At 42.2% G+C, this 144179-nt stretch overlaps 4 protein-coding genes across 13 annotated transcripts in view; 1 reads left to right on the top strand and 3 right to left on the bottom strand.

Annotated features, from left to right (window-relative positions):
• Positions 1-207: 207 nt before the first annotated feature.
• Positions 208-73299, bottom strand: spire1a (spire-type actin nucleation factor 1a). Of its 10 annotated transcripts, none has more exons than XM_088600727.1 (19): positions 72776-73299; positions 65119-65150; positions 41608-41844; positions 34525-34650; positions 28483-28557; positions 28078-28242; positions 25179-25265; positions 24238-24367; positions 22211-22252; positions 16198-16370; positions 15664-15754; positions 15054-15223; positions 14428-14601; positions 12283-12315; positions 9775-9912; positions 9257-9327; positions 7855-7882; positions 6865-7010; positions 208-6180 (listed from the first exon to the last, which is right to left on the bottom strand). In XM_088600727.1, exons 1-19 carry the CDS (start codon positions 73113-73115, stop codon positions 5925-5927), a joined length of 2514 nt encoding a protein of 837 aa, XP_088456853.1. In that variant the 5' UTR covers positions 73116-73299; the 3' UTR covers positions 208-5924. The 10 variants fall into 10 exon arrangements, with proteins under 10 accessions (XP_088456853.1, XP_088456855.1, XP_088456862.1 ...); XM_088600729.1 differs by having other exon boundaries at positions 15054-15196; positions 72776-73298; XM_088600736.1 differs by lacking the exon at positions 72776-73299 and adding an exon at positions 71892-72026.
• A 14095-nt stretch (positions 73300-87394) lies between these two features.
• Positions 87395-95444, bottom strand: LOC148651003 (brain and acute leukemia cytoplasmic protein). The gene is made up of 3 exons (XM_088600749.1): positions 94738-95444; positions 90175-90341; positions 87395-88763 (listed from the first exon to the last, which is right to left on the bottom strand). The coding sequence occupies exons 1-3, from the start codon at positions 94925-94927 to the stop codon at positions 88656-88658; spliced, it is 465 nt and encodes a 154-aa protein (XP_088456875.1). The 5' UTR covers positions 94928-95444; the 3' UTR covers positions 87395-88655.
• Positions 95445-98273: 2829 nt separating this feature from the next.
• On the bottom strand, positions 98274-120247 carry LOC148651004 (V-type proton ATPase subunit C 1-A). The gene is made up of 13 exons (XM_088600750.1): positions 120080-120247; positions 113813-113987; positions 112944-113011; positions 109488-109573; positions 109005-109099; positions 108796-108887; positions 107183-107281; positions 104441-104509; positions 101560-101652; positions 101303-101396; positions 100565-100662; positions 99639-99765; positions 98274-98950 (listed from the first exon to the last, which is right to left on the bottom strand). The coding sequence occupies exons 2-13, from the start codon at positions 113942-113944 to the stop codon at positions 98855-98857; spliced, it is 1149 nt and encodes a 382-aa protein (XP_088456876.1). The 5' UTR covers positions 113945-113987; positions 120080-120247; the 3' UTR covers positions 98274-98854.
• A 23770-nt stretch (positions 120248-144017) lies between these two features.
• azin1b (antizyme inhibitor 1b) overlaps positions 144018-144179 on the top strand; it is a 16628-nt gene continuing 16466 nt past the window's right edge. Inside the window, exon 1 of the mRNA XM_088600751.1 lies at positions 144018-144179. This exon is cut by the window's right edge and continues 22 nt beyond it. The gene's annotated coding sequence lies outside the window, so the exon portion shown is untranslated.

The following is a 144179-nucleotide window of genomic DNA, read 5'->3' on the forward strand; positions in this document are numbered from 1 at the left end:
GGGCATCGAAGTCTTTCCAGGCGAACAGATCTCCATAACCCATCATGAGCTATTTAAAAGAGGCAAGGGGCCTGAAACACAGTGTAGATCTCGGTCTTGAGCAATTTAAGTCACCGTTCTCTAGATTCGTCATTGAATCTCTGAAGGCAGGAAAAAAATAAAACCAACTGCTGACAAACGCACATAAAAAAATGCTGCCACGCTAAGGAGAATTGTATTGCCGTTTTTATTATCTTTTTTTTAAAAAAAAATCACCGCTACAATTTGAAGTTACAAGCTAAACATTAGTTACATGCACAGTCACAGCTGCATCAGGAGGAAGAAGATCATTAACCGTGCCACAGGCTGCGAGTCTTAGTTTTTTTTTACCTCTCTATAGCATCCTACGTTTAGAAAAAAATAATCATCTTCCGCGTTTTAAAAAAAATTCCAGTCATACTGGGGCTACATCTTTGGAACCCGAGGGAATGTCTTTGTCTGCCTTAACCCTTCAAATCAAGGGATCGTTAATTAATCAAATCGGAAATTCCCAATTTATACTGTACAACCTTTTACCGCAGTCTTTCAGAAAAACTAGCTTTTATACCGGCAGTTAAACGTGGTGCTGTTCTATGATGAATTATGCGGTTGTTGGGATTTCTGAACAATTACACTTCATACTTTCCCCACATCAAATGTACTATAGGTGGTCGTCCACAGGGTTAACTGTGAAGAGTTAGGATGAGAGATCCCCACCCCTCAGATAATGTGGAAGCTGTATCCTTACTGAAGAGTTGACCGGTAATGGTTCAAGTCAAACGAAATGTTTAAAATGAAAATGACCAGTGATCATTTTCAAATCAAATTTAACTTCAAGGACAAATTTGAACGTCCCAGATCTCCACGTTAAACGTCAAGCTGGAAAAATGCACAGCCGCTAAACCTAAGGAAAAATGACTCGTCTTAAGAGATTTGCGGAGTCGGTTTCTCAGTTCCCTCTTGTCTGGGTGTGAGGATTAAATGCTGAGAGCAACCGAAGCGATTTACAGTCTACGAGTATGAAACATGCAGACGTACAAGTACTTTGACGTCTGCGCCACCCCTTTTCTGATTCTCGACATCCCCGGCTCCCCTCAGACGCAAACCTGTTGTTTTCACACATCTGCGCAAAGATTTCCATGGCCGTCATACTTTCATGGTGTCGCCAATAACTTGCAGAACTAAATAAACTGAATCCTAAACGAATGCAGGGTATCTTCTTAGGAGACTGACGCTGCATTTCGACGGCCATCACCAGCACAATTAATTAAAATGGGTGAACGTACTGCTGTTCATCAAAATCATAATGCTCGAGAAACAAGGGTTAAACATCATAAGCAAATAAAGTAATGTACAGCATTCCAAACACTAAAAACAAAAACTATCATTTCCATGAGTAGAATTTCAGGAGGAATGTTAAATTCTCACAGTAGGGGAAATGGCCTGCAATATTTTCTGTATGGCCTTTACCGTCATGTACAAATAACATAACCACAGGGCATTCAGTGGTATTCTAGTATTCATCATATTCCTGCTGGCAAAAAATGTTCTTCTGGCCCTGTCAATCCATTAATTTTCATCTTATGTTATGGTATATATATATATTGATGGATCGTATATGTTATGCAAAAACCTTTGTTTTAACTTTCAATACTTTGTGAAAAATAAACATTTCAATGCTAAAACCTTTTTTTTTATATAAATGTTAAGCTGTTTCGCCTTTTTTTTTTCTCAGAAATACTGTCTCAAGAGCCCTGATGCAGGTGAAAATAATAAATTGGTCACTAATAGGCTGATTCAACCAAAGAGATTCAGCTGCTGCAACTAACATTGCAGAAATGTTTATGGGGAATGGGGGGGGATCAGGGTTTTTAAAATAATTTGAAAACTACACACTGTAGTGGTCCTGCTCTCCAAAACCATGGATGTGGAAGATGTGGTAACTTCAGCAGCACTAATTAAAGTAGCAAATTACAATTAGAGTATTGACTCATTAAAGTAGCTCTACAATAGTCATGTCCAGTAGTCATGGTTTTCCTTTGACATACACTTTTTTCCCCCTGCTGTTTGTATGAATCATGAACATTGCAACACACAACAAACAGGTTAATAAGAACCATCTTGGTGACGAAACACACACCCTGTACCAGTTTCATTCTCAAAAGTCAAAGAAGGAGTTGAAGGAAAATCCACAAACTAGGCTGAGAGTGACACACAGTTAACTGGACTGCCTGGCATGTTTCTGAGCTTGCCAACGAGGGTGGCTTCACACGCCTGACAGGCCAGGCAGACGAGGAAGTGAAACGAAAAATCCTAAACAGCTTAGCACAGGAAGAAATATCGTTTATTAGCAAATTTACTTAAGACTTCACACAGGCCAGGTAGTTAACTCTATGGAAAGAGCATGTCTTTAAAAACACTGTCCTTGAGAGTGCGTTAAGGGTGCACACATCTAGGTTGGTCTCTTGGAAAATACTTGGGTAAAAAAGGAGCATAAACACGCAAAAGAAATCTGTTGAGTGCCGAGTGCTGGCACCCTCTATCTCACCAGCTCCACTGCGGCAGCAGGGACACTCGAAAGGAAAAACTTAACGTAATTTTCCAAGACTGGTTCCCAGCCAAATGCAAACGGCAAACAAATGACTCCATAAAATGACAGACATACAGGACTTGCAGTTGTTAAACTGTGGTCAGAGACCCAGGTACTAAGTGCAATAACGGTCAACTGGAAACGACACATCGAAGCAGCTCAGAAAACACCAATTCTGCAATACTTCACTGGCACTGCAGAAACGGAACACCCCTGGACTTTGCTGTAACTAACTTATGAGATCAAAATACACTTTTCAATTAACAGAATATATGGATTCTACTTTTTTTTAATTTTTTTTGAATAAAACTGAATCCCCGGTACATCCAAAATTGTTAATCTATGGGTGGGACCTGCAGACCCAAGAAAAGCAAGAACTCAGGAGTTTCTCCAATACTATCAATATGTTAAAACCTACACAAGCCTGGGCATGCAAGCATGAAATCAAACTGCCCGTGATATATGAACTTCTGCCCTGTGTACCACCTACAGCCATGCTTCTGGAGGGAGGAAAAGACGTAAGGAATGATAAAAGTAAAAGTGGACCTAAAAGATTCCAGTTGATTCCATTTCTGAGGAAACAGGGTCGTCAGTAACGGACAGAAAAGTCTCAAAACACATGTCTTTTAAGGACAGAAAAGACAACACAAGCTGCCTCCCCTCCAGCCCCCTAGTAAAACAGTAGTGGAAATCAGGTGCTGTTTTGCTATGCAGTTTCAGGAGGCCAGATTCTCTTTTCTACCCTTCATGCACAAAACAAAAAAGTTTAAAAGAAAAAAGCATTTCATGGTACCCAATAAAAGTGCTGCTCCAGTGCAATCATCACTGGGAAAAGAGATTAGTATTAAATAAAAAAACAGTAATAACATCAATAATAATAATCATAATAATCATAATATCAGTAAGATAAATAATAATAAACAATTCTACACAATCTTAAAGACACCTCAGTAGGTCAATATCTTAAGACAATACCATTATGATATACAGCATATACACAAAAATATCCTACACATCGCTGCTCTCAATGACCTGCTGTGAGCAGCATAGATCAAGCCTGTCTCTCCCCTTGAGTTCATATGCAAATTCATTGCAAGGTATTTACAGGGAAAATTACATCTGGGCTCCATTCTGCACCATCCACACCAGCAATGAAGGTTTTGGCACTAGACATGATTTTCAGAACTAAAATGAATTTAGCACGACACACCTAATTGTACTCACATCCATACCACAGACGCAAATGCAAACTCATTTCTAACATGTTTCAGAAGTGGGAAGGCAACCCAGCAGAGTGGAAGGCTTAGTGTTTATCCTTAGCCTTACGACAATTCAATACGCCCACCTCAGCCTGGAGTAGCAGCCTGGACCTTTGTGCTGTTGTGAGCACGCAACCCCTCATCTGAGCAGAAAGGTTTGAATGATGTAAGAAAAACATTAATTAGGCCAAATCAGAGTCACCAGATGCCGTAACACTGCAATTTCAAAATATCAGATAATCTAGATTTGAATTCTTCAACACTCACCCTCTTTCTGCCTAATTCTCTTTGTTTTGCGAAACACAAAACACAAAAGTGTGGAGTCTGTCAACAATGCAAAAGTGTTTCGAGTTGGAATCCTAGATGGATGGCGCCCAGATTAATGAATCAATCAACCATGAGTCAGTCTAGTGCTATACCTGATAATGTGAATTTTGGTCCCTGCAAAGCAGAGTCTAAGAGGACTTTTTCTATGATGCTCTGAGTTACATCTAAATCTAAACATCAGTGCCTCTATAACTGCATTTCATGAACGGGACTAAAATGGAACTGCTTTTCCAATGACGACTTACCACCTTATTTTCTGGTAATGCATCATTAGAAAATAGTGCAGAAGCTGCAATTGCAATTATTATGGTTTAATGGCAGAGGTTTTTAAAATCTAAAATGTGCATCAAATGTGGTCCAGCATTTTCATGAATTACATTATCAATCTGGTTGCACTCTCTCTGGCACAGCATCTTAAGATCTATCACAAGTCTTGATCCACAAACCAGATAGTGAAACCAATGGAAGAGCTTAATGGCTACTAGCTCTTCTTCACCAAGCCAGCTGATCATCAGCCTAGCACTCCATCTCGCATACTGCGTGATAATGCTCTTATCAGGGACTGCTTGTACAGTAGACAGAACTCCTTTAAAAACAAGCAAGGGCTAATTCAATCGCATGCAACTCATTGGAGCAGGATATTCGTTTAAAAAATGTACAGCTAGTGGGCTGTAGATACAAAGCAATGGATTGCATTATTGATGAAAGAATTTAAAAACCCAGAATATCTTGACTTTTGAAATCCATTTAAAAGTAACATTTAAAGGTCTGATATCCATAGAATTCTATGTTCATTAAGCCACAGGCCAGAGTTTTTCCACAGGTGTCACAGGTGTCTGTGAGACAACATCACTGTACATTTTCCATTTTAGTTCAAGTCCCCCTCAACCAACCACAAGTGCTGAAGTTTTCTTCTATGTATATCTAAAAAAAAATATTTCCACGTATATTAAACTAGGAGAAAACGTTCTGATGAGAAATGTAGTGTATGGTAATATGCATGGAATATTTCTGTACATATATTGATGGTATCCTCTGTGTCATTTATGTAGCAGAGGATTTAAACTGCTTCACTCTCCAGTAGCCCTTGGCACTGCACATTAAAAACAACGCATTTTCAGTTTTAAACCTTACTCCGATTTATAGAAAACCACACGGCCGTTCCTCTTTGCCTTATTGTTAAAAAAATAATGTGCTTCATGCACCTAAGTCTTCAACAGTTTCCATCTGGCGAGAGACGAAGTTGTGCTCATTCATTGTCTTACAAGGTGGCCAGCCACAGATATTAGGAAAAGCCAGTGGGACAGCTCCGATTTCCTGAGAGGGAGAGCTCGGGGAACGCCCCATCATGCTGTGGTTCTCGCACTCCGCATTCCTGATGGGGCCTTTTCATTCGGACAGGGGAGAGGGGAAAAGGAGGGACGAGCAACAAGGTTATTTACAACACTTACAGAGCAAATTCAACGTTTTTTTTTTCCATTCCTTTGATTGGAAGAGCTGCTAATAAGAGGGGAAAAAAAAAGTCTTGCTTCCGTGTCCGATTCAGTCACGAGTGAACAACTGCCCGTTTCATCGGACCAGGCATGCCCTCACCCGCCTCGAAAGAAACGAAAAACGGAGAAATGGTAACAAAAACTTGGCTGGATCGCTCGCCTCTTCAGCCGCAGACAGACCATCTGTGTGCCCCTGCGGCGGGCGGCCCGACGACGAGGGGAAGCAAAGGCACAGCTCTACACCTCTTTGATAGTCCTCTCGGAGGGCCGATACTCGGCGGCGTTGGGGGAGGACATGTAGAAGGACTGCGTCTTGCGTTTCAAGCGCGCCCGCTTGGTGGCCAGCGAGAGGCTGCGCTTGCTGGAGGAGATGATCTCCGAGATGAACTTCTTACAGTCCACGCACACCTCCATGGTGCTCCAGTCCTCCGTCAGCTCCCTGGGCAGCTCCAGCTCCTCCCTCGACCTCTCCGACCTCTCCGACTTGGACAACCTGAAAGATCGGAACAGGACATACAGGATCGTCCCGGCCATGCCTTCCCCCTGATCCTGTACGCGTCGGGTACTGGGGCACAAAGCTGAGGAAACTGGCTTCACTTATCCTTTCCAGGGCAGCTGAGCAACGTCACCGGTCAGTAAATCCAGAAGGAGATACAAGAGCCTACAGCACACATTTGAAATGGAATTTTCCCTACAAATCAGCCCCCCTGTTATACCTTTCTTCTGGTTCTGTTGTAGACCTACTGCTAAGAGAAAATACTACAAGAAACAGACTTCATTTTCTGAGCCTTTATCAGGGATTTATTAAATCCAGCTTAAGACCCGCCTTGTTGTGACGCTCACACACACTCCCCCTCTGGCTACTTCAACTACTACAATCATGTCTCACAACACATTTGCATCTTAGGCAGACACTTCACTCTATTAAAGTATATCTCCTTTACTGTATATACCTCCTCAAACCTTGCATGCCTGTTGTCCAAATCAGGTTATTCCAAACTAAATACCACTTCATTGGAAACGGAACAATGAGCCTAATTCAGTGTACCAAACTGAATTGCTGACATCACATATTTTTGCTTTTCAAAGCACACAGTACTACGCTTCCACCTGGCTCTCAGTGGCACGTACTGCACAGGCTTGAAGGATCTGGGCTCCGTGCCGCGCGCAGGTGTACCTGGAGACAGTCCTGTGCAGACTGTGGTGCCGGTGGTGGCTGGTGGAGGGTCTCTCAGGCTTAGGGATGGCCTCCTCCTTCTGCAAGGCCGAGGAGCCCAGGGAGTAGATGGGCAGGTTGGCGTATGGCTTGGAGGGGAGCCTCATCTGTTCCGCAGAGAGCACAGCGTCAGCAGGAAGGCAGAGGCTGCAGCAGCAGGGCTGTTAGAAATCTCAGCTCCACTCGGTGAGGTTTTGAAGTTAGTCTACCGCAAATCGTTCCGGAAATCAAACATGCCGTTTCCTGCTACCCTCTCTCCCTGCCAAAGGCTTGTACACATCAGAACGGCCTTCTGAGTTACAATAAATGTTCAGAAGCATGTTTAGAAGAACACCAATTGGGCATATATCTCAATGCAAAATGTACAGAATATACTTGGGAACAGGCAGCGGGTTTATTCCATGCTGAAAAGAAAAATAAGGAAAGGGAACGTTTCAGCTGTGGAGCTTTCTTCAGGTGTGACACACCTTTCCTTTCTTTTGAGCACTGAATAAACCCGCTACCTGTTCCTTTGCAGCCTACGCATGCTGACGCAGCTCCCTACTAGAATATACTTGGTATGGGAATACTAGTTTTATCACAGAACGTAGCTCCCACTTTTTGCAGTTGCTCTGAAATGTCACATACTCTAAAACATGGAAGTTTTTTTTTTCCTGCAAGCACAGGGCTTACCCTACACAGTGAAAATACAAGAACTGAAGGAAAGATGACACAAGCAGACTGAAGGATATGGGAATCTGCTCGAAACACAAGTCACACACAGCATTACAGCACAATCTCATGCTTTTTAAATACTCGCAGGACTTTTGTCAATGGGATCAAACCCTACTATCAAGAGTTTTCAGGCAGATTTTATATAATCCTTAAAACTAAAGAAAACCAGGATTCAAGATGCTATAAATGGATGTATTAAGAGAAGTTTAAAATATATAATTATGGAGCTTGACCTACCTTCTTACAACACTGTGAGCAAACTGGCCTATATGGGACAGAAAGAAAAGAATTTCAAATCCAAAACCGTACATCAACTTCCTCACTAAAACATGGTGCAATGCTGGTAAATGTGTTAAATGATCATTAAAATTGGTTCTGTAAGTTGAAAACGATGTGACCAAAAAAAAAATCATTTTCACGTAAATATTGATAATTTTGCAGGCAATTCTCGTCCCCCAAAAGTCCATGCCCGGGTTTCCAGCCACAGACAACAGATACGATGTCTAAACCGCTGTACAAACAGCTCCTGACTGATGTGCGTCACTGACACGGGTCGACTGCACACAGCTGGAGAACGATGAAGTGTGAAATGCTTCTGCTCGCAACTTTCCATCCAGATGAAATTCAGAAAAGAAACAAAATCTCTTTAATTAGGACACCGTCTATCCATGCTAACAAATACTTGACTTGCAAGAAGCTAGCCAGCGGCCATATTATCACCCTGCAACGCACAACTGACAACCCACTGAAGCTCAGCAGATGTGAGACCTCCTGGGAAAGCTAAGGTTGCTGTTGAAAGAGGCGTTAGTGGGGCCAGTAGGGGGCACTCACCCTGCAGTCTGTGTGGGCCCTAAGGCCCCAGTATAGTGACGAGGAACTATATCGTAAAAAGTCGCTGTCCTTTGGATTAGACGAAAACAGAGGTCCTGACTCTCTATGGACATTAAAAATCCCAGGGTGTTTCTCGAAAAGAGTAGGGGTGTTACGCTGGCATCCTGGCCAAATATCCCCTTGGCCTTAACTAACCATGGTCTCCTAATAATCCCCATCTCTGAACTGGCCTCATCACTCTGCTCTCTTCCTCGCTGATAGCTATTGTGTGGGGAGCGTACTGGCACACTTTGGTTGCCAGTAAATCACCCAGGTGGGGCTGCATGCTGGTGATGGTGGAGGAGAGTCACCATTACCTAGAAAACGCTTTGAGTGGAGTATCCAGGCAAGCGGTATATAAATGTAAGGAATTATAATTATTGACTCCATCCAGAGCATAATGACCAGTCATGACAGGACAGAGAAACAAGACAAGTTCCCCAACTCTCTTCGCCACTGACTCCTGTGATGGACCTTGGGAAGCACAAGATGAAGTAGCCAATCAAACCTACACAGAAGGTCGCTGGGACTTTGGAAGGAACACTGTCACATGCAATGGCCACAAATCCCAGATATCTCCAGGCAGCAGTGCTAATGGCCACACCACTGCCTGAGGATACCGAGTTTAACATCTATCCGTTTCTGACTTTATATGAGAAATCTTCAAAGCAGGCGTCATTTTTAGTGTCAGCAGCTCTCACTGGGAGGCCAGCTGAGGTCAAACGAACAGGTTACTCCCATCTTAGACTTCCATAACTGAGTGAATTACCTTTTGCAAAACTGGCAGGTGTAGGACCAAGTGAAGAGGGAGAATCTTTTAGTTCGGCAGCAGAAACACAGCTGCAGGAAAAGAAATTGAAATGGTAATTTCCGATCAGCACATGCCCCAGTGCTCCCAGATTCCACGTACGTCACGGATCAGCCCACAAGAAATGCAGTCTTTTCTTTTCCTTTGCTATTTTTTGTATTACTTTCAATTCAATTATTATTTCAGAGCACATTACACAAACAAAAAGCAGCAAGGGGACTGCTTTACCCTATAACCATTTCCAAATCCATTTTTTCTTTCTTTTTCTACACAAATAACTATTCAAAAATTTGTGTCCAGAAGAACTATGCCTGTATTATTTTAGTACTGCATTGCATTTGGCAATATCTGCACGAGAATCTTAGTTTAAAGCCCCACTTTAATAGAGGAAAAAAAACCCACAAAGTGCAAAATTAGTATTCATATCTAAACCCTAACAGGAGAGCTACAAGCTCACAAGTGTTTGAAATGTGTCTCACCTTGCCTTTCTTCAGTGCATTGTAAACATCCTTGTACTGCTGGAACTTCTCCAGCTCTGCCTTCACCAGAACCTGCCTGATGTGCATCACCTCCTCCACTGTCAGGGCCAGGCACTCCACTGGGTAACAGAACTCCTCCTGAAACACACAGGCCTCGTCACCATGACAACCAGGGCTTAGCTCTTGAGCCTGGGCTTCAGCTGTCCAGGCCAGCAGCTCAGGGTCCCACAGTAAGGGAAATGGCTTTCAGACTGACCTCAGATGACAATCCCTGTGTGTCAAGGGAACCAAAGAAGGCTATCAAGTGATATTGGATAAAGGCTTGTATTCATCGCAACATCGTAATCGTGCAGAAAATAAAAGAAACATTTAAAACAGCCTTATTAGCCATAAAGTTTTCTCGTGTCTAGTATTTTTTGCAGAAGAAAAAAAAATCAAGTTTCATTGCTTACACTTACCAGTGAACTGCAAAAGTATTTTGAAAGCTGGGAATGTCAGTGCAGTAAGAAATTTAAAGATAAAATTGTCAAATGATTCAAAACGTGTATAATAAAATAGAATAAAGGAAAAATGTGACTGTTACATCAGACTGTAGAGCTACTGGGGATGTCACAGTATACGATTTTCACAGTCTACCACAGTGTAGACTGCAAAAGCCCTGAAAATTAAAATCACTGGAGTTGAGCCCCATTCATTTCAGTCTGCTGGCAAACTGAACTCCTGCTTCAAAGTGCACTTGAATGTACTGTGGTGGTATGACACAGCAGCCTCTATGCATTTTTTGCAGTCACAGATCATTTCGGGATCTGGGCTCCATCTGGTTGAAAAGCCAAGTTTCACGTTTACGTAATTTCGTCACTGTATCCAACTAACATTTGAAATACAGCTCCCAAAAAGCTTCCCCTGGGAGATACATACGGAAAGAAGAGATGGTTCAGAATTATGTTGCCTATTTAACGTGACCTAGAGAGAATGAGGTGATTAAATGCATGTTTAATGTAATATCAGTACAGAACAGATGTTCCTGACAGAATCTTTTTTTTTAAATCTCACATAATACACCTTTTTCTATCACTTGGTTTCTTAAATTTCCACAGAATCCTGCGGGAACTGCTGATAAAGATGGAAGGGATTTCTTTTCTACAATAAGGTAAGACTTCCATTACATTGTGGTATAGTGTACACTGGGACAGATGCCATATGAAATCTGTAGTAGCTACTGATTACCATGTTTTATCAGTCTGTCCTTTGTGGGACCCCGGCTGCCATGCCACATGTGACTTCACTGGTAAGAGAAATCCAGACTCACAGGGTAGAGTCAGGAAAAGTCTCCTGTGTTACAAGTAGATCACCACAACCAGCACAGCACACCCAGAGGCTGGAAAACCCTGTGCTGATAGACACCTTCACCATCAGCTGACATCATCAAAGCTACAGGAGTCCCCATGCAGGATTTTGGAATAATGCTCTATTTCCCCAGGGTAAAAAAAAAGTTACGTGTACCAGGAAGTAGCATAAAACCAAAATTATATTTCTATCAATTTAATATTTATATTGTACCTGAAGAAGCCACATAAAAAAAAAAAACAGAAAAAAGTGCTGTGGTATTAACTGACCTTTCAACAGTAATCATGTATGCGAAGACAGTATTCATGAAAGGACATCTCTTTTATCATTCTCTATAAAAAAGGCTGAGGTAGTTTATTTAACTTCTCCAATATCTACTCTCAGTTGCATTTTGAGGTCTGTGATTTGATTGTTACAGTACACTGTGTTCAACATCAGACTTAACTGCAGTATTCAGTATAACCTGAGCCCCTTTAATTGTTTTTTTTTGTGTGGGGGTGCCTCAAGGGCAAGAAAACGGGAACAGCCCACAGACAACTGAAGGCCTCTGAAGTGACATGTCCATTATGATGACTGTGTGTATTGCAGAAGATCAGCTGGTTGCAACAGATGCAGAATTTTGGAAGCATGTGGTACTGTATGCATATCCAAATTGTTGTAACATAGTAAACGAGAATGTCTTAATTCCATTTAAGGATTCAAGAGAAAAATATGCCTGAATTATAAATATGTTCTTTTCCTGAAGACTGCATACACACATGCTGTACATATCTACAGAACAATTCTTTTACTCTGGGTCAAGAACATTTTAAAAAACTTTTCTTGCTCAAACTACAATGTGATGAAGCTAAACATAGAAAAGGAGATAATTTCACACCTTTAGCTTCCCTGCACATCTAGAGTTATAGTTGCCAACATGTGCTTCACAGATTCTACCAATTAAACAACTGCAATTTGCTGTAAAGGCTCTTAGTTTTAGACATTTTCCCTCACTGCGCGGTTTAGAAAAATAAAATCTCACATCTCACATCTCTTGGATCTCAACATATTGGCAACTATATTTTGCAAACACCCTTAGTTAGGTTGTGTACAAGCTGGAGTAATGCAGAGATATGCATTGTGTTAGTATCCCAGGAAAAATGGGAGGTTTACAGGACATACCGGCTTATTCCTGCTGTCCATCTCAACACGCTCCTGATCATTGGGATAAATGACACACGTAAGCAGCACATACTTAAGCTACCGATTGAGCCACACCCCTCAAAGCCTCCTTGTAGTGGTACAATCAAGGGATCTTGCCAGAAAGAAGCATCTCAAATGCAAGAGTTGCATTCCCTGCCCTTCCTGGAGGTCAAAGAAGTGACCGTGTGATTTATTTTCTAGAATGAAGAATTTCTTGGGGTTCACTTTTGTAACGGAACTCCAGGCCGAGCAGTTTGCTCATCCTCACTGCAACCAAATTCAAAGAACTGGAGAGTCAGAGCCATCAGAGGCGCCACTATAAAGTAGATAAAGCAGCTGATTATCCTGAAGGTTGCAGGTTGCAGCCTATCGCAGAAGCACAGAGCACAGGGCGGGACAGAGGGCTCTTCCCTGTCCGGAGACGACTGTTCTCTGCTGGACACCATTCATCTTGGGGGCCACAAATAAACGGGCAACTTCGAACAGTCAATCAACAGTCATCGGGCAGCGGGAGAAAACAGCGCGTTCAGTGAAAACCTGCGCTAACCTGCGCAGTGCATGAAAACTCCACGCAGGCAGACGCCCGGGGCTGTAATTGAACTCAGGACCTGAAGCTGCCAGCCACCATAATGTATAATTGTGCCACCCCCAAAGGCTTTAATGTATTTTAGATGAAAACAGTTGTTCTTTTTTGTTAAATGACAAAAAGTCATATAGGTATTTGTATAGCAGAGGTTATCATTCTTGGAATGAGGCTGTGAGATTATCCATATTGGGGAAAAAATGTAAATGCTAGTGTGAATGACTAAAAAATGGCAAAAGACACATACACAATGAATAATAAACAATGATTTTTAACATTCTTGCCAAACACTAATTTGTTCTTAAAGCCATTTTTATTTGGCAGGTTGGAGTCTGTGCTGTTCAGAAAAAAAAGCTTATGCCAAAAACCTTAACTCCCCTGTTATTTTGTGTTACTTTTCCATTTTCTATCCCTCATATTCCTAGTTTAGTGTCTTACACTCCATTGTGTTTTTCACAAAAGACAGGAGTGCACAAGGATTTACTGTTACTGTCTGGTTATAATATGTCGGAGAAGTCCTGAATACACAGACTGATTTCCATTAGCTTTCTGCGGAAAACGGTCCTTCCTGTATTGTTGGAGTGGGAACTGCAGCTAATGTGCCAGTTTCTTCGGCTCCCAGAAACAATTGGACAGCTTGAGCTCTTCCATAATCCTCACTGTTCCCCCAGATGGCAGATAACACCCCAGTAGAGGGTTAGAGGGTATGGTAAACCTTGTTCTCTCTCTCCGCCACATTCAGCAGCTCACTCACACTCTCATCATTTACAGTCACAGAGATAAATCAAGAACTACAATTCTGTGATAATGACCACTCAGCTGTTCTCACATCTGGAAACAATGCATTGTTGCAATTAATAGTCAGTCACCAATTTAAACACATACTGTACATTATGACTGCCTTAAGTACCCATATCTAAATGTGACGGTCATTATTATACTTGTAGATTATGCATCTTGGATAGATATTTCCTGATGTATCACAAATAACTTAACATTAAGGATGTGTGAAATAAAAAATATCACTCTGTGTTAAGATCAAAGTTAAAACTCTGCATCCTTATAAACATTGCTAGATTACCAGCATTGTAGGATTATTCACTGTTGGTGCTCTGTTTAAACAGCATTACACTGATTAAGGAGAACAAGACTACTATTTATTTTCACACTAAAATCTCTTCAGCACTGTGGCAGAATCAGCAGCAACAGGCTTATTTACCAACTCAGACTTCAGTGAGGACAAACTCATTAGGGTCATTGCTTTCTTCCCCAAGTGCAGGCTCTCTGGTAACACAGTCCTTACTGCTATAGCTCAAATCAAGCAAAGAAAAGCAGGTTGTTTCTGTTTTTGAAAAGACGGCAGTGATGGTGTTGATCATATTACCCCACAGCAAAGAATGATCAATCATCAGATTGACAGTGCCACCTAAGCTTGTGAGTTTTGCACACAGCAACAGAGCTTAGGCGTCGACGTGATCAGAAAGCAGACAGAAGCGAGAGAGCGGTGGATTCTAAGCCAGTGCTACATCAAAGAGGCAAACCTTTCTGCGTTTCCACCTGCTGAAGAAAACTCCCTCACACAGAGAGTACACAGCCCCCACTACACCGAACACAGACGCCTCAAAAGGATGCGAGCTCAGGAAAGAGACTGTCTGCAGAGCCGAGTTACTGGGGCACAATGGGATCCTTGGAAAAAAACCCAATATCCTTGTGACCTGAGCAATAGACATAACGAGGGAGGGGTTTAGTCAGAGATACGGTCACGTCATCTTCATGCATTCTTACATGATCGGCACTAGATTCTGTTACTCGCTGCTCAGAGGTAAGTGGCGACACCAGACTTTTTTAGGAGGAATAACGGTGACCTACACATACGTCTCATGTACGAAAACAGGCTGCCCTGGACTCAAGACAACAGCAGAACAACAATATAATACAGAAAAAAGCAACATTACAACTGAAATGTAAATCGTAAAATCGTCAGACAAAAAAGGTGAAGTGGCCTCTTGTTCTGTTTGGTGCAGGCTGTTTCTGTTCAGAGGTTAGCAGCTTTAGTCTGGCAGGCCTGTTCCTGCACTACTAAAAAGCTAGGCATCCTGGACACCCAAGTCACAAAACCGACCAGTCCTTATTGGGTTTATGACGCATGTCAGCCTGAGGTACTTACAAGAGACTTGGAGCTCTGTCGTGAAGGGGGCATGAACTGCCGTACGTTCGTGGGGGTCTCCTTTTCGATGGAGTGCCTCCTCTGGGGGGGCTGGCGTCTCTCGGGCTGGGGGGTGGAGGAGATGGGAAGGAACTTCGGAGGAGCTGGAGAGGCGACAGAGACAACCGGATCTTGTCCCCGAGATTGTAGCACGAGAGTGACAAGGTTGTGCAAGGGGGGGGAAAAAAACGGTTAAACTTACAAATAATTCCTAAAAGGAGACAATACCAAGGACAAAATAACTCCTGGATTCAACACGCATCCCACACAAACACGGGGTCTTGGTGGATTTTGGTTTATGTAACAAAACAGGCCAGCTCAAAACTTGATCTGTAATGATGTTGCGGTTTCCGTTCTGGTTCAGGATTTGATCAGGCCTTTAAATGTTAAGGGCTAGATGAGAAGTGTGGAAGTTGAAATCTGAATTCCTGTAAATGAAAATGTTAAATATTCATTTGATATCCCCCTGGGCTTCTGTTCAGTACACCTACTCGACACAGCGCTGCAGAAACGCTCTGTGTGGGTGCACATTGCCAACGCTGCAGTGTTATGCAAGAGAAAAAAGGCTCACTTTTTCTGCCGACAGCAGAGTCGGGAGACATGTCATCCACCTGCGATGTGGACATACTGGAGCTACTGACAGACATCCGAGTGGTCTCCTCCTGGAACACAGGCACCGAGTGAACACAATAAAACAACATTTCTACACTAAGACCTGTTTCGTTTTAAGATGCTCAGTGTTGAGTAAATGCACAAAGGAATGCTTGCGTTGTGACTATGCTGTTGATTGTTTCATTGTCTCTCATTCAGTTGCTTTTCCTTTGTTTAAAAAAAGGTAGAAGCCTTGGTCAAACAAGACACCATGACAACTGACAACACGACTTGTTCTGGGCTTGTAACTAGGAGGTTGTGGGTTCAAATCCCAGCTGAAACACTGCTGTTGTACCCTTGAGCAAGTAACTACCTGAATTGCTCTGGATAAATACCCAGCTATGTAAATGGGCACAAATTCGAGACCCTTTGAATAAAGTACACATTTGTAATTACGCCCATTTGTAATGGGAATAAAAGGCTTGAAACACTCCACTGCTGCAGGCTGGTATACCTCTGAGTCAGAGCTGTCCAGCTCTGCGAGGGTTGGTGCTTTCAGCAGCCTCTTCCTCTGGATGGTTGCCTGAGCCCCGCCCACCCCATTCCGCTGACTCTGAGCTGGCAGCTTTCCATTGGCCAGCGCACTGGCTCCGCCCCTTCGGGGAGGTTCCGGAGTGGAGGACACATCTGCAAAAAACAAAAAACATTTACGTTCCGGCTCCTTCATGCCACTGGGGCAACAGGCTTGAGTCCTACCCCTAAAGGACTTAGTGTTTAAAAACAAACCCTGTACCCTAAACGCTTCTTTCTTTCTGTCCTACAGTATGTGAAGCAGCTCTTGCGCTTGCACAATATTCTTTCCAAACCTCATTTTTTTAATGTCAACTACTGTACTTGAGTTACAGAACCACAGAAAACATTCCCGACTGATGACCTATGCTACTCCATTAACAGGAACATTTATGCTGCCTGCACTCTTCAAAGCAGGGTATACAAGGGGTATCAACACATCTGGAGAACCGATGCATATTGTCCCCTAAACACTGGGACACCCACACAACAATGAACACTGCAAGTCTTGGAAGGTAGAGGGCACTTGAAGTCAACGGGCCTACTGCGATTCTTTCCTCATGATGTACTGCAGTCTTTTGGCAATGTCAAACCAACCCATCCCTTCAGCTCCCATGGATCCACACCTTTGGGGCATCAGGGGCTTAAAAGCCACCAAAAAAAAACAAACTAACAGTTTGAGCTTGGTCCACAAGGGTTTAATCAGAAAACATATGAACCAAGACCTTTGCCATTTCATTAGCATATCTTCAAAAGAGATCACACTGCAACTCGCAACTAGCAACCCGTTGAAGCTCAGCAGGTGTGAGCCTGGTCAGTACCTGAATGGGAGACCTGGGAAACAGTAAGGTTGCTGCTGGAAGAGGTGTTAGTGGGGCCAGCAGGGGGCGCTCACCCTGCAGTATATGTGTAATGCTCCAGTATAGTGATGGGGACACTATGCTGTAAAAAGGCATCGTCCTTTGGATGAGACTTAAACAAAGGTCCCGACTCTCTGTGGTCATTAAAAATCCCAGGGCATGTCTCAAAAAGAGTAGGGGTGTTACCTCAGTCTCCTGGCCAAATTTCCCCCTGGCCTTTACCAATCATGGCCTCCTAATAACCCCCCTCTCTGAACTGGCTTCATCACTCTGTTCTCCTCCCCACTGAGAGCTGGTGTGTGGGGAGTGTACTGGTGCACTATGGCTGCTGCTGCATCATCCAGGTGGGGCTGCACACTGGTAATGGAGGGGGGTCCCCATTACCTGTAAAGCGCTTTGAGTGGAGTGTCCAGAAAAGCGCTATATAAATGTAAGGAATTATTATTAGATCCTTTTACACATTCAAGGGTTATCTTCTCTATCTGAATTATAATCTGACTGAACGGACTAATTACTTTCACACAGTGCTCAAAGCAGATATAACAATTTTCTAAGAAATGGTTCATTTTTCCAACAAGGAGCATCTGACATTCAGAGAGCTCCAGGACAGCTATTCCTTTCCAAGTACGCATTCCCAGTCCTGCTGCAGCTCTATCACACGATCATGCCACTGGGTGGGATTTCTCAAAGAGGAGGACATGAGGTTCCCTGCACAGCCCCTCACTGAGCCTGGGCATCTTATGATCTGCAAACAAAGAAGGCACGTTGCAAACATTACTGAGATATTACTCACTTGGAATAAACTAGACTAAAAGATTACGGAGAACTAGAAAAAGCAGGACCCAATCTCCTTCACCAGACATCTGCTGCCAGCTCACCACCTTAAGATGTGAATACAACCAGTCTTAAGCTCATAACATCGACATTCTTTCCCTACATATATTCATGGCTGTGCATGAAACCTGAATTGCAGGACCATGAATTTCCTGTGAGATGAACCATTGAGAGTACAGGCTGTAGATTTCCACCATTTGTTTTCTACGCATCGCACAACAAAGAGACATCAAACAATTGTACAAAAATGAGGTCTGGGGTGCCACGGGGTGAACAATTTCTTAATTGCAGGAAAAAATAAGCGAGATGGCCATAGAAGACACATGAACAGGAACAGGAGTCTGATAACTACACACTCTGACCAACGCATTGCTTTAAGAAACAAGGTACAAATGGTATAGAAAGTAATATTTTTTACCTTCGTCTGAGTATGGAAACAAGCAAATGAAATATTTCCTTATGACATCAGTTAGCGCTTTATATTGGCACCAAGATACATGTGTAGACAACTAGACTAAGAACAAACCTTAATACTATGCCTAATGTCAGAAATAATACCAACTGACATTGGTATCTACAGTTCAATAGACAGGACGCCAAATGTTTCTTAAATAGACTGGGAGTGTCATGGGATAAGTATTTACCTTACTTCACTGACTCAGGAGTGAAACATGATCCGAAGGATACAAAGAGAAACTGCATAGTGTACTTAAAACCGAGAACAAGAGACGTTTCCTTATACAAACAGCGTGGCTAGGGTTTCATCTCTGTCCTCTGCTTAAATCCCAGATGCTGGTCTATTGTAAATTCATATTGCAAAAAACAAGGTGGATGTGGTTTGGCAGGATTATGGGTTCAATCAAGCCCTCCTAAGACATCCCTGGATGCCGTCTCTTTTCAGATGTGTTGTTAGCTCTGACATTTATTGACACACAAAGCTGCAAGACATTAAGATTATGAAGTGTACATTTCTGACATATATTAACCCCCCCAAAAAAAGGATAAAAATAGAAAACTATCCTACAGAAGAACAAAATACTTTTGAAAAATTGATTCCAACACCACGTGAGCTAGGCAACAAAGGGAAAAAGGCATGAATTCCGAGCCATGAGGGCATTTTAAGGTTTGATCTGCGTGCTGTGTACACGCTGAGGAAGAGGACAGCTGTTGTGTGGAATGTTTGCAAAGAGGCACTTCTGTGTAACTGGAAGGTGCAGATAGCAGTTGTCATAACATGCTGATATCGCACTACATATGGAAAGCTTTATGAAGGTTTTAAATACACATACCTGTACAAGAGTCTCTCTCTTTTAATGTAAAAACAATTGGCAGGAGCTAAACCCTAAAAATCCACAGAATATAGCAGACTTTTGTGTCTCCCTATTATCATATCCTGAAAAGCCTTTTTGTATGAAATAAGGGCTTTTCAAAACTTTGCTAAACTGCACTGTGAAATCTCGCATCCCGTCAACATTTTTCAACAAATTTTCTGGCAAACATTCACCAGATGTTTAAAGGGATCATTAATCATTAGTAAATTATGCTTTTGGATCAAAAACGTGCAATCAAAGGGGGAAAAAAAAAACTTTAAATCGACGATGTCTACATGGGGACTGTTAATCCTTCCGAGAAGTCTGCATTCCTGTTTAATTAAGCAAGTAACTTTAAGGGGCACCACAAATAATAACACAATGTGAGGTTATGAATGAGAGAAAGCTATTCGGCCCACCTATTGACAAACTCACAAATATGGACTGTGGGGATTTGTCAGCTTTCAGCAGCTACCTAGCAGTGAGTGAGCGATCACCCTGAGCCACACCACTTGGGTTGCCAGGAAGAGTTTGGCTGCTAGCAGGGGTCTCCATGGCAACACACTTGGTGCGCAGGGCCCAGCCCACCTCAGGCGCAGGTGTCGTCTGGCTTCTGCTCCAGGGTCAGGAGGTGCTGTACGACATGGGGAGCACGCTCCCCGACGCTCGGCTGACACATTGCTGGCCCCTCTGAGTTTCTGAGATCCAGGAGAGGTGGCAGGGCCAAAAAGAGGCCCAGGCCCCAGCCCTGGTTGTGAGCATCCTTGACGAGGGGCACACAGTCCTTGCACGCACTGACAAGCACACAGGACTCTCTCAGACTTTACATATACACATCATGCCAGCGGCACTCAGAGACGTAACAGCGTTCGCATACCAATTGTTTTCTGTTGAACTTGGATGCTTACACGACGAGAAGGCCTTTCTCCTTGCGAGTATAACAAGGCAGTGCCCCCCCCGCCCCCAGTGGTGGCCAAAAACTCATAAAATCTTGTGCTTTTTCAGCTTTATTCTTAACTTAGATGGTTGTTTTGTGTATAACAATTTCCCAAGGAAAACAACAACAACAACAACAACAACAACAACAACAGAGTACATCTAGTAAAGTCGGGTTCGATTTTAAAAATACGCTACACAGACATCCCGCCAGTGCAACAATCATGCCCTTCCTGAGCCAGAAAGTAAAGCAAAGCACTTCGTAATTCTTCACTAAAGGAATAAACAGCTGCTTTGTTATTACTTGGAGTAAACACACCACGTTTACAGGAAAACATTTTCTTCTGGTCCTCTTTTTTTATCGGCTTTTCTTCCTTTACAGAAAAATTAAAAACCAGGAATGCGGTCAAAATTCATATTTCTGAAGCACCATTTCATCCAGGGTTCTCAGGTGAAATTCCTGCAAGTCCTACTGTCTTTGTGATTTTGTTCTAACCTAAGCAGTCACCTAAACAGTTAAATCGTTGGTAATGTTCAAAGTTTTTTTGTTAAAAATGATGTGTAGTGACTGGCTTTGGTATTCTCTGCGTTTGTCTGATACAACCAATACAAACCTTTTCACATATTTAACTGCAGCAAAATGGTCAATTAAAGATAACAGTGGTGCAATTTCCCTGAGTCAGTCCCAGCAAAGTACTGCAATTCTACCGAATACCTCTGAAATCACTCATTATCTCATAACGCTCCAGACCTGTAAAAAGTATAACTGATGTCTGGTGGTTACTCATTACCTGTACCACAAACCAGCTGTGGTTGTGTGGGGTTTATCCATAGGAATGTAAAAATAAGATATTTCCTTGAAAACTATATCAGAATGAATCCTGCAGACTTTTCCAGCCAGTACAACTTGGCAGTTTCTGGGAAGTAGTTGCTCCTCAGGCTTCCCCAACCTCAACCCACAGTACTAAAGCAGGACATATGACAATACCATGACTGAAAGCAAAACCAAAAAACTTTGTTTTGAACAGTACGTTCCCAGGCAGACAATTCTTAGCACAGGACACATTGGACGAATCGGCCGGAGTGCAGGCCACAACACAGACAACCCACTCACGACACAACCCAAGGAGTGGACAGCGTGATGGATGCCGGTTACTCTTCAAGCACTCGTCACAGAACATCAAGTCCATCACAGGGGTTAAAACTGGTATCAGCAGGTAGTTGGTTACATGTCTCTACTCACTGCTGGCATTTCTTGGCTCACAAAAGAGAATTCTAAAGTGGTGTTCTCTCGAGGCTGTGCTTCTGTGATGCGGGATTTTGATTGTGACAATAAATAAATAGGGTGTAAAATCAATCCTCTGAAATGATTCCTGCAAGGCTCAAGCCAGCAGTGGTTTGTACAGGAACTCCTAGAGTTCAAAACCTGAGATAGCCAAACAAGTAAAGGATGAACTTAAATACTGAACCTACTGGAGGAATTGGAAGATTCTGAGGATCAAGAACTGCCTCAGAACAGCACAGGGTATCTGTAACAAGGGAATAGAAGCTTCTGTATTATCTGACTCATTGCTATACTGTAAATGCAGAAGCCCCAAACTTCTTTAAAGAAGAGTGGTGCATTTTAAAATCTCTAAAAAGGTCTCGGGATTCTTATTATTTTTGGTTGAAACCTCAAAGGCAGTATCAAATGTTCTTTCAGGCAACTGTGCTTTGTGAGCGATCACTCATGTTTCATACAAGATTGACAAATTAAAAATAATTAAATGCACCTAGCAATCCAGGAAGGGTGGGGCTGTAAGTTCACAAGGAACCTTAAGGAGATTTTACTGCTGATCCAAAACGCACTCAAACTTCTGTGATCGGTGCTTGACCAAGTGCTACAGCCTGAAATGATGCTGGTGTTGCAAATCCACCACCCCCCACAAACGTAAGCATGAAATGGGCAAAGCACTTTATCATGGACTGGTACAAGCACAGTAGCCAGGAAGGGTCAGGTAACTTAAGAGATCTTTACCTGACAAGTCAAAACTGTAAGACATGCTAAGCGGTCGAATTACTGCAAGAAAAACAGTGGGATTGTTAGAGTGGCACAAATTGAATTAAAACGGAAAAATAAATCATCATGTACTGGACAAGCAACTGGTTTAAACAGGCAAATCAATTGGTAAAAACTGGGCTGAACGACCCCAGAAAAAAATAAATCAAAGAATTATTTTGTCTCAATAAATCCCTTTTGGATTCAACTTGTCTTTTCAATTTTGTATTGCACCAGGATTCTAAAGATCTAACAGAGTATGTTAAACAAACAAGTGAACGCAGAAAGTGTGTTATTCTCAGTTAAGGGGTTAATCATGAAAATGCACAACAGCACAAATTACCTATTTATATCCTCAAGAAAAGCAAAGTTTCAGTGTAATATTAAATAAATATTTCTGGAAACAAGGCTCACAAATTCTGCTTTAAAAAGTTCAAACTAGCTTATCAAGGGCACAAGCATCAAGTCAAACTTGCATTCAATTCTGGTCATTCAACAAAGAAAACATCTGTAAGATATAAACCAATTAAAATGGTACTACTTAAAAAAGTCAGGGTGTAACCAGTTCTGTAGGACATTGTAACATGTAGACCCTTATTGAACATTTCAGTTATTAAAAAATGGGTGAACACTTCAGGTGGATTTAAAAAAAAATCCTTGTTAAAAAATATTTTTTATCAAATTCTTATGCATGCATTAAACCATGAGAAATTAACTATACAGCTGTCAATTTAACTGCATAATTGTAATGAAAAGATCCAGAAAGGATTGAAAGAGACAAAGAGATCGAGCATCAATTTCACGATTGAACAGTGGTTCCCAATACTAGCCCTGAGGAAGCCCTTAATCTGCTTGTTTAACCTTCTTGTCTACCTAGTTTTAACAACTGTTCTTAGATTAAAAAATACACAACTTTAAGTGCATTGGTTACCGCAACTTCAGCACACATTCTCTCCTCAGTGGCTTCAGAGTTTTACGCAGGTCCAACTGGTCACATTTCAGCCAGGGTACTGAATGTGTGTAAGGGGGAGGGATACCAGCTTTTAAACCCATCTGAAGTTTTTAAAATCTGAAAACAAGTTAAAAACTAGGCCTCCAATGCAAAAATTGAACCCAGTTAGCCTACGGTAAAGACCTCAGCTGGAACAGAAAGCAGAAGACACAGTGGGCCCTTCCAGGCCCAGGGCTGGGAACCACTGTAAAGAGAGCCCACGTCATGGAAAGGGTGAAAGTTGTCGGACAGCCAAGTGGCAGAGAATGGCAGCGGTCGCAGATCAATCCAAAGCCCTGATCTGCACAACTTTCACGTCATGTACTCAAAGCATGCTTTGAGATTCTAGTATTGGCACCACCCTTCACCATTAACAGCTTTGACAAGATGCCATTAAACTGGATTTTTATTACTGGATTCAGGTGAACATCTAGCAACATGTTATCAGGGTGTTGACCAACGAAGATAAGCCTGAATTCCAGCATTAGGCAGAACAGATAAGTTGCTAAACCTTTCTATTAACATATGACTGGCAGCCCCAAGCTGATTACACATGTACTGGACACAAAGCATACAAATGCACTGGGAACCACCTAGGGAGCACCACATAACAAAACCATTTGGATCCATAGCATGACAAATCACATTTCTGAGTGCAATGCCAATCAACGTCACCTGCAACTTTCATTAGCTTTACATCACATCTCGGGTCTATCTCCTTTGCCAGCAGAAAACTCTGTCAATCAAAAGGAGAGAGTGTGGAGTTCGACTGCACTACCAAAGACCAATCCACCGCTTGGGGCAGACTCGGACAGTTAAACAGATGTTAAGTACATAATTTATTCTTCTCCCCTCTTATCATCTACACCATGAGATTTGTGACCATACCGAGAGTCATTAAAATGCCAACAAATGCTATGGGCTCCCACACTCTGTGGTTGTGTTTCTGACCTCTATCGGTGTTCGATCGTATTGATCCACCCTTCCGCGCGGGGGGTCCGAGTGGGCAGCTCACCTAGCCTGCTCCTCCTGATCTCGTCGGGGGAGACGGGGCGTAGCTTCCTCTCCGCCTTGATCTCCTCCAGGATGCGCTCGTGCAGGCTGCGGGGGCGCTGGGGGTAGGGCTTCAGCTTCCGCGCCGCCACCTGAGCGCACACAGGCCGCGAGACGGTCAGTCCACCCTCTCCGTAGGCCACCCCCGTTGACCACCACCCCCGCCCCCCCGCCTCAGTGCCGCCCCCTGCTGCTCGGGTGAAAGGTTAACCAAAAAAGCCACACTGCAGTCTGCCCGCTGGGACGTAAGCCCTTCCCACCCTTCACAGCATGTCTTCCTTTCTCTTCCTCTGTGAGAAAGGAGATGCAGCTGCAGAATTTGGGATCCCAGGTTATTACAGTACGTGTAAGAAAGTCATCACATGCTGCGTTTTTTCCCCACCCAGGCAAACGAGGCAATTTTTAAATCTTTCAAAAATACACATTCACAGGAAAAAAAAAACTGGGTTTTAAGTAGTTTTCCGATGTTTAAAACCAAGTAAAATTCACCCCTCCTAAAAAGCAGGTCGGAGGTAACTCTGTCATGTCATTCATGCCCAACATGCCTATTCATTCCAAAGACCACATAAAATTATTCAACTTAATAATCATAGGCCAAAAACAGGGAAGTGGTTTTAACGACTTGAAATGTCCTCTTTGAAACCAGTTACAGAATGTGACAAAGGCCACTGAAGGACTGTTTCCGTGCAGCTTTGATCGAACCTTACGATCAAAAGGCAAACCGTGTTTACTCCTGGATTAGGCTGAAAAACTTTGATCCACCCGCCAATCGCAAGTCCTACGTTTCTAACGTAGCCTCCCGTGTCTTCTGTGTTTCTGTTGAAAACCTGCCCCTGGGTGAAACGCATCCACTCCTATTTGATGGGAAGGGACGGGGGTCTCTGCGAGGATGTGTGTACTCACAGGGTTCAGCGGAGGCCTGGAGCGGATGAAATCCAGGATGACTTCATGGGCGCTCTTCTTTAACTTGGGCGGGATATTGCCGTTGACCTGTAACGGCACCAGCAGTGTCACAGAGTCAGGCGACACCTGCACGGGCGCTGGGGCCATCGGCGTCACTCATTTCGATACACCACAACAAGCACGCCAGAGCTTCCTGCTGCCGATGGCCATGCAGTTACATGCTGAAGAATACCAGAGCGTACCTTGCACCCAATTCACAAAACACACTCCTATTCTCGGAGAAGTGACAAGAAAACTGAAAATATAGCAAAAAAAAAATGTAAAACTCCCCATGAAAAGAGTTTGATGAAATGCAAGAATGTGCCGTTTTCTTCTGTGCCATTATGTTGGTTATCAGACTCTCCCAGAAGTCCAGCAATGGAGTCTTTTGTTTCCAATTCAACTGGAAACCTTCTAAAACTCTCCACACCCCTAATACAGCAGCAGTAGTGAGAACTGCGGACCCAGCCCACTCACATTATTACTCTATCCAGGTGCTTGGACAGCACAGTTTGAAAATAGGGGTTTGTGAATTTATTGAATAGAAAACCAGCTGACATAGGTGGATACTAAACACTAAGAAGGGGAAAGAATTTAATCTCTTTAGAGAACGAGAAGAAAAGGGACTCCAAATGTTTCATAACATTTAAATAATCATATAAGGTTTCACTCTAATACATAATTCCTAAATTTAATTAAAGCAAAAAGGAACCTGAAATGTCTACAAGCCTGGAAGGCAACACTGTAACACGCAGGCCAACTCTATATGTTTTAGTTTTTGACAGCAAACACATGCCTTCAAAACTGGTTTTGCACGCCACCTTAAATAGTTATTTCCATTCTGAAAAGGAATTAAAACAAGTTACTACAGAGTGATTATGACAAATGCACTCCCTTGCATGAAGGAATGCCCACACCTAACCTTGGATATATACAAAACAACAAAGAATTGAACTGAAAGGTAAACATGAATGCACACCATAAATATCCCATTGCTGTCTTGTTTCAATGAAATGTTGATTCTCCGGTACAGTGCATGCAATTGTTAACAACAACCATCCTTTGTTAAAAATAGATATTTTAACAATCAGTTTAAATGAACTGTATGTATTTTTATGGCTACACCAACCTGATAATGAGGCGTACATACAATCGCTAAATCTTTACCACTGCAAAGGGAAGGAAGACCGTAAGTAGGACTGGATCCCTGCATACGGACATTCATTTGTACTGAAAACACTATCAACATTTTTACTAGTTTGCTCGAGTCACATGAAATCTACTTTAAAACTTCTTGTATGTGACGCACTAGAAAAGAAAGAGGAAGAGGTACTTTGAAGTTTTGTGAATTCTAAAATCACAGCAAGGCAGATAAAGAGTTTTAGAGAATTTCTCAAAAACATTTCGACATACTGGAAGCTTAACAGATACGGGGGGGGTTTGATAAGTAAGGCCATGATGCATCTCAAAAGCAGGTGGGCTCAGCTGTAAGTTTGTCAGTGTCCAGAGAACCTGTCTTGTGTAAAAATCGGAAAACATGGAGGGGCTTCACATGGTCCAGCGTGGAAGAAGGGCACGACACTGGCTGAAACTCACTCGGGACAAGCCGTGCCTGGGAAATTAGCGCGGCCACAGTGTCTTCAGGGCAGGATGGCTGGCCTAACAGAGCAGCGAACTGAGATGAGGGCGTGTTTAGGGGAAGACACAAGCGCTTCTGTGTAATCTTTTGATCTTATTTAGGGGAGTCCGACTATGAAAAGAATACGCAAGTTGAGATGTCTGTCTATCATGCTTATCCAGCAAACAAAACACAGAATCTTCACGCAGAACACGTTGTACTTAAAACACTCTGTGGTATAAACGATCCATGCCTTTAACTTCAAGAACTTTAAGAAGCACAAAAAACAGTCAAAGGCTAACCAGTTTAAAAATCCATCACTGCCAGAGGGATTGCTGGGATTCCTCATTTCAGGAGTCACCCATTGACAAAAACGAAGATGGACGAAAAGCATTATTGTGGTGAGCCCTTCATGTAAAGTGATGCGAATGCCATTTCGAAATGGTTTTAAAAATGAAACATTTCATTCACAAAATGACACCATAATCTCAGGGTAGTGGGTTTGTGTCTCACCTCGGGCGCCAGGTCCTCCATGTTGGAGGCTGGGCACAAGGCTACAGCCCTGTCCCATAAAAAAATAAATGGTACAGAATTGGCAACAGGATGTTGCTGCCCCTAAGTGCCAGAAGGCATAAAGGGCAGACATCCATCCACATTCACCGAGTGACACAAAAGTAATTATTAATGTATCCTGCACAAGAGACGTTAGTTAAGTGCAATTTAGTAACACAACCCTAATCCTGCCAATGTCCTGAGCCACACTCCTCTAAGCCAAGGGTGTATTTTGTTCCACCCATAATAAATATATGACATGACTGTATTAACAGCTGACTTGGGATCCATTTCTAAAGTTAATTTTGCGTCTCTCCAATCCTGGTCCTGGTGACCCACTCTCCTGCTGGTTTTCATTCCCTCCCGCCTTCCGTAGATCATTGCAGCCTGAATTGATCCAAGCAGTTGCCTCCTTGGAATACCTGCATTTTGTTTCTCGTCACAAGTTTGAGTTTGGGATTTTATTTCCCTCACAACACAGCTCCTTAAACGGTTAGAGCTCCCACCTGTTGAAGGAGCTGGAAACGAACAGGTCAAACAAATTCCGATTATTATTAAGTCGCCGAAGGGCTCGATGGTGTCACCAAGGGCTCAGCTGGAACCAAAACCAGCGCCAGGACCGGGAATCCCTGCTCTAAACGAAGACGGCCTCCGTGTTGTCCGACGCCGCCGGCTTGTGCGCACACTCACCATCACCTTGCGCAGCGTGTATCTCTTGGACCGGATGTCGTCCATCAGCATCTCGTACGGCGTGAGCTGGAACTCGATGGGCAGGGGGTTGTACTGCCGCTCCTGCACCTTCTTCAGCTTCACCCCGTGGCGGAGGTCCCTCATCACCTGCACCCAGAACCGGGCCTGCCGGACACGAGCACGACGGCGGTCAGACACGGCGGGAGTCCGCACCGGGCGGTCCGCGCGGCTCACCCGCCGGGAAACGGAGGAACAGAACCGCATTAACGGGGAGCGATTTCGGGGAGCGACGCCCCGTGAATCGGTACTGGTACAGGGAAACGCAGCTGTACCGGTACAGGTGGAATGATGGAACCAAAGGGTGGTACCCGTTACTTTCGGGAGACGGGAGGCGTTCCACCTTACCCAGTCAGCGTTCTGCAGCTCGTTCAGGTCTCTGGTGGGCTCCTCTGCTTTCGCCCCCTCCATCTTCCTCAGGTTCTACCGACAGAAATTCAGGGCGTTACCGAAAGGATGATTTCTGGCCGCCAGAGCTCGAGGGGAGGGGGGGGGGGGTTCCCGATACCCTGCCTGCAGGTCCGAGACGCCCTATTGCTTCAATCCGTTTTACTGAGCAGCGTGGGCAGCTGAGCCCTCTTGGCGCTGCATGCGAGGGAGAGAGAGGCAGCGGTAAATTGCTCCATCAGGCGCCTCCTATCGAGAGGTGCCAGCAGCAAGTCAACAGAATGGCTAATGGGGATCAAATTCTTGTTTAGAGGAATAAAAAGCCATCGAATAAATATCTTAAAGTGCCAGTTCAATGAGGTCTCTGTTTGATGCGGTTTCCTGAGGGTCTTCAACAGATAAGCCGGAAAGACTTACCCAGATGAAGGTTTAAGTAAACGGTCCATTTAGCAAACAGTAACATCTGCAATAATGAGCTGATGAAATTCAAAACCCTCTTCATTTAACAATAAAATGTACATCTCTCTTCACAACCCCCTTTTCTTCTGGTGCGAGGCAAACCACACCTGTACAGGACCAGCTAGTCTAGTTGTAGCAGAGCTGTAGGTATGAGCTTTTTACTGCCCCTTCCTAGCCAGAATGACTGGAAGAACTTAAAAAGGTCATAAAAATAAAGCAATCCTTTATCAACACTGAGAAATGTCAGCGCTAATGTTTGGGAGAAGCTGTGAAAAAGTTTTTTTTATACTACATCATTACATTTATTACATACTTTTATTACATACTATTTCAGGTGCTTTTGCTCAGCATGCAATTTATACCCCAGCTAGAACAGAAATCAAGTTTTCATGTCAATTAGCATGTCTGTCTGGAAGCAGATTATAACTCCAATAACTAAGTGCCCCATCTCTCCACCCGAATTCCTGGCAGACCCAGACATGCACAGTCTTACAGAGAGTCTAGCTTGGGGTGTGTATGAGTTTAGAGCTGGCAATGTTAAAGGCTCACACAACCACACAGGGCTGGCCCTGGGGATCCACATCCCGCAAAGAGGGGTGAACCAGACAGAACAGAGGAAGACTGAAGGGCTACACAAGAAATGGTGGAACCAAAGGGTGTCAGCTAGCTGAAAAAAAAATGCCCTTACTTCTAGATCTGCGCTGATTAAAAACCTGTCCGTACAAGCCAGGGAATTATTCTAAAAATGGGTACATTATTAAAAACTAGCTTTTTACCTTTTCAATTATAAAACGCAATTTATCCCCCCCCTTAACAATAGCCCAATTACAGTCCAGACCGATGTGTAGAGTGCAGTTATGTTGTATTGGAAGAGGGGATATGACGTGCTTCTTCATACACCATAACAGAACACCACTGTGCTTCAGAAATTCTTCATCTGAAATGTCTGACCTTCTGAAGAGTAATAAAATATCTTAATTCTCAAATTCGATTTTCATGTTCAGAATAATCTCTGTAATAGGTAATAGAATATTAAAATTCTTCTCCAGCTGAGAGTAAAATCCCACCTGCTGTGTGGCAAATTGAGTGTAAGGCTGTAGAAACGGATAGAATCGTTCTGAACCTAAAAAACGATCCGAAAGGCGGTGATTGTTTTTCCCTTTTGTCACACTTATTTATAGACCCAGCTGGGTCAGTGATCAGTTCCCCACAGTGAGTTTCTAAGGGATGTGTTTTTTTTCTGGTTCTTCTTTTAAAAACTGGTATAGGTAAGAAAATATTGAAAATGCTTTGCCATTCTTTGTACTACCTAGCCACAAAATCCAAGGTGCAGAAAATGGAACAAGCCCAGCAGTAGAGCATACTGTGGTATATTTCCTCTCAGTATGAACTGGATTTTCAGACCATCTGCTTAGAGGTCACCGACAGGGATGATTTAGGCAAACTGACCTCATCTTGGCTGGAACTTAATGGGGATAAAGGCATACAGTGAATGGGGCTTAACAGCAGAAACACATCCACCAAGTTATCATTTCAGAAAATGCTCATTCTTCTTTTATGATTGATATATGCAAATAAAATTGCAATCTAAAACTGTCTGTTAATATTAGATTTTTCAGGAAAAACACTTTGTATCAGTAGCACTGCTCGTTTCCTCTATGCCTCCCAGAAACATTACTCTGGTAGCACCAGAGGTTCCAATAATCGCCCAGCTTATAATACAGTATTGTATCTACCATGCAAGCAACCTGCTGTAATTAAAAGGAATTAAACATTCGTGCATTTGTTGCACGAAGGCCACGTTTGGACTGTGCTGTGCTTCTGTAGGTAAATATCTTATTTGGCATTTTCCCCTTCTGAATTCTGTTCACTAGAGTGATGTTACAACGTGTCTCTTGTTTTCCCATCAGTGAAACAGTGTGCTGTTTCGTCTGATTGCGAGTCTCTGATCTGCAAGAACCCCTTCATCTTTTCAGTTGTTGATTGAAAGGTCCTGTTACATTTCCCCAAAAAAAAGGATTTTGCTGCACATGACCCCAGAGCTAATATTCTCGTTTACCGTTTAAAAGCACATTTCAAGAAATCAGAAGCATGATGCCGGCTGCCCCAGATCAGTTAACCTTCAGGCAGGTGTGGTTTGTCACGAACCAGTGCAGAGAATACGGCAGCCTAGCCCAGTCCATACATACACAAAATGTTGTGTTAGAGAAATCATGGTTAGCTAAACAAAAGAGAAATGTTTCATGTGCTCTCTGGTTTAGTTTGAGTCGTTTGCAAAGGCTCCGTTTGTATCGTCTTATATAATTCATTGTTACAAAAGCCTATATCCATATTATGTTCCAGATTTAAAGGAGATTAGGTTGAGGCAAAACAAAAAAAAAACCAACAGGCCAAGTACTGTGGTTCAAATGCAGTTTTTCACAGAGGTTCGGGAGGCACTTCTGCTGAGCAAACCTGTAAACCTCCATGACTTCCCGAAAAACAAAAAATGAGTGGAGTGTCCAGAAAAGCCATATGTGAGTGTAAGGGATTATTATTATTATTTTCCATTTTAATGTTTAATCTCTGTGGGTCACTTGCATGGCTGCTGTAATGCTCCATACAGGCTGGATCTGGATGTTTCAACATACAGCCAGCATGAGTGTTGTGCTACTGGAGGAGAGGAAAAGCAGACACTGTCAATGTAGGCGCCTCGACGTACTGTAACGAGAGGGCAGTTTTTGGGGAGGCACAGCCCAAGCTGTTCTTTTTATCCACACAAGTGTGAGCTCTGCTTCACCTGGTCCGTGTGCGGAGGACACGACCAGCTGAGCACCGCTGCATGGATGTAGGTCAGTGACCGGCGGACCCTCCATCTGTCTGGGGATTAGCCCCCTGGGTCTGCGCGCTCTCCACAACCCTGTCATGCAGAGGATCCCTTCACTACATACCGCAGCAGAAATGCTTTTCTCTGTGGTGAAGTAATATTGATACCCAAAAAATTCTAACATACTTGTCACCATTTTAAAAGCCCTGTTGTGTTCCTTGAAGTTCTATATTTTCTTATGTGCACTGCAGGGATACTATTTTTAATATTCTGAACATATAAAAAAAATTAAAGAGGTTAAATCTGATATCCATTTTCTAAAGGTCTTCCTGTATCAATAAAAAGGGTGTAATTTTGTTTTGCCGGCTACGTTTTAGCCAGTAGAGGACTGAAGAAACAGTGTGCAATAGGTGAATTCTCTCAAAAAGAAAGAAAAGCTGTTAGAACTGCAATAACTGCTGTTACCCACTACAATCCCAATCGTGTGCGGTCAGTACACACACTTCCAGACCCACAGATCGCATCCAGTGGTGCATACCTCTTTAATTGTGCATGTGTGACCAAGAAAGACTCAAGCGCTTATACTCACTGCCCATATTACTCAAGACTGATAGGGAATAAAAGCACATGTCCTCACCTTTGGATTTGAAACTATTACGGTCTACTGTGTCTCAGCTCAGCCAGTTTATGCAATAGACCAACGGCGTTTGTGAGGGTTTGTTTTTCTCAGACGTTTGTTCAGGAAACGGTTGATGGTAATTTCAATTAAGGTATTGTTATACCTTAGTCTTTCCCATCCGTTGTCTGGTATGTGGTACAGTCAGTCTTGAAGTCATTGGTACATTGGTTGTTTTCATTTTTTCTTCCCCCCCCTCCCCCTCATAATAGTGACACAAAGGCAATCTAACTTATTGCTACAGCGTGCTATTATATTTTTGGTATCCGATTCCACTGCACCTATGAAATACACTGGTTCAGTCCATCGTTGTTTCTGTAGAATCCCCTGTGGTAAGTATCTCCCAATGTGTATAAACTGAACACGTTTTTTTCCCCTAATTGGACTTGCAAGCATTTTATAGCAACCCGTTTTCTTGATACCAGAAAGAAAAGACGATATTGGTAAGATTTTGGCCTTCTTCTCCCCCCCCGCCTCGGTCAGTAACAGCTTCCTTTGAGAAATCCGGGTCACGTGACGCGGATGTAGGCCTCCCGGGAGGGAGGGAGGCCAAACAGGCCCGCGGGGAGTGAAGAAGCAGCTCTGACACGAAGAGGCCCCTGTGCCAGGCTTGAGGAGGGCAGCACGTGTGTTCAGTGGGACGGTCGCAGAAACAGAAACAGGAGGAACACAAGGAAGCCGGGCAGGAGGCCGACTCCCACAAGAGTGTGGCTGCCTGCTTCACTTTCACTGGCCCCCAGTGCTTCAACACCACCCAAAGGGTCACATGTCTCCTGCACGTACTGCAAATGCTAGCCCGCATCAAAACCTTCCGCGTGCTTGCACTTCTGGTTATCACATGCTTGCCCTTCTCTGAACATTGACCTACGACTGCTACAGGCTCCGATACCTGATCGCCGACTATAACTCTGACATTCAGTGGAATTCAGATTTGTTTAAATAAAGCAGATCGAGAGAACTGCCCCAGACTGATCGCTAATTTTTATTTTCCAAACCACTGGCTTTATTTACTTGTTCATGGAACAAAATCTTCACTGAAATGTGTACTGTATATGGTATATCATATACAGTATGAAGCTAAATACATTTTCAACTGTCTGTATGTACAGGCACTTTTCTTTTAAGGGAAAGAGTACTCATGCAGTATAAAAGTAGCTAAAATAAAAACTATTCAATTGATGAACTGATGAACATTTTAAAACTTAATTTTTACCAAAAAATTAAAGATGTGCACAGAAGCATAGCCTCCAATATGAGAGTTAAAAAAGCAACAGTATCGGAGCAGAAGGTTTTGGACACAAGTAAAACCTGAGGCAGAGGCCCAAAGGAAAGCATTACCAAGCAGAGTAGTTTTCAGGTAAATTAGGCAAAGTCCCATTGAAACCATTCAGACAACAGGACTGTACATTCTTTTGAATATTATTAAGTGAGAGCAGCAATTTTCCCACGCTGAGCACAACACTGGAAATTAAAAACAGGCATTTCCCCTAATGAAAACAATCTTTAGCAAGTACAGTATCCAATTAGAATTTTGCTGCCTCTGCCCATCGTCGTGTCAGGGGGGGGTTTACAGGCAACTTTGGCGTATTTAATTGCAGAGGGATTGCAACAAGCTATGTTTACCCAACTCACTTAGTCAATTAGTAATTCACTAAGGAAGATCAAACATTTGCTCTAGAAGAAAAGTCCCGCCTACCACCCAACACCGAGTTTTAGGAGCTGCTAAATATAGCTCCCCTTTTAATATAGCTCCCCTACACGCAAGGGAGAGGAGTGATGCGAAGGGAGCTATATTAAAAGGGGCGGCCTTTAACACAGGGGCTCCAAAACCAATCAACAAGGAAGAACTGGCAACGAGCGAGCGGTGTCCAATGAGCACGCACCAGTCCGAGACGAGCCCTTACCAGGCCACACCTCTCACGCTTTAGAGAATGTGCAAAGAAGGGCAAAAACAGCCCGTAAAGGGGATATATATATATATATCAAATGCAACCTCAGAGATATTTGTGCTCCAGATTCTTGCCATGTGGACAGTAAGCTGACAGCAGGGCTCCCGGTTTACCTCTTTCGCACTCTTGATTTTCTCCAGGAAGGTCCTGAGCTCCTTGGTCTCGGCGTACAGGGCGCGGCACACAGCCTGGTAGTGACTGGGGGCGTCCGAGGAGCTCGGCAGGTGGCTGGAGCACAGCTGTCAGGAGAGGAGGACAAGATCACACGATCGGCAGCTTGTTCTTGAAAAGGGACGCAAACAGCAGTGGGGGGGATATTTCACAGGATGCAGGGATATCTTCAATTTCATTCACTGTAACAGCTGGAGAGACTGTGACTGGCTTTTACCCTTCATTTGGAGCCATTATGGCCTCGCCTCCAAACCCGAAATCTTCACAATGGAGCTACCACTGCTACTGCGAGGTTTCTGCATCTTATATATATCATCCATCACCGGGTCTGGAAGGGATTCAGGTGAGGACATCCCAATTTAAGGCCAACATGCTTTGAGCTACAGTGAGACCATCACATTAAACCAGTTTCTGCCCCGGTGAGAGGTCAAGTTCTCATTCAGCAAAACTGCTTGAAGAAAGCAAGGAATTATCTTGATTAGAGCATTGGATGAGAAGAAACATGTTTCCAAAACAAATACACTTGAGTGAGTAAAGTTATGAGAGGCCTCCGAAAGGCCACAACCCAATCTCATCAGCGTCTTTGGCAGGTGTAGACCACTACAGACTATTTTTTGCTCATGTACTGGACATAGACACTCTATGTAGTTACATGATGTCAGTTAAAGAAAAACACAGGCTTGACTAGGATCACTTTAGGGTTTAACCATCACAAAAAATGTTTGTTTTTTTTCAAGTGAATCTAATAAGGACTCCCTATACTTTAAAGCAAAATTATAGAAATGGAAAAGTTCCCTTTATCCGATTCCCATAAAAAAGGAATAATAACAATCATAAATTATAAAAACCAGCTCAGAGCTCCGACTCCCTGTGACAATCACTGTGCTGGGCCTTCTGTGAAGCTGTGATGTTTTGCAAGTTCCAGAGAAAGCAGCTGGAGGTTCACAAGAACAATGGATTAAACCAGTCTGCTGACATTTTTGACATGGTCTCTCCTGCCTTTGAGGGAATTGTTCCTGGGTCAGCATATTTTGTTTTTGAGAAACAGGTCATGCGTTACACATACGTGAAAGAGGAACTCAATGTTATCGTGAAAATTTAGTATCCCTTATTCTTGCTCATGTCACTCCTTCCACATCGATCACCATCAGCCTCGTTTCCATGACATTCCAAAACGAAGGCGGACTTTCTCCCCCCATTTTCCTCAACAAAACTCGGCATAGGCTGAAGAAAATCGCTGCGACTGTCTGGTTTCCCCCACTCAACAGGTCAATTAGAGCAAAGATTAACCGCTTTTAACAGTTTAGCGAACCACAGCATACTGTAGATGAAACAAGAAAGTAAACACTACAGAGAAACTGCCCGATGAATTCCTCCATCTGTCCTCCCTCTCGAAACAATGTTAGCGATAACCTGAAATGTGAAAATATCCATAGAGGCCAGAACAAAAGGGAAAGTAAAAAGCAAAACCTTTCTTCACTTCACCTGCTGTTCAGAAGCTACACTGGTCTCTTGTGGACATTTGATCATCAAGTACTATAGCTAAGTAATAGTTTCCCTTGTTAATAATGGTGATTTGTTACAAGGTAATTAAAACATTAAATCAGTACTAGTTCTCCAGGTAACATATGTTCAAACCCCCAGACTTTCCTTAAAATCGAAAAGATGGATTCTTTGAGAATATATTACACTATTGACGGTCTTCAATAAAACTGAATTTAAAATTAATTTCATGCTAAAAAGGTGAAATGTACTACCTTAGGCTTTTTAAATTAATCAGAAACACAGACCTGATCACGCAATAAAGCTAATTCAACTTAATAAACAGCTCTGATTAAAAAAAAACAGTAAGGCTTACAGATTGGGAGATGTTTCTTGCTAGAAAAAATTGTAAAATGTTATATCGCAAACTTAACAGCATTGCGCATTATGCCAAATATGACTTCATATCCAGAAAACTATAGTTTGTATAGTACACTTCCTGTTTATTTATTCCTTTCATATCCAAGGCAAAGAGTAAACTTTCAAAAGTCTCTATTTACTGCCAGAGGCTTCCATTGCACTTGCAAAGATCATGTTACTGTAGATTAATTTCAGTTGAATTTTAGCAAAAGGAATATTTAGAGGTATGAGTAAATTTTGTTCTGGAATTAAATTATGCTAATATGTTTTACTCTGTGCAATGCCAATATGTTTACAGTGTAACATTACTATAATTAGAGTTTTTAAGTGAGACATTTGCCAATCTGAAACTCAGATCTAAATCTGGAGGACACTATAAATAATCAAAACGAATAGAAAACCATTTCGATGCATTGCTTTAAAAAAACATGAATAGTGCAATTTTCGAGTCCAATACGCAGTAAATTACATTATTTTAACATGGGTGTGCATGGACTATGTGAAAAATATTACCTGGAGCCAGAGAATTTTAGCCACTGAGCTGTGGAAAAGCATGCACAGACTAGACCTTGTTCAAGTGAATGCTTGTATGTAGTACTTTATGTTTCATAGATATGAATATTAATGCCCATTAAATAAAGAAAAAACCTCAGTTACACCTCACAGTACCGTTAAAGAAACCACACAAGTCTCTTCTAGACGTCAATTCTCCCTGTGGATAAACTGACCATATATTTCATCTTCTAAGGAGCAGGTGGCTTGCCTGCCATGTTCCCTTGGGAAAAGTAAGGAATTAAGCATGAATTCTCTCCCAGCCATCATTTCGCTCTTCAAAGGCTACAGGAGACGTGCTGTCAGCTCAAGAGAAGTGTACAGAGAGCAAAAATAAATAAATTTAGAGTCAAACACAAAATAATCTATAATAATAAAATTATAATAATAAACTATTTTATATAGGGCCTTTAAAGGTGGCTTCTCAAAGCTCTTTACAGAATGACAACAACAATAAAAAGAATACACAAGACAAAACAATTACAATACACAGAGGAGACCGTGGATGGTGGTACTGAGCATAGTAGGAGCAGAGGGGTAAATAATTGAAACAGTTAAGTTAAGGCTTGTCTAAAGAAGAAGGTTTTGAGTCTGGATTTGAAGGAGTTTAGAGAAAGTGACTCTCTGATATCCTTGGGCAGAGAGTTCCAGAGTTTGGGGGCATAACAGGAGAAGGCCCTGTCACCCATACAATGTAGACGGGCTTGGGGGACAGTTAGGAGACCAGAATTAGGCGAGCAAAGGTTGCGAGGTGGGGAGTAGGGCACCCCATATGACCATAAATATTTCCCACCAAGACATGGAACAATAAAGATCATCAACCATTTGTTTGCCACAAAGCCCTTCCCATTAGCTTGCCACAGAGTGCTTTACAGCAGCTGACAATACTGTGCAGCTACCGTAGACCAAGAGAAAAACTGTCTCTTTTTTTAATAAACTGTCCCACTGTCTTTCAGACAACGAGTTTGTGATAAAGAGAATGAAGTCTAATTAAGGTAAGTTGCACAGTTTTATTATGGAAACAAGAATTTTAAAATGTATGTACAATATAACTAATATGTAGGGAGGTATGCTTTGTTTTTTCTACTATTAATCTTTCTACATGAACGGCACATGCCCACGCACAGTACATATTTTCTGCCAAAGAAATAATCACTTTAAATCTAGTTTTGATAAAGTTTTCCTGATTTGTTTTGAGGGTGGGAATTTTACTTTGCTTGTCTCATTAAAGGGAAATCTTGATTGTTTAAACAAATCCACTCTTTTCAGCAGTCACTTTAATTAGTTGTTAGGAATATTGTCCCTATCAAACACATTCTGATATCGCTATGTATATCAATTTTTCAACACCCCACACAAGGAGTTTTTCTAAGCTGCCTGTGCTGTATGTTTGCATGTTCAAAGCTGCTATTTTTAATTCTTTCTAAGCTTCTTACATATTTCTTGTGCCCGAGAACTCTGAGGCACGACCTAGGAAAACCACAATAATGAGCTGCAAACATTTACACCTTTTTAAAAAAAACTAGACTGCAGCCCACAAAATTCCTTAACAAAGAAAAAATGAAGTTACATAATCATGTCACATTACATTGGCATACATTTAAGCTTCTTCCCTCATTATTTACAGTGTGTTTTTCCATACTAAAGCCCACAAACACTGCAGTGTAGGATTGCACCAGGCAATTCAGTCTGAAAATCAGATAAACTAGCATTATCCTCATTTGTTCTGGGAAATCAAACTTAACATGCTCCATAAGTTAACCCACTATGGTTCCCCGTGAATTGAACTTGATTAGAAAACAATTAAGTAGAATCCTCAGTATTTTGACAAATGGATAGCATTCCATACAACACATTCCCAAAAGGTCTACAAAATCAAAAATATTCAGACAAAAACCTCCTATTTTCCAGTTTTCACCTGTGTCCTTGTTCAAACTAGCAAGTGTTGTCCACTGTGCTCTTTCCCCAATCCATGGCCATGCCTACATACCGGTACTGGTCCCTCAGTAAAATTCTGCATATTTTGAATTTTAATTCACAAGGACTATCATTAGTAAAGGTTTTTTTTTAATTAACTGTGCCTCTGTAAAACGTCATCAGACCTGTCGTTTTATGTTGCGTAATTGGAATAAATGGCCTCAAACACAGAATAAAAACCTTTAAAAAGATTCTTGTAAACAGAATGCTGGCCTGATCTCATATATTCATCACCATGAGCAGCATTTCCCACTATTTAGTATTTGATTATATTCTTAGCACCGAGAGAAATCCACCATCATTCTATACATGCATGTAGGGCTTTTAAGAAAGGGATATGGATTTTAGATATTGATTGAATGTTTTTGGTGTTAGTTTGATTAACTGATCCGTGATGACCAAGACTCCTGCATGACTTTGTTGCCTTAATACCACATCTCCTCAATACTGCGAGAGCAGGTGAGGAGACGATCCCACCCGTTGAGTGTCAAGTCTGGAGGAATCTAAATGAGAAAAGCACAGCAGAACGAAGACGCCCTGCTTATCAAGAGAACAACAGCTTTGTGGCAGCAGTATGTTTGAGGCTGGTTTTAGTGGGCACACGATCAGTCGCTTGCCCTTTGGGGGGCTCCCAGCCAGCGATCACTAGCCTGGCAAGATGTTACAGCACAACAGCCTGTCAATGACCTGGGAGTCCATGACTCAACTGACCTCTTGCCAAAATCAACGGCGAGATCCACAAACAAGTCTGGGCGAAAAAGCCTCACCCAAGCGTGTCCCATCCTAGTCCTGGAGGGCCAGTGTGCATCTAAAAGGCTCTTTTTCTTATGCCAACACACACTTCTATTACAGGTTTTTTAGATGAATATATGACACAAAGTGGCTTCACGTGCCTTTCAAGCTTAAAGCAGAAACCTACAAAGACTGAGACTGACACATGGAGTCTGTATGAAAACGCCATCCGAAGTAAAGGCTTCAAATTCTTACTTCAGATTCCATACGACGGAGTGGGAAGCAAGCTGCATGGAATATGGAATATGCACAGCAGAGTTTTCTCATTTTCTATGCATAATGTATATGGACATCTTCACTAATCTGCGATGTTGCCATAGGACCTTCCCCACTGATTGTTGTGTGCTTTATGCAATACTGCCCTGTCATTTCATTGCTGGATGTCCTTCAGTAATCTGTAATTCAGTGTGTTTTCCCCCCCCATCTCAGCTCGCAGCCTCATCTAATTCACTAAATCAACACGTTCATTGTCAGCCACTCTGAAATCAATGCTGATCTGTACATTAAAAATAAGCAAAATCCTTAAGGTGACACTAAACTGATCAGAAGAATCTGAATTCTTCACCCAGGCTGTCCATTTCTGAGTAGAAAGGGGAGGAAATGAAGCTCACTAGAGCCACACGCAGCTGAAGTTAAGTCAGCAGTCTGGTGCAGTGGTCAGGGTTCTGGACTCAGAACTGGAAGGTTGTGGGTTCAAAACCCAGGTGAGACACTGCTGTGGTACCCCTCAGCTAGGTACTTCTCCCAGACTGTTGCCCTAAGATACCCAGCTGTAGAAGGCTGATATAAATTACAAGAAACAGACAGATAATTTTCTAAGCTGGTCCCATACTGGTGAAAACGGCAATTTGAAGGGCCGACTACGGTTCTGAAAACACTGCTATTGGCAGAGAGATGCATGATCAGACTGGGGGGGTCTCAACAGATCGTCAGCCTTATTTCTTACATAGAAAACAAGAACAATGTCTTTCAGCGCTGGCTGCTGTATTCATTCTGTAAGAACATTTTGTCCAGACAGCTGGGCATGTGACTAACGTACAACGTGTGTTGGAAAGCAAAAAACTAAATTCAAGTTACTGCCATTTATGCCATTAGCGTGCTGACTGAACAGAAGCACTGTCATGTCAGCCATGTCAGACAACAGCACGTCGACTTCTCAATGTCTCCAAACTCAGTGGAGAAGTCACTCATTTCTGGAACTCGGTTTACTTAGAAATGCGCTATACATGAGCAATTTTCAGAAACTGCTTTTACTTTGGACAGAAAAATATATTTTTAAGCACAGAGGACAGAAAAACAAAAGACTCTGAGATACCAAGCCCTTATAAATCCAATTGAGAAACTTTGCTCTGTTCCAACGTGGCTGAACAGTTTTCTACTCACAACCCTTTTAAAAGGAGACTGTAGCTTAATGTATCCTTGAGCTATTTGCAAAAACAAATCAAGCCAGATGGAATTAATAAGTTTGTCTCATTTGCAACATTTAAACTGCATCTAAGAATCCAATTTCTAAACTTATCAACAGTATTGGGGAAAGTTCCTTTTGGAAAGTAATCGGATGCAGTTGCAAACTGTCTGCGAAAGGAGGTTACGGTTTTAAATGAAGTTAGGGAGATGTGTGAAATTGCTTTTCAGATGAAGTGTGTTATTCCCCATTGTATTTACACATGTACAATATACGTCAGTGAAATGCTTTTCTCCAGTGCTGAACCAGTACCTGTATCTGGACACATTTCAACATTGTCAATCCAGACTGCGGGAGCGTGCCCAGCTGTCGGGCATGTGGAGGTCTGAAGCCTTACCTTGATGACATCCCTGTAGCCCCGGAGGCTGGGCACGGTGCCGGCATCCTCCTCGGCCTCATCTTCCTCCTCGGTGGCCTCGTAGCCCTCGTCCGGACAGCCATCGGGCTCCTGCTCCGCCATGTTGGTCATGCGATCGATCAGCTCCTCCAGGGTGGGGCTCAGCTCGCGCTCTTCATTCGCTTTCAGCCCGTAGTCCAGCGCCTTGTAGATCATGATGCCCAGCGACTCGATGACCTGCAGGCCGGGCACAGACACACACACACCTTCCCATCAGTCGCAGAAACAGCCGCGGACTCGCACGGGTGTCCATTTCGCACACACAGACTTAAAGAAAAGAGGGACGTTTCTTGAGGACCCGAACGCACATCATGGGTAACAAACTAGTCTTTTGTTGCTCCCATCTTCTTTTTAATTGCAGTGTTTAGTCACCAATAGTAGAGCCAATTTGTAGTTAAAAAAGCGCATCCTGTGTGTGAATCACCACTCACTACTGTAATACCTGTGCAATGGAGAGAGATGCACAATATTGTGATGCTGTGTTCTAGAGCACTGGGGAGTGGGGACAAGATTCATTTGTACAAGCTCCAGATATTTTCTTTCTCCCCAGGACAGGACGTTTTCTCCAGCTGTTTCAATGGCATTTGAGACATGACTGATATTAACATTTACATATAACTGTATGCTTTTGCATCCTATATATCAACAGTAGGTACTGTAATTAACATTACACATTGCAGGTGATCTATTTATTTTTCTTTATCCATATTCACTGGGGGTGTTTGACTAAATACAGACAATAAATATAATATTTATATTAGCATTTCACATATCATACCCCAACAAAGGAAATGAGTGACTATAGCACGCCAGATTGAAAACGTGCTCAGAGTGAATGTGGTTATTGTTTCTCTAAATAAGAATCTGCAAAGCTACAGAGTGTAGCATCTAGCTTTTTCAGTATTATTTTTCTGGATTTGATTAATAGGATATCATTATTAAAAAACAAACCTTTCCCATTCTGTTCCCATCTTTTCTCTAAGGACACATCCTCACCATCATAATGTCCATAAACCTGGTGCATTAGCCAGCATTGACTGAAAGCTTTTGGATTCATTTTTTTTATAATTAATCTTTATATTTTTTAAATATTCTTTTAAAAACACAATTCCCAGGTAAAATAAAAATCATCCCATTTGATGCTTTTCCTGACCAATAAAAAGCACCCTGAAGAACAGATTTTATTTAAAATCCAAAGATAAGAACCTTCAATTTCAAAACACAAATCCACTGTACTCTTTGCTGGTTACCACTGGCAGGGAAGATCATACAGTCTTATTTTTTAGGAGATATACGAAATGGAGCATACAGATTAAGAAACTTGTCATATGCATCAATATCGAAAATTGTGTGGTCAGGTTTTCATCGTGTTTAGCAATGTATAGTAAACACCTTGTCACATTTTTAACCGAGAGCAGCTTTTAACCTTCCTGAACAGAATAGAAGCCCAGCAGTAAGAACCTTCATCTTGGGGAATGTGAAGAAACAGAAGTCATTATCTTCAGTCATGTTGTCAGTCACGTCTTGGTGTTGTTTTGTTGTTAAAGCAGTGGATACTGCGATTACTACATTTTTTTAACTAGAACTTTCATGCTCACATGTGTCCTAAGGTTAGGAATAACCTCTATCAGGGCTGAGCTGTCTAATCCTTTTAGAGCGAAAATATGCCCCAAAAAAATCATTTTCAGATGTTTAAAAAAAATCCAGCGGCACCAGCAGTTTTTGTCATATATAGTGAAATGAATGTCATTCACATAAAAACTTTCTTTAATTCAGTCAAGTGCTACAGTACTCTGATAACGACTCCTCTCTTCTAATTACTTGGCTTGCGTTTGCCAGTCAAAACACTCGGCAGAGAAGGCAGCCAGATTCGGGGCTCATTTTCCTTTTTTTCCTGGCAGAGCTTCCAAGTCCCACCAGGCCATAAAGGGTTAACTGGAGACCAGGGATAATGAAATGGCTATTGATCAGGGAGCCGCCAATCTGCGGGATCATGCTCAAGAAAAATGCTTGCGAGCTAAGAATAGCATGGGATAACTCCACAAGCAAAAGCCGCATAATCACATTTCATTCTTGGGTTCCCAGAATTACAATGAAATAATTCGCGTGGGGCCCTTTAAACAGGGCATCTAAACTGTTTGGACTGGTCATTGCAGCAACTAAACAGAGACCAACCCATGTGTCCTGGCATCTACAAACAAGGAGAAAACGGCGTTTCTAGTATTATAGTAAGAATATTTTGCATCGAGTCCTCGTATAGCATCCTCCATTTGGGACTAAAAAGGTTTGTATTTTTTTTTTGTATAAGCTCTTAGACCCACGAATGCATGTAGTTGCTCTTCTCTGGACTGATTCGAGAGCAACAACGATTTTCCTATAAAACAGTTAGACAAAGATAGAAATGATGTGAAGTCTTTTTTTAGCAGAGCTCTAACTCATGAACTAGATCTCTTGCTGGAGCTTTGGGGAAAAGGGCAAGAAAATCCAAGTCTGGAAATTGCATATTTTCAGGCAACACACATCATTCTCATCCCTGCTGTGAGGGTGTAAAAGTTCTACTAGCGAAAACAGGGCAAGAATTGGGAAGAAGCATAAAGGACACTGATTCTATCTATCCAACCCTCTTCTAACTTCTTTATCTAATACAGAGCTGCAGGGAGCAGGAGCCTATCCTAGCAAGCAACAGGCGCAAGGCAGGATACACCCTGGACAGGGCAGGCACACAGACACAAACATGCACACACCCAATCTTCTCTTCCCAGCATGTCTTTGGGCTGTGGGAGGAAACCCATGCAAACGCATGCAGAACAGACACACTTCACACAGGTAGCGCTCTAGACATTGAACCCACAGGGCCCCAGCACTGCAAGGTAGAAATGTTAACCACTGCTCCCCAAGATGATTCTACTTTTACTTTACCGTTAAGTCTCTAGAGCACTCCCAAATTTTCTGTGAATGGGTGCTAGTGCAACCAAGTTGGAATATACACGTTGTACAGTATGTACAGTACTTAATCCTGGGTTGGGCAGGTGGATTCATATGCCTGGAATGTCAAACTGAACTCCAAACCACAGCTGTAGAACCACAAGACCTTTTATCAGGGCTGACTTCCAGTGAACACCTTTGGTAAATCTTTCCACAAAGGCTCTTAGGGTAATTATCTGTTGATACAATTAGTAAGGCACATTTGTTTTAAACAGGCGTGCCCTTTCCTGAATACCAGAGTAACTCCAGAGAGAGGACACCTGGCCCTGCTCTAAGCTGGGCAACACAAAAACATACTTTCTTACTCAGCATTTTACTTCCATACCATGGACTACAATACCAAAAGTGAACTGAGGAACTATATACACGGAGCATCAAAAGAAACTTCTCTACTTTTGCACACATATGTTTCAAGAAAATTAAAGTGTATTTTTTTTTTAATACTGATTAAATGTTTGTTTGTTTTTTGTCAGGGTTTTGATCAACTGATTATTCAACACGCTCAAATGACTCTGGCGGTTGTAGAAACCCTAAATCGGGCTCATATGCGAGAGAGTTAATTAGGCACAGGCCGAATATCGGGCCAGGTGAAAACTAAAATGAAAAAAACACAAAGGTAATAAACTGCCCGTTTCTCAAAAGAGCAACACCTTCACTCCATCAGCACGCTGTAGCAACACCTCTGGTGGACATGGCCACAGTGGACCAGCTCCTCTTTAGTGATGAGTCCAGGGTGCACGGAAGCTGCCATCAGCAGGTGTGATGAAGACATACTAATTAACAGCGATATGTTAATTGTGACTAGCAGAGCAGTCAGTGGGGAGGTGAGGCTCAGATGATCTGGATAGTGTTTAGCAGCCACAGAACTACCGCTTGTAGTGATTGATGGCCACCTGATTGCACTGCACTGCAGCCTGCAGGTGCTAACTGAGATTAAGTTTTGGGAAATCGCTTGCTGCCATTCCTGCATCCAATAGATGACACGACACGAAGCATGTGCAGAGTTTGATGCTATGTATGTTTTTCCGATACTCCTTCTAATGTTCAGATCCTAGAACAAAAAAAAAAATTACATTACTAAAACTGAAAACTAAATCATTTTCTCAATCGTAATTCCAGTTACTTGTCTCAAACCTATTAGTAGAATATTACGGTCTTTCCTTTTTTCATATGTCAAGTAGGGGCAAATTACGAGTATGACAAACCTAAGCAAATGTTCGTGTGAAATGGCCCATTTAAATGAAAGCAATGTTTGAACTAACATTAAAATATGAGTTCAAGATTTCCCATTGGCTGTAATGAAACCCTTGAGATACAAGGATGGGCTTTATCTGTGCACTAGAAGGCAGAGATAATCAGCTGTTGTAAAAACAGCACAATCCTAAATTTATAGGCATTGCTCGTTGTGCAATCCATGAGCTTGGTTCACTCTGAATTAATTAAATGTCAGAAACATGATGCATTAATTATTCATTTATGGGTACTAAAATAGCCGTTTGCAATTATGAGTGGTCACTTCTAATGGACTGCAATTCCAATGATAATAAGGAACACTAGTTTCCTCAAATAAGAATCAGACAAGTCTGCATCGTATTGGTGTGAAATAGACCACTGCAGGCTGTTGTCATGGTCCTTAATTCAATTTTGCAGCTGGAGAATACTGTATCTATTTAAATTGAAAAACAATATTAAAATTTGATAAAGAGATTTCATTAAAAAATGAACTTGCAAAACATTTATCACCATTTCCAAGCATCAAATCATTTTTTTTTTTCATTTCAAAGCACAGGTTGGCCATGATGTCTCAAGTAAGCGTTTCCGTGGGGATTTTAGAGTGTGTGAAAATCGACAACACCCACTCAGGAAAGAGGAATGCCGTTGTGAAGAACACCAGGATGCTGCGCTGGGTATTTGGCAGCATGACTTTACACAGGACTCTTGAAGGAAAATGTATGGTTTAATATTAATTGCAGTACTGTAACATGGAAATGAGAACAGCAGTCTTGTAAGCTCTCCGGATCCAGAGAGAAAACTGTTTAAGGAAAGAAAGTAGATAAGACTGGCCAATCACAGGACCCAGGTCTCAGTATAAGTAAAGACGCCCTCTGCAGTCAAAACCAAGCGCATGAAGCTTCACGACCATTCACCCATTAAGCAGAAAGGTTACTCCCTTTTAGGGTGGGACAAACCAGAACCCATCTGGTAATCACAGGGGGCACACACGTAAAGGAACAATTAACAGAGAGACTAATTATCTTAAACCCAATGGGTCTCTGAGATGAGGGAGGAAATCAGAATCCGGAGAAAACCCAGATGCCATAGCGACAGACCCTTATAAGTTCAGGATGGAACTCTGGACCCAAAAGCTTGGAGGTTGGCTCCACTGCCTCATTTCTGAGCCTCTGAAAATCGTAGCACTGTATTCGTGCAACAAGACCGTCACAACAGCAGTTTCATTGATGCCGTCTTTTAAAAACTCTGCACCGGGCAGAAAGATTTCTATTATTTTCGGATGAGCCCTGTGAACAGCTGAAGAGACCTTGCACCGCCTTCCAGCACTCTTGATGAGGTCTGGATGTTGACCAGACTTCGAGAAGCCCTGCAGAGATTTCGCTCTGCTACACATAATGGAGATCGGACTCTTTGAAGCAGAACCAGAGATGAAATGTAGGAACTCAGAACAGTGTATGTGAGCACCCCTGATCCATGGGCACACCTGTGGTTCTTTGCTTCAGAAATTTAAGATTATTAGGGTTAATTTGGATTACTGTTATTCCCATTAGCACTAAGGGAAGGAAAACCAGGACTGGTAAAAAACTGGTAAACAATCTAGGCTTCAGATTTCTGTGGCATTTACCTCGTAAGCAGGACTGCAAAGCAGCCATTTGGCACAATGATTTCCTTAGGACAAACACCGGGACTGAATTATGTTTCCTTCGGTGCAGTAAATTAGTGCAACCAATTTATCGTTTTCAAAATGTGTGATGAAAGCTTTGGATACCAATTTGCTCCACATATACAGCATACACTGGGCCTTTACTAAAAGCCTCGAATCACTGAATGTAATTGGAGGACTTCTCAAAAGGAGGGAGAGAGGAAAGAAGCCGAGGTGAATAAATGCAGGATATGCAGCACTGCAATTTAAGTTCTCTAAATCTCTCTCATCTGGACCAAATCCCCCACAAATCAAAAGGATTACTGTTATCCGGGCTCTGTGTTAGTGCTTGGCCCGTATGTCGCTGTACAAAAGTGAACCTGTGAGGAAATGAATGAGGCTCAGTGTGCTGAAGAGGTTCCACGCACAGGTTTTCCATTTCCATGGATCACAACCCTCCTCCTGCAGGAACACCATCTTCTGTTTCCAGCTCAATCCTCAATCACAGGCTCATCGATTGCAGTTTTCCCCATTCGGGGCATATTTGAGAATTTGATTTTGTTGGTACTTGTAATTGGTATGAACCCTGTACCAGTTCCTGAGTCCACGTTCAGGTGCGCTGCTTGAGACGATACAAATCGGACCTCAGCAGAAGGAAAGACTGATTACGGGTGTCTCATACAGTGTCACTCCCACTGTGGGCATGCCTGATTCACTGTCCCTCCCACGTGTCAGTCCATCATCAGCTGTTCCACTAGGAAGAGCTGTTTAGTCAGAAATAATGCCCCTTAGGTTGATAAGAGGCTGCATCAAGTGCTGCTGACTGAAGTTGTTGGAAAGAATACCCTTGAAGTCAGAGCTTTTTGACACTCAGGACTGAGAGGACAAACAAGTTCAACAAAAGTCTATGCCAAGCAAGCAAATCAATGACGGAATCGATCAGCACTGGAGATGCGGAGCGCCGATGGAACGACAATCAGCAGTGACAGAACTCCTCCAGGACCACGGCTGGGAACCACTAGCACTGCGTATTCCGACTCCCTGGGGTCAGGATTCCAACTGGCAGACAGCGCAAGGCATCGCATTTCTGTCTGCGCCAAAACACTTCACAATAAACAAAACAGACAGCATGCTGGAAGACTGGCTTTGCACCACCATGAAGAGTAAAAAAAGAGAAGTGATGCAAGGCCGAGTCTCGAAGGCTATAATAGATGATTTTAAGGACTGGCACCTGGCTGTGTTTCTTCTTCTCTCATGATCACGGAGTTGAAGTCCAATATTTCGGTTTGGGCTACTTTACAGCTTAGTCAAGGCCTAAAGCACTGACTAGAGCACAGTTCTGCATCAATATATAACAGAACAGAAATGTCAGGCATGTGGGGTAGCTAAAAGACGAAGCACAAGTAAACTGAATTTCCACGTATATAATAGCATTTGTACTTCCGGGAAGTCTATCCCAGTAAACTCATGATGAGGGGAGATTTCACCTGTGCAAACCCTGCCCTGTGAACAAGAGAGGCCAGCCTTGGGCCCTCGGTCAGAGAAGAGGCAGGAGCTGTAGCTGATTCTACACAGACTGCAGTTACACACTTGCCCCCCACCCCCCTTGAGCAGTGAACAGTGGGAAGAGAGGGAATGATGGGAACAATGGGTGCCAGCTGGTAACCCTACGGCAAAGAACAGCAGGTGTGCCCGTGGATTCGGGGTGCTCGCATACACTGGTCCGGGCTCCTACGTTTCATCTCCGGTTCTGCTTCAAAGAGTCCGATCTCCATTATGTGTAGCGGAGTGAAATTTCTGCAGGGCTTCTCGAAGTCTGATCAACACCCACATGACTATTACCAGCCAGGTTAGTAACAGTTTACAGTCTTCCTATTAGAAAACATAGTAAGTAATGGTGCGCAGGTTACGCTCATAACAACTGAAAACTACAAAAGTGTACACACATGGACAAACCGATTCCAGAGAGTGCACCCAGTATACCATATGTACCCACTGTACCGAATCTACCCACTGTACGCTATATCCCCAATGCACCAAATATAGAGTTCAAATTCTTAAGAGATGCCAGCAACAAACGTTTGATATTAAATCAAAACTATCAGCTCCATTAGGACCTCACGTAACATTTTTTTCATTCCATATAAATATAGATGAACCTCTTGCAGTAGTTCTGCGTTTTTCCACTATTGCTCTGGTCTCCTTGCAACACCTCAGACAAGCACTTCTGTACAAACATTTACACAGGTCTCAAATTCCTCAGAACAGCAGACACCAAACCTGGCTAAAACAAATACCAAAAGTCACTAAAGATTACTTCCTGTCAGAATAGTACCAACATATAGTAACTTCCCTTACTAATGCTTTCAAACATGAACAAATATTCAGACAGGTGGAAGTGGAGAATTTAAAGCAAAGGATGTTTTGACAAAACTGAATAATGCACTAGGTAGGCCACACTTCAGCAGTTTTGTACAAATGCGGTCACCATGTTACAAAGAAGAAAAAATAATTTTGAATCAGTCCACAGAAGAGGGAAAATGATGTATTCCAGAGCTCAAAGGATTGTTCCACTCTTACTAACTAAAAACATCTTTTAGGTTTTTGAGATGAGCTCTTTCAATCAAGTGAAAACAAGATGGAAGTGCGTTTAAATCTAAAAACAGAAGGCAGTACTTACCACACAAAGGGTAGTGGGAATCTGGAACAAGCTAACCAGCCACGTTAACAAAGCCGATACCCTGACTTCATCCAGAAAACATCCCGATAAGATCCTTGGATCAATTAGCAATCATACGAGCTTGGTGGTTCAAGTGACGTCCTCTCATTTGTAACTTTGTATGCATTAACACTATTCCTTTTTAAAAGAGAAGGGTTTTTAAGTAAATTGTAATCTGCGATTGCTTTATCGCACAAGATGGTAGTTTACCGAACAACAGAAAACTCATTCCTACCGTTTCAGACTTGCACGGTGTAATTTATCGTTACATGTTGCAAAACACAATGACAGATACCTTCACCTTTCAGCAAGACAGAGGCATCAGCTTCAAACGATTTTAAATGTCACCATTACTAACTAGCCCTTCTTTTACAGTGGTTTACATATCTCTTTCCAAAGGTTTAACAATCTACATGTTTGCAGGATGTTACCTAATTAATTTAATTAACAAATATTTTGGTTCTGCAGCCTCCCATCACAACTTGGAAAAGCAACATGGAACGCATGCCACCTTGGAGAGCCTGCACTCGGAAACTTTACAACATTGCAGCTCAAGCTCACAAAGGTCCCATTGATGTCTAAAAACGCAACCAATATTCTCTACAAGACAACATTTAGTTTCCCATGTGAAATCGACTCTTGAATTCAAATGGAGACGGGGAGGGAGGCAGCACTCTGGGTATTTTCAAATTCAAAGCCAGTGCTGAGAGACAGCGCACCACAACAGAGGAGAAATGGTATAGCGCAGGAGCATACTCAGCTTAAATTAAAGCCGAATAACAGTACTTATTTTCATAGGTTTCCGGTCACAAGTCTGATAAAGAGAATAACTGCTCGTGTCTGATCTGGGGTCCCTACAACAGGTCTGTGCTTTTTCTTCAATTGTTCTTTTAATCTAAGGCCGGCTTCAGTTTAGCTTTAAAGAGCAGGGCTGTAAAGTTGGCACATTTTTCCCCCCGTTTCTCTCGTCTGGCCCTTGAGCATGTCCGCTTTGCAAGTCTTCAACTCCTCACCCTGAGGTCGCACGCCCCTCTCACTTAACACTGTCTCTCGGCGCCTCCTTCCACCTCTCCTCTGTTCCCCTCCTACTCCCCATGGAAGACTCCCATAATCCAAGGCACCCACATCGCCTGAGCCGAGCCCCTTTCATCTCCTCTTGCATTGTTGGAGCTGCCTGCAGTATACAAAAGGCCCTGCCCATCTCTGCAGACACAGACCTATACAGTAGATGCGTTTCCCTGCTTTTGTTTGCTGTTGTTTATGTGGATGGCTGCCTGCTATGCCTTCCGGCATGCAGGGGCAGCAACATCTGTTACAGTTACCGTAACATTCGTATTTTACAGGACAGGGTTGTCAGCCTTGTGCCCGACCTCCAGCATGGAGGACCTGGCGCCAGACGGGGGACACGAACCCACTACCCTGAGATGATGAGTCTCATGCTCTACCAACAGAGCTAGTCGGGCCCCTGTTGTTCGTGTACCTGTAGTTAATTTGAACTCTGTGGTTTTTCTTCGGTGTGCAGCAGCAGTAGGGAGATGCCCACGTGTGTAATGCAGCAGATTTGAGAATGATGCTCTTCACACTACACAGCCAGATTCAGATAAAGAGTGAAATATCCAGCATTCTACACTCTTGGTGATTTTACATATTCCATTCCAGGACTATATACCCTCCAATAAAAGGCAATCTTCAACATATCCCACTTTAGCTAAACCTGTGCACTTCCCTTTTGCGTCATTAAATACTTTTATCCAATTACTAACCACAATTATTTTAAACACTGCGATTGCGATTATTGTAAACTACCAGTCTGTGGAAAAGAACACTGCTGTGATGTCTCATTCAAGAACAAAATAAACGCGCAATTACATACGCAATCATCTGGGAAACTAATGTGCATTCTGGTCCTGCAAACAGGACCTGGGAACAGCTTAATTATAAACTGGGCTGGAAGGACTCTGAAGGCAAAATCTCTCAGAGTTGGGAAGTGAAAAGCAGCTCACCTTGCTTAGGGATGGACACAAAGAGTTCAGTCCAGTCCAGGTCTGAGATGAGTTAAATTGTGACATAAATGGCTGTTTCCAGTCAATACTGAAGGAGACACACACAAGGTGTATTTCCCCACAACGCCCTCAATTACAGTGTTACAGAGGGTTAGCCCTGTGTTAATACCATGATTGAGGGTTTACGAGTTTACCTTTTGGCCCAGTGGCTATTCCTGAGGATGTTATCCCCGCCTTTCAGATGCAGTATTTTTGAGGTGTCATGTACAACAAGGGTATTTAAAATTCACTCAAGCCAGGTCAGGAGTAATGACCCCAGAAGAGTCAGATTTCTACAATATGCCTGATTTCCAGGTTAAAAAAAATAAAAATCTTCCACAAAAGGCAAGTTTAAAGGGTTGTTACACCACAAAAAATGTGCAGGCCTTAATAATAAGGTAAGTCGTCACGTTGGCACAGAAAAACACTTTAAAAATACCAGGCACTAAATAAACAAAACAGCACAAAATTAAGTCACAGAATCTAAATTACGACTACAAATCTGATACAGAAGTGCTCCTTTTCCTCAAACAGATCAGTCACTAAAAACAAAAATGGTGACATAAGAAGGAAATATTTGACAAAACAGAACTTCTTCACACTGGACACACAAGGGTTGGTCTAGAGACTCCCTGGTCTGGGAATCACGAGACACAGAAGGCCAAGATGAAGAATCCCTTCTTTGTTACACTCTGTCAGTATTTCGTTACACTCTAGAATACCCCCAGAACACACTGCAGTCATTACAGCCTGACCTGGCACCGTTTCCAGCAATAGATTCAGTCATCACGTCCCAGGTTGCACAGAAATCCCTCAGATTCAGAGAGCAGTCTTTGCTGCGTGCGCCCAGGTGGCACACAAGTGGTGTGCTTTACTAGAATGCCAGTTTTCTGACATTTCACAGGCCACCTGGCTAATATGCTGAACATTTTGCCGCCATGTTCTCATTCAACCCCCTTGCACCCGGTCTAAACCATATTCCCAACACACTCTTAAGTAAGGAACATCTCTTCACTAGGCTTCCATTCAAACATACTAGAAAAAAAAAATGCTCCAGGATATATTTAACTCCACCGGAGATAAAACTGATGAACAGCTCCTCAAAACAAGAAGGAGCATCTAAGCCACTTCGAAACACGAACAAGAAACACAGAACAGCAGGAGCCAAAGTGACCCTGGTGCCTGTTCTGAAGCACAGCGCTTCAGTCTCTCTCTGTACACAGAGGATGTTCTCTTACAGTAACAACCAGCCGCGTTACAAAACTAGCCTCAACTCGGACAGATGAGTAATTCAATTTATCAAGCAGTCCGATGATCATCTGATATTGCAACATGACCAATATTTCCGGGGCATGACATTTTTTTATGCTTAGTATATTTTGTTCTTTTTTTAAAAACTGTGCGCCTAATTGGGCTCACAAAGAAACGTTTTATTTTAGTTTGTTGACCTCTTAAGTCATAAAGAGGTCTGCCCCAACGCCTATTCCCTGCGACAAATGTATGAATTGAACTACTCTTTCATCTGTTGATGGCAATGGTTCCCAGCCCTAGTCCTTGACATCCAACTAGTCCTCCTGGAGTTCCCCCCCCCCCAAATGAGCCGTCTTAAAAAGTTCCAAATTATTGTAACTGCAAGAACCATCTCCACCTGTTTAAGGACAGAAAACCACTGAAAAGGTCAAAACAAAGCTCTTCGGCTCAATTCGACAACCGATCGCTCAGCTGGAATGACAGCCAGTAGCCAGGCCTTCAGGCCCGGGATCAGGAAGAGGAGGTTTAGAGCAGTGCGTTCTCCGGACTGTAGCCGAGAGCACATCTTGCCTGGGCTTTGTTCCAGCTCAGTTCTTATTAAGGCTAACTCATCTCGAGTGGGTTGCGAACAGCAATTAAAAAGTTGCATGGGTTTCAAAATCTCCCTCCTTCACATGTGAATTTAAGCATTGGAGCGTTTGATACAGCATCATTTCCTTACTCGTTTCATTCTTAAAAGTACATATAAATGTTTTAAGAGAAATAAAGTCCAGTACCAAGCACTTAAAAAGCAAGTTAAGGAGAGAATGGAATTGCAACGTTTCTTCAGAAAAACATGTGACAGAGGAATCAGGCAATGCCCTTGGTGTAAGTGAAGTGAATATATATTACTGCGACAGAAGTTAAGGCTTTTCTTTAAAACCTCCCGATGCTCAAACCAAATGCAGCACTCCACAGAAAGGAAGAAAAATAATCCCAAAATCTGTGGCTATTGCCGTGCACTTTTAGAATGGCACACAACGTACAATAGCAGCTCTGCTAGGTCTCTCACTCTCTCCATGAAGACAGAGGAAGCTAACTTCTTTCGTATCCCTGCAGGACCCCAGACTGCTGAACACAGCTGTACTCTCAGTTCTTTCAACTCTCCATTGAATTAAGGAGACTGACAAACAACCATTATGGTCAGCTTTTAAAGATTCTTGGCATACCACACAAGTAACAGAGGTACTATTTTTTTAAGCTCTTGATCTGGATGCTGCTCGTTGACTCAGTCTGGTAGTCCTTTTGCCCTTTGCAAGTTGTTCGAACATGAGAAAGGTTAGAAACAAGAGGCCATTCAGCCCATTTCTCACTGTTTCCACGGTGTAAAACTAACTGCTAACTAGCTGCTTCAGTTGGAACTGTGTACATAAGAGGTAGGTGTCCCCACAGGCTGAATCATCATTGTGCACATTTAAAGCACTTATGCCCCTGTTTTGCTGCACCATCTTTTTATAATTTAGCACAAAGCAACTTTTTTCAGAACAGCAAATTGTTATTCAGTCCTTGGTTCATTCTGGGTAACTCCAAATGCGTAACAACTGAATGAAATGCAAATATGCACTTTCTCCTAAAGGAGAAAGTCTTTTGCTCATGAACTGTTCAGAGGTACAATCAAATACAGAAGAACAATTACAATATAGTTAATCTTCTGGAGGGGGATGCCCAGCCACTTTCAAAATGGGTCCTTAGAATTCAGGAGTTTTCCATTACAGGTCCAACCTTCATCTTCAGAGAACTTCCAAGAGTCATGCAAAAGAAAACACAAATTAAACTACTGCATGAAAGAAGGGTCATGAGGAAAAATGTTTATCGTGAATAGTGAAAGAAACATTTGGTAAACATTATAACATGTGGCACACTCTACATACTGTAGACTATAGGAGATGAAATATCTTTTTGTCTTTCACAAAAGAGCAGGGAGTGGCTCAGGAATCAGCTCTCAGGCAGAACTTCAGTCTTGTTCATCAGAGCCTCGAGGCTCTGTGTCACTGAAAAGTCCACGCCTCCAAGGTCTCTGATCACCAATACAGATCCATCTAATTTCAGATCAAACAGGTCAGTTAGAAGAACAGATCTGCAATTCCTGTGTCAGTAACTAGTTTTCTTTCTTAAAACATTCAGTTTTAGCTTTCACTCTTGCTGGATTATATTCTCAAGGAAAATGTTTGAAGGGCCTTGTTACTATGTAGTCTGATGTAGCATGAAGGTTTAAACATTAAAAGCACCCAGGTGAAATGATCAAGCTTCTCCACCGGGGTGAGGGGGAGGGGGGCTAAGGCTCACTGACAGGCCCTTCCCACTAGAGAACACCATCTGCAGATCTGCCTTAATGCCACCGCAGCTCCACCAACAGAAATCGTTTGACTGGGAAGCAATTTCAAGGCAAGTCAGCCTGGTTCAGCCTGCCCAGAACACAGCTGGTGCGCATAGTCAAAGATAGCCAACTGGCTTGTGCTGAAGCAATTTAAGGATACTATCCAAAATCCATCCACCCACATTCCTGACTCAGCTCATTCAACACGGGCAACACAAAAGAAGGAAAAATTCTGGGGTATCACTTTCAGTGTTTTGAGGAAACCCCCACACACATTCCAGCAAGCATCAGTTTGGCTCAGTCTGGTCTTATTAAATTGTGCCTGCAGACAGCTGTAGCTTAAACAGCTCCTTCAGGTGCCCAGTCCTGCACCAGCCCTGTGATAGAATGTTATACACAGGCACTCTTACGTCTTCCTGCTATCACACTGTCAGGTGCGTCATGATTCTGCAGGACCAAACAGCTCCATATTCTTTGGACCCCTTTGCGTCTTTAAGAGATTAACCTCTCAAGATTGTTAGGTCTCACAGGATAATACAAACTCAAAGGCTACATCAAACACTGCAGCTGAGTCCAACAGCTCACAGAGATTATTAGGGTTATATAATTTGATTAGCCAGTTGCACCTCGTATAGTAGCACGGGTTTGCCTTTTCACTGCAACACAGTGAAAATGATTCACTCCAGCTTCCGAAGAGGATGCGCATACTTCTATATGTTCTATTGCATCATGAAACGGATGGCAGGGAACCCACTCAAAAAGTACTGCATTGCAGTGAAAAGGTCAAACAAGCATTGAAGGCAACTAGAAAAAAAAAGACCGTGGTAATTACAATAAAATATCAGTATGATGACTTTCTTAAAATTGTGACAGGGTATTGCCTTAATCCATAAGGATTATTATTCCACCTCATCATCTCTAAAAGACTGATGCTCTTTTTTAAAGTCATTTACAAGCTTTTCACCCTTTCGCATTCGGGAAATGTATACTTGAAATAAGCAGCCTACAAAGTGGAGTTCAGTTATTCACACTGGAAAGAGATTCCTTGGGCTGGCACAGCTGTGCCAATGTCCAGCACCTTCATTTACTGCACGTAGAGCAGAAGAGGGACAGCACTCTTCTCTCGCAATGTAAATCACCCCCCCCCCCCCAAATGTGGCAACTATATCCATCTTCAAACCACTTTATCCAATTCAGGGTCACAGCCTATCCCAGCAAGCAACGGGCACAAGACAGGATACATCCTGGATGGGAAGCAATTCCATCACTGGGGACATATGGTCACGCCAGGTCTAGTTTTCCCTGAAGACAATAAACCTACGAGTATGTCTTTGGACTTTGGGAGGAAACAGGAGCACCCAGAGGAAACCCATACAAATACTGGGAGAACACACAAACTCCATTTTCATTATATCTAGCTATGCATGGGCTCTAAACTGTAGCATAGTGCTCTGAAAGACCATGACTGAATAACTGAAATTGAAAAACAAAAAAATCAGCTTTGGTTTGAGGAAAACCATTCACCGCCCACATTAATCCATGTTATGTCATTGAAGTTTCAGGTATATTATGGGCGGGATGCTTGCGATAATCCAATCATCCACTGCTAGACGTTGCCGATTCCTGGTAAGGACTGTAGCAACAAGAGTCTGTTCCAGAGGATCTAGGACTTGATGGGACTTGGATCCTTTGCTAAGTACATGCACTCCAAGAAAAGTTCAACCCCTCCCCATTAACCAAGATAACATGGCTCTGGGGAGGTGAAAGGAAAGAGGAGCACTGGGCAAGACCCCAGGGACACCAAGGAAGAACATACAAACTCCACACAAAAGGTGTCCCAGTCCAGAATTGAATGCAGGACCCAAGGAACAGTGAAAGATCAGCACTATTGGACATTCCACTCTAATAAGGATAATACACATTAAAAGAATTATTAGTGGATATGCCTGAAGATTGGAAACCTAATTCTGTCTCAAATACAGGATATACTGTAGAGGACAAAAACTCACACGGCAGATTCCTGTTAGGCCATGACTTCATAACTAAAGCAACTGGTATCAGCTTGAATGTCTTGTAAACAAGAAGTGTAAAAGGTGCAGTCCATACAGCTGCACTGTTAGCTAGTTTTTCACTGAATGTTTTCTGGGAGCAATCGAGCACACAAGAACAACAACTTTGACTCTACCAATTGATTTGGCCCTTTAAAGTTAATCAACAAAGACTTCAAATGTGAGGAACTTATGTCGGGTTTATAATCTTTATCTGGGAACCACACTGTCCATCGAGTCCCCAAAACCCACAGGAAACACTCCACTGCGAATTTCTGAAATAATAAAAATATGTCCAGAACAAGTTCCACTATAACATCACTAAAAATACTCTGTTCTATTACTGTTAAGATTCTGTTTTTCTTTACTAAGAGATAAATCCCATGGAAGCAATTAAGAAAAATCCAATCACTATCTTAATCAAATCATTTCCAATACAGTTGTTTAGCTTCATTCTTTTCAAAATACATGTGGGGGAATTAAGTCCTTGAAGGTTTGAGTGCAGCATCATTGCAAGATTTTATTTTATAGTAAAAATAAGATCTCTTTTCAGTGCTGAGTATCCATTGCTAGTCATTGTTATTGCCAATGTGACTTATTAAAAGGGTGTCATATTAACGGTAGGTTTTGGATTATATTCTATACAATACTAAACAAAAAATAAAGGTGCTCCAAACTGGTGCAGCGTCTGCAACAGAGCTTCAGAAAGATGTTGAAGGGGGACATAAATCGTCACTCCTCCACCTCCGAACCGCATGACTGCTCATCAGCGATCCGCAGACAGACAGCTCTGATCCTCCCAGCTACGGTGCACGCACTCAGTCACCCACACCAGATGACCTCGTCTCAAAGACCATCTCAGGACACAGACAGGCGCCATGCAAAAGAAAAGTATTTCTGCTCTATTTCCTTGTTGAGACGCATGGTTTTTGTGCCCAAAAACAGTGACACTACCTTATTAACACCTAAAAAGCACTTTTGCTGGTTTCATAGATGGGGGGATCTAACAAGAAGCCCTATGTACTTTCTAAAAGGTCACCCAGTGCTTAGCCCATCCCACAGAAGGGCTTTAATCTGATATTACTCTCTGTATTCTGCCATCAGCCAGCAATTCCCATATCTGCAGCACGTGTAAAAAAAACTGCAGAACCAAGTGCATAGATTTTGCACACTCCGAACTGCGTCTCAGAAATTCTGCGGTTCTGGCTTTTCAAAGCCTTCCCTAGATTTTCTAGCCTACTGTACTTCACTGCACTACGCCATACTTTGATTTTTGTTCATTCCAAGTCTAAGCCTAACTCATGTTCCTCCAGATCCCCCTTTCAGACTTAGGTTTAGATCCTAATCATAGCACATCCAGACAAATACAGGTATCTTACAAGGACGTTTATGGCTTGTGGGCTAAGAACATGCAGCTGCAATGACTTGTGGGACTGGATATCAATTAGCTCTTGCTGTTTCACAATGCAGAGGTAGGTGGAACCCTGTAAACAGATTTCTAGTTCCATGTTTCAGACTCTCTTTAGCTCTCTCCACCTCTCATAGCATTGTGAAACAGCAATAACTCACAATCACTCCCATCGGACCATTCTTGGAAATGGTTATGAAACTCCAAAGTATAACTTTCCCCAGAAGAAACATTTATATTTCAATATCTTGAGTTTTCTTTTTTAAGAAAAATCGAGAGAAATAATTTGAGGCATTCGTGTACAGCAGTGGTCAGGGCTCTGTATGGGAGGCAGCTGTAATATCTTTGAGCAAAGTACTACACTCTAATGCCCCGTTGTATAAACTGGGCTCTAAGCCGTCATTATAAATGACGATTTACTCCACATTTATGTACGTGGTTCAATACAAAACAGTGGAAGAGTTTTATTATTCATTAGTTTTTTAAAAACCACTTCTGCACTCAAAAACAGTCACTGGGTGAGTAAACTTCAAAGCAGGGGATTACCCATCTGTGAACAACATGCGTTAAACATTTACTAAATTCCCATGAATAAATCAACACAGAGCACACTAAGAAGTATCAAAGTCATGAGACTTGAAGGATGTTTCAGCGCCTGCAGGTCAGCATCGCACACTGAAGATCTACTGATTGGTTGACTGCAGGGACATTCAGAAGAGCACAGCCCGGGCCGAAATAAAACCAGCGCTGACCAGCTGAACAGCGACAACACTGAACACATAAGGCAAAGGCACAACATCCATGTCAAAGCGCAACGGTATGCCAGCATTTGTAAAGGACAGTTCATAAAAGCTTTGGTTTTTAATCGAGACTTTGGGAGGACAGAAGAACAGTTACAAGTGAAACAAGGTCATTCGGCCCATCGGTTAGTTAATAGCTATTGGATTCAAGGATCTCCTCCAGCCACTTCTTGAAATAAACCAGCATATCGATTTCGATAACATGGCTAGGTAGCTTGCTCCATACTCCGACAACTATTTGCGTAAAAAAAAAAGAGGCCCTTCCACTGCACAATCTCACGGAGGTGGTTCGTGAAAAAATATGGCGTCTCGGCTTTAACAGCGGGGCTGGGTAGCTTGTTCCAGACCCCCACATCCCAAGAGAACAACCACTACTTCCAGAAACTGTACTGTTCTTCACACCCCTGTGTTAAACTGTAATGTACTCTGCAAGTCCTACATGACTAAAACAACGAGTCCCTGAAGCACTGCTCCATGTAATTATCCTGTTTCGCAGAGAATAAAGGTGAGGCTCCAATTTACTGCTTGCAATTAAGACAATGAATATTTATTTAATGTTCTGCAGGAAGCATAAACTACACTTAACAGGCAGGCAATATTTCTCATGGGGTAGGACAAATGAGCACCCTTAACACTCCCACGCTCAGCACATATTCCCAGTGCACAGGAAACTGCAAGAGCCTCCGAACTTACATAACCACAGAGAATTCCTTCAGGGCATAAAACACGAGGCAGATCTCGGGCTTCTGTAGGAACAAGCGGCTGCTGTTCTTGCTTTGAAGCAATCTCCTCCGAACCCACATTTCAAAACATCATCATAAAAACAACGGTTTTCTTCTAGGGAGAAACCAAACGGTTGGGAAGAGAGTTGCAAAGCACAGCAAGCACAAACCCTCCATCTGGTTTTTGACCTCTTACACCAGCTGAGCACTGAAAATGTATTTACAGTAGTTTTTCCAACTCATGACTGCTAACTCACAAAGCAGATCGTCTTGGGTGATCGAAGGGTAAACTTCCAATTCCTAACTTTCATGGAATCATTTTCACTCTGACATCTTTATCGCTGCCTATTTCTTTTAAAGACCAGGATGTTTAAGGCACCTGAAAACTCCGTATAAAAGCGACTGCTTGGCAGTAGCAGAAACAGCAGAACTGGAATGAGGTGTGGCTGTCTTGTGAGGACTGGCAATGCATTTCCTTAACTCTGCTTCCAAATGTAATTTATTAAAGGCTATCCTGCAGCTAAGCAAAGAGTTTGGTTACATTTTGTACCACTAACGTGCTTCTAATTTTAAATGCAGGCAATGAGATCTAGAGGTTTCGGAACAAACCGCCTCCCTCAGCCCACATTTTCCTCTCAAATTTACTATTAACCAAGAAGCCACGGCAACTGTGTGCCACAATCTCATCCCAGCTCACATCCATCCAAAGAGCAGGTGTTCCAAGACCCAGCAGGACCAGACAAACAATTCCTCTGTCCTCTAACAATAACCCTCCCCTTGGCTCAGAAACCTTCTGACAAGCACTGTCCTATTTCATTCAGCACTGGGAGAGCGGTCTTCTTCCGTTTCATCAAGAGAATAACTATTTCCAAAGAAACACAAATCATGACCATGGTACAAAGTCAACATTTAGCTTAGCGTATAAAATGAAGAACCGTGCCCCGACATCTTGATAAAGGGTAGAAAACTGCTTGGGTCTTTAGCAGACATTGGGTGAAGCTTTTGCTTTTTTAGTACACTACGTTTTTGAATACAAACCTTTACTTTTGTAACACCCAAAATTATGATTCAGAAATTACACGAATAAATGTTAGAATGTAAGACTACTGGAAACTGCCTCTACACACTATGTAGATACCAAACATGATAAAAGGTATTTGTTTTTTCAATTCATTTGAAATGTTACCCCTTTAATTTGGTGTAGAAAACTTGCTATTCTAACTAAACTGTTAGATTTGATTGCACGGGCATTGCATTGTGTTATGAACTTTAAAAAAAAAGCATCTTGTTCTGAATGAAGCAACAGCATATTATAATAACAAAACAGCGCAAAACATTTTCCAGAAGTTGTCTTTGGGGGATTTTTAAAATTAAATGTTTAAATGAAACCTTAAAAAATATTAAATGGGTTCTTGGTTTTTAAATATTATGAATTACTTTCTAATTTGAAAAGCACAACGTAGGGCCTTTGCTTCAGGTCTGCTTAGTCATTCATGGGTCACCTGAAGTCATTCTACTGATCCCATTGACCTCTTCAGCAACTGACCAAAGGGATGAATTAAGAAAGCACTGGCAGAGAAACCTACACTTGGATGTATTTAGCTGGCTTTTAATTCCTCGCCAAGCAGCAGTGGGTTAATCCTTTATTTTCTTTTGCTGTGGGGGAGGGGTGACCACTGGGAAACAGTCCAGTGCATTCAGGCAGGTTGTAAAGAATGCACAACAAGGCCGAACCAGGGAACACCAAACCCCAGACAGGGCTGAGCTGTGGGATAACAGTGTACACAACTCCAACTAAAGAGGGTATCTACCAACAAGGCCTTATATTACTCTTGTTTTATTTTACAAATAATAAATGGTAAGACAAAACAGATGAGAATCCATAATAAAGCTGTCAAAACTTAAAAGGAAGCAAAGCTTTGTTAAAAGTGGAGGCTTTATCAGTTGCTCATTAACAGACCTACTGTACTATAAAAGGCTGAAGATTGAAACGGGTGTCATCTAAGATGTCCATTTTTCTGACATCACCTGGGCACTAATCAAATCAGATCCTGATGGGCAGACGTCTTTCCATGGATCATATGCTCACACCATTCATCGTACAGCAGTGCAGAGCTCTCGTTGTGGCTGTGGGCCGGGGTATCAACACAAAAACCGCATTTTGTGCCTGAGAATTGCTAGAATCCCCACTCACTCAGGCTGAAGATCACAACTACTTTTCACATGCGTTGGCCAATTAAAGCAAGCTGAGCAGAGGAAGTGATGAAGTTTGTCTAAGGGCAGCACGTGCTTGAGATACCTGGCCCTGTCTAGCAGAGAGAGACCAAGGTTTTAGGTCACCTGAGCATCTCCATGTCAAGTAGAACAGTCCAAGAGACTCTACACATTGGAATGCAATATATAAACCTATTTTCTAGTATTAAAGCAGCTTAGTGAGGATTTATTCATCCGGTTTGTGACTCTCTCTTTCTAAACTAGACGTGCACACCAAGCGTCTCCTGTATTTGCCCATCTGCTCGCCCAGTGCCAGCTCCCCGATTGGTCTTTGGGAAGCGACTCCAGACTGCATCCGATTGATCCAAGAAGATCGGATCTTGAAGGAGATCTGGAACAGCCACACCTACTGAACCTACTCGGGTTTGTCTAATACACTGTCCCCTGGCTGCAGCAAAACACTGAAGAGAGAAAGATCGGCCCCATCTTCTCTATTTATTTCCATAATCGTGTCTCTAATGATTGACACCTGAAGTAGGCTCCACAGCCGAAACTCCGTTTTTCTTTTCCTTTGCAGCCTACACACGCAGACACAGCTTCCTACTACTGTGCAGGGGGCAGTAGCTCAGATACGAGTGTGTGTTTGCTGTGGTTAGGTTGCTCCTCCTCCAGCGAAGAATTCTGCAGCGTCACTCTGAAAACTAGCGCTGCCAGGTTGGGTACAAGAGAAAAGATTTAAAGTAATCGTCCTTGAATGACTGGCTCTCCATCTGTTAAAAGAAGTAATCTTGCAGAGTGACATTCCCTTTGCTGCCGAATCTTTGGAAACATCTGTAATTGGAGCCACCGCAGGGAGAACTACATATAGCACGATTCAGGTCCCTGAAGACTGCATTCCGACAGGTTGTTCCAGCACAAAAAATTGCAACAAGATGTTTCCAAGATGACAATTACAGTTCGAGGGGTGCTTTTTAAAATTCGGCCAATGAAATTATATACAATAGCTCAAACAAGCGTAGTGAAAGTGGCATGTCTGACTTGATTCTGCGTTACCTGTGGCCATTCGTTGTTTTTTTTAACCATAAATCCCGATTTCCTTGTATGGAAGCTACCCACAGGAACGACGGCACAAGACCATGACAGGAAAGAAATGTGCACAGATGTACTGTAAGTGCGGATGAGCTGGAATTGGCCCGGAGGGTGTGACTGTGTGGTGGATTGCTAATGGTTTCACAGGGAGGGAAATCATAGCAACAGCCAGGGAGTTCCACAAAAATGATTTCACTTAGCCTGCATTACACCATCACAGCCTAAGGGTGATAACTGGCAAGAAAGGAGTGTTCGTAATCAGGACCTGCACAAATAATTATTGCGCTTCCAGACCACAAGAAGTAAGTCACGGGCAGCTGGGAGTATGAAGGGCAGTGCAGGTTTTGACCACCTTCTGTGTGGAGTCTGCATGTTGTTGGGATCGAGTGACTTTTCTCTGTGCCAGTGAGTTTCCTCCCATTTTCCAAAGACCTACTGGGAGGGAAACAAAACCTCTAAATGTGGGTGAGCGTCCGGTGATGAACGGACATCTCGCCCAGGCTGTGCTCCTGCCTGGTGCCCTGCGTTTCCAGGATAGGCTCTGGAATGCAGACCCTCCCTGTGAATAAGACGTTTTCCGATAATGGATGGATGGATTGGGTGGGGGGGGGGGGGGGGGGGGGAATTTTCTTCCTTCCCAGTATTCACCACAATACACAACCTTCTCTGTAAAGAAAGGGGGCTCACAATTTCTTCCACGCAAGAAGGATTTCAGCTTACTTACAAATAACCAGTACATCCTGACAGGCAGAACCAAGTATTTTAGAAGTCAGTGCAATCGTTCTGCACGATGAATGTTAAGTGCCTTCGTGGGATTGATAAATTAAAGATGATTAAAAAAAAATCAAGCTAACATTAAACTGTGAGATTAAAAGCTACACTTCAGGAAAAGCGTTCACAATCTATACGCATCCGATGAAGAGAACAGAATGAGTCACTTACCTCCGATGCTGTGCAAGGGGATGTAGGTTTGCCTGCAGAAAGAAAAAGAAAAAAAAAAGACATTAAAATAATTACATCCAGAGGAGGAAGGGGAAACAGCACAGGAGCTAAGCTAAACCTCGTTTACTTCCAGGTTGTCGAGGAAGTTGGGTACCTCACAGCCATGTGAGGCCAGCCATGAATTTCTGAAGTATAAACATTACAAAATGAAATTGATACAATTGTCAGACTTCTAGTATTTAAAGATTTTAAAAATAGCCTTCCAACACTGAAACAGTAATCTTTTCAGGACATAAGAAAAGCCTGAATGCCCCATTTCATTTCTAACCCATCTAGTGCACTTTAATCCTTTTAAGGCTCCTTTCGGTGTCCACATTTTCTTCATCCCCATCTTTAAATGCACCTGAGGCTTGAACTTTTTTTCTACATTCGGACTCAGAAAAACAGAAGATGTAAAGTACTTTCTTCACATAATGTTCCCACATTGATCCTGCCTTTAATGTCTGTGGTTGCCACGGTAACCAACTCCAATGACACCCGAGAGGGAAAGGTCAACATTGAGCAATCCCACACAAAGTTGCTGTTGTTGTTTTTGGCAGCCACATGTTAACAGCACGTTTTAAATTTCCGATTTATGAAGTTGCTCTGTGCATCCAACGGCTTTAAAATTAGGTCGGCATTGTTGAGTTTCAGAAACTTTCTGAAAGGTTTTTTTAAATCCAATGAGTCACATTTGTGAATAATTGTACATTCCCAACAACCCCCCCGACCCCCCTCCCCCAAACATAAAAACAAGTGCACCTTGGTACATATTGTATATGAACACAGACATTGTGTTCTATCCTTTGTGCTACTGCATATGATGTTAATATCGGACTCATCATCACTGGGAAGTTTTTTTTTCCCCTCCAGGGATCACTGATAAACATCTGTTGAGAGGAAACGAGCACTTTCTAGAAACCTACAAATGGCTGAAAGGTATACCACCAGTACCCTTTAATTAAGCCATTTAAAAAAAATGCAGCAGCAACATAATTAACAACAGACGCTGGTTTATTGAAATGTGCCGCAAACCTCTCGACTCCTTTCCGTTTCCAAGTACGTTTGCTCGTACGTTTCTGAAAACAAAACAGAACTCCGCTGGCCATTAAGCAGTGTTCAGTGGATCATTTACAATAACTGTAGAGCACAGCCTGCTGCCACTTTTCCCCCTGTTTTAACAGTATTGCCTTCCTGAGGTTTGCTAATGAGGTTAAGTCAAGTAATAAAAGAACAGGACCTTTTTTTGGCTTCAGCACAGACTCCAATGTGACCTGATCCAAGACGTCAGAATCCAACCCAGTGGACAGGATCCACAGGGAAACACATACCAGAGGACACAAGTGGAAACTAGGTGGAAGTACTTTTGCAATGGAAGACAGGAAGCACTAGTTTAGGAAAAGGGTTGTGGGAGTCTGGAACTAGCTACCCAGCTATGCTGTCAAAGCCAATACACTGCCATCTTTCACAACATGGCTAGAAAAAATCCACAGAACAATTAGCTACTAACTACTGGTAGTTAGTATAGTATTACTATAGCATAGTTTATGTTCAGTGGTGACAGAAAATGCTAAAGTTACATTTTTTAAATATTTGAAATGAGTTGACAGTACCTACCCCTTAGGTTTCAAAAGAACTTGATAACAGAGCAGAGCACCCAGACAGGTTCTAATGCTCCTGATCTTATCGTTTTCTACTTTCACCAGCAGGGCAAGAACCGCAACAAGGCACTGCAGATGGGAACCGAGCTCTCAAAACAGTGCCTTTCTGTCATTACATTCCTGCCAAATTCCCCATATTTAGCAAACCTCTCAATCAAGTAACAGCTTTCATGTAGTGCACATTCTTTGGGAAGTAAAAAAAAAAAGTGAGGTCAAACCTGCAGAGATAGAACCCAAAATCCTATCACCTCACAGACCGGCAGCCTTAAACTTTAAACTCTCAAAATGTTAGAAACTCGAAGGATTTCTAAGGACTGATGAGAGTACTGCCACGGGAAAGACCGTCTTTGAGTCGATAGGAAGTCCTCCGTTTGCAGCCAGACTAATTTGGCTGAAGAGCCTGCTCACAGTGATTATTTCTATTGCATATAAACACACTCACACAGTGCGTGTTATACACCATGCCATCCAGCTGTTCTGTGAAAACAAGCACAGGAGTCTAGAAAGGCGATGATTTGACATCAGATGCAGGCCAATAGGGTTTAAAGCCTACAGTCCTAGCAGCTTGGTAACAAAACTGATTATGTTTCTCTGTAAAAAGAGCTTCTTTACATAATAGACATATGAAGTAAAGTATAAAGTATTTTAAGATTATATACTTTATACTTTGCATAATAGATTTGCCATGCCACAGTTTGTCAATTTGATCATCTATTTCCGCACCGAATCATATTCTTCGAAATATGAAGCAAAAAGAAAATTACAAATCAGATGTTTTCAAGTTTCAAATTTAAACCCAGTCATGTGCACCACTCCTGAAAATTCCAAGTCCACAGGCAAATGTGTTATTACACAGACTCTAGACATTGGTTTTAGCTGCTTCTGAACTTAAAGGTGTCTCCTGATATGTTGTTAATAAATTCACAATTCACTCACTTCTTTTCTTTGTGGATGTCTGAGGTCTTACATATAAATCATCCCACACAACACAGGCAGGTATTCGTCTTAGAAATAGGGTTATATCTCAGATACACAGGGCTAGGATTACAGCTGTAGGGCCCCTGACTCAAGGCCACCTAATTCCAGCATGTAACAGCCTGGGATCAAACTGGTGATGCATGGATTTCAGGATTTTGCCTCCACTCCAGACAAGCACAGAAAGACAAATTCAAGTTCTTCTTAGACTTTCAGAGCCAAATTCAAGCAAACAACGAGAACTGGAGAAGACAACCAGCTGCTAATTATACAAACCAAATGATGAGAAAAGTATCCTTGAGCATTTCTTGCAAACTAAATAATCATCTTCCTTTGTGCAAATTATCCCAGGGTCTCGGAATCTTGACTTCATTCATTTCAGTTGCTTAGATATTGACTCCATGTCTGTGATCACTGGACTATCCTTCTGCATTGCCTGTTGCTGTTGGCTTTAACATGCAATGCATGTTTCTCCGTCTGTTGAAGAACCGCAGTCCTCTTTGGAAGCCTCTTTCATTTCCAGAAATACACATCACAAGGTTAACTCCAGCCAGGACAGAACAAAGACACAGAGAAACTCTACGGTGACACTAAATTCAGGGCCGCATTTTCTGGCAAATCGAGGGTATTGCCAAGCTACTCCAAGCGCTGGAATGTTGTTATTTATAGTTCTTCTTAGAATTGTAAGTCTTTTGTGGTGCAAGCAGACGAAAGGGGCTACCTCAGCCCCTCTTTTAATGTTAGTGTCTAATTGCTCTAAAATATAGTCAATGCCAAACTGGAGGCTAATGGAGGTGGTAAATAGCTTCAGTGATGTCTTAACGGCATTTGGCATATGGAGAGCAAGCTGGGGTATGTGAAAAGACAAATTCCTAATGCAAGAAATTGTATGTGGCTAATAAAGTGAGTGTAATCTTAATTTACCGGAAATTATAGTGATTGAATTATTTTATACAGTGACATTAACTTACCGACTATTTTAAGCTGATAGAACGTTCACTGACAAAATATTTTGATATGCAATCCCAAGATCCAGATTACACCACAAAAGAAGAAAAGGTCTTTCTGGTCAGCCCTGATCCTCCTGCTTTGCCCTTGGGAATGCTATCGCCTGGGAATGCTGCATGCAGCTCTTACTCACATAGGTTTGCAAATATTTCATTTACTCCATAACTCACGACATAACCTAATGCATATAAAACACCCGAGGACCTGATCAGAAGTAACACTCTTAATAATAAAGGGAATGTTCCAAGCGATCAGCTGTAAAAGACATTTGAAAACTCATAAGTGTCTAAATGAGAAAATAATTAGGTTATGTGACTACAGAGGTTGGCACACCAACCAGAAGACACCTGGCCCTCCAGGAATTCTGTCCGAGACGTGCGTTTTAGAGAACACACTTGAAACGGCAGAGCTGCTTTGAAAACGCAATGATGAACAACGTCATCGTTTAACCCGTGCTCCAAGAACTGGAGAGCTGCTAGTGTATGATCCACACATAAAAGGCATGTCAAAACTGGACCAGGTAATTATTAGCCACTGAATCGGACTTCTGTTACATCCAAGGTTACTAAAAAGTAAATGGCATTAAATTACAGGATCATGAAAACATATAAAAATAGGATCCTAGAGGACCTTCAACATAGATTTGTTTTTTAAAAAACAGGTAGGCTTTGCTTAACTAACTTGCTAGAGGAATTTGAACAAGCAACAACAGTATCTTCACGTACACATGGAATGCATGATTTTCATTACACTTTTTTTTCCTCGATTTTGACACTCCAAAGGTCACTAGTGGAAACTGTGTAGGCGTACATTTAAAAACAAGAATAGGAGGCATCGCTTTACACAAAGGGTTGTGGGAGTATGGAACTGACTGCTCAGCCACGACTCTGAAGTCAACATTGTACTTTCTTTCAAGAAATGGCTGGATGAGATAATTGGTGCAATTAGCTACTAATTACCAGATGGGCTAGCTGGGCTTGATTGGCCTCCAATGGTTCGTAGCCTTAATTATGTTTAAAAAATAGAGTAAACCAACTGCTTAATCACTATCGGAATTTAAGAAACTCTGTCTCAACATGACATTGATTACCATTGAAACATGTGGAGCTTCATGTAAGTGGCTCAGCCATTCGTCAGTAAGGAAACTGCAATAAACCGTATGAACCACACTGCACTGTAGTTGCATATAGCGTCTTGGCACCATCTTCTTTAAGATCATCACTTGAATGTGTAAAAGGCAGGTACTGATCACCCTCAGAGGAGAGGAGAAGAGGACTAAAGGAGAGCAAGCATCGTTGGAAACAGTTAAACCCTCGCATCAGTGCTAGGATAAAACTAACTAATGGTGCATTTCCTACAGCTTTGCATAGAACAGAGACCCAACGCCTCAACTCGTACAAAAACAAAGCTATCAGGATTCAACTGGACTCTCAGCCACCACTGGCCAGACATGAAAGTGTTAATTATGAAAGTGATGAGATACCAGTCAGCCTCCTAAGCAGCATTAAAACATGAACTGTCTACTGCACCACTAAGTATCTTTTTTTTTTACATTAATTGAATCAGCAATACATCATTCCACATTAAATTAAAAGGTGCTTGAAGTGGACTGGCACTGCGCCCAAGAATAGCCGCAACAACAACAGGGCCAGCAAGCAACACTGTCCAGCCCTGTGTCCTCAGAAAGCACTGACAAGGACCAGCTCTTAGAAAGCTGACTGTCATTTCTTTTGCTGAGCACTGAAGGGGAAGGCAGATGCACATGAAGTTCACAGCACAATTACAGTGCACGAGAAACACATTTAGACAAGCAGTCCAAGCATGCGTTCAGCTTCTTAACTCCATCTTTAAATACTGTCCGGTATTCATGAACTTTGCAGACTACTGTGGCTTGTGAAAAACACCATCACTGCTGATACAAGTGCTGTACGCAATGACACTTCCTTGAAGTCCATCAGTGGCTCGGTGATGCAGTAGGCTGTTAGATGCAGGTAAGGCAGACCTAACACATGATTCGCAGCACGTTTTCATACCGGTTTACATCGGTAGTACTTGGATTCTAAATCCGTGTTGCACTAAAAGCACAAAGTAAAAGAATTCAAAAACAGCCGTGTCTGGCTAGACAGAAACCTGTATGCACCATCAGCTGACAAGCGCATACTGTATACGGCATGGCTGCTCTCTCTCATCGCGCGATGGTAAAACAAAAAACTGGACTGCCCGTTTTCCGAAATATTTCTCTTAACCATTTTCCTTACACAACACTGTCTCGGAATGTGGCTGGGGGAGAAACTACCACATTCTGTGGTTTTTCTTCTACTGCACATGACATCAGCCAAACCTGCTCAACAGCAATTATAATAAGGCGTGACAGCTTTAAACATCACAAGGTATGACATCTGCTCAAATCAATATTCTACTTTCAAAACCTAAAACTACACCTGAGGCTAATTTTCAAGACACTGGGGCGTAGGGATGCGAAACCTCTGTAAATAATAGGTTTGTTTTTCCTTTCTTCAAATAACGTGACGTTTTAAGGGGAGGGATACTGCTGTCAGCTTTTTTACTGTCAGGTTTTTTTACATACCGGCAGACAATACATGACTGATGAATAGGGCCGTTTTGAAGCAAGTAAGCCTCACGCCTTCAAGAAATACGATTGGCATAATAAGGAAAATTAACAATGAGACCAAAACAAAACTAATGAAATACTTAAGCATTTATGGTTAAATCCCCGTCAACAGACTTAAATGGTTTTCCCAGTATGTTGGAACGGGACATGTTTTACTGTAATGAAATTTTAATTGAACTGAGATACGGGACCTCAACACGAAAGACAACGCCTGGGAAGCGTGTGGTTTTATTCATTAAAAAGCTCCTGATGCTCATGGGTGTCAAATATTTAATTTGACGAAAGGGACAATAATCTTTTATATATATATACACACTCTCGCACCCCTTGTCTTTATAAAGCTACACTATACAAACGCGGACAATGGAGTTTTATACTTCCTTCATGACAGCAAACTCAACTCCAAGAATACACCTAACACCGGTAAAAACACCGTAACAGCGACTTTACACTCTCACCCTCGAAGAACAATGATGATTGGACCCTTTGTCTCAACGTGCGAGGTGACCCCAGCTGGATCGATCACGTGGTCCCATTGTTTACGACCAGAGCGCCACCGACACCTTTGCCACCCACCACCACAACCGGCCCGTTCGGGACTGGCTGGTCGGAGTCCATCTTCGAGAATCACACGAAAACTTTTCATTTTGCAATGTCTCATCTCTAAATGCTCCGGTGGCTCTAGGGGCGTGTAAATTGGATAAAGCGTCTTTCTATTTTTAGGCGCTGAAATGACATGCATGATAAAAAAGGGGGGGGGGGGGGGGGGGTCTATGGTTTTGCTTTTTTTTCCCCCTCAACCGGAACCGCTCTTGGGCCAACTCCAGCTTTGCTCGTGTTGCGTAACTGTGTAAGTTAATTATTTCGGTTGATTCTCGGCTTCTACAGAAACGGGGTCCAACACGTGAGAACTCGCTGCGCCTAGCAATTTCAGCGCGGTTGTTATAATTAAAACAACCCGTTTCGGCGCACGGGAACAATGGCTGCACCTATAAGGCGATGCGGTATCCCCGAAATACATTCATTTTCAAAATTTCGAGAGCCTTTCAATTCAACTCGGGGCCGATCTAAGGAATGATGTGGGTGTTACAGGCACCGAAGTGCATTGCAATTATCTAATCATTGCACGATCCGATTTCATGTACAGAAACGTGGCGGTATGCACAATATTCCTCTCAATCCAAACCACAGAAGATGATTAAATGCATCTCACGGGCACCGACCTAAACAGTAACAGCCAAGGTGTAACTATGACGAGGTATGTCTTCAACCCAGCTATCTTGCTCACGGTTTTGAACAACATCAATAACACGAAGGATGACGCTTAGGAAGAGAGGTTTACCTGAGCCTCCCTGCCTGTGGTGCAGCCTCACGGCTCCGTCTTTGCAGATTCGGACATCAGCAGCGCCTTCAATCCTCCAGGCTCGCCCCTCCACCGGAGCCCCGGCGCTGCTCCCCCGAAACCCCTGAGCCAGGGTCCGGCAGCACTGGTAACAAACGGCCCACGCCTGCTCCTCATTGATCGGCTGGCTGTAGAGCTTCAGAATCTCCTCCAGAGACAGCTCGTCGGCACCATCGCCGCCTTCCATGTTTACATCCCCAGAAGTCTGCTCATCACTGCCCGGCTGCCGAAGCGCACCCGCGGTCAGCCCTTCCTTGTCAGCGCCTCGCCTCTCGGCCATCCTCTCATTATATCCACAGGGAGAGGTTCCGCCGACACTGCGCAGCGAGGGATGCGATATACGGAAGAGCTCAGACCCTTAAGTCATCGAGAGCCGTGCTAAATCTCTGCCCTCCCACAGTAATTCCATTGAATGGCTCGTTTCTCCCCCCTTCCAGCGGTTTCTTATGGGTTTCTGTCATATGACGAAAGTTAGTCGCATGGTCCCAAAACCAGACGGGTTCCCAGCCTAGCGCTCCGAGCTCCAGGCGTCATCAATCACGACGCGGACAGGTTGTGCTGAGACGACGTCGTGCGGGAGAAGGCTGTTATCTTAGGGGACGCGTGTTTTGTAAGTCAGCGATGTCTTTAAAGTATGTGAAATGTCGCCTTATGTGAAGATGCAAGCGCTCGGTATACAATTCATAGGGGAAAAAAAAATATTTATGAGCGCGGGGAGATAACGGAGCGGGTTTTCGTTTTGGACTCCCGAGTCTCCCTTTTTCCACCCCGTCCATCGTCGGGAAGCCGCTCGCTCTCGGAAGGGGTCCAGTCGGCCGGCACCCTGTGCAGAAAACAAGCGACAGCAATCTCGACAGGACGACGCAAGTCACGGGCACACGGGCAGTTGTAGAGACACCAGTTAACTTAGCCATCGTGTGTCTGAGAGGAAACCGGAGCACCAAGCGAAAACCAAGTGATCTAGGCGAGAGCATTCAAACTCCACATCAAAGGTGCCCCAGTCTTAACTTGAGCTATGTTCACACAGCGCCGGATTTGCCAGGCTGTTTTTGCAAAAATAGTGGTTCTCAAATCAGTTCTTGAAGTACTCCTGTGTCTTCTGAATAGTCATTCTAGCTCAGTTCTTAAAGGGCTAGGCTAGGTGATCTCTAGCTGTTTAAGTTTTTTTTTTAAGGAATTGAATGGAGTTAGGAATAAGTATAGACCCCGAATCAATCTCTAAGTTTCACACCAGCCCCTATCCAGGTAACAAAGGTAATTGGACTACTGCACAGCGTATACCTGTTTTTCTGGTGGAGTTTTTGATAGTCTTTCCCAATTAAGAGTTGCTTGACAGAACAGTAGCAGCAGCTTGGCAGTAATTACTTAACGAGCCGGTTGAGGGGTGAATAGATTGAACAGAACAGATGATCCTGAAGCTTCTTCACAGTGACAGACCTACAGAAAAGCAGTTCAGAAACCCAGGTAGAAATAGTGCAGTAAGAAGCTGAAATGGTGTCGGTAATCAAGTTCAAGTGAGATATCAGTTTATCATCGTGGGTAAGAGGTCATTTGAAACAAACAGTGGAAGACACAGGGTACTCTAGTCCTGGGGGGTGTTTATAATAAGACTTCTCACCCATGATCAAATGAAACAATAGCAGCTCTTTCTTATACTAGTGATTACCCTACACCTAATCACATCTGGCCTTGTGCAGTGTGCAGTGGGAACATCCAGAGCACAAGAAGGAGCTGTGACAAGAGCCCATGTTTGTGAGACGCAGAGTAGACCAGGGATGGCCAGTTCTGGTCCTGGAGACGCACTGCCCAGTAGGTTTTATGGATTGCTCCTAGTTTTTTAAGAAACCTTAAAACAATTGTGACTGGAGCAGGAAATCCGTTCATTTCAGCAGTTCAGAGATCACATAAAATGACATTACCAATACCCTTTTACCCTCAGGGATTGCAGTTACTCATTTCTGATTTACCTGAATCAAATTTACGGGATGGTAACTGTACAAAACTCAGGTGTTCCGAGTTTTTCCAGATTATTCATTTAAGGGTTGACCTGCGGTTTGAGGTCTCCAGCACCATACACCCTTCCAGTAGAAAATGTGGGCCATTGGAACAGGAATATTCAACTTCCAGCTGATCTGCACTATTGCCGTGTTGATTCTGATAATGAGAAAATAATTAAGATTACTTTATTGGCCATATACAATTTCCTGTATTACTGTAGGAATTTGTCTTTTCACATACCACAATTTGCTCTCCATGAGACGCACAGACAGGGAGAGAAGCTTGGGATCAGAGCGCAAAGTCAGCCATTTATACAGCGCCCCTGGAGCAGTTGGGTTTAAGGGCCTTGCTCAGGGGCTCAACAGAGTAGGATTCCTCTGCCGGCCGCAGGATACAAACTGGCAACCTTCCAGCCACAGGCGCAGATCCTTAGCCACAGAGCCACCGAACTACCCCAATTTCTTTTTAAAGAGCTGCTTGCAGTCAAACCATGTGATAGAGATGATTGGAGGTCCTGCAAGGTGGATTAACTGTATTATGACCCTACAGGACCAGGACTGAGCTCCGAGTTCAACTCCAACCTGACCCACCATCTGTGTGGAGTCTGCATGCTCTCTCCAGGTTTCCATGGGTTTTCTTTAGTTGATCTAGTTTCCTCCCACATTCCAAATGCAGGCTTTCCAAATTTAATAGCACCACTAAATTGTCCCCATGTAAGTGAGTAATCTAACTTCCCCCAAACCCCTAAAAATAAAGAGATTCTTAAAACTGGTTCAGTGATTGTGGTTTCTCTGCAGTCACATCTAAACTAAGATATTAATTTATCAGAATACTATTCCTTTACATCCGTGACCTCTGAATACTGATTCTTGGTATGTGTCTTCCTTGCAAATTCGTTAGTTTAAATGAATTGATCCTTTGCTTCAGTGTTCTTTGAATGAAGGGAGACATGTTAGCCTCGACAAAGTAAATTTAATCATTTACTTCTAAACTGTAAATATTACAGCAGTAATAAAAAGAAAAATACGGTCAATTTAAGATTGTGTTCCGATTCCTTGACATGATTCCCAATTCTATGAGAAATGTAATACGGAACGTCACAAACTCTAGTGCATTTAAAATGCAGTGAGACTCGAAAACACGGAGACATGGACTAGCGCAAGAAAAAATAGACCAGACCTAAAAGTGACACTTTTACACAGCGCTGTTTAGTTTATTTACACCTAGCTAGCTCGTCTTCTACCTCTCCTCCGGGTTCACTACAGGCTTTAGTGCGCCCTCTGCTGGAATAAAACTATATGACTTGAAGAGCCTGTAGTTTTCAATCAAGGGAACCGTAGTCTGAGCTCGGGGTTCCAACTGCTAAGTACGCTGACTTGTGTGCTATGTGGCTAATGAATGTGTTTTGATCTCTGGAAAAAAACACAGCATAATTATTTAAATTATTGCTAAAATTTGAAAAACACGTCAACGAGGATACCCCAGATTCTGTCAAGAAGGGGCTGAATGGGACTTATTTTATTATGAATGGGTTTTAACTAATCCATAAATTACTAGAACCTAAATAAATGGGCTAGATGGGGCCCAGTGGCTTCCTCGCCTTTTTAATATTGAAGGTCTTCCTTAAAATACGCTGGGCAAACGTCCCGAGATCGAATTCTTCCGCGACGGGGGTACCTTTAAAGCGGAGACGACGGCACCGAAAATTTTTGGCGCGCCCTCTCTTTAAAGCCCTGGCCAAATACGAAGACAGTACGTACAGTTATAATTCAAACGGAATTAAAAACTACACATCCCAGTTACCATGGTGGTGCTTGTGATCATTGCGTTTAACCAACGAAACAGGGCGAAAAATCAGTCACATGACTTTGGGGCAGAGTTTCGAAAGCTTAACCTATCAGCAACAAAGCGAAATTTACACGATAGGCTACCTCAAACTGTCAGTTACACGACTGTGTATGTCGCTTAAGCCACTCCTATTTGGCATTTTAGTTATGGAGGCGAGAAAACGCCCCCCCCCCCCCCCCCCCTTCTGGGTGCCTGATTTGCCGCCATGTTTAACCGTCCGTGTCCGAATCGCAGTAGCTACGCGTACGAAATAAAGTTCATCCCAGCTACAAAACATATATATTTTTGTGGTAAGAGTGCGCAAAACATCAGTATTTACTGCTATTAATTACTGTACGATTTATAGTTGAAATCTGAGCCTAGATATAAAGTTAAAATCTCGACAAAGCAATGTAGGAAATACAGAGAAAAGAAATCCTTTCTGACATCTAAAATCAGTTTCGATCAAGGTCTCTAAAACGAACAAGAAAAAGAGGATTTTCGGAGGGCAATTACGCTGTGTTTATATAGGATAAGTGATCTATGAGCAATCTAATTTCTTGTTCGTTTAAAACAGTGAAATGTCAGCTGCAAAAGATCGCACCAGAAACAGCACTCTCTCTGTCTGTCATAGACGTTCAGGAAAGGCTGAATGAAGTCATGTCAAGAACAATAATTCGGTGATCAATAATAACAGTTGTAGGACAAGAAACAAAAGATAATGAAAACTTCTTTAGGCTAAAACTCAAGTTCATTCTACAAATTAAGGCAAATGAAAATTCAGGATGTTAAAGTGCTAGAGGTGTAAAAAATACAAAAATGCACATGAGTAAAAAGTTTTAGAAATGGAGCAGGTGTTGCTTTGAAATAAGCAAACAGAAAAAAAGCCATGACTAAAGTGCAGAAGAGGGATGCAGGAACACTTGCTTAGATATACAAAAAAAATCACAAAAAGGTGTATGTTACAAAAGAACATGCAAACATGTTCATCATGTACATCAATTTCCCTTCACGATCAATAAAGTCTTATCTATAAACATGAAACAGAGTGAGGAATCAGAAAATTAGCATGCATAAAAAACAGCAATTCTGTCAATAAGCCCTAAATGAATTAATAGCAACCATGGTTTCATGGAGGGCTTCTCAGATAGTTGGGCATTCAGGTAGATTGCCAGGTGAAAGGATTTGTAAACATACTTTGTTAAAGCAAGTCAGTTTTTTCTGCAACACATAAAATACATTTTTCCAAGAAAGTTTAGCCTTTGTCACTAATGAAACCACTAAATAAAGACATAAATATAGAAATCTTAAGATTTTGTTATTCAATGTTGGTAGCAGGATGAACTGTGCTAAGTGTATATTTTGTCGCAGCTTTGCTGCAAGATGTTAACAGTGAAAAAAGGTATTTAGAAATGAGTTATTTCAAGAAGAAAATGTTCAGAATAATTGCAAATCTAGCAGGATAGAGAAAGCACAGAAAACAGGCAGTTAGATTGATCAGATTAGTATGAAAAGTTATTTAGCAAAGGGAATGAGAAGAGTGACAAACTAGTATGCTTTAGATCTTTTTATCTGGACCAGGGAAAACTGATCATGTTTCTCTATAACAATAATAAAAAACTTTATTTGATATATCAACATTAAAGGTGGCATCTCAAAGCAATACAGTAGATGTAAAAACAGATAAAAGGACCACAGATTACAAAGTAAATACATATAAGAAAGACAAGCAGTTAGAGGTGCTACCAAAATTAGAAAATGAAGCAGATACAGACACTAAGTCTTCTGAAAAGAAAGGTTCTGAGGTTAGATTTAAATGCACTCAGGGTACGTGACTGATATCACTGGGAATACAAATTGAGAGCTCTGGGGTGCAGCTAGAGAAGACCCTGTCACCCACAGAATGTAGATGTTCTTGAGGACAGCTAGAAGACCAGAGTCAGACGGACAAAGGTGGGGAGTAGACAGATAATAAGCTATATACTGTAGGTACTGAATGAGGATGAGGATTTTGAAGTTGACTCGAAACCTGATAGGTAACCAATGCAAGGACTTGAAAACAGGTGTAATGCATCCCTGATAGGATTCTCGCTGTCATATTCTGAACATATTGAAGATTGCTCAGTGTGGATTTAATTTCCCCAGTGAACAGGATGTGCATTTATTAATTCTAGAAAAAAAAGCCTTTCTTGATTTCTCTAGTTCTTAGTTTCACTAGTTCCCTTTAAAATAAACTATTATGCCACAATGCAGAGTATTATATGGACAGTATTTACACATGATATTGTGATTTAAAGAAATGAACACAAGCAGCTTTTCGAGATTTAAGTGTTGGCTGAGTTATTGCAGGATAAAAAACTAGAGATGTTGGTAAGAAGATAATTTTGGGATAGCTGAGGAATACACTGATAACAAGAACACTTCCTAATGGGGTTAGGCATACTTTTGATGAAGATGATGAAGTTAACAGACTGTATGTTTACATAGATACTGAAATGAGGATTGTATTTTAGATTTTGTGTAGTTGCTAGCATTGAACTGTGTGTTGGATGCACATGAATTGAAGGAATGGGCAAACATCGCTGATGCGGATCCACAGAGCCAGCATATTAAGATGTTTATAATTAGAGGCAATTTGTTTAAATAACTAGGTATGGATACTGATGTGCAAGAGAGGTGGAAAGGCTGTTTACTTAAGCCAGCACTATAAAATATTTTATTCTCAGTGAGATGCTGCCATTTCATAGTGGGTTTCTAACACTGAGTATAGTTCAATCCACACAGTGCCTTTACTTCCATCCATTTCTAATCTCTTTATCCAGTACAGAGGATTAGGAGCCTATCCCAGTAAGCAACGGACACAAGGCAGAATACACCCTGGACATAGCGCCAGTCCATCACAGGACAGACAGACACAAACACACACACACCAGGGCCAGTTTTCCCATAAACCAATTAACTTACCAGTATGTTTTGGAGTGCGAGAGGGAGTCATATCACACATATGGAGAAAAACCATGTAACCCAGAGAGAACATGCAAACCCCACACACACAGGATGGCAGGAATTGAATCTAGGACCCCAGTGCTCCAAGATAGCAATGCTAACCACTTTGCCACCATTATAAATGGATGGATATCTTAGTTATCTTTCTAGTTCACAGGTTTGCATGCATAATTTAATTTTGAAAGGCGCTGAGACATCAGGTACTACTGTTGTATTTATGAAAAAGAAACAAAACAAAAAGCATACTAACAACTGTGCCATCCTACTCTTTAGTTAATACAATTTATTATTTATAAACAGTTAACATTGTTAGCAAAATATTTTGAATTATATTTAATTAGTCAGATTTAATGTATATTTGAACAATGAAAATATATTTTTACAAGATGCGGGGGAAAGTGCAACAACTTATTACAGTGCTAAATTTAATATTGATTGCTAATAGTTTATGCTAACACCTAACTTTCTTAATTAGGTGTAATTAAAACAGTGAACTAAGTGATAACATACCATTCAGAAATACAATCGAGAATAGTTTTGTGGTGTTTGTATGGATGAAACGTTTCTAAAATGTATAACGTAACAAATTTAAAGACGATTAAATTCTGTAATCTTTCCACTTGTAATGTCATTAGACAGAACAAGAAGTTTCTGCTTTGTCTAAGGATGGTATCAAAAAGTAGTCTAGGTGGTGAGAAAGCTGTGCTTAATGATAATTAAGTGACTTAAAAGTAAAAAGAGATGCTTCATATTGCTTGATAAATTTTAAAAACTAAGTTATAAATGCAGACGCGATCGCTGCCATAAGCGCTCCAGGCAGTAGAACGTTCGTTCTGTGCTGCTGCGCTCCGCGCCTCCTCCCTCTCTCGGTGCCGCGCCCCTCTCTGACGGAGCGCAGTGGGCGGTACGCTATTTTCAGAGCCTCTGATTGGGAAAAAAAGACCTGCTGATGAGTTTCACACAACAGGAAGAGAAAAGAATGGGATTTTTTCTCTTCGAAACGTGTGTTGTCTTTATGAAATTCGTGTATTTTAAACGTTTAATTAAGAAGTAAAAACCTTACAGCGTACACAGAGATTCTGAGCTGATCACGAGGAAGAAAAATCACCCATTTTTCGCGCATAAAAAGTGGTTTTTAACTCTCGTAACCCATTTTTATAGGTTTTAAAGTCGTGCAATGTCTAAGTTAAGCAGGAACACATCATTATATCTCATTTTTTATTTCTTTTTAAAAAAATTTAAAAATCGTTTGCCCAGCCTACTTAAAAAAATGCCTGGATGTACTTAAAAGAAAATTCTAATGATTGACACCTTTTTCTAATCAAAATCAAGTGTTACCCTGAACAAATCCCAAGAGTTTTCCATTATAAAAAAAATCGACATAAAGCAGAGGAATCCTCTATTAAAACATTAATAAATAATACTTTAGTGATATGTATACAATATTTATATTTCTCCATTTATATCAATAAAACCCACATGTATTTTACCCTGGATTAAAATTGCACTGTACTTTGTCTAAAAACCATATGGATCCACCTAAAAACTACAAAATACAAGCCCAGTACGCAGTGTGTTTCCTCGGGATGGAAAATCTCTACAGAACAACCAACCATCACCATCCCATCAGTTATTGTGCTCATAGTTTGTACTTGGTAGGTCAACCGCTGATTCAGAAACATGAGAAAGGTTACAAATGGAGGCCATGCAGGCCATGTAGCATGTGTGGTTGTTAGCACTCAACTGACCGGAGGAGCTCATCCCACTGTTCATGGAAAGAACCCAGGAACTTCCTTCTCCACACCCTCACCCACCACCTGTCACGCCCTCTGCAGCCAGAGGGCGCTCCTTCTCTGTCCTGTCCCTAGTTTCCGGTCTGCTGTCCTTCCTGTCCCTCTCTTTCCCTTGGGCTATATATTTCCGGGTCTTGCACTCTGTCCTTGCTCAGCATTGACGTTCGGATGTCCTGAGACCCGCCTAGCACCAGGGCGCCACACGTCCGCTCCTTGAGGGCATAGGTTTCTATACGGCATTCCTGAACTCTTTGCACTAATGAGCCCGGGCCTTTTTCCCGTCTCGCCGCTACGCATATGGGTCTTTTTCCGCTCTCCTACTCCCCACGGTTAGTCCCCTTGGACGTCCGTGACACCACCCTTCAGGTCAAGAAGTGCCTCCTGTTCTCAGTTTGAAATGCACTCCCACTAAAGCTGCAGTTCCACAGTCTCGGCGGCGCCTGCGAGTACAGCGTACGGTACTCCTCACGAGGCAAACCCAGGCGATGGCCACAGAGAGACAGGCCCCCGTCTGTGCTGTCTCGGTATGACACGGACACCTGCGCGTCCCGATCCCTGCTGTGATCACACTGGTTGGGAACGTACCAAACTGACAAACCGCACGAAACCCCTCTGCAGTCTGAGGACGCCACACAGCAGAGATGTAAGAGCCACTAGGTGGCGCTTTGAATATCCTTAGTTTGAGGGGTAAGACCAGGGTGCAGTGTGAGGGAGGAGAGGCAAACCTCCATTAGTCCATGAACCTTTGAGTGGGAATCCAGAGAGAGGGGGTCTTCAATGGGAACTGGTCTCAGGAATTTTGTCTTGTTACTTAAGTGGGATAAAACAGGGATAAAAAGAGGACAGCCTTGCAATTCAATTCAAAACCATTATTGGAAAAGATTAGTCAACTGAAAATGGAAATGTGTACTGGGTACTTTTACTCATATTTTATTTAAAAAAATATGAGTACACTATAAATTTATGATTTTGGCAGGTCACAAAAACTCCTTGTTATACCTATCTACTGTATATGTATTTAGATATTGTTGATTTTTTTTATGAGTGTGGCAGTTAATGATGCCGTCTCACTGTTCTTGGGTCCTGGGTTTGATTTCCAGACTGGGGAATTGGGTGGTAGTCAGCCCCCTCATCCTGTCCAATACGGGTCCTGGTGTTCCCCTAAACTAATGAAACAATACTGGGTCCCTCTCATTAACCTTTCTTAGGTTCATCCATTTTCTAACCACTTTATCCTATACACAGGGGAGCCGGAGCCTATCCCAGCAAGCCACAGGTGCCAGTGCAAGACATACCCCTGGACAGGACGAGTCAATCACAGGACAGACACACACGCTCACACCAGGGCCAATTTCATCAGAAGCTAATTAAGCCACCAGTATATCTCTGGGCTGTGGGAGGAAACCACAAAACCTGGAGTTAACCCATGTGAGCACGTTCAGAACATACAAACTCCACACAGACAGCAGCCCAGGGCCCCAGTGCTGTGAGGCAGCAATGCTGACCTCTGTGACAACCTCTTATGTACCACAGGGACATGTGTGGGTAAAACAGGAGAGAGAATTAAGAAACAATGGTTAACATTCTTCTAAATGATTCGGATCTGTGATGGGGGACATTGTCAGTGAACAGCTTTAAAGTCCCATGGAATAGATGATCCAACAACTTTAGTCTTTTCATCACACTGTCACGTCTGGAAGTATTACAGAATATCAGCAGTTTTCTCAACGGAAACAGTGGCCAAAATCAATTAGATCAAACCTTTGCAGGTTTTACTGGTTTCATTTCAGCTGGCAAAATATCGAACAACCGCATTTTTTAAGAAATGGAAAAAGTGTGTGTAAAACCAACCAGCACAACTTCTTTTTGATGAATTCGGCTAATGCTCATCTGTGATCTGTGTGGAATACTGATTGATATCTCTGCATGTGCCCTTCAACTGCCAGATGAAAGGATGATGCCTAGCAATTGTTTTAACTAACAGTGCTGGCAGTTTTAGCTTTAAATTTCAAGTGGTACTTGCTGTGGAAATGTTGACTCGTGTTAGTCCAGTAGCTAGGTAACCAATTTTAAATGAGGAAAGAAACAAAAGCTCTCTGAAACTCCTCAAAAGTTCACTGACGATTGACATCATCTAGTTTAAGCAGAGCCATGGTGAAAACAAAAACTCAGATACGAACATACATTAGCTCAGATTTCATAATAATAATGATGATGATAACAATTAAATGTTAATGCATCTGCAGTTCGTAAAAAGATATTAACTCGTTAATTCCACTAGGCAGAGAACATACAGATTAAGCATCATGCACAAGTCTAAGATCAAGGCACAACAGTCCTGTTCATCGCTAAAGGAACACAAAGCACTTTTAGAATGATGTTCTAACTGTGCCATCAGTACAATGAAAGGCATTGCATCACCTGGAGAGGAATCTGACAGCCATCCTGCAACAGTAAAGTTAAACAGCAACATAAATATGTGCTTATTGCAAATAAGAATGGATGAAAATATTCTTTTTATAGGCTAAAGGTAGGGAGTGCTTTATGTGAAAGACGTTTTCATCAGCTTTCTTCAAATTCGAACACATCCTTTTATGCCTGATGTTTTGAGCAGTTTAAGTTTTCTATTAATCCAGTATGCACTATTTGTCCCCTAAGTAGATTAAAACAGAGTTTTAAACTACTTTACGTTCTCCACATCTCAAAAGTACAATATGCTTAGTGTATCAAGCAGTTATGTCTGGCCATTGTGCACCATCTGCTTGCGGAGGGAAAAGTACACAGCTTTCTATCTACAATTTGTTCTTTATTCCAAAGCAGTACCTGCAGAGCTTTAAGCAATCACGAAGCGCCAGGGGAAAGCAGGTATGAGTCACCCATCTTGAAAGGCTGATCATGTTGCTTCAGAAGCTAAAAGAGCAGTTTGCACCACACTGATGGGATTGCAAGTGAAAAAGGAACATCCAGTGGTAGAAACACTTCATTGGATATATTGTCATAACCTGATGTATCTGCAGAGTGGCAGCTGATTTTTAACTTAAATGTTGATAATTTTATAAAAACCACAACATTCCACTGTTTTTTAACACATCTCTCCATCATCATCATCCCATTCTGGTCCACAAACAGGCAGTATATCCTGGGAATCTGCATCTTCGGAAACACTCAACAGCACAGCTCGATGAAGCAAACAGAGTCACTGCTTTAAGGAGCAATCCTCTGCCATTTTGTTACTCCATTTTGGCAGGTTCAAGCTCCACCACTGACTTCAACCGGCACAAAGAAAAATAGGATTGAGTCTTGATTTTTTTTTTTGGTTGTACATTCTGTTTTGACTGTTTAGACCTGCAATTATTTTCAAGAAATTCAGCTTCATAAATACGCTATGACTCCACACTCCAGATGCTTACAGATGTGTTGAATGGATTGTAGTAAACTACGGAAGGGTGTTTATTAACCAAAACTGCCTCTTTCGAAAGTAAACAATCCACATAGGCAAGGGAATGCTTGTCGTGACCTGCTCTTTCTGTCTTAATACATTTTCATTACGAAGGGAATCAAAATGAATTTTTTAAAAACCCGTCAGAAAAGTTTAGAACAAGAAAAGATCGTTTAGCCCATCTTTAATAATAATAATAATGTTTCTTTATTAGCCCTATACAATTTCTTGCATTAGGAATGCGTCTTTTCGCATACCCCAGCTTTTCTCCAGGGAGACACAGACACAGAGACAGGGAGAGAAGCTTGGGGTCAGAGCGCAGGGTCTGCCATTGTACGGCGCCCCTGGAGCAGTTGGGGTTAAGGGCCTTGCTCAGGGGCCCAACGGAGTAGGATTCCTCTGCCGGCCGCGGGATTTGAACCCGGGATTGTTTCAGGGATTTGAATTTATATTGCTTCCGCTCAGGGGCTCACTTAGGAAGAACTTTCAGCGGACGAACTCGATGACACACGTGACAGAAGGTTACCGGAAATTGATTGGAGAAAAATTTGGATGATGCCCAATAAATATTGTATAACCAATAAAATTAAGGAGGTTTCATACCAAATAATTCATCGAATTTACCCAGTTAAACCTCTTGTTACCCAACGATTTAAAAGTAATATAGATGACAAATGTGTTTTTTGTGACAACAGCCCTGAAACTATTCAGCATTTGTTTTGGTTATGTCCCAGGGTAAAAATGTTATGGACTAAGTTGCAGAACTATATTAAAAAAGAGACCAATATTGATATTTGTTTTGTTGAAAAAAGATGTTAAGTTTCAGCCCCAGTGAAAACAATATTAAAATTTCGTTTGTAATAAATTTAATTATTATACTGGCACATTATCACATACATAAAATGAAGTGGTCTGGGAAGTACCCTGTGTTTGAGTATTTTAAAATGGAAGTAAAGGGGTATTTGCAGACTATTTCGAAATGCAAAAATATGAAAGCGGTGCGGACATTGTTTTTTATTTAATTTGTTTAATCTTTTTTCATAACTTGAATTTATGTAGTAGTATGTACCCCTGACGATATTTTTGTTTTGAATTGTTATATGTACTCTTGTTTGTATTGTAATTTTTGTTCTTTTGTTAAGCATAAATAAACATTTTTTTTTTTAAAAGACTGTTACCGGAAATCCACAAGTGTCGGCCAACAAATGGTTAGTCGCCTCAGTGACGTTTTTCCGGGTATTTATAAGGCTCTTAGTGACGAACGCTCTTCTCCTCCAATCGTCCCCCAGCCTGAAGCCTGTGACGTGTTAATAGACAAAGCGGACAGGAAGTGGGTGGAGCCAGACGGGGGGAGGAGTTTGTTTTTTTTTACATTTCCTCATTCTCTCCTGTGTGCGGTTGCAGCGTTTGCAATCGTGACTGGAGACTTAGAAAAATAAGAAACTGGCGATTCCGTATCGAGTGGGTATGTACGAAAATATATTCAAAATAAACCTAACGTATTCGTTTTTATCCACAAACAGTTCTACAGGCCTGCGATTTTCCTCTGTGCCAACAAGTCCTTTATATCCTAGAAAAGCTCATAATTATCCATCTCCCTGTTAAAATGGATTTTATAAAGAGTCAGCAAAATTATGTGATTGTGCAGGGCAGCAGAATTCCACTTCATTTTCATTGTCTGTTATTGTTGTTCCAGTTAAGTTTAGCTACCATTAATAAAGGAATAAATATTAATCAGGAAATTAAAACCAGTTTGAGGTTAGCCAAATTGAAGAAATGAAATGTTCCAGGCATGATTTAAGAATGGCGTCATTTATGTTTCTATAACCAATGGATAATGTGCAGTTATTTTCATTTTGTATTGTAGTTTATATTTGAAAACAAAGCTTGTTCATGAAAGCAATAATGCAAATATTTTCATCTTTTTTACATGCTCCACCCACACATATCTGTATACTGTATATTATATTTTTTTGAAAGTAGAATTTTAATACATGAACCAGTCCATCACTATCTCAGTCGTCTTGTAAATATAAAATGTCTGATACCAAGAAGTCGGTCGAACATTAGTGGCAGCAGACTCACTTCCTGGCAGCAGACAGAAATCTTGAAGGAATCTGAAGCCGTATCATTCCGTCCCCAGAACTACCTTAATGATGCATCATCCTCAAAAACCTACCTAGAAAACCTACCTTTCTGGTTTAAAGGCAGATTGATCCTTTTGGGAGCTTTGAACATATATTTATTAGAAAAAAATTTTTTGCTTATCCATTTCATCTAATTCAGGGTAGCAGAGGAGCTAGAGTGCATGTTGGCCAGCCACAGGCCCAAGGCAGGGTACACGCACACACATCCCAGAGCCAGTTCTCCCAGAAGCCAGTTAACTTACCAATATGTCTTTGTCCTTGTGGGGGGGGGGGGGGGGGGGGGTGGTTTACTGAGACTGAGTAAAAAAATATTTCAGCCAGAAATTAGACCAAATAAATTAGAATGGGATTATCAGATATAAGGATGAATTTACTTTATTTATAAGACATTTTAAAATAACTGAACTGTTTTCAAAACAACAAAGGGAGCTACAATGAGGGTGCCAAAACAGTAATTAGGTGGGTTTAAGACATATTTGAAATCAATTAGCTGTGTAAAACTGGCAAAATGACTATATACAGCAGTGTTCATTTACACTGACTTGTTAGTGCTATTAGTGCAATGCACAACCACCAATCTTTATTAACACGGATAGCTGTGATGATGTCCATTGCACTGCATACATCTTTGTGAAGCTAATAAAAAAGTCCAAGATGTGATGCTGTGAGACTGAAATTTCAGTTTGAAACCAAAACTTAACACAAAGGAGTGAGTTTTGTTAACACAAATTAAGCAGCAGTGTTGCTGAATTGATCAGATTAAGTTCGTCGTACAGTCACAAACCACACAGATGTTGTCGTTGTCAGATGACGGATCATGTACTCAAAGGCAGTGTTTGTAACACGTGACAAGTAAAGCATTTGGCATGTTGATCAGGCAGGAGCTTCCTGGCGGCCATTGTCTACAGCTGGCGTGCATGGTCTTGTGCAACGTGTCTACATTGTCCCAGCACGCTCGGAGGGGGTCTGTAAGGATTACCACAGCAGAATGATCCCGTTTCAAATACATGAGGCAGAAAACAACATCCCCCTCATAATACATGTGCAACAAGCGCTTTCACTTTAATTTCTCATCATTCTTTTTTACTCTGGAGACAAAGAGGAGAGTTAAAACCACTCACGCCGACAAACAAGAAACATAAATACTCTTTTTTATAATCCCCTAAAAATATTGATGGGGGGGAGTGCTGCTATTTCTCTTTTTTTAATTCAGAAGCTATGTTTGCATTCCAAAATAAGGTTTTGTGTGTCCCTATAAAGTAACTTCAGCTTCAGGGAAAGACATTGTACTCCAGAGAAACAGGCGCTGTGCTTGCAAACAGCTGAGTCATCATTTAAAGTTTTCATCACTTGATTGTTGCTGTTGCTGTCCCTGCCCCTGTCCCCGGTGTTCAGCTTGTGCTTGGCTGTCATAAAGGGACTGAAAAGGGCCCCTCTGAAATACGCGAACCATATCTGTATCTCTATGCTGAAAGTGCCTGTTCTGAGTCCACTCTGAATGCGAGGCTGTCAACACCTCTACCACTTTCCCAGCAGGGCCATTTCTCTCCTGCAGGGCTGTGCTTCCGAAGTGAGCCTGCTCTTCAGCTGTCATCGCTCCCTCCCTTCTCTTACTTCACACAGCTCTTTGGAACTTCTCCTTTGCTGGTGCGCTGAATACCTCTGGCGACATTAACGGCCACGTCCTTGGATGACCTCTTTTTGGACTCCCATTTGATCTAGTTGAAAACAAAACGAAATGTAATAAAACAGCCGGTGAGCATGTACGGAGAGCGGAGGGAAAATGTGGTTAGAAGCAACGCAAAAGGTGTGGACCTAAAGACGGTGAGGCCCGTGGTCCTAGTGAGCCCAGAAGAGAAGAAAAAAGACGAGACTGATGCAGATGGATCAAGCTGGGAAGAAGAAGTCCCTGGCTATGAACTGGGGGACGCCTCGGTTTGGAGAGTAAGCAGAAAAATAAAGACTGGATTGAACTGCTGCAGGAGTGCCATAAATGGACTGATGTGCTAAAAAAAGTGCGTCCCTGCCACCTGAAAAGCAGCAAGGAACTCGAGAGGGAAGGTAATGAAGACACAAGTAGAAGAGCTGAAGGAAGAACCGCGGGCTGCTCCATCACAAGCTAACAGGTCAGCATGCAGGTGATAATGGCCCATTGCGAAAGGCACCTACAGCCGCACAATGGGCAGAGGCGGGCCCACCGAGAGCTCAGATGTTTGGAAAGAGGGGTCACAAATATTTTCATGCAAAGAATGGCATGATGGGATGATTAAAGCAGGCATTTTGAAACCCCTGAAGAATGGCAGATTCAGCAACTGAAAGGGGGGGTGTTTTTTCACAGCCGTGGACTTTCGGCGAGATTTACAGTATATGGGAAAAGTTCCAGATTCGACTCAAGTCGAGAAACACAGCCGAAGGGTTGAAGTGGAGGACCGAGCACCCTTGGCTGAGGTGAGGCCCCCCCTGTGAGGTGAGGCCCGGGCCAAATGTCCCTGCTGCCCCCCCCTCCGCCTCCCTCTCGTGGGGCCTGGGCAGAGAGACGAGTAAAGGAGACAGCTGGTCAAACAAGTGCCTCAGCTGGAGAAGCAGAAGCAGAGAGATGCTGTCAGCTGCAAAGAAGAACCTGGAGGGGGACCTCAATGAAGTGAAGTGTCGCATAGAGACAGCAAACAGAGGCTGAGACGTGCTTCTCCTCCAGTCAGCCCTGAACCTCCAGCACGGGGCTGTGCTGTCGGTGAGGTGTTAAAAAACAATTGTCTGGAAGGTGGGGGTGGGCGGAGGAGGAGTCTGCTTACACTTCCTCGTTCTCCCCCGTGTGCGGTCATGGGGTTTGTAGCTGTGAGACAAGCCGTGGGAATCGCCTGTGATGTGTGATTGCAAATATCAGGTGGGTAAAATCAAATCCGCATAAAAAAAGGAATGTAGTCCCTTAACATGTTGTGGAATCAAGGAATTTCAGTTTGTGGCAATGAGGGGATATACAATCTCTCTGCTTAAAACTATGCGGATTGACAAATGTCCTCGTTTGATTGCAAGAGACTGCACAATCTTTTCCATTTTTCATTTGGACACTGTTTAAATGAGAATATGAAAAGCCTCAAGCGAAATAAGCAGAAAATTGAAAACTCCTACCTCCTCTCGATGAAAAGCAGCCCTCCTCTGTGAGTCTGTGCCAGGTGTCGGGTACAAGGGCTGTTTCCCACACTGTGTGCTTGTGTTGACAGTCTTCTTCTCTTTGTGTGCAGAGCTCGACGACACCGACACATAGCCCTGAGCTGGCCTTCCCTCGTCTCCCTTGCCTTAAAGACAGAACGATACAATACGTTACGCTACAAGGACCCTCGAGCCTTTCAAATTCCCAGATCAAAATTTTCTCGTTTCTAACCTTTTTTAAAAGACTGCGTCCTTATCCTTCTCTGAGTTGTCCCAAACAAAATCCTTTTAATTCACACGTGCTTTGCTGTTCTTTATTATGTATCGTGCTACCAGCTTGAGTCTACCTCCGAAAAAACACTTGATATACTGTAAATGCTAAAGAATAATCCAGCTGACACTTTTATCCAAAAAGACCAAGATGTACACACACTCTACAAGTAGGTCATTTCTATTTTGGGGGACAATTCAATTTGAGCCCACAACCTTCCAGGTCTGAGGGTAGTACCCCAACCACTGTGCCCCACTGCAGTCCTCGAATGTATATACTTAGAAAACAGAACTTCTCATGTAAGCTTCTTCTTCTTCTTTTCTGTAGCCCCCACTCTACAGTTTTCCCCACAGTAGCATAATTTCCATTAGTACCCTGTTGGGACACAGCACCAATGGCGGCCGTTGTTAACCCGGGCCCCGACCGGTCCGGTATGTGCTTTGTGTTCTTTGCAACCATGGTTTTGGCAAGATGGTTATACGTCGGATGCCTCATGTAAGCTCTGCAATCATTTTTCATTAGTGGAATATGGTGACTTACGCAGTCAGAATGATCACAAGCCAGTCATAATTGGAAACAGTGGATGATGTGGCTTTAGTTTGCAAGAACAAAACATACAGATATCCTCATTGACCTCACCCCTGTGCACTGACGAAGCACCTGTTCTGTCACACGGTGGCAACTGACTCCTTCTTTTCCTCGAGCTCTTTACAGGATTTCTGTTTAAGGAGACACCATGTCTCTTTCCACATGAGTATGAATGCTGGATGTAGATCTCATGACAGGCCGCTGGAACCTGCCTGGAAGAGCTGGATTCACTCTGTCGTTCGCTAGTTTTGTTCTTGATTTTTTTCTACCCAGAACACAGCATTTGTGAAAGTTTTTTTTTTCTGCCAAACAATGATACAATTGTATTTCCGAGTTCTTTTCAAGAAACCCTAAGATCCGTACAATTGCACACAAAGTACATAACAGAATCAAAAAAACGAAAGTGGATAAGAAGAACACACCCAATTGTTTTAGTGAATCCAACAGTAAGGCTGAATTGCACATTAGAAGCATTAGTATACAGACGGGCCTTTAAGCAAGTGAACATGCTTCTACAAGACTACGAGGCAGTTGTAGTGTTTCCAATGGAGTTGTGTAATGTGTTCTACAGACATGGTGCTGCACACAGAAAGGCTCTATCACCCACTTTGTGGATCCTGGTCTTTGGCTCAGTAATACCTGACATACTACCTCTCACAGTAAGTGTTGGGCTATACTCATTCATTAACTCCTGCAGCTATATATATTCGGCACCTTATGCATAAGCATAACCTTCACGTCCATTCTAAATTTCACAGGCAGGCAGTGCTATTTACAGAGGATGGGAGATACAAGATGACGCAGAGACTTAATAAGGACAACTGCTGACTTCTGAACCTACCCAAAGCTGTTTTGTTCTTTAGATTATATACCAATAAAGGATTACAGCAGTCCAATCTTCATCAAACAAAAGCATGTATTAAGTATTAGTTTGTAGCAAGCACTATCGTGTCCAATGTCAAATTAGAGGAAACTCTAATTAGTCTGGCAGACAGGAAGACCATAAAGTGGAAGATAAGCTGAGCAACACTGAGACATTAAAGCTTTTATTTCATAGCTGTGCACATTACAGACTTCGGAATTGTGCTGCAGTGATCCAGATCCAGTGATTGTAAAAATTATATTATATTATATTTAAACAGAAGGCACGACAGAAGCCCTACAGAAGACTCAGTAATCATGGTCAACAAGGGTGTTGTAGCAGATACATAAAAATTCTAAAGTGGTTTCTATTACCTCCTTTGAATTAATGCAAGGTAGGTAAAGCAAATATCACTTTCCCATACAAAGCCAATCAAAAGGGCTTATTGGAAAGCAAAGCTATAAAAATGTAAAGCTATAAAGCAGCTCATAGTGGTTAATTATTGACTGTGTAAAACCCTTTGTCTAATTACCACTCATTCTCTATATTGAAAGGAAAAAGCAAGAGCGCATCTTGTCTTGGCTTTATAAGCTGATGTTAGCACCATGTGCTTATGCTTCCTCTTTCTTTAGCAGATCTTGTTTTGTAAACTATTAACAGAACATTAGCTGTGATTGTTTCAATAATGCCAGGACACAGCAAAACTATTTAAACAAGAAAAGCAGGTACTACATAGCTTTCAGTGGCATCCCCTTGGGGATAATTTCACATTTTCAATCTGCTATAATGACCAAACTGTTTCTGAGCAATAGGGAAGGGGTAGTTTGAGCACAGCTTGAGATCAGAAATGGGAATTATGCCAGAAGATGCCGCTTGGAAAAAATAGCTGTTGGGTTTTGTGTAGTATAGAAAGAGTCTATTTTTATTTTCAAGGGGAAACACAAACCAAAATAATAATCTAGAGGTCCTAGAGTCTAGTCTTTTCTTTGCATATACTGTTACACATTTGGAGATGATTTCCGTTTAAAGATAATTAAAACAAAGAAAACAAGAACATGAGAAAAGTTTGGCCAGGATTTATTTGAATGTTGCTGCATAATGACTTCACAATCTCTTTATAACTGCTACACAATATGTTATCATCACATGCTTTACCGGGACATGCACAAATGACATCCAGTTTTGATAACATAGCTAAGTAGCTTGTTCCATACAGTAAGTCCACACCTCTTTGTGTGCAGAAGTGCCTCCTGTCCTCGGTTGTAAATGTGCTTCCTCGTAGTTTCCACTCCTGTCCTCTGGTTTGTGTTTCACTGTTTGTTTTTGCAAGATCTGAATTGACTGTCACAGCCTTTGAGTATTTTGAATACTTCAATGAGGTCTTCTCCGAGAAGGTCTGTTTTTTTTTGGCTTGTCAGTGTAGGACATTCCTTTAAGCCCCAGAATGCATCTGGTTGCTCGACTCTGGACAGATTCCAGCATAACAATGTTTTTTTATATACACACGGTGACCAGAATTGTACACATTATTTTACATGAGGTCTTGCTGGTTCATTATACACTTTTATCATGACCACTTCTTGATTTAATATACATGCTTATAAATTTATATCCTGAAAGAATAAGCTTTTGTGTCTGTAAGCATGTATTCTTGCAGCTGATGGAAAAATACTCTCCAGAACACCAATTGGTTCTTCTCTGACACCTGCTCACCTAATTTACATGAAAACTTTGCTCTGTATCTTCACTGAACTGCAGCATCACACCCTCATACAGTTCTGAGACAATTACATCACAGTTCTTCTCAATAGGAAATACAAAGGCCTACTACATAAGAATTCTAGAAAGATCCAGTGATCTGTAATTGAGAAGGGTAAATTACTTGTTACCTGAAGATCCTATAATTTCTGTTTTCCAGATAATACCACTACACTCAAGTAAGATTATAGATGATGCCTCTAAATTCTGTAAGTACATTGCTTCCAATAATAAAATTGAAAATGCCTAAACCACTTAATGGATCATGCCGTGCTTAAAAGAATCAAAACAGGCATACGGACTGCAGTGCAGAAACATGACCAGATCACTAAGGAAAGACTGAAACAATCTAGGCCTTTAGATACTCTTCTGTCCCCAACAACAAGTTTCAGTGGCAATGAAATGTCTATTTAACAGAAAAGATACCGGAACGTTGAACGAGCCACTGCAGTTAATTAATAAGGAAGCTGAACTATAGCCAAAAAATAATCATTGATAATCCCCCCCCAAAAAATATTTCCCTTAACAAAAATGTAATCTATAAATACGTCACCAAGGGGTGGTAGTAAATTGTAACTTTCTTATGTGTTGTTATGTACAATGTAACTTTCTAATGCGTCATCACGCAATGTTAAATGGGTACAGGCATCGCATCTAACCCTAACTATCCTCTTCAGTCTTTACACTTGAACCGATAATCGGTATATGATGAAATATACGTAGCAGTTAGAGGTAAATCTAAGTCATAGAATAGCTTTATTGGAATAACTCAATAATAATGTCCTGCATGAGCACAGATAATCAATCATAAGAAGGTCAGCCTGCCGTAACCAAATGCAAATAGTTACGAGGCGAATGCTGAAAGCAATAAAATAACAGAAGGAAGTAAAACAAAACCGAGAACAACGGGTAAAGAAACTATATCTTCATACTGGTTTTTTTTTCTGCAGAGTCTAGTTAGAACAAGACTTGCATTTTAACGGGCTTTTGTTTTCGTGTCTTCAACCTGTACAAAGCGAGCGAACGGGAGAGGAGAACACGGGAAAAAAAAACAGATACTGACCCGCATACATCGTGGCACTATCCTTCATGCTGGGAACAGCACTTTCTGGGGCGCCGTGATTATTGCTGATAACCCCGGGCAGGGGGGTCTCGGTGTCGGTGTTGGTGAGCCATGTCGATTCTGTCTCCCTCGTCCAGCTCTCGTAGTACCTGGGCTCAATGGCATCAGCCTTGCTGCCTCCGCAGCCCATCCTGCTCCTGGCCGATTATCCGCGGATGCCGAAATCCCTCTGTGTGCTGCTGGTTTCCCGACAGACCGTGAGACTACACGCACCGCACATAATTAGTCGTTACCGGTATGGTGTGTCACCGTCCCCTGCGTCCCAGCATCCTTCGTCTTATAGCTGTGAAGATGCTGTCTAGCTTCCGCACACGGAGCCTCCTTCCTGAGCTGAACGGGTTTTGCTGGACTTGGTAATATAGGGTTGTTGACGTCATTTCGTGCGCACAAAATACTATTGAAAAACCGACATGAACCGGGTTAACAAGTGTGAGGAGTGGGGAGTTGGGGGGCGGTGGGGTCTGTCTGTTATTTGTTTCATCTGCAGAAGCCCCTACTCTCCCCTCTCTCCTCTTAACCTCTCGTATTTGTCCAGGTATGCACGTACCACCGCAAACTGTTCTGAAAATGAATTTATCTGTCGACGATCAAACCACAGCGTTGTCCTTTTTTGCTTTGTTTCCCATAAGGGGGGAGGAAACACGACTCTTTGAAGCTTGCTCTAGCAGTGCCGCGTCTCCACGACGTACAGTATAAAAATCACTGGAGTGTTTCACAAGATTGGGATGGACGCTAAACCACTGTCGGTAAATAATTTACATAGCTAAAAAGCGCATAGTCTTCAGAGAAGAACCCTTAACTGTAATGTAATGTAATGTAATAGGGTATTAAACGCTTCTGCCGAAGAGCTCGTAGGTGCCAGGTATGATTCTGACGTGATGCCTTTTGCATGTTCTTCCTAGCTAGATAAAGTGGTCTCCCTAAATTCTCTGCGGGTGTGTTTGCACTTTTCCAATGGACTGGTATCCCAACAGGGACAAAATCTCTCCACTCCCAGGACAGGCTCCAGGATGTCATGACTGTCCCCAGGAATAAGTAGCTTTTAGAAATGGATGGAACCAACCAAGCCAAGGGGGCTTCACACAGCTTGTCCTGCATGGTTGTTACCTCTTATTGCCCCAGAGCCCCAAAGTCCTGTGTTTGACTATCTTGAGGTTTCACAAGGGGAGAGAGAGGCATGCTTGTTTCCAGAAGTGTCTAGAGCAAGAGAGAGAGAAAGAAGCTGCTCTCATCTGCGGTTCTTCTGAAGATTACTGCTGGCGCCTTTTGAGCACTGAAGTACTGCAAGGGTGAGAGGGGAGGCTCTGGGTTAAAGTTACCACACAAGAAAGAGTGAAGTCCATCACAGAGTGCGCTTTTGCATTTGATGTGAAATCCTTAAGCTACGCCAAAATATTTACATCTCAAAAATGTTGCAGAGTGGCATGAAAAGCTTTATACAAACGTTCTCCCAGTATATCTTGATACCAAACATCCATTATCTCAGCACTTCATCGAATTCAGCATTGCAGGAGAGCCAGAAAGCAACAGGCACAAGGCAGGATACACCCTGGATAGGACACCAGTCCATGGCAGGGTACACACAGGTATGGAAACACACACATACACCGGGGCCAATTTTCCTAGAAACCAATTCTCCCACCAGTTTTTGGACTGTGGAAGGAAACCCACATGAATAAAGGGAGACCATCCAAACTCCACACAGACAGCACCTCTCAGGTCCAGGACTGAACCCAGGATTCCAGCACCGTGAAGCAGCAATGCTAACCCCTGTCCACTCCAGTGTGAAACAGTGAAATTTATTCATCCGTGTTGGAAACTGGCTGTTTTAATAAAGAAGAAACTGCTCTCTCAGTGTCATGCTTTTTTGCAGCAGACAGATGGCACTTTTCACTGTGAAAAGCTACAAGCCAATTAAGAACATCCTTGTGACTTCTCTCTCAGCAGGTGAGATACAACCTCTTTTCAGCAATGCTAGCACAGTCCTTGTTCTACAAAAAAAAGATATTTACAATCCCTTACTAGGCCCGAGTAATAGCTGTCTGAATTACCAGTACCGAGATGGCATTGTAACAGACCAAGAAGCAAGGAAAAAAGAAACCATCATCCCCAGATGTTCCTTATTTTGGAGTAGCAGTTTCTCTCTGCATTGACTATGTGCCTTTCCAGCTAGCTCAATTAAGAGACACACAGGCACAGTTGGTAGTGTTCAGATACTAATATTTAAATATTGAACTTACTTCAATGTCAACAGTGTGTTATCCACTTGCCTTTACAAGACCATAAAAAAAGAAACGATCTCCTGCTGCTTATTCCTCATTCAGCTCTGAACTGCAATGTAACCCCCCGTCGCAGGTTGTTGGCAAACAGACGTTCTAAGATAGGGGTAATATGCACACCTTCTCAAAATCAGACAAGCTGGAAATGATCAGCAAGCATCAACGTGCCATAAAGCAAAATCTTACTTTTAAACTTCGCTCAATGGGACAGATTACCTTCTCTTTTTCTCACCATTCTTACAAACCTATTTCCTATTACAGCTGTGCTATAATCACTCTGAGACTAACCTGCTCCAACAGACCCCTCGGTTATCCATTAATTTGGTGCGCTCAGTCTGCTGGTTGCTATAGTAGTAGCTGGCATTATTAGATGAAAACCATGTTATGTAAAGGTCCCTATTGCATTTGCTGTTGGTTATCATTTGCTCCGTAGGCGATGCAATGTGAGGAAGAGCTTCCCCCAACCACGTTTTAAGTTTGCATCTTTGAAAATGTGCTGGAAAACATCGTTTACAGACCTTCAAGCGCTCCAGTCTTAAAAGACGAGCTTTAGAGATGTTATTTGCCAGAGGTTGCATTCTGGGTACTCAGTGGTGCCAGCCAAGGCTTCACGACTTCCTGTAAAAAGTTTTTATTTTTGGCGTTTGACGTGGCCAAAATAGATCATTCAAAACTGTCCGATACGATGGCAGTCTTGTCTTCCGTTTAGAAAACAAGAGACGAACTAGTCTCAATCCTCCATTGATCGGCGGCACAAAATGCTCAAAAAGGCTTGTCATCCACATCTGAATACTGTACATATCTGGAACCACTCTGTAAATTGCTCATTTTTCTTTCCATGACCCTCATTCAACAAAGGTTAATTAAATGGGCATTGTTGACTCAAACCCAGCGCGTGATATTTTTTCGGTCTGTGCCTTGCGAGAGAGAACACAAAAGCAAAACCTACAACAACACTCAGGTGACATTGATTTGAGACCGCATAATAGCAACAAGATGCAACTATGTTAAACAGATGTTTTATATGACATTTGTGAAGGGCTTTGAAGAGAGCAAGCAAACATTTTAGGTATTTGTTTGATTATTCAGGCACTAAGAAGTGATTTACAAAATATTTTAACATAAGTGTATAATTGCGTAAAGATGTTTATGGAGAAGCCCTTTTAAATGAACAGAAATAAAACAATCAAGGGTACATTTTACATTTTTACTTATTTATTTTTTTCCATGATATAGTGCTTGTACATTTTTTCCTTAAACACCAAATATACACAGACATCATAAGACAACACACACATATTGCTTTCCTGTAACACGATTCATTGTTGAAGTGGGGGCACTACCTATAGGATGGACCACACACTTGAAATGAAATAAAAGGATAAAAAGGCCCTCAGATAAAGAAGTTTCAAGAACAGTGACCCACAGATGTAGCTACTGCACAGCACTACACAGATGAGGAATGTGAGGAATGATTTTTTTTTTAAATACCTGACCATAAATAGATTTTATCATCTTTGAGCACATATTTATATACCTTGATTGATTTTTTTTAGTTTAAAAAAAAGGAAAGAAAAAAAAAACAAAAATAGATACAGAAGCCCCCCTTCCCCTGTCAAGACGACAGAAGGAGGTTTTACCTCATCACAACGACTAGAGATGCCAAAGTGGATTAACCCACAGTTAAAACAATTTAGAGGTCAATTAAAGGTATCTCGGTTAATCTGCGGTCAACATTAAAACGACATCTAGGAGGGAGTGCGAGAGGGAGCTCTGCTTTATTTGAAGTCCAGCAAGTTGCAGTCGATCTTGTAGTACACGTAGGGGTAGTACTCCTGCTGGCTGAGGTTCAGGCCGGGGATGTCCATAGACGCCTGCATCGGAACAAAGAAAGAGGTGACGACGAGCTCGTTCACCCAGTACAGCTATTACCAAAACCACTCATGGTAACCGGGTGGAGACTGAAGGCATCTGGCTTCAAAGCATTGAAAAAACAAGTTAGGGAATCTCACATAATTGTCTCTTCAAACACAGAACCGAATGTTTGAAAGAGACAATTATTTGGCAACTGCAGCATTAGCTTCAAATCAAGAGCGAGCTTGTTGGGAAAAGCACAGCAGGTGAAAACATCTCTGAGCTTTTACTGGCGGGAGGTCACGGAAAGATCACAACAGGCCATTTGTCACACTTCAACACAGGTAATGAGCACCATATACTGTACATGGAAAAAATCAGCACTTCTGATCTAGATCAAAAATAGGACTTCAGGACAGGACTAAAATAACTGTATTGGAAAACACAAATACAGTGATGTTAAAACTAGGATTAGACAAAAGCTCAGGGTTAAAATTAAGGACCTCCTCAATTAGGCTTAAAACCTCTTTCTTAGGTGATCATAATTTCTTATGATCATAATGATACTGCAATCAGCTAGACAAAGTCCGCTTGAAGGCTTTCCCCCCCGGATGAAAGCACCGCAGTCGCGAGTCTGCGCTGCAGGCAGCGACACTGCAGTGACTGGAATTGCACCGCGCCCCCCCCCTGTCCCAGAATGTCACTCACGTCGATGATGGCGGCTGCACTGCTGTCCAGGTGCTTGTAGAGATCATACAGCACCTCCCGCAGCTTCTTCATGGTCTTTTTGCTGGGCTGTAGCAGCATAGCCTGGAAATTCACAGGCAGCCCGTACCTGCGCACACAAGAGCACCTCAGCCCCCAAGTCACGGCTAGGAAACGCCGTGGCGACCAAGACAAGAACACCAGAAAGGCCAAGAAGCGAGATGAAGACTCCAAGGGGTCTCGTGCGCCTTTAACCACATGGCCAGGTAGCTTGTTCCAGCCTCCCGCAACCTTTGGGGGTAAGGAGCTGCCCCCTGCTCTCGGTTTTAAAACTACTTCCACGTGAAACATTTACTTTGCACATAAAACTTAAAACACACTGAAATCCTTTAATGAAGTTTTGTAAGAACATATGGTTAATTTTCCCTAAGGCACCAGCGGGACTGTATTGTCAATGGCGATTGTCAAGACTGCTTGACAACGATGTTTCTCTACAGGTGTACCGTGGCCCATTGTGGAAGTTGCACGTGAGAATAATGGAAAAATCGGTTCAACATTTATATATATAAAAATCAGTCTTGTGGAGTAGGCAATGTGTGGTGTGGCACGTTCAGTATAAACACGAGAGACGGAGGCCACACTCCGAGACTGTACCTGCGGAAGCGCATTTGACACGAGTTCACTTTCTCAACTTTGACGGCGTCTCTCATCAATTCCACCGTCACAGTACACACTGATGTAAGTTTCAAAAATGTGCTGGGGCCGGTTTTGTGTATGTGTGGAATTCTATACACAAGAGTGTTGTGGGATGCATAATGTTGTGAGGTACTGCCTTGCAAAAAGAAGAGCCAGCTACAGGACCAAAGGCACATCCTTCAGCATCTCCCACTGCGAGGACAGAGCTGCAACGCTCTGAGCACGGTCTTTACCTTAAGACAGACTCCACGAAAACCCTTAGTGCTTTTATGTGGATCCAGGCGATAAAACCTTCACTGAAGTTGACCTTGAGCCACCGAACCAAAGGCCCCTGTGGAAAGTCAAGCACACCAAGCTAAGCACTGGTTCTGCTGGAGAACAAGCTCCATCAGGATGCACGAGAATCATTTCCCTGTGTGCATCACAAACGTCACAAGTGACATGTGGATATTCAAAGTTGTTAACAAATGAACAATGGACTGAAGCACAAAAATATTAAGTCAAAGCTTCTAGAATAAAATTCACTCCTTGGATTTAGTTCCATCTCTGCAGGCACAGCTGGAGGGCTTTTCCAAATACACTACACTACGGTACTGCTGTTACTCTCACCTGCTACTGCTTTCACAGGCTATAACACTCCCTAGCCCCTGTAACTGTAGGCTGATGTACAGCCAAGGGGTCAAGGGGAAAATCAGAGGGCGCTACAGCTGAAAACATCTGGGAAGGGATGTGGAAAAACTGTGGTACTGCTTGCTGACTGGATAACAGTTGTTTTGGGGGCTCTGAACGTTTATTAGTAAGTCACTGCAAAAGGAGCAGCCCAGTTTCTCTCACATCATCACCTCTGTTATCGCAATCACCACACAGGAGAGCAGCATACTTCACAAGCAGTTTGTTTAGAGGGGCTTTGGAAAAGGGGACATTAGTGCATTTCAGGCCACTAAGGAGGCAGAAAACACCAAAATACATACAAACTGCTTTTTCTTGTCGGTGGAGAGTCGTGTCATTTCCTCCTTGTCTGCCTTCATCTCTTCCTCGTTGTACTGAAAGTCTCTCACCGTGAACCTGCAACGTGATGCAGTCAGCTGGGTTGAAGAGGCTGCCTGTGCTTCTTTCAATGGCCTGGCTGGTAAGCAGACATTCCAGGCACTTCAACCCCCCCCCACACCCATTAGAGACAGTAACAAAAGGCTTTGAAACCTTGAAAACCCCCAAACAGATCTCTTACTTGTTTTCTCTGGCCTTGTGCCTGAAGTCGTCCACAGCCTTCCGGAACAGAGTCACACTGAACAGGCCACTTTCCTGATCCTCAAACAGCAGACTTCAGGGAAGAGTGACGGGGAGGTTAACATCACATTTCACACAAACTAGACCTTAACACTGCTTGTGCAGGTGAACGCCGGTGAAAACAGAAATATGACAACCACTGTACACACCATCTTGAAGAAATTTCCAAATAGGTACCATCAGCGTTTTAAATTATAATTGTTAATATTTTGATGACCAACAAAACAATTTCTGATGTATATTGTATGATTTTTCACTAACTGCATTCTGTAAGGAGCAAAACAAAGACTTTTGCATATTCTCTTCTAAATACTCTAGGCTAATGTCAATGCTATGATCACAATATGTCATGTACTTTAATTAACAGAAAAAATACCCAAACAAAGAAGGCCTCTGAAAAGGATAAAATCTGAATAGTAATATTTGGAGCAATTCTAAATGTTTTAAAAAATATCAAACACTGCACCTTCAATGAAGGACTTTCAAAAAATACCACAGTGCTTTAAAGAAGTCTGATAAACTGAATATTATGTGTAAAGCATCATGCTTAATATTTATGTAAATCCTCTAGTAACCAAATGGAGTCTGTATTCCATACAATACTCAGTGACAAGAATTCAAGCCCATGTTTGCAGGCTGCATACTGAAATGTATATATCTTGAGACATTCACAGAATTTCCCCAAGCTCTGAAGTACTTGCATTTTTTTCCATTTCCCAGTAGACTGCATGTGAGCAAAGGCTGAATTTAACAGCAAGTTAGCTTCGTTAATGTACAGCATCCTTCAACATGGCAAGTTGATCACAGACAAACAAGATTACTTTTGTCTATTATGGCTCCTCCTGCTAGATATTAAATACGTTGAGTAGCGCAGACTGAAGGCCCCTTTTGGTACTGTACCTTCTTACTGACTTTTGCTGTATTATGACTTTGCGGTATGGAGAGCTCTCTCTCTCTCAGGAAAAACTGCATTTGTCAGCTGTGAACAGGTGAGAAACTTCAATCTGTTTCCTTAGATACCCGGTCTTCTAATCACACGGGTCAGCTGCTCCTTTCTTACTTATCTGATCCTCACCAACATGAAAAACGTCAGTGAATGGACAGATCAGTCCCAAATGGCGACGCTCGGGGAAAAACTATCTATTCAATTTTATCTCTGCCAGAGATTTCAGATTTCTTTTTTAAATCAATAAGTACAAAGAGACTGTTTTTCAACAGTAGTGCTAAAGCGTTTACCTTGGCAATTTCCAATGTCATTTCTGATCTTTTAGCTCCAGCCTGGCCGCTTGAGGCCCTGAATGAGGTTCACACACTGTCACTGCCAAAGCTGTTCCCAGGATGTAGAAGGGGCCTGACACAGCAGCACCGTTAAGACCCACAGAGGGCATCTGTGGCGAGTGAATAACTGAAGCTGCCGAAGGGGAAGAATTAAGCCTGCTGCTTCCGCTTCTGCTGAAAGGCACCCGTTGGCCAAGAGGGCCACAACACAGCAACAGCTGCAGCAGAGAGACCCCTGCAGGGGAGGCTCCTGGTGTACAGGTCGGTGCAGGTCTCCATTATCACTGACGGCCATGAACCCTGGGTAATGAGCACAGGTACGAAGCGGAGGAGATGGGGTGTCGTCACAGGGCTGCGGGGCTCACTCTCCAGGACTGCTGACAGAGCCAGCTGAGGCGGGCCGGACCGTGCTCCAGGCCCGTCCCACTAGACAGAGGCCTTGAGGCTGACCCAGGGCATGCTGAAGGGACTGCCGCAAAACACGTACCGCTGAATCATAAGAGATTATTTTGTCTTAGGGGAATGGCCCCGAAGGGGGACACACACACCAGCACAATCAAGGCTGTAGCATCGCTGCTTAAGTGTGCTGAAGAATGTAGGAGATAATTACTGGACTATATTAATTTAGCTATAAACTGCCTGTATCAGCGACCAAAATGCCTCTAAGTCTGTTGAAGTCTGAGGAGAACTGGCTTTATAAAAACTGCAGTAATGGATTTGGTCCTAATGAGGCGGTCAAGAGAAGGAGTTGTGATGCCACGGGGGTAGTGGCCACCAGAGTGGGCGTAAAAACAGGCAGGTCCGCCCCTCACGGCCTGCTGGGGAACTTTTTCGCACTCTCTTCTACTTTTGCGTGCACTCGCCTCCGAGAGGGGTCATGAACACGGCCCCCTTCCTCGGGATCCTAGGACACGCGTCACACATACGCCGAGATCTCTAGGAAGTATTCACTGTGCTCTTAAAGCCCTCCCACAGCCGAGTCTCATTAGCACTCACTCCTCTCAGCTGTAGCAATGCATCACTCTCCATCGAGAGTCCCGCCCCCACGCCACACATGCCCCGTGTGATACCGCAGAGAGATCGGCTCGAAAGAACAGGACGAGAACCACCCGAGTCTGAAACAATCCAACCTGGCACGCACCACATGAGCGTGTACCGTGTACAAAAGAGCGGGAGATCGCCAGCAGTCTGTGTGACCTGTGGGGCAGCCCCAGCACTGTGCTGCTGTGTGTAATGAGCTCAAGAAAGGCGGAATCTGCACAGGGCCCTCTCCTGCTTCTCTGCCGAAATTCCCAACAGGCCCGTTTAACCCTGCCCAGAAATTCTCAGCAGTCTCAGCATAAGGAAATCCTGGCTCTTGGGTATGACTTCCAGTAGATGTGCCTTAGACTCGCCTGCCCGACATGAGCAGGATTTAAATGCCCTACCCACGGTGCTGTGTGTTGCTTTTTGGGGCAGCTGTGAATTGCTCACCTTGAAACTTTTGACTTTACTGGGAGCGAGAGAAAATGTGGATCTCCAGGTAAAAGCTAAAGGCTACTTACTTGGTGGACCGAGGAACCACCATCTCGGCAAGGGTCTCGTATGTCCTCTGCCAGTCAGCGTAACTTGTCCTGATAGGGGTAAGCAAGGAAATTAAACACAGGCAATTCTCAAGAACCACTGCACTGCAGTCTAAAGAAAAATAATTTTTCCAAAGAAAGCTAAATGAAGTGAAAAGCTGTCTGAAATTCATCAGAACCGTAAGGCAGCAGCTGAGAGACACTGTTTTAACTGGCAAAGAGCAGATTTTGAAGCAGACAACAAGAAAATAAGTTGTTAAATAAGATCTCAATTACTTTTCTGGAAAACAAATTAAATGAAGTGTACTTACGCAGATAAACAACTAGTAGGGTAAGTTAATGAAGGCAAAGATGAACCACCTTCAGATTAAACAGAGGCTTGAAAAGGTTGTAGGAATATCTGCTACAAATGTAACAGTTTGCTTAACAAGGATTTATGTTTACACTGGATCCTACGGCTGTTTTTAGCCTGTTAGTCATCTCGTATTCATGCAGCTTGGTAACATCAATAAAAAAAGGAAAAAAATCACAAAACAGAATAATTAGGCCAAAAATAAACTCCACCTACAACAACCTGGATGTAGGCTCTTTTTAGTTATATTAATTACACCAAAACCCCAGACAAACATGTCTCATTCCTGAATGTGCCAAGATTCTATAAACTGCCCAGAACGTAAACCTACATAAAGTTCTCATCTCTCAAGGTAATTCAGGTACACACGTTACTTTTAAACTTTAGCTCTTACAAACCAGGAAGCATTCACCAAAGACAAATTGGTTCAAACAGGTTTATTAATAAATAATTCACTTCTTAAACTAACCGGGGATGGGACTAAAAACACAATTTCAAAAATTTCTCAAAACATGACACAACATGATAGGTTTAGAGGAACCTTTCAGTTAGCACCTGATGAAGAGCTAAAACCAGCTGATTGGAATTTTTTCACCTAATTGAGTCATTTGAGTAATTAAAATCTGAGATGTTGTGAAAACCAGCAACACTTCCAGCACACCAGAACCAGGAGCTGCTTGGATTGTCACCCAGACTTCTGTCGTTCCACTGTTAGACGCAAGGGGGCACTAAATCCTCTTTTCTACAAAGCCATCCCCTCCATAAAATCAATGCTCAAAATCAGACTTCAGCTTAATGGCCTTTATTAATTCTACCCTATACAGCTGATTTTAAATGAGCTAATAGACAAGCTGAAATTAAAAACGCTTATCTGGATCTGCAGGTCTTTAGCTCTGAGACCAGAAAAACCCTGTAGAAGGAGAGATCTCTTCACTTTCCTGGCACTGCATGACACATAAGGAATAATATAATAATAATAATAATAATAATAATTGCTTACACTTATATAGCGCTTTTCTGGACACTCCACTCAAAGTGCTTTACAGGTAATGGGGACTCCCCTCCACCACCACCAGTGTGCAGCCTCACCTGGATGATGCGACGGCAGCCATAGTGCACCAGAACGCTCACCACACATCAGCTATCAGTGGGGAGGAGAGCAGAGTGATGTAGCCAATTCACAGAGGGGGATTATTAGGAGGCCATGATTGGTAAGGGCCAATGGGAAATTTGGCCAGGACGCCGGAGTTACACCCCTACTCTTTTCGAGTAACGCCCTGGGATTTTTAATGACCGCAGAGAGTCAGGACCTCGGTTTTACGTCTCATCCGAAGGACAGCGCTTATTTACAGTATAGCGTCCCCGTCACTATACTGGGGCATTAGGACCCACATGGACCGCAGGGTGAGCGCCCCCTGCTGGCCCCACTAACACCTCTTCCAGCAGCAACCTTAGTTTTTCCCAGGAGGTCTCCCATCCAGGTACTGACCAGGCTCACACCTGCTGAGCTTAAGTGGGTTGCCAGCTGTGAGCTGCAGGGTGATATGGCTGCTGGCACCCATATAACCCATATAACTGAACATTGTAGCTGGAAACACTTTAAACAAAATAATTGGTTTGTGAACCTACTGTTTATTATTATGGTTTATTAACAAAACAATAGGCGCTTGAACCGATTAACAAAACCTATTTGTTATTTCAAACAAATTTATTACGCTCTGAAATAGCATAAACGTCTATAAAACTGCAGATGCATGCACGTCTGACACTGTACAGGCTACCCAGTGGTCCCCGCATGGCCATGAATATGATTCATTCCTCATTTCCTTCAGTCAGAAGAGCAAAGAAACATTTCAGCTGCCTGCATGGGTCCCATGGGTCTGTACAGCGTTGATGCTCTCTGCATTTTTCTTGTTAGAAAGGAATAAATGTTCAACACTAATGTATTTGACAGACACATTATGCAAAGCAACTTCATTTTGCAACTTCATTCCGGTGGAATTCTTGCTCTGGTTTCCCCCGAAATTCGAACCCACAACCCTTCAGTCACGAGTCCAGACCACCCAGCCACTGCGCCACCCTGTCTGGGTGAGACCCAGCCCTTCTCCTGTTGCCTCCTGGTTTTTGAACCCCTTAGAGACACGAGAGGCTTTCTGATGATGTAAAGTGAGCAGGATGGTACGTGCTTAACGACTCCGATGTTATAAAGGAAAACTTTCAGCAGAAAGTGTGGCTTCTGTAACAGCTCTCGTTCCATAGCTCTTTAGCCGCTGTCTGCAAAATTATAGTGTTTGAAATGGTCCTTCTTTCCTGTTGAATCTTAATTTGATATTAACATTTAAAAAAAGCACAATTATATGACGTCTACTTACTTTGGAACAACGACCAGCAAGGTTATGAGGTATTCCGAGTCTAATACAAAGTCTTCTTTCTTCACGATATCAGCCAGACTCCGCGTTAACAAACTCCCCCTAGTGGTAAAAGTGTGGTACAACAAAAGGCTTTGCTGTCAGTTTTTCCAACACTGCAGTTGTCTTAATTAAAAAAATAAAGAACTGAACATTTTCAGTTGTATTTAAATCTGTTTATTTTCTAGCAGAACTCCACTCTGTAAAGTATAGATCAGTAGACATTTTACCAAATCGTAAGTTCATAGTTGGCAATTTAATTAGCATCAATACACTTGCCTAAAACCCCTTACACATTCCTTTCATTCATAGGCAACAAAAGAATAAAATTTGAAAAACAAAAATATAGACATTGATAAAGGCAATATTAATGGTTAGAGAAAAGTGACTAACATTTAATTGTCACAGAAAATACGCACAACTAATTGTATTACACATTAAGTCACAATAAAAGTCGATAAACAAGTTAACACCTGTCTGTGTTCAGTGATGGGAGAGAGCAGTCGAGTATACAGGAGTTAACACCTGTCTGTGACCAGTGATGGGAGAGAGCAGTCGAGTATACAGGAGTTAACACCTGTCTGTGATCAGTGATGGGAGAGAGAGAGTCGAGTATACAGGAGTTAACACCTGTCTGTGATCAGTGATGGGAGAGAGAGCAGTCGAGTATACAGGAGTTAACACCTGTCTGTGATCAGTGATGGGAGAGAGAGCAGTCGAGCATACAGGAGTTAACACCTGTCTGTGATCAGTGATGGGAGAGAGAGCAGTCAAGTACATAGGAGTTAACACCTGTCTGTGTTCAGTGATGGGAGAGAGCAGTCGAGCATACAGGAGTTAACACCTGTCTGTGTTCAGTGATGGGAGAGAGAGCAGTCGAGTATACAGGAGTTAACACCTGTCTGTGATCAGTGATGGGAGAGAGAGCAGTCGAGTATACAGGAGTTAACACCTGTCTGTGATCAGTGATGGGAGAGAGAGCAGTCGAGTACATAGGAGTTAACACCTGTCTGTGTTCAGTGATGGGAGAGAGCAGTCGAGCATACAGGAGTTAACACCTGTCTGTGATCAGTGATGGGAGAGAGTCGAGTATACAGGAGTTAACACCTGTCTGTGATCAGAGATGGGAGAGAGAGCAGTTGAACATACAGGAGTTAACACCTGTCTGTGATCAGTGATGGGAGAGAGAGCAGTCGAGTACACAGGAGTTAACACCTGTCTGTGATCAGTGATGGGAGAGAGAGTCAAGCATACAGGAGTTAACACCTGTCTGTGTTCAGTGATGGGAGAGAAAGGTCGAGCATACAGGAGTTAACACCTGTCTGTGTTCAGTGATGGGAGAGAGCAGTCGCGTACATAGGAGTTAACACCTGTCTGTGATCAGTGATGGGAGAGAGAGAGTCGAGTATACAGGAGTTAACACCTGTCTGTGTTCAGTGATGGGAGAGAGAGTCGAGTATACAGAAGTTAATGCCTGTCTATGACCAGTGGGGGGCGACGTTGATGCGATCAGTGTTGGGGGTGAGCAGTGTGAAGCTTTCTGCTCGGGTCACAAGAGCCCGCCCTGAAGTACTCACGCATTCTTTCTCTCCAGGTTCTGCAGATTCCCCTTCAGGCTATTGTAGGCCGATGCTCTTGACTTCAAATCATTGTCAATCTGTGTTACTTGCTGCAAAGCACAAGAAGAGCATAGGACCGACATGAGAAAACATGAAGCAATAATATCCAGAGTCAACCTCTTTACCAAAACCGCCACCACCAGGCTGCTTTATACAGCCAGACTCACCTTGGAGATGATTTCCGAAATGTTTTTCAGTGACTGTTTAATGGGGTACTTCGCCATGTCCCACTGGAACCTTGTGATGTAAGTGACCAAATCCACTAGGGGGAAAAATGAAAGGTTTTATCACTTTTAGCCAATGCTTTCAAGATGCATTTCCCTAAAACTCGATTCTAGGAGTTGACCATGAAGATCTCACTTGCAGTACCGGTGGACTGGCAGCATCACAGTGAAGCTCCTGTGAAAGCGCATATAGCAGTCATGCAGGGAAAGACGCTCGGATCATTTGCTACATAAAGCCAAACAAGCAACACTGACTGAATTGCCTCCTTATTGGAGCGTATTCTGTTGCAGCGTTATGTCATCTACTCCAGACCTCTGCTTGCATGAGCTCTCGACACAGGCATTTTGAAAACAAGGCCAGCGCGGTTACCACGCCTTCACCGTCACCGAAGTGCCCTCAGTAACGGGCAGTGCTGAGAGTCCTACCTCCACTGGCCAGCAGGTTCTCCTGTACTTTGTCTCGACTGTCCTCCAGCACGTCGGCCATATACTGAGCCACCTTCTTCACCACGCTGGAGATGGGTGGGGAAAAAAAAAATCGACGTCTGATCAGCACGACCAGGAGAAGGATAACTCGTCGGCTGGTGCCGTACGCAGGGCCCCTTCATTACTGGGGAAGGATGTTAGAGACCCCCCGTCTGTATCTGAACTTCTCTGGGCATCGGATTTTGACATGTTCCCCAAATTAAAAAGTATGAATGGGAAACAATCAAGAACATTGATCAAAGCTCTTGCATTTGAATGAGATTCAATAATCCCTGGTTACTAATTTTGATCCGACCTACATAGTTTAGGGACACAATTACCAAGCGTTGCACTACGCCATCCAGGCCCCAGAGAGCTTCCGGAGAAAAAACATTCAGAAAGGAGCAAAAAAACACTCATCCCTAAACCTGACCTGGGCCCCAAAATCCAGCGCTGAACCTCACGATTGTCTAAGTAGTGTGTGAATGCTAACCCTAACCCTAACCTGGGGTGTCAACTCAGCATTTTCCGCGATCTGTCTGAACTTCTCTGGGCATCGGATTTTGACATGTTCCCCAAAACAAAAAGTATGAATGGAAACAATCGAGACCATTGATCAAGGCTCTTGCATTTGAATGAGGTTCACGTCATGGAGCTGCAGCGGAGAGCCGCCGCCGTGACAACCCGACATGGCGGAGGGATGGAAGCTTCTCCACCTTCCACAGTGCGCGTGAGGGTAGCTGCCCTCTGGGATTTGTTTTTGTAAATGCCTGTGCTGACAATATGAAGTCGTGTACAGTGTATACTTTTAGGGTTGTATCATTCGCAACTAAAAGGTATCCACAGACAGCTGTCGCAGCCATGGTTTGTCTCCCTAAGAGACCAGTGTCTCCCTGACCCTGACAAGGAGTCCAAATCCCCCTTCAGAGAAAAGGAATCTCCCTGCCGATTTTTTGGTGCCTGTCCACCAAAAACGTCTCCTGGGTCCTCCTCCAAAGCTTAGGAAACCGCCTGTATTTCACAGAGCTTTCCGTGCGGATGCAACACGGGTCATGTCTGCAGTGTTGTGGGTGTGCTGGATAATTCTTGCTTCTTCCGCAGGGTAGTCTCTGGTGCAAGCTGCTGGACATGGCACATCAGGCCTTCGGTATCAACAGCCCAGCCCTGCGGCTTGCTCATATGGTCGCGAAAAACCACTACAACACCACTACAACAGGCCAAGATCTCCGTTAATTGTTGAAAGTACTCCAGGAGAGCAAGATACCAAAAAAAAAAAGAAAACCTGGAAGCTACTGTGAATCTGCTCACTTTTCTGTGAACCATTTTTTTAGGTTTTAATTTTTTAAAATCAGAACAGTCCCCCCTGCCCACCACTGATGGTCCAAAGGACCGTCAGGAAGGATTCGGACAGCTATGACAGGAGGCATCGTACAGTCCACAGTGAGATATGCCCCTCCATGCCTGCTCCTCCTCCCCTGTGGATCTGGGACGTCTGAAGCTCCTGACATCAGGATATGATGGGATTCAGCAATGTCAGGGGAGAGAATGTGTTGGCACGCAATCATTTTTTATTTTAACCTGCAGTGAAACCAGGAAGCTAATTCCATTTACACTGCCCTGATAGGCCAAGATCCCTGTTATGTACTGAAAGTATTCATGGAGAACAAGGAATATCCAATAAAAAAAGCAACCTGTTTCCAAAATGTATGCAAAGATGCCCATGGACAACATGCTCAAAAATGACTGGGGAAATCTGAATTCCTTGGACAGATGCACACGAAAATGTAGCGTTTCTTATCTCCTTTGGTGACACATGGCCTAGCAATGTCAAAGTTTCCACTGTCCAGAGCAGAGTCTCACTTTAGTTATTTTTTTAATGAGATCGGAATAATTTAACGATGATCTACACTCCACAGGGGAGTCATCACTCCCAGCTTTGAGATTTACATGAGGTTACCCAGATGAAAAAAGCTGTCTTAAACATATTAGACCATTTTTAGGGAAGAATTTATAAAAAGACAATCAATGGAAAAACATACCAAATCTTCTGTGCCTTAGTGCAAACCCAAATGGATGGCACATTGAATCACCTCCTTTGATTTCTACTTTTGGCACTTCAGGCTTATTTGTTCTGATACCTCCTTCTAAAAAGACTTGGATACTTCATATGTTGAAGGTGTCAAAAGGAATCCAAGCATAAATCAAAAGGATTCTGTACAATGTGTATTTTCAAAAAGGCCTGATCAAATATTCTAGCCAGGACAGTAAGGAGAGGGGGGATTGATCGGTCTCTTAGAGAGAGAGGCATTTCACACGCTACCAGTCTGTATCATCACAGAGGAAAAGATGTACTGTAAGTGTGATTTATGAGCATAAAGTTGTCCAGATGTTAAAAATAGACCTTTAAAATTTCCAGCGGCCCTTTGTCATCAGTCTAAATATTATGGAAGAAAAAAAAACACCGATGTCACCACACAGCAAATTGCTAACTTTAGCCAGTTGGTATATAATAGTTGCACCGCTCTGTGAAATTCCACATTTGAGTTAAAAAAAGAAAAAATCCACCGGCATAACTGAACACTGCAAACGAGGCCAAAAATGGTATGTGATAATCTAATCCACTTGGATAAACGAATATGGACACCTCTTTCAATGTATTATTGTTTCTATAAGCACAGCCAGTCACAAAAGTATTAAGTCTGGCCCAACAGCACTATGTTCAGTGAAGCGCTGCCACCAGAAATGCAATTTGGACAGCCTTACCATTTTGGCCTAAATTTGAATCATGCTTCCTGTGTGTTTCTGCAAGATCTGCACTCTTCAACCACAGCCAGCACTGGCGGTTGATCCCATCAAGTTTGTAAAAATGCACAAAGCTGTAAGGCATGCTTGATAGGAGCCATTCAAAAGCAGTGAGCATACATTACAGTTACCTCATTAAGACAACAGTTTTACAACTACTGCCATACTTATTTGTAACTCAAGAAGCTTGTAAAAAAAAAAAAGCCAAAGAAGAACCTAACATGAGCTTAGAAGACCACTGCTCGTCAATGGGCAGTAATTAATACCTTCAAGGAAGTCCAGTATTTTTCACTGATCTCATTACTGTTAAAACAGAATGTGGATCCCTCCCTCTTTTGTAATAACAGCAGTAGTAATTGCTATTTTATGTAGCACCTTTCATTTCTCAGTGCATCATCTCAAGGGATCTCACAATTAAACAGTTCTGATTACCCTCCAGCAGAGTAATGATTGTAGTAAAACTGTGGTAAAAAGGTTTTAGTAGTAAAATGTTTGAAATGTTTGTATGAATCAATTTTACACAGGTCTTTTCAAGGCAGAGGGTTTTAACGGTATGGGACAAACCCAAGCATTGAAAAATGCACACAGAGGCAGTAAGATCTGATCAAAGTCTACCTCTCCACGAAAGAATCAAGTTTGGCCAGCTCGTCAGATAATCCCACCAGGACATCCAATGTTCCCACCTGCGAAAGATAAATAATTTACTCATGCATTGGTAGCAAACAACTGGGCGTATTGACAGCGCAATCTGAATGAATCATGACCCTGGATCCCATATGTCAGACTAATGAACAGCCTCCACTTAGCTAAAGCCAGTCAATCCTTTTAAAAAGAGTTGCACAGCACACTGCAGGGAAAAGTCACACAAGCATGTAAAAGGCCAAACAGAAACTAAAAAAGCCAAATCCTTCCATTATGATGGCTATTATTTTAGATCAACTCATCTAACACAACACATGTTTGAAAGGCTTTGACAGGAACTGATAAAGTCAGCCCAGAGAACCCCATGACCCTGGGGTCAGGAGTCACGACCCATTTCCTTACACAAAGGATCATGGTGCTGTGCAGCAAGCTGCCCAGTTACCTCCTGGAAGCAAATTTTCTTAAGGATCCTTCCAAGAGAACACTGGACGATAACCATGGATTAACAAGCTACTAGCGCCCAAGCCAGACTGGGTCTTCCCCACATTGTGCCAAAGTCTTATCTTTCTTATGTTCTCGATAGTGTTAAAGAGAATGCAACATCCCAGAAGTCAAGTATACATTTATACAAAACTGGAACGAGAGGGAAACGCTCCTCTAAAACTGCTTCTTAAAAGCAAGCTTAGGTTGTCACGTTGCGTGACAAATGGATGTCACCCAGCCACAGTGGGATTTCTTTTGTGGCGATCTCCTCATGCATAGCCAATTCTCCCACGGGATCAGGGCGTCTCGTATGGCCTTTTGTCTGCAGGAAGGCTCTCGGGCCGGCGCTGGCTGCTCACCTTCAGGTCGGGAATATTGAACTTGTGGTTGGTAGAGAGGTTGTTGTTTCGAGTGGTGGCCACCATGAGCTTGTCCCACGTCTGCTGGCAGGTCTTCTCTCCAGGGGCCGAGATCAACCAGAACTCAGTCATGGCTGCAGGCGGTGGTCACGGGGGACTGGAGAAATGGGTTCAACTGCAAGATCAAACAGGCTTTGCTGAAGAGGGATGAGAAAATAACAGCACTGGTGCAAGCCTAACATAAATAGGTAAATCCGGAAACCTGAGGCCTTTTTTAGGAATAGATTTTTGGTTATATTTGCAGAAAACAAAACAATGCAACATCATTTCACTGGGTCACAATCCCCCTCAAGGCCCAGGGCACCCCAGTAATCAGGTCAAGCAGCCGGGAGAGACGTTTAATTTTTAAACTTAACCTGCATATTCACAATGAAGAAACAATAGCATAGATAAATACAGCTGGATAAATGGCTTCTTGTAGAAAATAATTCCAGGCATCTTGGAAATTGTTACGGAAACACAGACAAAAACTGCAATGAAGTATATCACAGCAGAGTCACATGCTGATACAGCACCCTGTGATTGATATACAAGCAGAACCACACCTGCATAAAGACCCAGGAATACAAAAAGAACACCATTTCTCCTGAATACCAAGACTAATGCATATAAGTCAAAGCCCTTTGCTTGTGAAGGCTATTTGATGTGAGCTACACACTGTTATGTTGCAGTTTGCAGTCCAAATATGTTTTGGCTCAGGCAGCGTCTTGATCTTGAGGCACTGACCAGAGAAATTTAAACTGGTAGAATTTGCATAAGCAGAAAGAGATGGTGTTCTCTGATGTTTGACAATTCAATGTTACGTTCAGAACAGTTAGATGTGCATTGATGCCTTGTCGTGTCAATGGGTATTCGGCTTCCCAGAATGCTTTGCCAAGGCGACATAACCACATGCAAAGGCTGAGTGTCTTAAATGAAACGTACATGTTTAGACTACTTTGCTTAAATGGATCTGCTACTGTTGTAGAAGCAGTATTGACACACATGGCTGTGGCTGTGGTAGGTCATTTGGTGATGACGATACCACATGATGATTTGTTGCAAGATTGCGCAACATGGAATTTCTTAATCTTAGTTTATTTCCTCATGGTAGTCCTTCAGCTGTCTGGTCTCTCTGGAGTAGTTCCTAATAATAATGATTCCTAACGCTTATATAGCATTTTTCTGGACACTCCACCCAAAGTGCTTTACGGGTAATGGGGACTCCCCTCCACCACCACCAATGTGCAGCCCCACCTGATGCAGCAGCAGCCATAGTGCACCAGTTCGCTCCCCAGACTCAGCTCTCAGAGGGGAGGAGAGCAGAGTAATGAGGCCAATTCAGAGTTGGGGATTATTAGGAGGCCATGAGTGGAAAGGCCCAATGGGAAAATTGGCCAGGACGCGGGGGTTACGCCCCTACTCTTTTCGAGAAATGCCCTGGGATTTTTAAGTAGACACCACAGTAAATAATAAGTGAATACAGGCAATCACACAGGAAAATCAAACCAGACATGAGAAAACAACACCGCAGATGATGCAAACTGCTTTACTAGATCTGATTTTGGGGGGGTGGGGGTTGGGGGGAACAGTGTTGGAGTGGTGCTGGTGCTGTCAGATCTTTAATGTGTTAATCCAACGCTGACATTCCCTCTATGAAAATGATTCCATACCTCCACAGCCCAGGACCCCCATGAGTGGAGAGTAATAGACAGTGGTAAGAAGGTGAAACCCCTTGACTGCACCCAGAGGTCTCAGGACTCGAGACTCCAGATCAGCAGCAGAGCCGGGACACGAACCGGCACTACAGACTGCAGCTGGAGGCACCTTCTAAACGAGCCACCTGGACACTTCTCTTTCACTCTTTCAGTGCATAATGATGCGACGCCAGATGTATAAAGGGCTCTTGGTTCACCTCCTCCCCACCTTAGGTTTCCCCGATTCGCATCATTTCACAAACACATCCATAATTTATGAAGGAACAATTTTAAACATGCGTCAAGTAAGCTCACCACTACCGAGAGAAGTTGTCTTTTAGCACAAATCATAGGGATTTGACATTGTGTGAGTGTCTTTTTAAGCCAAAATACTATTTTAAAATGTTAAGAATTTTCTCAGATTTTCAATTTAACAAAGCACTTAAAAACTCTTCTATTCTTTGGGAATATTTCATTTAAAGCATGTAAAAATGTTTTTAAATGCCTTCTGTGTTACAGTCTTATGCTTTTTAGTTAGGCTGTAAGAAAGCAAACTTTCTATTGTGTTTGTTACACACATAGGTAAGGACATGGGAAATGGTCTAGGACATTTGTTGAAAACCTTGTTTGAATATGTGTCTCACTCTTTAGGTGTCATTTTAATACACTGTACATCACGCTTTTCTAGAATGAAACAGGCCCAGTACAGGGGACCTGTTCCAACATCACCTAAGGGTTTGTGACTTAACACCGCAAGTATACTTGATTAGAAATACAAGCAGGTGTGAAGTTCCCAATTATTTTAATCCTGAATATGTAAAAGTACTTGTTTAAGTACCTTTGATAACCTAATGTCCGGTAACGTGCCTCACTGCAGTTTAAGTCTTCAATCTGTTCTACTGGGAAAGTTAGGCTACTGCCCACCCACACGCATTAAAATGCTTCCCTGTTAGAAGACATGATGACGGACATTTTCCGAGACCGCAAAGCTTTCTCATGTCCAAGCTGAGCAACATGCTGTGCATCCTAAAGAAACATTTTTGATTCCATACACACATTAATATTGCATCGGTTCATACTGCATGTAGGAGCTATACTAGGCTTGCCACTAGCATGTTGGGAAACGTAGTTTACTATGTCCTCGTAAAACTATAATCAATTACCCTTCCTTTGCCACTTGCTGGCCATTACAGTTTTTCAATGTACTTATATAAAATACTGTACTCTTCTCTTCTATATATAACTCACATGAGGTTTAGCAGCTTAATTATTCTTTTCCAACCTTAGGTCAGCGTGGTGCTCACTGAGTCACCATCCACACTGCCATGACTCCATGCAGCCACCCAGACACCTGGAGTAGAACAACTCATCACGCACGCCATCACAACCGAGGAGCACAGATAAAAACCTAATCCGGATACATTCATCCCGTGACATCCCACTGTCACCACCAAACACAATGCAATTAACAATCAGATCTGCATTCTTATTGCATGCCTTGTTATAACGGGACCCTGTCAAACTATTTCACATTTTGATCCAGTGTTAAAACCTAGTTATTTGTCAAGTTTTTCTGCTAATCTCGCTGACGTGATATAAAATACAAAAAGCCCACATTTTCTGAATTCTAAAAAAAATGACTGCAGTGAAATGACACTAGTCTCCTCTAAAGCAAAGGTTAAAGCCTTTCATTCTGTGTTGAACATGCACTACAAATGCATAACATTTGTATATCTCCGAACTAGTTACAGTATGTAACATACCTAATATGAAGACCTAGGTCAGGGGTCTCAAACTACTGTCTTCTGACTTTGTCTCACCCGCCCTCTCAATTAGATACTTGGTCTATTTATTTAAATAACTAGTTACTACTCAGGACCAGATACAGAGCGCACTGGTTGAGTTCTTCCCAATCATGTTGTGTCAGGTCGTGAGGTTGTGTGGTCAGGCCACAGCACAGAAGTGTATTTTCCCCCCACAGTGTCCCCAGAGGTAGCACGAGATGCTGCACCACTGTCTCAGGAAATGCTTCTCACGTTCAGACAAATGTTCACCGCCACAGACATGCAAAAGCCCCCCCCGGGGGAATCGTGATATATTAAGAAAGGAGTGACGTCTTTTTCCAAGGAAGTCAAGTGCAGTCAGTCGACTGGCCCAACAGAAATGGCGCAGTGGTCCTCTTCCACGTCCTGGCCAGTCACATGAACCTTAATGAGCGTGTGTGAGCTCCCCTCAGCTGATCCCTCAAGCCCACTTCCTCCACACAGACCTTATGCTAGGAACTGGGGGTGCAATATGCAAGCACACTGCAGCCTTTAAAACAAGTGAAGGACAGCACCACAATATGAACCCCACTGGTATTCTGCAGCATTCAATGAGAGGCACACCCTTTCCAAATATGGGTGTCTATTCTGCTATGTCTAGCCTCTTCTAGACAGCGTGTTGAGAGATAAAGCTTGAAATCCAACTCATACAGCTGATGTTCTAATCCAGCGATTCTGATTCTGGTTCCTGACTGGCCGTGGTGTCTTCTGGCTTTCTCTCCAGCCACATTCTCAATTGCGACCACATTCATTCCAATTGTCTATTTGAGGTGTCTTGTTATAGTTACCTTCAGCTCCTAAAGCGCCTTGTAGGGTCTCCCAATTGGAAAAAAAAAACACTCTGCCAAATCCAGAGTTTAAGGACTCTGATCGTTGGAATGCATTGGCTGACATGACACCAACTGCCCTTCAGCAGAAAAAAAAAACACTGTGGGAGTGTCTGATAGTTCCTCATTCCCACTTGTTACTGTTCCTTAGAAACTGATCACCTACTAAGAGCTGTGTCATTAGAAGCAAGATCAGCATTAGCAAGTGCAGAAAATATTAAATACTCTGCATGCAGAAATAATTGTAAATCATATAGTTTTAAGCATGAATGAACTCCCGGAGGTACAGCACTCCATCACAACTCGGACTGATAACCAGTGGACTATCCTGACTATAACCAAAACTAATAATAATCCTTATTTTCTACAGAGCGTTGAGTCCCGGTCCTGTGGGACCACAATGCACCAGGTCTTACAGATCACCTTACTCGGCAGTAGTCTTCACAGAGTGTAGAGGCACAGTCCTCGCTTAGCTATTCCAGTGTTGGCTAAATATTCCATAGAATCCTATCCTAAGTCCAGATCCTATTCAGGCTGTCCCTACAACAGAAGACTACTGACAGAAACCATTTTAAAAAAGGGAGATTTTTTTACCTCAAATGGTTATGGAATTGTGGCAATCATATATTCTTTAAAAAGTGAAAAGTTTCATTCATAACAATTTCAACATGTTAACAAAAAGGTACTGCTAAATTTCTACAACACTGCTATCACTAAACAAGGCTGAAATTTGGGCATATAAAATACATTTACAGTCAAAAAGTAAGATAATTACCAATTGAATAAGGAGGTGGTATATCTAAGGCCCCTTCTTATTTTGTTAATAATAATGAGAAATATTTCGATCATTTCAAGGGCAGCACAGTGCCATAGTGATTAGCAATAGCACTGCTGTCTTGCAGCACTGGGGACCTGGGCTGAGGTCCTTATTTAGTCTGCATGTTCGCCCCATGTTCACATGGGTCTCCCACACACTCCAAAAACACGCTGGTAGGTTAATGGACTTCCAGCGAAACTGCCCCTGGTGCTGGTTTGTGTGTGCGTGTTCCCTGTGATGGACTGGTGTCCACTCCAGTGTGTGTCCTGCCTTGTGCCCATTCCCTCTCAGGACAGCTCCAGACCGCTGTCACCCTGAACTGGATAAGCGATTCCTGGAAGTGATGGTGATTAAAACCATTTCTTGAGACCCAGCTGACAGGCCTAGATGTTTGTTAAACGAGAAAGCACACTTCAGGCTGACATCCTAGGATTCCACTTTTGCAACACTTAAGATTTTTTTCACTTCCCCAAAAATCTCGCGTCAGAGCATTATCCTATCTGACAAAACCCACAAGACGACTATGAACGCTGTGCTTATTGGCGGTAGCAAGAGCAATGGTATTTGTAGCTGTACGTCTGTGCTCTTCACCTAACAAATCTGTACTTTCAATATTAAACCGTCGTTTAAGGCTATCCTTAAACTGTATCATCTGTCCAAATTAAGAAATAAAAAAACGCAAGTGTAAGATAAATAGGTAACGTACAGAAATGCGGAGTTTATATCAAAAGATTCGGAGTTTGAAAAGAAAAATCTCATTTTTGGTGCACACCGACGACGATGCGTTAACCCTTAATCTCGGGTTGCGCACGGCCTCTCCAACATTAAGAAACAGCCATTCGTCGCTCGCTGTGGCTAGCAACGCAAGCATCAAAAGGCTAAAATAAAAAAATGATATCGGGTATTTACTAAATCTGCAATACCTTCGCTTGAATGAAAATCAATGAATATTTTATGCTGTGTATAATAAGTATTAACCCCTCCTCACCTTGCAACATCAAAAACAACATTGCTGTTATCAGTTTATCGCTGCGAAAGCAGCAGGACGACAATAATACACTTACCCGTGTCGGGCGTGAAAACGTGTGTTTATCCACGGGGCAATCAGCGGCAATGATGGTTACAATTTAATATTCATAATTGTCAATCAGTTTTTCATTTCAGGTCTTTCCAGAGAGCATCACATTCACAGTCAGCTGATCCAACGAGAAGCAGAACTTCTGCGCACACCTGACTGCGCATGTGCCCTCCCCGGGGGGAGGGGGGGAGGGGAGGAAAGTCCTGGGAAAATTCTTTAGCGACATCTACTGGACCGGAGGTCGAATAGACGCGATACTCTGCTTATTCTTTGTAGGTTTCTACAGCGACACCTGCTGGAATATTTCCTTCGATGGCCCCTCTCATCATGCTTGTATTAAAACACGTTTTAATAGAGACAGTACCAAGCCATGTCTAATGGTCCAACTTTAATCCCTTTAATCTCCTACGTTTTGCATGCAGTTTGTAGAGCCCTGTAGACATATACACATAATATATCATTTCGGAGCTACAAAATGCAGACAAATCAAAACTTTAATGGACTCTGTAGTCACAAATTGCAAATGGCAGCTTAGTTGATTTTTGTTTTAATTCAGAATTTTTCTTCACTACAGAATGCAAAGCAGCGGTGATATGTGTCCTTTCTGAACTAACCTCATGACCTCCGCTATATGTATTCTGACTGGTTTTCTAAATTTACTCAACAGTTTTCAAAGTTCTTTTTCCCCTCTTTAAAATCCCATAAGATCATTCTCCACCCTGATTTAAGGTTTGGGTGGCACAGTGGTAAAGTGGCTCGCAGTGTTGTCTTGCAGTGCTGGGGCTCTGGGTTCAGATCCAGACCTGGGGTGGTACCTGGGTGAAATTTGTGTGGGTTTTCCTCACCACAGTCCAAAACAGACGGATTGGTTAACTGGCTTCTGGGGAAGTTGTGTGTGTGTCCTGCGATGGACTGGCGTCCTGTCCAGGGTGTATCCTGCCTCATGCCAACTGCTTGCCAGGATAGGCGCTGGCTCCCCTGTGATCCAGAAATGGAGGAAACAGAAAATGGACAGATAGACTAAGGTTCACAGTGTGAATAAAAAAACTATCTTACTGAATCAAGATCCTTTTTCTTCACCGGTTCTAGTTTGGCAAGTTAATTTTTGTTTCTCCTGCCAGAGCAATTTTAGTGCCGTGAAAAACAGAAGACACAAATGGAAGCTAGGCGGAAACTCATTTACAACTGAGAAATGGAAACCCTTTACACAAAGGTTTGTGGGAGTATGGAACAAGCTATCCCACCATATTGTTGAAGCTGATACTCTGGCTTCATAATTGGATCAATGAACTACTAATGACCCAACGTGGTAGATAGACCAGATAGCCTCCTCTCATTTGAAATCTTTGTTATGCTTACGGATAATATAATTATATGTAATAATAATTCATAATTTCCATATCATCTCCTTTAAAATGACTTAAGCTGCATACGGTGAAGTTTAATTCCAAGATGCTTTTTTTCTTCATTCTTTCTAATAAGTGTGTTTAATTTCCCAGGAATAATTCCAAGAAAAAATACATCTCTGGTCGTCTGGACAGTTTGAATGACGAATGAGAAAGTCACTGGGTTTTCTGTAGGAAAACAATTAAGACTCAAGTCAACCTGATCATATTGTTTAATCCCATGACCATCCACGTCAGTGTGTTTTAGCTCCTGTGCCGCAGTGAAGGAATCATGACCATCAAGGCACAGACAAGACTGTTTCCTCTTTAAACAGGTGCGTTCTTTAGAAGTGTTAAGGGGATTGTGTAAATTGAAAAGAATAGCTAGATGTGATCCTCTTTTCACTCCTGTGACTCTGACCTTTAAAAGCAATGATCTAGGAAAAATGCAGTTTGACTTGAGCAATCCAGGACAAAGGCTCGATTGTGTGGTAAGTGTTGAATCCTGAAAAACACATCAGGGGTCAAGCTTGTTCATGTTCATCTTTCCAGCTCTTTCCCCTTCCTTCCTCCACCCTCTGCCCGTACATTAGACACTGACGATAAAACCTGGGCAATGCAATCCCATTTGGTAGCTAATTAGCACTCTACAAGGTTGGCACGGTGGCACAGTGCCCTGGGTTCAATTTCTGTCTGCTTGGAGTCTGTATATTGTTCATGTTTTTCACCAGGTGCTCCGATTTCCTTGCAGAGGTCTAAAGACATACTGGCAGGTTCATTGGCTCCTGGGAAAACTGTCTGTGTGAGTCCTGCAATGGACTGGCGTCCTGTCCAGGGTGTACCCTGCCTTGTGCCCCTTGCTTGATAGGGGATGGGCCCCAGCTCCCCTGTGACCCTGAACTGGAAGAAGTGGTTACAAAATCGGTGGATGACTACCACTGTGTATTTTTTGTGCATTGCTTTTTTTTAAAGACACCTTTTGAAAAATATAGTTGGCAAATTGTGCTGAGGCTTATGTGTTTGCTGGCTAGTGCTTCAATCAGACTCCAACGTGTCAGGAGTGGCACAGGCGCAGAACTCAACGATGTAGATTAACTTTCCTGATCATCTCAACCCAGCAAACACATGCTAAATAATTTCCGATGACAATCCAAAGCTTTAAACAGTTTGTGATTAAGTCATCTGCAATGCACACGATTAACTAGTCTGTTAATCAGGGAGCAGCTCTAAATCAAAACAACTGTTACCTTGTGAGGTTCTCGTGTGACCATGCTACCCTGGAGTCAAGGAACATTTTCCAAAGGATTTTCCAGCCCGAGTACCGAAGCTCACTAAGACTATGAGGAGCCTGGCCGTGCTCTTTTGGTGGGCAGGAGCTGGAAGTGCTGAATCTGCTCCTGTATTGTCTGCAGTCCTGCGACCTTTGGCCTCACGACAGGGGTCTGGGGCAGGGGCACGGTCCTGTCTGTTTTCAAAGGGCTACAAGCGTGCCAGCATCTCCCCTCTGAGCCCTCAAGCAGGACTGCGACTGGCAGGGGTCTTAAAGGAGTCACTTGTTTTCTAAATTTGGAAACGCAGAGGGCTTCCTGACTCTGGGAGTCTCCTTCTCAGAATTCTAGGAAAATACCACAAAGGAATATGTTTATAGAGATCAATGGGTCTGGGTCTTATTGTTTAGAACACAATACTGGGACAGTCTGGAGCCAACCTCGTGCACAAAGTAGGGTGGACTGCCCACAGCTGGACCTCATCCAGCAAGCGAAGTGCGTCTGGGCACATGCTCCTTACTAAGTCATTAGGTGCAGTGTAAAGGCCATCATCAGCCACATTGTTGAAGTTCAAACAAATATTTACTGGTAGCACATGGTGACAGAAGCCCAAATACAGCTATCAATTGTTAAAATTGTACAGGAACTCCACCATATTTCGAAGCTTTCGTTTCTTATTAATTGCTAATTGTTGACGGTGGATGTGAAATGCACCTTTATTGATGTAGTATGTCCATTGTTAGTTCTCAGTTGTGTTCTGACACACAAGCACCGGAAACTTGACCATTTGATTTTGAGAAAACCCAGAGATGTTGACCAATAGCATGGAAATGCATTTAAAACTGGCAACAGGAGGCACTGAGATCCAACAGGGCAAGAATGGATAAGTCAGCAGTCAGCAATAAATCATTAGTAATCCAAAGAGCTGCTCATGTACCATGCATCGATCTGATCTGAGATTGTGATGACTCATGCAGTTTATTTGCAAATAAGTGAGCTTGTAACTGAACGGCAACAACTTGTTCTAGAGCCTCTGCCAAAAAAAAGTTACACATCAGCCTATAATTACCGAGCAGGTTGGAGTCTGCTCTTTTGAGAGAGGAATATTTACTGCAAGTTTAAGGGCCTAGGGAACACTTCCAGATCTTAATGATAATGATATGCACGACAATGGGACAGAGAACTGAGAAAGTGTGTGAATAGGATCCGGGGCACATTTGGTGGGTTTAATTTGAGTCAGCATTTCAGACAGCCGCTGAGACTGCACTGAAGTCTGCAAGGCAAAGTGCAGTTACATGTGAAAGTACAGAAACAATTCAGAGGAACAGAAAAGCCAGAGTCACTTCGTCTACATTTAAGTCTATGTCCATGGGATTTCACAGAGTGTGGTCTGTTGATGTACCGACGGGTACTGAGGGGAGGCAGACGTCAATGAGACGTCTCTAGTTCAGTCAGAGCACAACCGTCTAAAATGCCAACAAAAGTTGAAAATTTAAAGAAAGAAAGAAATTTAAAGCATAGTTGCTTCCTAAGACTTAGGCCTCCACTTTAAAGAACCCACACAGAGGTGGTGGACTCCACTCTCAAAAACACTGCAACTGAGACTCGCACCCCAGACTGTGAAACAACAACAGTTTCCTGTCTCTTTGGAGCTAAGGCCACAGATATTGTTCACTGAGTCGACAGATTGCTTGCTAAGGCAGGAGGCAACCTGATTGTTGCAGTTTATGCCCATTTGAGGGCACAAATAACATTTGAATGAACAGCAAACTTTCCCAACAAGAACGAAACCTAAACACTGTCACACCCTCTGCAGCCAGAGGGCGCTCCTTCTCTGTCCTGTCCCTTGTTTCCGGTCTGCTGTCCTTCCTGTCCCTCTCTTTCCCTTGGGTTATATATTTCCGGGTCTTGCACTCTGTCCGGGCTCAGCATTGATGTTTGGATGTCCTGAGACCAGCCTAGCACCAGGGCGCCCCACGTCCGCTCCCTGAGGGCATAGGTTTCTATACGGCATTCCTGAACTCTTTGTACTAATGAGCCCGGGCCTTTTTCCCGTCTCGCCGCTACGCATATGGGTCTTTTTCCGCTCTCCTGCTCCCCACGGTTAGTCCCTTTGGACGTCTGTGACAAACACTTGACCAGAAACTGAAGAACAGCGGCTAACCCAGGATTCCCTGAAGCAGAATCTCCTACAAGTGTTAATCTGTCAACACAACACAGGGATGAGCACACTGTGGACAGAAAAAAGCTTCAGCTTTCAGGGACACTGGAAACTTTTCCCCAGTGAAGGACAACTGTCCTTAATGACATGGGCACCAGTCATCTGGGCACAAGGAACCACACAGAAATCCAGAAAAACTGAAACTAAAATGGAAATGGGGAGAAACTGAAGATAATCAAAAATGAAGTTATTTGAGAAGCAAAGATCAAGGGAGAACCAAAGGAGAAAACAAATGAGAAGGTAATTATGTTCTGATGCCTAAATGCCAGGAGTATCAGAAACAAATTAGGTAAGACAGAAGCTACCACATGTGCAGGCAAAGATACAAGAGGGTGATGTGTAGCGCTGTGTATTAACAAGAGTATTCAGGCTATAGGAACTTAAGGAATCAAGAGTCTCTGAATCTTTATGGGTTCAACTCATTAAAAACCATCAAAAGCTATAGAGTGAGGACTATGCTGTAGACAAGCAATTGCAGATGTTGATTATAATTTTAAACTGTATGATGAAATTAAGAATGTATGTGTTAAGAAGAGGTAGTTTTCACGGGAGAGTTCAATTTTCCAAACATAGACAGGGAAAAAGCTATAGAAACAGAAATAGCAGAGATGGTAAATGATAACTTTCTTATCCAGTTTGTGTGAGCACCTACAAGAGGAAATTCTTGCGTAGATCTCGTCTTTTTAAACAATCAAGACAGAGTGAGGCAAGGAGAAGTAAAAGAACCATTAGGGAACTGAGATCATAATATGGTGTGGCTTTGAAGAATATCTTGACACTGTACGGGTTGAGACCAAGGCAAACGTTTACAATTTTCGGTAAGCAGATAGAAGACATGAGACACAGTTTAAGAGGAGTACAATGGGACAGGATAGACATGAGATCTGTGGGAAATGGGCAGCGATAGTATAATCAGATTATCCAAAAAGCACGGAACACATTAACCCAAAGGTGAGCAAATAAAGAGCTACAAAAATGTATCCCTATTTTTTTTCCTACTCCTACAAATTAGGAAAAATAAAATTGTAAAGAAAGCACTTAATAACATTATTAAAATGAGTAAGCAAAAGAGTTTTTTTAGGAAGAGAACCGCAGAACATGAGCACACAAATACAAGTTACATAGAAGTGCGTTTAACAGGTTCTGGGAGCTTAGAACAAGTTACCAGCCAGGTTGTTGAAGCCAATACCTTGACTTCTTTCAACAAATGTCTTTGGACATTTGGAGGGGATCCTTGGATCGGTTAGCTACTGGCAGGCTAGCTGGGCCGATAGCCTCCTCTCAGTGGTAGCATTTCTTCTGTTCACATTTATCAGCCTTGGGGGCAGTTCTGGACTAAGCCTAGCTGCTATATAAAACTCTCGATAAAAAAACATACACTGACACCAACACACATACTCCTGGAGTAGCTACAGTACATTTCCATCTCTTATGTCTGGTACTATTTGATTACAGCAAAAACTTAAAATACTCTAACATTTCATTTGTATTCATTCTTTAAGCAGGGATTCATGTTGCTAATTTAACACAGACCTCTCTGTGAATATTGTGAAAAGGTCTCATGTAAGTTTTAACCATACAAAACACATCAAAGATCAATACAGACACAAGGCGTGAATCTAAGAAACGCGAGGCTAAGGAGCTGGTTTTGCATGTATTACTCAATTAAATTCTTATTTAAATTACTAGGTTGAAAACTGCAATCAAATTACATTCCAAGCTTCACTTGCTTGAGAAGGAGACATGTGAGATTAGGAAAAGAAAAGATTTTACACAAAATGAGGGGTTTTAAAAAACCATGGATGTTATGGTATTGAAAGCATGCCAGGTGCTGAGTGGTTTTGGGATACACATACTGGAGTCTTTGACCTGAAAAGTGACCCTGAAAAGTCTGCTTTTAAAACAAGAATACTTAGAGACTTGGCTAGTGTTAACGTGTCATGGGCACCTTTTTGGAAAGTAGCTGTCTGTAAAACATCACTTTATGTTGAGATGTCTGTTTATGTGCACGTTAAACACCCTGTTACCAAAAACATTTTGAAAGCAAGCAGTCGTCCTAAAGCGGCACTTTTGCTTCAGTCCAGTGTGCATATTATTTACACAATGGGATTCTACTATTGTGAATCAAATAGGGATTAGGCCATATGCAGTCACGAATCCTGGAGAACATTTGACAGTACAGCACAGGACAGAAAACACTCACCAGCGGTGTTTAAGAGAGCTACGCTTAAGCCGAGTAAACAGTTAGTGTTAGAGGTGAGAAGAGTAACAGGAACAATGTAAGGTGAGAGTGAAACCAGATGAAATTATTCACCGAATCTGTGTCGTAATGCCTGGGTAGAGTGTATGGCAATGCAATAACCGCATGGACAATGATAGAGATGAAGAATATCCAGGCTAGGAAGGAACCTATTAAAGGTGAGGTCAAGAACTGATAGGATCTGGATCTTTCATGCTTTTTCACTCTTACCTGTGTTACCCTTGCAGGCATGTTGCTGGGCAGAGTGGAGGCTAAATCTCTCTTCAGTGGACAGGACAGTAGATTCCAAATACTGTGTGCCTGTGGGTCACCTTCTTAAAACTCCTACTAGTCTGCCTGCCTGTAGATTACACCAGCCTTTGGACACTTTCATGTGACCCCACATTGCTTCTGTTGACATGGTTGTCTTTGGCGCTGTACCCATCTGGTCAATGACAAGGGATGTCAATAAAACAAAAATATTGCTGGTTCTCAAGAATCCAATAGAACCCATTGGTAAGTAAAAATGTACTTCACAGCTGGCAGCCCACTGAAGCTCAGCAGGTGTGAGCCTGGTTAGTACCTGGATGGGAGACCTCGTGGGAAAAACTAAGGCTGCTGCTGGAAGACATGTTAGGGGGCCAGTAGGGTTGTGCTCAACCTATGGTCTGTGTGGGTCCTAATGTCCCAGTATAGCGACGGGGAAACTATACTGTAAAAAGGCACCGTCCTTCGGATTAGACGTAAAACAGAGGTCCCGGCTCTCCATGATCACCTCCATGGTCAAGACATTTATCGAAAAGAGTAGGGGTTTACTCTGGCATTCTGGCCAAATTTCCCATTGGCCTTTACCAATCATGGCCTCCTAATAATCCCCATCTCTGAACTGGCTTCTTCACTGTTCTCCTCCCCACTGATTAATTACTGGCACCCAAAATGATTTTGAGAAATCACGATTGTACACTTTCAATACAGTTATTTTTAATTGCTTTAATATATTAATGAGATGTTTCAACATCTAGAAGTATTCCTTTTAATCTTTTCCACAAAAGTCTACAACATACCCCAATACAATTGTGCAACAAAATATATTCAATGTATTACACAAAAGTACAAAACAGAAAACATATCTGTGGCATTAAGTCATAAACTGTTCAACTGTCTATGGACATTTCATTTGTTCAGAAAATGCAACACGATAATTGTACAACGTGGGAAGGAGTTGCAGTTTATTTTTAAAAGGTAAAAAATGAAACGTGTTACTTGTGTTGAAATTTGTCATCTTTAGTGTGTGGTGAATACATGAAGTGTCTGTATTTTTTGGATTTTAATGGGGTTAGGAGGTTCAGGAGGGCTGAAGGAAAGTGCTACATCGCCACATTAGATAGGCTATTGTCCTGAAACAGGCTATTCCCGGCTATCAATTCTTATGAACTACGAGAGAAAAGTAGGTCAATTAAGTTTATCACCACATGAAGCTGGCAAGAATAACATGAGTCAGCAAAAGAGATTAATTTGTGGGGGAACAATTAAAAGATGGCTGAACAATGCTGGTTTAGATGTCAGGGAAACAGGAGCAGGCCTTCCTTTCACTGTTATCTGTCCTGTACAGGAACAGTAATACTTCACCAAAGACGAGCCCTGTCTGGTGCACTCATTCATAACATCGTAAGCTGCCCTACAAGCCTTTTTTTGTACTTTTCTAGATAAAATGTCCAAAACCTCTCCTTAGTAGACCGATTCCTGATTTTCTCTGTTTCCATTAATGTACACAACGTGTTATGAAAAAAACTTGTGAAACCATAAATGATAATATTATCACAACATCTGCAAGGCAGAAATTCTTAGGATGCTTCATCAATGCGTTTCAGAGTGAGATGCAGGAATAAGGAAGCTATTTTTCTTAACCAGAGGCCACTGAGCCACAAAAAAGGGTGAGCCAAAAACTATACTTACTAGATGATCATGACATACATCAAAGATCTAAATCTTTCATAACATATTGAACTCATTCGTTCTTAACGTGATGCGTGGAACAGCCTTTGCTTTTTAGTGAGACTGGGACCATCTGCCTGGACTGAAGCAGTAGTTAATCACATTGGGGTTTCCAGATTCACCTCTGTTGACCTGGCTCGCAGAAGGGTCTCCATGAGAGTATGTCTCGAAAAGAACTGCATTGCTACTGTGTTGCAAAGCACCAAACGGGGATGCAATTTTCAATGCATGTCGCCGCAAGTTTGGAAATCCACTGGCTCTTCCATGTAATCAGTAGGGGCAGGTTGCAGTACTTAAGAGATTCACTCACTCTTGTCTTCTAGCATTTTCTAGAAGTCAAGAGTGATTTCACTCGCTCATGTTTTCTAGTTCCTAGCTCTATCTACCTCAAGCCCATCATTCTGAGGTGCATCCACTGCTTTAATATTGAAAGGTGTGGCGGAAGTCTTTTCTTCCCCTTGGACTCACAGAATTCTGGGCAAACCTTTTCATACGATATTACCCACTCTGGGATCTGGATAAATGCGGCCTTGTACGTTCTCCCCTCCGTTCAGGTTTTTGTTCCTGAACAGTTGGAAACTCATGCCCACTTCTAGCTTCATTCGGCTGAGCTTTAGCTGAGCGCTGAATGATTTCAAGTTCAAAGATAGGAAGTAAGAAGGCGGTGAAGCCCCTTGCTACCTGACCCTAAGCTCTGACAAGTATGTAATAATGTTGACCATCAGGAGCAGGTCAGCTCGGAGTCAGGTTTTCCCTTTATCCCTTAGAGCCTGACAAAGCATCACCCTTCTCCCTTTGCTCAGCCATTGCACTTCATAACTACAGTAAATCATTCCAGGTCTTTCAATAGCTTTAGACTGCTAGCCATTTAGCTTTCTGATTTACTGACGGTAATGCTGGATAATGTGAAGATTGTGCACAGATTTTCTTGATGAATAAGGTGATGATACACATTCACGTACTTGGATCAAGGCTGAAGAGATCCATTTCTTTCCCAGCTTGGGCAACTGGTACCCTCTGAGAGCTGATCACAGCTGGAGCCTCAGAGATAGTAAGGCTATCTGGTTATTGAAGACCATGCACTGCTAATGCAGTCTTCTCAAATACACTGTCTGCTTTAGTAGAGCTACGCTTCGTAGAGAAAGCGAAATCTCTTGGTCCTCAAAATCAGGTGTAATCGCACACACAAATATAGCCAACTAGGAAGTATTGGTTAAGATTGTCAATTTACCAATAGCCAGTGAGAAGAACTTGAAATCCATATTGGAATCTTTCAGAAGTGTTTCAATATCCTGGGCTGTCTTGTTTATTCCATATTACTGTGCCCAGTTTAGAAAAGCTCAGAGTCTTGTTTAAATTGCCTACTGTGCCTTTACAATCACTTTAAGTGCTTTAATTGTGCCTGCACAGAGACCTCTTTGCAACTGTTCATTCAAATGCCAAGTCAAATGCAAAAGGTTCAAAAATTGGCGGCCAGCTAACACACCAACAGTAGCCTACACTATGCCATCACCATTTTTCAATTTAACAAAAATGCGCAGCGTGCAGGAATAGTCAAAAGTCCATACATTTTAAAAAATCATCCCCGCAGGTCTGATTAAATTAAGTAATGGGCTGGGTTTGGCCTACAAACTCTAGACTCTCCCTCTTCCCTACTAGTGTTAAATTAATTGCTTCTGTGCATTTGTCAGTCATCTCTTTTATAGATATTTTCAGAAAGCTACTTTAGCTGGGGTCATTTACCAGTTAAACAAATGTTATTTTGAATAAAAACAAAGAAAAAAAACACACTTTTAATATCATAAGTAACACCTAAACCATTACATAACCGGAAGGGCAAATGAGGCAACACTCTTAAGCACGCCTGTAAAATGAGGACACCTTTGGCCCTGAGATACAGGGCTTGGCTACAACGGTTCTGCCCATACGAAAACCAACACATAGTCGTGTTTCATCTTTCTGTCTGTAAAACTCAGCATTTGGCCTCCTTCCTAACCCTGTGTTTTTAGTCCTTATGCATGAAAATGCAACTTTCTGCGTTTTAGGATTAACAACACAGATACCACCATCTGTGTCCCCAAGACTGTGCATAGTCTTTCTCTCTCCCAGGCAGTTACGCGAAGCTCAAACAAGAAAAGTATCAATTCTGCACACTAAAAAAGACAAAAAAGCCCATTCACAGTAAATCGTGAATAAACATTAAAGACTTAAAATGATTACGATATGTAATCAAAATACAGGAAGATAATTCAAGAAATTCAATATAGTCACATTACATAACATCTTAATCCTCAATGCCATACAGTACTGAAATAATTCTGATTAATCCAGCTAACGCACCTACAGATCGGGCATGCTGTATCCACACGTATTAAAACACCATTTGGCTGCTGATCACAGCAACTCCGAGGTTAGTGAGACAATACCCTACCACGCACTACATAAACAAGTGTTTAGCCGATTAGAAAAGCGAGCTATTAGCGAATGGGGGAAAGGAAGCTGTACACACAAAATAATATTTTCCCTACGCATTTTCATCGTTTTAACTATTCATATTCCACCGGCCCCCTATTTTCGTGAAGGGTCAGTTTATTTGTAGTTTGAGACGCTGCATAAACGCCGAGCGCTGTGGGATACCGGGGGTCACAATAAAAAATAAAAAAAAGACAGGTCGGTATGAAAGCGTCAGTGCCTGTGACTATCTCCTCTGTCCCTTCTCAGATACGATATAATTCAGAACCGGACCTCGGGTCGACCGCTAAGGAAGAGCTCTTGAGTCCAATTCTCAAGTGCGGGTCTGGATTTTCTCTTGTGCAGCTGTACCCTTGTGTAGCGTTTTTAATGCGTTTTAAAGGCTGAAGACTCTGGACTCTGCTGCTGTACCCGTTTCTTTAACCCCCTTGTTCTGCTGCTTCAACCAGCTACATGAATGGGGAACCAGCATTGCTGGGGGTGATCCCTGCGCTTCACGTGTTCTCTGGTCTGCTTAACGCTTGGATACAGGCTTCACGCATAGTTTAAAAGCATAACGTAGGAAGAGTCAAAGTTAGGGAACTGAATGGAACTTGTCTGAAGTACGAGAAAAAAACAGATGTGTAAGAGGGAAATAAGAGGACTATTTTCCACAGTAAATGGATGAACAATGCAAAAAATAGATATACAGGATTTCTTAAGCAAAATTGTCCTTTAAGCTATGACAAAAAGAAACGAGTAGACATTGGACAACGAAACGTGCTGAAGCAGACGAACGTTGGAGAGAGAATGAACGGCTTGAAAGCATGGATGCTCCTCTCTCTCAACACATTGTACCCTTTCGTCCTCCCTGTCTGTCCAGTATGTCTCAGCTACATGCAGTTTCATGCAGACTTTCCCGGAGCTCCATGAATCACAGCAGGTTTGGACATGGACGCCAGTTTCTGTCCACACGGAAGACGCTCTCAGGGTGGCCCAGTGACGTGGAGGTCTGCGCTGCGGCCGTGTCCTGGGCTCAGCTCTGGGCTGGGCTTCCTGTTTGCGCACAGTTTGCATGTTCTTCACATGTGTTTTCTCTGGGCGGTTTCCTCCCGCTTAACAAAACAATGCATTTAGGACCGATGGGACTGATTGGTTATTCCAAACAGGCTCTTTCTAGGCGCTGGGCGGAATCATTGAATCATTGGGTTGCCAACATGTTTGGGTAAAGTCTGTCATTTTTGTTTCCTTTAGAGGGTACAGTTCATCACTCTTTTGGCAGGAATATAGTAATATTTACTGTACAGTATTACATGACTCCGCTTGACCAGTGACAATATATTTGTCCTTTCTCATGTTCATCAGTACCACACTTGTCAAGATTTATGACACAGCAGACAGACCATGCTTTAGCTGTGAGTTCCTGATAAAAACACTCAACTTATTCACTGGTCATTCTACTGAACATATAACGTGAATTAACAGAAAAATAAACACATGAAGGGTTTCACATTGGGTTAGCATTGCCGCATTGTGGCCTTGCAGCGCGGAGGCCCTGGGTTCAATTTCCCGAGAGCTATCTGTGTGGAGTTTGTATGTTCTGCCTGTGTTCCTGTGGGCCTCCACTGGTAGATTGATTGACTTCTGCTGTGAGTGTGTGCGTGTCTGTGTCTCTGTCTGTGTATGCCCTGCACTGGAAAGGTGACCCATCCAGGTTGTATTCTGTCTTGTGCCCGTTGCTTGCTGGGATAGACTGTTGCTCCCTGCCGTAACCTTGATTGGATAAAGCTGTTAGAAAATGGATGGAAGGATAAATCCATAATTTACCTGCCTTTGGATATAATTCCTAGAGAACAAGTGAATATGTTTCCTAAGATATTTACTGTATACTTTAAAAAATATATATATATACAGAAATATATTTCTTTCTGGATGCAGCAACTGTCTGTGTTGTCAGACATAATATGCTTAATCTTCTACTTATGCCACATCGCCAGGCCTCGCAGGCTCACTCTTCACCATGACAACAAATTTAAGTCACATGATTTTTTGACCTTTATTATTTAGCTGCTCGTTTTATATGACAAGCATAACGCTTCAGTGAAAAAAGGGCGCCTGAGTATCTTGAAAAATAGCCAATGTATAATATGCTCACAAGAAATGAAAAACAATGGCCAGCAGGCTGATAAAAATCAAACCTGATAAAAAATCAAGGCTGTTGGAAACAATGTTTGAAGAAATTCACCAAACTGATTTTGCTTTAAAATGTATCCCTTTTTAATCCGAATTTGATCCCATTATGCAGGAGTAACCTTGTTTGTTGAGTACTTGAACAGCTATATTTAAATGATTTTGGCTCTTGCTTGTATGTTGATGTCAACACCCATTAGGCTAACAATTTAAAGGCTATCAGCAAGTATTTCCTTCCATATTACTTCAACAATCTCTTAAGTCTTCCTGTAGATTAGATGACTTCCTTTTTATTTCAGTATCAGTATAGGTGCTGCCTTAGTGACTTTGCAGGACAACTTTAGCAGCTTAATATTGCAAATACTGCAAATTATGAAGAAGGGAAGCCCTTGTAACAGATATATACTGGTGTGTACATATCTATCTCTTATAACTGACACACAACACAGTGATTGCTGTCAAATGTAATTGTACCACTCAGTGTTGTACTGCACTCAGCTCATTTCTTGGCTGTGTCTAAAGGTTCAAGTTTTGTCATACTTACAGACACGTGTCTAAAATCTTTATCTAGTCAAATTCTGGTCAATTTCAGGTTTCTTGTTAAACATAAAAATCTGATAAATAATCTGATGAGCGACACAGATTTGTGTTCTGACACCACATAATTTCCAAAAGTGTGAGAGATGTCTGTTACTGTCAATAGAAGGATCACAAAGGAAGGAAAGAGGAAGTTAGGAGATTTGCAGGAGCAGGACTGGCAGATGTGCAGGAAGAGCTGAAGTCCATCCGTGGACTGAAATAAGATGATGAAGAGGCTCTTCAGCCTCTGATTAGTCTTCTGTAAAGAACATTTTTAACCTTTTTAATTTTGAACTGTGAAGCCTACAAGGGGGACCTGATACACGTATTCAGTGTCTTCAAAAGGAATGGCAAAGTGAACCCAGTGGACTTCTTCAGAATCAACAGCGACACATGAACCAGAGGACACAAGAGGACACTGTGTGGAACTGCATTTAAAACTGAGCAAAGGAAGCACTCCATTGCCCCGAGGGTTGTGGGGATTTGGAGCAAGTTACCCAGCCATGTTGTTGGAGCTGATACCCTGTTTTTTGTTCAAGAAACAGCTAAGATCCTTCAGATCAATTAACAAATAACTACTAATTACCAACTAATGAGATGACATCTTTGGATCAATTAACTACCAACAAGTGCCTGATGGGTCAGCAGGCCTCATTTTGTTTGTTTTGTTTCTAATGTTCTTAAGTACACTGTTGTTATTGAGTTCTACAGTATACCCTATTATTAACAGTGAAATGAACTGTCATACTAATTAGTCACTAATTACTGTAAGTGAAGGTACTTACAGTCATATTTCCAAAATGTGTAATCTTTTCAGATGTATAACTTTGTAAGTATTATTTCCAATATGAGCTTAATGCTGAAAGCTGAATTTCTTTTAGAACCAGTCCAGCATGCAGATGGTTTTAAAACTTTGTTATTTGCTTGTTGACATGTAATTCATTTTAGACATGATTCAAGAATGTAGAATTTCTAGGTTGGTTGACTCATACTTTAAGTCTTGACTAAATCTATTGAAATCTCATTTAAGCAGCAAAAGATTTAATCGGGTTCTAACAAAGAGGAGCACATCATGAATGGGCCAGTTTAAAGCACTAATTGCCAGTTACCCAAAATAAGAGCAATGCTAATTCCAATTATACTGTGGTAAATTCCTCTCTGGTTGGTGTTATTTGCATGGTCAGCTGCTCTCACAACTTAGAGATATCCATAATTACCATGTGTCAGTCAGTAATTGCTGTTTTCAGAATAAGACACCATGTTCTCTCTGTAGTGTTTTTGGGGTGCTGCTTTAATATCTTTGTAAGGTCCACCTTTGTGTCTTTACTGACTCCATATTTTTACTGTTCTATTTGAAAAATTAAATCAATACAGGCTTCCAATTACATCATAATCATGGTATCATCTCCCTAGAAAAATTCACAAAGCTTCTTAAAACCTAAAAAAACTTTTTTTGTTGTTCAAAATAATTGTGATTTGATATAAAATGTTTTAAAAAATCACGTTACATGGATTGGATTTAATGGGTATTGAAACTTTTTTGACGAGTTGGGATGAGGTATCTGTGTATGATATTAAAGTCACGCTTCAGGATGATGGAATTGTTTAGCAGAGCTTGCGCGGGTGTTGAAATGATGAATTTAAGTGTGAAAGCAGCTGAATGAGCACTTGTGTCTTTAGCCTCAGTCTACATTGCTTTTCATCATTGTTCCATCCGTCTTCTAACTGAGTTGTACAGCATTTAGAAAATGGATGGAAGTCTTCACCCTGGGCAGGATGCCAGTCCATGACAGGGCACACACAGACAGACGCCAACACGCACACACTCACCAAAACTTCTCCCAAAGTTTTAGGCCAGTTTTCCCAGGAATCAGTTAACCAACCAACATGTCTGTGGACTGTGAGAGGAAACTGGGGCACCCAGAGGAAACCCACAAAAACACAGGGAGAACATCTAAATTCAATGCATACTTATATCTTCTCTGATATGTACAGTATAGTTAAGCAAGTTCATATTAATATGTGAAAAAACAACGAGTTTACACATTGTATCCTTAACCAGTGTGTATTCCAGACTTCCAAGCTACTGAGTTAAAATCCAATTGCCTTGTATTAACCTGCATTAGGAGGCAGCTGTTGCATCTCCACAGGGCTGTACCTGGGGCAGCGACTGTTTTTTTTGGTGGGTTTCTGTATGAGGAAGGGCATGGGCGCTGCACCACGTCAGAATTTTTCCAACCAAAAAAAGAAAAACAGGAATCATTTTTAAGGAGTGCTGCTGGGTAGTGGGTCTCTCCAGAGGCGATGTTTTTTTCTGGTGTGTGAGTGTGTGGTGAGGAGAGTAATGTATTTTTGGGGAAAAAATGGAAGATGAAGCCATGAAAAACAATGGTGTGGAAACTGGAAACAGGAAATACGGCGCTTGGAAATAAAACTGCTCCACAGGAGAGCAACAGTGCTGCATTAGGTGACGTGGATTGGTACCCCCTTTGTAACAGGCTGGGGCCACAGAAACAGTCTCACATGCAGACAGACGTAGAACTCAGAGAACTGGGAGAAACTGAATTATTCTGTGGTGCAGTCTAGCTCTTGTCTGAAAGAGATTTCTTAAAGACCTAATAAGAGCAATGACCTTTAATGAAGATGATCTTCCATGGTATTGAACTCAAAAAAAGAAGAATTTGCCTAAATATTATAGTCAAAACATTAAGTACGATTGTTAAAGGATAGTGATCCATAAGCTGGGACGAGAGACTAGACATTCAGCAGGCACCTTTTTTCTTCTTCAAAGGAATTCTAAACATAGTACATGATGTCAGTTCGTCATGCACAAAGTAGTGCAGCATTGTATTATAAAAGTCTGTAAGTGTGGCATTCATTTCACAAAAGGGTACGTTCAAAGACAATGACCCTTAAATAAACCAGAAACCTCCCAGCTGCAACAACTTTACAGATCAGGCTCTTATTTTTCTCAGGGGACACAACAGTTTTTTTTACCAGCTTTTGTATGGTCTTCAGAAGACATTTCCACTAAGCGGGGACAATGATTCAGTAGTGCTTAAGAAGTAGAAAGTCTCCTACTCTGAGTGCACCAGTGCCTTTTGAACTTGGTTCAGCTGATAATGTAAGTAGTCAATTACTGCTATTTCTATCAGTCTTAAACCAAGCATGAACTCTCTTTCATGCTGTTTACAGCGAGATATAGTATGATGATTAACAAGGTGAAAACTAACGAGGTGAAAAAGCATGTATTTTGATTCTTATTTACATAATCTTTTTTTTTCTCTTTGCATGTCACCTATTCTGAATATATGTAAACATATACTGTATCTTCAGTAGAAACACAAATTCTGAATGGTTTGTGTAATGTGGTTTTCTCCATTCTTCTAGAGGTTGGATAGGCTGAACTATACTATACTGTACTATTAGCACAGGCTGATATCTGACTGACTTAATAGCAATGTTTATGTTAAGATGTGTAACAAATATACGCATACCATTTATTACATCGCAAATTTATTATCAAACCAATTCCTGCTTGTATTTTAAAACGTTTAAGGGACTAAGAATACACAAACGTAAATGTAAAATGTAAAAATTGATTTTTATGAGTTAAATGTATTTAATTAGGATTGTTTTTAATCTGTATTGAACACATACTGTCTATTATGTCAGAGGCTCGTTATTGTTAGAAATGATGTTTAAGAGCTCCATTCGTCAGAGTTGGTACGTAATCGCAATTAACTTCAAAGTGTTAAATAAATGCCCCTCAAAATTCAACCCACGTGGTTTTATCATTGGAAAGGCTCTGACACGGAACAGAGCGTTCAGGCTGCACACAGAAGAATACAACAGCTGACCGGAAAATGAACTCTGTTTTGTTACGTAATATTTCAAACTTTGGTCTGGGGTGTGTTTAATATATTACGGTCAAAGACAAAGGTATTTGTCCTCCTTGCATAAACTGTTCAAGGTAAGTGGAATTCTGTGTCTAGTACAAGAAAAACAAACACAGCAATAAAACTTTTAAATTAAAGACAAATTCTATGGCTTAAGTAAAAATAGACAAAGGTATATTTTTAAGGTAACATAACGTGTAGGCAATCAGTGACATATCCTGCTAATTATTTGTTTTTCCATTGATAATGATTGTTTACTAAAATTTCCAAGGTGTTTCAGTGAACTACCAGTCCATCGTTGTCAGAAATACAGGCCCAGGAACAAGAAAAAGATTACAGACGACAAGAGGAGATGGCTATTTCTTTTGCTCCATAGATTTAGCAAGATCTCACTTCTCTGTGGAGAAGTTGCCAAACCACTTTTAAAAGGAGTCATTCCTGTTGCTCTTCATTGAGTGCTTTCTACAGTTAGAATATTTTGGGGGGATAAGACAACCACAATGAAAACACTGAACTGAAAAGTCAAGTCTATAAAGCCGAACAAAAAAAGGTGAAAGTTAACAAAAGTAATTACGGAAAGTAAGTAAGTGCTGAAAAGTAAATATGAATAATGTTAACCTCACCAATGTCTTAGGCACCAATTAAATCATCTGTATGAACAGGGAGTCTGTCAAGAACCAGGGCCCTACAGGTTGATCAGTTCATAAGGAACAGAACCATGTGACCTGCAGGTCAGCTGGAGAAATGGCTTAGACACAGCCGATTATTTTTATTACATCCTATTGTTACGATACAGAAAAATGAAAAAAAAAACAGTCCGCGTTTTTTTTTATATTACATATTTACAAATGTATTTACAATAACAAAACAAAACTATAATTATAAGTACAATACTTTAGCATGAGTAAAGAAAAACGCAAAAGTTCACTAATCTAAGAGTCCCTTTCTGTCAATGTGCTTCTGGCACTGTTCTGTAAATTGTCGTGGCTTGGAATTTCTCTTTCAATCCGTGTCCACTGAAACAGATACACAAGAGGCAAAGTTCAATATTCCTCGATAAACAAGTCAATCCAAATATATATTGTATGAATCCTGTTCGAAAGTATAAAATGACTTAAAAACAGGCCGAATATCTGTCTGCTCCAATTTGGTCCGCTACTCTCTCTGGTGAATTCAGACTCCCCCCAGAGTTCTAGTCCTTTTTTGTCACGTGCTCCTTTTTAACGATTTAAATAATCATTCTAGTCAATCAAAAATATTTTCAAAGGTAATTATTCATAACGCTATACAAAGTAAGATATACATATATATTTCTGAGGGGATCAATGTTAATATGGAGACTAAGAGGAATGGTGTATGAGTTCATCATTCCTGGAGTTATGCATGGTGGTTATTCCATAACAGTACAGGACAAGCTTTACTCCTTAGGGAACAGATGAGGCCATCCTGACAAAAGTTTTTTTTTGTTGTTATGGTACATTTACTGTGCCAAGTCGAAAGGAAGTAAAAGGGTAAAACGAACTTTTGTCTACTTTTCATCGGCTAATTAACCTCTGCTTGTTCCTAATTAAACCTCATACCACAGGATGCCTTTTTCAGCTCAAATGAGGGTTAGTTTTTCCTTTAGAAGAAGATAAATACCGTGGAGCAGTTATCCACAGGAGCCTACTGTGCTGAAATTAGTACATGACACTCCTTTTAGTTTAATATTGAATACTAATAATGTATTACAGAAAGTAAACGAATCCCCTTTGATTGTCTTGGTGTCCATGAAACTAATTCCATCTGACTATTTGAATTTGTTGATGGCCTCAACTTTGAGAGAATTACTGAGAATTGTCATTATATAAACAAAAAAAATATTCCCCAGATTTAAATATCTGGAAAGCAGAGGAGGGAGAATCTAGGACACCACTGAGAATACTGTTGCTGTTGTACTTCTAGTATCCAAACTGTGACATTCATTTCTCATGGACAGAACACAGCAGTCTTTGCTTACGAAGTTGCTAGAAAATTCTTTCAAACTGTCATCATACTTTTGACGTGAATGCAAAATTAATGTTCTGCCAAATTTAAACCTCCGAAAACAATTTCACTGTTGCCTGAACCATTTTTACATGATTATGCTATTTAAAATGTCCGCTTCTTGTTTTACTTGTCATCACTCAAGATAGCCCATTTGTGTAAATTGCGCACTATACATGATATCAATAATTGTTTTCCAAAGGTTAAAATATAAATAGTAAACTAATACAAAAGTGTTTTGTAAGGAAATATTTATATACCATTACTAACATTTTTATCATGTGAAATTGCCTAACAGCATGGGATTTTAAAGGGTTGCTCTAAGCATATTAATATAATGTTAAGTACCCATGCTTAATCGGTAGGACCCCTACATTATTTGATATAATTCAAGGAAAATAATTTTATTATTTATTTGTTCATTTCGTTTTCGAATCACAGACATGCTATAGTTGCTGAAGGAAAATTGCTTAAATTAATTGAATCTTTAATTAAAAAGCTGCAAATAACTTCACAAGCAATGAGCAAGTTTAAATTAATTTAGGGATCTATAAGAGAGTATTCTTCACTCTATGCTTATTACCAGTAGATCTGTATCATATTAATCATCTTTATTTCAGAGTTAACAGCCAGCACTCCATATCATGAATTTATAATGAGCCCTTGAGAGTCTGAAGCGATGGTGCTGAGGGTATTGAAAACTATTAGCATAAGGTTTCAGTGCAGACTTCAGCTCTAAATCAGCTCCTGACATTTCTTCCTCACTGCTGCTGTCCGTTCTATTCAGCATCTTCATGCCTATTCGCCTTTGAAATCTCATGGACAGCTTCTAGTTCTTCCTGGCTGATTGGAAGAGGTTTTAGCCTGTTGTTGATTACTAATATAACTTCCAATACAGCTGAGATCTCCAACCCCCGTCCTGAAAGCTCTCAAATCAAGCCCGTTTTTGCAGTCTCTGTTAAAACATTGAATTCTAAAGACTTGGAACAATTGCACCCTGATCAGTTCAACAGATAATGTGGTAAATGAAGTAACTGCAGGGTTGTTTGGAACAAAACTCTGAAGACCATTTAACCCTCAAGGGGCAAATCCCCATTACCTGAACGTATTCATTAATCAATAACTTGCAGATGTTCCCAGTCTTTAAAAATGGGTGTTTTAGAGTTACCTAAAAGTACTAATAATAACTATTGAATTGCATTTATATAGTGCTTTTCATCTCACAGGATCCCAAAGCCTTTATATATAGGAAGAGAACCATATCACCCACTACTGAAGTTCAAACTCCATTATGCACCAACAGTCCCCAACTCACTGCAGATCTGGTGGAGGAGTGAGAAATGGCTTCAATTAAACTAAAAGAAAAAGGCCAGATTTCCCAAGGCCAGACTGTGACAGGACACTGGGATTACCATCCCTACTCTTTTGAAAAAAGACATCAGATCTCCCATGATCCGGCAGTCCGAATCGATTAACGATAACTACCAAATGGGCTGTATGGACCAAATGGCTTCCTCTCGGTTGTAACCTTTCCCATGTCCCTACGTCACCTATGAAGGATGACACCTCCTACAGCATAGTGTTCCCAGTCAGGTTATTGGAGAAATTCCAGTCTTGGAAAGTCTATTCCAGAAGAGTCCCAACTTCTGATCCATCTGCTGACTAGGATCAGCCTTCCTTAGCTTCCGAGATCTGAGAAGATCAGGCAACAAGTGTGTAAAACCAACTGGATTGGAGCTGTCCAGGAACAAGGTTGGAACAAGGTTGGACATCGATGTTCTCCGATGTCCATGACAATGTGGCACTATTTCGCCAACAGCAATTAACACAAGCCAGCCTGCACAAGATGGGGGCAGCTGGGAGAAACGTCTACACTGGTTCATCCGAGTCATAACAAGCAGACTGACATCATCAATTGCTGAATCGGAGCAAAACCCACCAGGGAAAGGAATGGAGATTTCTGAAGTAGGTCCTCCAGGATCAGAGTTTGAGACCTCTACTGTGAAATGCTGAAGTGAAGATGCTTTCGGCAATGCACAAGAGGCACGTACACCCACAATCACGCCTCCAATGAGGTTTCTTTTCTCCATAACACAGCACACAGAAGAAAATGCTTGGTGTCCTACTCTATATTATAGTTTTTAGGAATCATGGACCACACCACTTGCTGGGCCATTAACACTTCTTTGGACAGGATGGTCACTCCTAGGGGACACTCAAACATTGTGATAATTATACATGAGAACATGCCTAATGTTCCCTTTTCCAGTTATGACCATTTGTCCACATTCAGCTCAGCACTTGAACTGCAAGGCCCTAAGTCTCTACTTCCCAGATCAAACTGCCCAGGGTTTCTGTCAACCAAGATAAAACAATGTAGGGAAGCAATTAATAAAGCCAACATAATGCATGGATACGCAGAAAAATGTGTGGAATTCAAATGAAATGAGGTCATGTTTAAGCTGCACTATGCTGCAGTGAATCCCATGTAATACACTGCGTGCAGTTTGGGTCACCGAGCCACAGATGAGATTCTCCTGCCACCACAAGCGGCCAGGAAAAAAGTGCAGAGGATAATCACTGGACTAAAATATGTTTGCAAGTTGGCAAGAAGAAGAGGATGGAATTATTCGAGCGAAGAAGGAAAATAAAAGGAAATGAAAAAAGGACCCAGGTCCAGCCCCTCAGATGACTTGTCAGAGATGCACTGATAAAAACGAGGAGCTAAAAGAGAGGGTCACAGGAGGGGAGTTGTTGGTTGAACAGTGGTACATAACCATGAAAGGAATGCATTCTGTCGAGGATTCTTGATGAAATGGCTCATTGCCGTTAATAAGTGCCTGAAATTTCTTAAAAAGCGTTCCTAAACAAAAATGCAGGAAAAATGAGTGAAAAATCCAACACACTTCGAATTCTACTCTAATGTTTTTTTGTCATGACACGCAACACATTTAACACCACCATGAAAACCTATTAGAATAAAACACGTCTGTCCTGGAAGATACTGTACATGAATATGTGCTCTTTTCCCCAGTCACACATATGAAAGACATTACAAGCTCCAGTTACTGGTCCCATACTGGTGTACGAGCTCTTTTCGTAAACTAAATAAGATGCCAGAACAAAACTCTTGTTGTCCATAAAGCCAGGTGAAGGTGTTCAGGGGGTAAGAAGACATGGGGCGACACTGCAGAGCAGTGATTAGCCTTGCAGTGCTGGGGCCCTGGGTTCACTTCCTAGGGTGCTATCTGTGTGGAGTCTGTATGCTCTCCCCATCAAGACATACTGGCAGGTCGACTGGGAAAACTGGCCCTGGTGTGCATGTGCGCCTTGCAATGGACTGGAGTCCCATCCTTGCACCTGTTGCTTGCCAGAATAGGGTCCAGTTCCCCTGCGACCCTGAATTGGAAAAAGCAGTTAACAAACGGATGGATGGATAAAATTTCATTCTTTAAAAAAAAAAATCTGTAGTGAACTGCAGTGTCTCAAAACTCAACTGCTGCAGGCTGGGGACGCAGTATGTAACCGCTACACACAAAACTACATAAAAAAGTACCTCATTTAGAGTTACTATAGTATACGGCACGTCATAAAAATCACGCCCTCTCTGTCTCCCACCTCGTCGTCAAAGCTAGGCAGTGTTGCTGCTGTATAAATACTGCCCCGGCTGGTCATTTTCCATTTCGTTGTATGATAGAGAGACATTCGCACCACTCCATTTACAGCGTGTTCGTCACTCCAAGCTTATGGCAAATAAAGCCAGTTTTCTTTCTACAACTGGTGCCCCTTTTACTCTTTAAAAATTCCGCCGAAAAAGAGAAGACGATTTACCAA

Source organism: Lepisosteus platostomus, chromosome 12 (genome assembly GCF_059453375.1).
Source record: "Lepisosteus platostomus isolate fLepPlt1 chromosome 12, fLepPlt1.hap1, whole genome shotgun sequence".
In the NCBI taxonomy this organism is placed as follows: domain Eukaryota; kingdom Metazoa; phylum Chordata; class Actinopteri; order Semionotiformes; family Lepisosteidae; genus Lepisosteus; species Lepisosteus platostomus.

Excerpts from the sequence above, each read along its gene's own strand:
- spire1a (XM_088600727.1), bottom strand. The coding sequence starts at position 73,115 with ATGGCCGAGAGGCGAGGCGCTGACAAGGAAGGGCTGACCGCGGGTGCG. Across the intron at positions 12,316-14,427 it reads GCAGGTGGAAACGCAGAAAG|GAGCGTGTTGAGATGGACAG; the intron begins GTTTGCCTCTTT and ends CCCAATGATCAG. Across the intron at positions 6,181-6,864 it reads CTGCACAGGACTGTCTCCAG|GTTGTCCAAGTCGGAGAGGT; the intron begins GTACACCTGCGC and ends CCGATCTTTCAG.
- LOC148651003 (XM_088600749.1), bottom strand. The coding sequence starts at position 94,927 with ATGGGCTGCGGAGGCAGCAAGGCTGATGCCATTGAGCCCAGGTACTAC. Across the intron at positions 90,342-94,737 it reads TAGTGCCACGATGTATGCGG|GCAAGGGAGACGAGGGAAGG; the intron begins GTCAGTATCTGT and ends TCTGTCTTTAAG. Across the intron at positions 88,764-90,174 it reads CTGCTTTTCATCGAGAGGAG|ATCAAATGGGAGTCCAAAAA; the intron begins GTAGGAGTTTTC and ends GTTTTCAACTAG.
- LOC148651004 (XM_088600750.1), bottom strand. The coding sequence starts at position 113,944 with ATGACTGAGTTCTGGTTGATCTCGGCCCCTGGAGAGAAGACCTGCCAG. Across the intron at positions 104,510-107,182 it reads TTGCTGGTCGTTGTTCCAAA|GACAAGTTACGCTGACTGGC; the intron begins GTAAGTAGACGT and ends TACCCCTATCAG. Across the intron at positions 99,766-100,564 it reads TTCGTGGAGTCTGTCTTAAG|GTACGGGCTGCCTGTGAATT; the intron begins GTAAAGACCGTG and ends TTGTGTGCGCAG.